The following is a 125,480-nucleotide window of genomic DNA, read 5'->3' on the forward strand; positions in this document are numbered from 1 at the left end:
GATCTAAGAATGAGGATAATACCATAAACCTAGTACTAACCTGTGGTACTAACTTAATAATAAATTTTTCGTCAATATGGATTCAAATCCATTAGGATAGTAAATAGTCTATACCTTTATTGAATACGGACCAAATAAACTTGTATCCATGCTCAGACGTAGCTATAAAAAAGTGGGTTTGTTTCATTGACGTCTAATTTGTTGAAGTTCGGAATTCGAATTGAAATTTGATTGAAATTTGAAATATAACGTTTGTTGTTCACAAGTTGTTCACGCAATAAAAATATAAAAAAGTGGATTATTTACATTTAAGGCTAGATAAAACGATTTGCAAGCAACAATGAACCAATTAAATGAAATAACTGATAATGCTTTTATTCCGTTCTTACACAGTTTAGGTGTAGAGACGTATAAGAAATCCTTTGAATGGATGTTGAACGATCCTGATTTTTCTGACGTTTTGAGGTGGATGTATAAGAATTTAGATGCAAATAATGCACTAAGTGCCCGTGAAGAATGCAGGTAATGTCTTTAACATAATAAGCTTCTTGTATTCCGTAAAATTTCTGACAAAACATTCAAGTAGTCTTCAAAAATAATTTGTTCAAACTTCAAGTTTTTTTTAATTTACAGATATTTAGAACTCGAAAGAAACGGTATGCTTATGCCCATAGAAGAATTAGAGAAAACAGTAATAGAAATTCAGCAGGAATATGAAGGAATTTGCTTACCAGGGAATTTGGATGTTATTGAAGACACTCAGTTGGATATAAAAATGCAAAAAGAACGATTGGATTTATTGGAGAAACAGGAAGAAGCAATTAAAGATATGATTAGGCACAATGAGTAAGTTCAATTCATTATAGCAAAACAAAAACTTATAGACTTTAAAATAAACAGCATTTAAAACCAGTATATTCATTGAAAACTAATATGTTAAAATACACGTCTTCTTTTTTCTTCACAACTTTATACATCTGAAATTTGTGCTTTTTTTCTAAAGTGAAGTCATACATTACATTGAAAATGTACTTCTGTGCTTATAATTACAAAATATGAAAATGAATAAATAACTTCGCCTTCTTCTTTTACGATTTTTAGAAAGAAACTTTCGTATTAAGTATATAAACATACATAGTCCATTGATGAGACTAATTTCAGGTCCACAAAAGAGTCTTTACACAAGGACACAACAAAACTGCGAGCGGCTGAACAGCAATGCTCTGAAGATGGAGCCACCCTGGCGCAGGACTGCCTGCGACTTGCTGAGGAAGTGGAGAGCATTACAAGTGAAGTCATGGATACCGTCAGAGAAGCGCTGGATGTGTATGGCAATTGTTATGAGGATAAGGTACACTTAACATAATTTAAATTGCATAGTTGAAAAATTTAATACTATGTTATTCAATGCAGATAAACATCAAAAGTAGACATAGAAAATTAATGTATGTACATATTTCTGTTTATAATTTAAGCAGAAATGTATAATATAAATACAACTAGCTTACCGCCCGCGGCTTCGCCCGCTTTTTCTAAAACATACAAAAACCTTCCTCTTGAATCACTCTATCTATTAAAAAAACCGCATCAAAATCCGTTGCATAGTTTTAAAGATTTAAGCATACACAGGGACATAGGGACAGAGAAAGCGACTTTGTTTTATACTATGTAGTGATATTACAGTAAAACTCGATAACAGAACATGTGGCTTTTAGAGCATTACCATGAAATCATATTTAATGCGTGTTAAAACAAAGCTTATTGTCACCAAAAGAACAATATGTCTATTATATTATTGCTAATCATTTATATGAATTATAGAAAATATGTTCATGATTAATCTTAAAGATATCTTCAAAATTGCTATAAAGGTTTTGTAATAGCAATTTGTTGTTTATTTCATTTTTTTTAACAAAACTTTTATAATTCAAATTTGTTTTTAATTTTTACAGGAAATATCTAAAAGATTCCTTGCATATGGTCCCTTCGAACCTTACCGTCAATCACAAGCACTGTTTAGGTCACATTTTGATCTATATGTCACTAAAAAACTGAAACGTAGTGATATTATAAAGGAGGAAGATTTACGCTCGGCTCATTTTCTTGAGGCTAAGAATATGGAGAATAGGTTTGTAGACTTAAACATTATTTTGCACTAGCTTACCGCCCGCGGCTTCGCAGGCTTTGTCTAAAACCTAATAAATTATATACTAAATCCTTCCTCTTGAATCACTCTATCTATTAAAAAAACCGCATCAAAATCCGTTGCGTAGTTTTAAAGATTTAAGCATACAAAGGGACATAGGGACAGAGAAAGCGACTTTGTTTTATACTATGTAGTGATTATTTACTTAATTAATTATGCGGTTTTTATTTGTTCCAATGTTATTAGTTGTTTCAACAACCCCCATGTAGACATTGTTGACTGTATTTTTAAAATCATAAAAAGGTTAATCTTTAACCTCAGTTAAATGGTTACTAAGTTTTTAAGCTATTCTTTGCCTCCTGATGGATAAATAAAATTAGAATTTTATGAATTTCTAGTTGCAAAAAATAAAAAACAAACCAAACTATCGTTAAATTATTTCTATAGTTATTTATGAAGAAGTTTGATTTGCATCTAGACAGTTTATTAAACTTATTACTTATATTTGTCGATAAATTTCTATTTTATAATAATTCGATATTTACAGGTTATTAGATGCTATATTAGCGTATGTGGAAACAAAAGCGGAGTTATGTGGAGAACAAGCGAAATTAGCCCTTGTTGCTAATTACAATAATGTCCATCCCAGTCAAATTACGTGAGTGTCATCTATACTAATATCATAAAGCTGAAGAGTTTGTTTGTTTGAACCTGCTAATGTCAGGAACTACTGATCCAATTGAAAAATCCTTTTGTGTTAGATAGCCCATTTATCGAGGAAGGCTATATAATATCATCTCGCTAGAACCAATAAGACTGGAGCAATGCCGGGAAAACCGCGGGGCAGAGCTATTCTAATATATAAATAATAGAAGTATTATAAGAATGATGAATGGATATTTCTGTTTTTTCAAATAACAATTTAAGGAGATTTTTAAACGAAAATGTTCTATGCTAAGAACCATGTTATATTGTTTAATTTAATAAAAAGTTTAAAAGGCATTGTGATTGACTTAATTTTGCCAATTTTAAGTTGTATGTATGTATATGTATACATTATACACAGGCACAGTATGTGTCCTACTATCTCATAGCTTAATACATTTTTTTTAGGTATCAATTTTTTCATATTTTTTAACTCGTATTGATGCAAAATTTTTAGCTTAACACACACTTAACATAAACAAACACAGCATCTTAATATTTTCTAAAATATTTTTTTCACCATTCAATATATTTGATTTGATTTGATTCAATATATATTTTCATAGAGTATACGCAATGGAAGCACAAAGCGCAATAGATTTGCTTGAACAAGAAGAATCAATTTTGGACCAGCAGTTGCAGGACGCGGCCAAACAGCTGGTGGACAGACGGACAAACTTAGCCGATGAGACCACCGCTAAATCTGCGTTGGCTGTTAGATTGTATGTATTTATTATTTGCTATTGTTCATTTCTGTAGGTTAATAGAATAATATAGTAATGAAATTTATGCTTATTAAAAGTTCATTTCAAGAAACTTATGGTAACTAACAAGTAAAATGTTAAAAAAATACTTTTTGAGCTATGTTTATACCAAATATTGTGTGTGCTTACAACCAAATTAAGAAGATTGATATTTAATTGAAACTCTTCCAGTAAACTGTTCAAATAACACCAAAAATACAAAGAAAACCTTGATAATTGCCATCAGCCAATTTTTTGAATAACCACAAAGAAGACTCACTTCATATACATATTCTACATTTGGATATCATATTATAATATTATAATAAAAATATAAAAGGTATTCGCATACAGAAAAAATAAATTAATTAAAAACAGAATTAGTGTACAGACAGACACACTTGCCTAATGAAACTATTGCAAAATCTATTATATTTTATATTTATTATTATTATTTTTTCTTTCAGACAAATCCAGTCAGATCTAAAGTACCTCCACACTATAACGCAGCAAGCGCTATCACTAGATAGACTCTTATACTGTGCGTTGCGAAGGGAACTCGGTTCTATAGAGGAGTTGCTGCACTTTGCCGCTCATCTCAGATGCTTTGTGATGCAGGAGGAGGATGCTGTGATTAGCAGGATTGTAAGTTATAATCCTATCCTACTATCCTAATCTTATATATAAAATTCTCGTGTCACAGTGTTAGTCTGCATACTCCTCCGAAACGGCTTGACCGATTCCTCTGAAATTTGGTAAGCATATTGGGTAGGTCTGAGAATCGGCTAACATCTATTTTTCATACCCCTAAATGATGAAGAGTAAGGCAGAACAACGTTTGCCGGGACAGCTAGTAATTTTATAAATGCAAAAGTTTGTGGGGATTGATGTGTGTTTGTATGTTTGTTATTCTTTCACGCAAATACTACTGAACGGATTACAATGAAATTAAGCATAGAGGGTAAATTCCCGTGGGATTTCCAGGGTAAAACCTATCCTTTGTGTTAAAGTTACCCTCTATATGTGTGCTACATTTCATTATAATCGGTTACGTAATATTTGCGTGAAAGAGTTGTTACTCTAAGAAAGAGTTGTTACATAGATACATACCTACACATGCACATACATCCATCCTCACAAACTTTCGCATTTATAATATTAGTAGGACTCTTATATGTCTAGATAAATAAATAAATGTTTTAGTTTCTGTTTAATATAAAATAATTAATCTTTTATTCCAGCAATCAATGAACGACATTTGTACAGAGCAAGAACAAACAGACAGACAAATAGCGTTATCGGATACACTCTTAAACTCTCTATGTTCAATACTAGGAGTTGAGAAAGATGCAGCCGTTTTGGTTAAAGCTTATTGTGATTTGAAGAAAAGTGTATATGAGATTAATGATAATATTATAGATGCTTTGGTGAGGAAGGAAAGTGATTTACAGCACTTGTAAGTTATTTTAGGGTATATTATTTTGTTGCTTTTGATTTTACACCTCCTCGGTAAAGTGGTTGACGCGTGAGCGTAACACCGAGGGGTCCTGGGTTCGATTCCCGGTGGAGACGAAGAAAAAAAAATGTCTCGGTCTGGCAGGACACAGAAGGCTGATCACCTTCTTGTCCCTAAAGAAAATCGATCAGTCAAACAAGATGTTTATTGCATCTGCCCCTTACCCCACTAGGGGGCATGGGACTTCACTTTTGATTTTACGCACAATTAGATGTTATTAGTTCGGTGTTACAAACACTACAGAGCTTTGATCTTTCGTATTTAGTATGCACAGTCTAATATAATGAATAAATTACTGTTAAAATCTGTAAAAAGTTCCACAGCACTATTAAATTATTAATATTTAAAAATAATGCGTAATTTTTTGTTAAGTACAACCTGATTGAGCATTGATAATTCGTAAATTTATATCACAGTGTGTTGTTGTTGTTTTTAAGGGCGGGAGAATATTATAACTGAAAGATACTAATTTAAAATTATTATTCCACAAAATTATGTCAATTCTTAACATATATTAACGTTCAACCCTACATTTTTAATTTCAGCAAGAAGCAACAAGCAACACTAAGCCGCTACATATGGGACGGTTGCAGCAAGCAAGCGAACAGCTGCAACACGCATGTCGCTAGTATGGTGCACGCTTTGGTGCAAGAGTTGGTGCAAGTGGACACTAATGTTGTAGCGACTAGTGGACAGTTTATTTCTGTTAAGGTAAATCTTTTTATATCAAAAGTACGGTATTTCTAAATAACACTTTGACACTACCATAGAAATCTAAATAACAAGACACTAGAAGTCGTAAGCACGCGTGACCTTGTCGCCACTCAGGTGACTTCCAAGCCACCAGTGCGTTCGTCGCTATTCAGTTGCTCTCGAGACGTGAGTGTGTAAACATAGTGTGTTTCATCATTTCCCATTGCGGAAATTCATCCTGCTATAATACTAATAAAGAAATAAAATTTCATCGGTAATTATTTTTTTTTAAAGAATATTTACAAGTAATACGAATGTCACCATAGTAATCTAAATAACAATGAATGACACAGTCGACCGTTCTTATTATCACGTTTAACACAAATTTCAACCTTATTTCTATGTGTTTAGGTTCAAAGTTATATCTATTGAAAATTAACGTCCTCTGTTGTAGATTAACCGATTTTTTTCGAATTTGTATTTTTCTAAGCAAAAAGAAACAAAACATCTCATGTTCCTGGGAATGTTATTCGAAAAAAAACCGTGCGTTAGGGTACTTATGTGGCGGCAAAATCAAGTTTTTCCATAGCTCAAGTGTTATTCTGATAAAGCTTCATCCAAACCCGTCCAGTAGTATTTTCGTGACAAACATACATACATCTATCATCACAAACTTTCGCATTTATTAGTAGCATGTCAAACCACATTGGTTCCACATAAATAGTATTCGAATAAATTTTATTTATGTCTTAAATCTTATTTCTTTTTTCAGAACGGGGATAAGCATAATCTTCGGAAACTGTGGCAATGGTTCCTGACCGATCCGGCTAAACTGATGGCAGCTATGAGAAATGTTAGGAGTTACAAGTGAACTAAGATACTTTTGTAGTTATTTCAGTATAATATATTTATTTTTATCAAATTGTGTTTTATTTTCCTTGCACACATACAAACTAGCGCTTAAGTAATAAGGTAAAAATAAAATTGAAACTATTCTTGATTATCTTATCAATTTGTATCTGTGGAAACTATGATCTGAAACAACCTTTAAAAATAAATACATAGTTATACTAATATGAGGTAGTTATTATCTGAGGAAAATAATATAAATGCTCATCCATATATCGCCGTCCCCGGAGAATAAAATACCATAGTTTTATTGTTATGCCATATTTGAAACCAAGTCCTTTAACCTACGTATCCTAGTACATCTATACGATTTTTTTGTAATTTTTCTCCTCTAATCCACAAAGTTCTAAGACATCACAATAATATTCACTACATATTCCCAGAACATATTAGAACTAGATAAAAAATATTATAATGATAGCGAAAAAGTTTCTTCACTAATAACTTTTACAATCTAAGTTTAACAATAACATACGTGAAAAAAAAGAATCGGCGAAATAATAATAAAAGTCTATTATCATTTTATTCTAGTAAAAACGAATCACGGAAGTAGATTTTAATAATTTTTTTAATAGAAACATTTTAGTGAAATAATAGTTGAATACTCTAAATCTATTTGATTATATAACCAAGAATAAAAATTCATTGTTCTATTGCCCATTATTGCATATTACCTATGTCCAATATTAACAAGAATAAAAATATGATAAGTGTATCCAATGCTGCTAAGATTTTACATTTTAATTATATTCAGTTTAGATAACTTAATTAATATTATTTTTAAACAATATAATATTATGTTCTCTTTTTTATTCATTCATATGCCTTTTTTATCTCTCTTCGTCTATTGCGTGGCAAGTTATAGCCATTGAGTTATCGGTTTATTATTCCCGAAAAGTTATTTACGATAAGTAGTTAGTAAGTGATCATTTGGTAACATAATATTTAAAAAGTGTTCTACTTTTTCATACTAGACAACGCTGCGGCCTTAGATTACAAAATAAAAGACAGATGGAGCGTTGCCGAACTAAACCGAATAATTTATCGTCATTTTCAATAAAGCTATGTGTGCTGTCATTTCGCCGCTGCACTGTACGTACACGGTTCTTCTGTGTGCGTGTAATGTTGCCAGATATTGAAAAATTTCCCAAATTTTTCCCCGACTACGCTAAAAAGAGGGTTATGTTTTTCGAGTTTATGGATATTTGTATAATATTTCTTTGACACGCCCTGCAGTATAAACCGTTGGACCGATTTTGAGTTGTGAGGTTTCATTGCAATGATCTGAATTATTATGTTAGTGGCGGTAGTGACGTAGGCTATATACATAAATGAGAAGTCAAGTTTTAATTTTTATTTAAATTCTTTTATTACATAAAGTACCTGCCTAGTTACTAAAGTTATATATGGACAAAAAAATTGTATACAATTTTTTATTAAATAAATTACATAAAAAAAGTTTCAATATTAACTATAATACCTAATTATATTATTTTTTATTTTTCAAAATATATGAATGCGAATAGCGGTTGTTTTTAGTCGAGAATACGGGACATTTTATTTTCATCATATCCATCATGGAGTTCACATAAATTAAATCGCTAGCGAAAACGACTATGACGTTTTTAAGCTTTATAAAAGTAACAAAATAATGTATTATGCTTATTAAAATAATCTAATAATTATTAATTATCATGAACCTTTAGTGCACTATACAAATAATCACATTCACGATCGAAAAATCCAACAGCATTACCCTGAAGATCTTTTAACCATTTTACCGTTTTACCAATAAAAATGGCAAATTCATTTTCAAAATACTGGCAACATACGTTGAAGTTTTGTATTCCTTCATATCTGTAAAATTATTATTCGTATTAAAGAAATAAATCAGCCAAATAATCTACAGAAAACCTGTGAAACGATGTTTTATCTTTTTTTTTTTTGTTTCCGGGAACAAATTTTACAGCGTTTTATTATCACAAGACGGCATTTTTTTACTAAAATTGCAAACCCTTTTTGACGTATTGCATTTGCATGACACTATATGCGCTATAGCACTGGTGCAGCGACGTATTTGTTTTTGATTTCGTATTTTCTTTGACAAGGGCGACGGGCGGTTGTCATGCTCCATCTGTACTTTATTTTGTAATCTAAGGCTGCGGCATTATAACATTATGTATCTTTTGTATAAAAACTGGGGTTGAAATAAAACACACAGATTATAAAAAATGATTTATTCTAAAAATATAGGAAAATATAAACATTTCTTACACCTAGCAATAAATATAAAATCACAATAATTGTACAGTCTTGTATGACTATACGGACAGATCCGATTTGCACAACCTTTAGCACCTTTGTGAGGGACTTCATTATTAAATCAATACTTTGTTACTTTTACTCTCTTTTGAAGCGTTTTTGAATTTTTTTTTGGAAATAAAACTTTGTCAAAAATGTATTTTTCATACTTTATAAATACAGACAAAACAGACACGCAGCAACTAAAACATTATACCACTTTATACATATTTTTCGCTGCTGTCCATACATTTATAATATTTTTTATACACATCGTAATAATACGGTAGAATATTATTTTAATGTAATATTTTTTCTATGTACATACCAGTAAAGTCAGTTTTAATACATTTCCATTCTACTTCATTTTGTTATTTTAAATGAAACTAACATAAAAGTATTTTGTCTGTTTCTCTCTTGCATTTTTAGGCTGTCTTTTAATAAAATTAAACAATTTTAAATTAATAATAATATAATAAGTTATTGTTTATTTAATCCCAAGTAGGTCGTGGTATTTTATTCAGGAGCGTTTGTTCTGGCGCAATGTGTATGGGATTGTTGAAGTCCACTTGAATGTTGTCTGGTATCTGTTCTGGGTACGAGAAGTGCTCGTTGATTTTATCTGCAAGTATGAGAAAATTATTCAATTGAGATATGTATGGAACGTCAAAATAAACTGGATAAAAATGATAGGGATAGGGATGTAGCGACGACAAGCCAATTTACGAGCTATCGAATTTCAAGTGTAGCACAAAGAAAGCATACACGGTAACTCGTATATAAACAACTAGCTTTCCGCCCGCGGCTTCGCCCGCGCATTCAAAGAAAAACCCGCATAGTTCCCGTTCCCGTGGGATTTCCGGGATAAAACCTATCCTATGTCCCGGGGTAAAAAGTAGCCTATGTCCTTTCTCGGGTATCAAAATATCTCTATAACAAATTTCATGCAAATTGGTTCAGTAGTTAAGGCGTGATTGAGTAACAGACAGACAGACAGAGTTACTTTCGCATTTATAATTTATAGTATGGATTTTGTGCGCTAGGCATGGGTCGCATAGGTTAGACATTAATTACATACGAATAAGTTTATTTAGTTATTGAAATATAACCTTTGCATAGTTATTTCATATTTTATTACACCCGCATCCATAAGCCCCGATAGGGATTAAAACAAAATAATATAAAACATTGCCAGACACTTTGCATAGAACGTCTTTCGCCAGACGTTTTAGACCTCGTTAATAATATTGAATGAAATTTTACATTATGTATTCTAAAATCTAGTTTTATATTTTTGGCTGTATCGGACTATTTTAAACATAACATAATAAAGGCACTGGGCTCTTCTACTAAAGATGTATTTTTGTCAGGAAATAACGATAATATATTTTTTTATTTCTGCTTATAGTCTGAGTATCTTTGATCCCTGGTCTTAACTTACTCGTAAAATTAGGTTTTAGTCTATGTCTAAACAACACAAGTGTCTCTAGAAAGGCTTATTATTACTCACTCGTAAAATTAAGTCTGGCAATTATTTCGTCAATCTGTTGTCTGTCGAGTGTGGCCTTCACAGTGATCCTGTCTCGTAGTAAACTGCGTCTGTGTCTCGACGACACAGAACTGTGTCTAGCTAGTAATGGTAATGTGAACACAGATTCTGCGACTGGCGTGTGGTCTGGACCGAACTCCTGGAAACAATATCAATTATTATTATTAAAAGGTAAATTAAATAATTACATTACTAACAAGCATAAAAAGTAATGCAAGTGTAATGTGACCAAAATAATAAAAAATAAAGTAAAACAATTGTCATCACTTATTTATTGGGTTTTTAGGTTAATTGCATTCAGGCAGATTGTCAGATCTTTGTAAAAACTTTGTATTTATGAATTTGATATATTTTTTTGTTTTACGGCATTCAATTGTATTGAGATTCCTGGTTTTACGGAATATAGAAATAATTCCGTAATAATTAATTAATAATATAAAAATATTATTTTAAAATTTAAATGACTTTTTACCTTCGTGTAAACTGAATATTAAGATTTCATTAAAATAAACCACACTTACTAGCTATAATAATACTGTCTTCATAGACTTTCAATGATAATAATATATATCTAAAAATAAATAAACAACAAATCTAGCAGACCACACAAACTCACCAGACACTTCCCACTCACACAGTAGGACGCGTTCTGTCTCCCACACGCAGTACCGAGCGGGAACCATCCGTCCTGCCCGTTCACCAGATAGAACCGATGTCGGACTCGTTCGTCCTGACACGCTACACGACATGGACGGTCTGGCTCCTCTGAATAAATGAATAAAAAAAATGTGTGCGTATACTAGTGTACACACGTAAGAAGTGAAACTTCTTTATTACCTTATTTTCAAAAAATAATTTACTATAGGCAACTTTACAGAAATACGTCGAATCACGCGTGGGTAGGGATAAGAAAAAGATGGCGAAAAACGGAAATATGTCACGCGTAACGAAAAAATGTTACGCTAAATTTTTTTCCAACCCCGATAAAGAAGTTTCACTTCAATTAATTCGTTTATTAGTAACAGAAAAGATCTTTTGTGTGTGAAAAAATATATAGAAATAAGTAAGGTACGTCGTAAGTAAGTAGTTCAGAAAAATGATAAAGCAAACACATATAGCTGCATGCATAGGCTGGGTGCTCTGAATAAAAAATAAAAACGACGTGTGTCACTCTGGGACTGCCGCTAAAGCTATTGCATGCTATGCCTTCAAGCCACACCTCCACCCGTCGGAGTGGGGAGCGTGAGGTTTTTTCGTTACGGAATTTCTCGATTCAGTCCCCGCGCTCAAGGCCCGCGATAGAAGCTATGCAATAGCTTAATAAGTTAGAAATATAAGGAAAAACGCGTCTGATGATAATATGACAACGTCTGACAAAGTTTTTTCCTGTAGGTAAATATTAGCTTTTCTGTGAATGAAAAAAAAGGCTTGTTTATGTTAATATGGATCTCTTAGAAATGTTATCTACTTACCCACAGCAGGTGATATCTGCATGCCGAGACCAGACAGTCTTCTAACTCTCTCCTTATATTTGCTGCACACCATTGTGGCGTATTGGTATGCGCTCATCTTTTGACTGCATCCCTGAAATAGTTTAATATCTCAATTTATCTATGTTATCTCAATTATCGAAAAGTTTATTTATGGAATTGTTGGGTAATATTTGCCCAAGATGTTTTTATTCTTAAAAATATTATGTAGCTATTTGCAATAAAAACTATGCTGTGATTATGTACTACTGATTCTTTGTCAGACGTATGTATTACAGATATTGTGAAACCTATTGACCCTAAGGTCAATAAAAACGTTTTTAAAACAATATTTCAACGTGTTCATCTGGCAACGTAGGTTGGTACAGAATAAATTAAAGAACGTTAAGGTTGCGAATTTTTCATTCATAATACAACTCCTATTGTTAATACTTTTTGTCTGTTTGGCCACTGATAGCTACACAACTCACCGACTGCTCCCTATCCTGGTGGCATAACTGTATATTGTCTCTGTCCCGTGACACCGAGTGCACTAATCTGATACCACTCCCACCACGGATGCAACGGTAGTGACAACCACTGGTGGGGACCCATTCTGCACCGATTGCTCTACGCCAAGTACCTGATGATTTTGTTCTGAAAGCCACAAAAAAAAATTGTTTACTTTTATTTTACCTTGGTATTTACATGAAATGTCATTACATGACTGCAAAATATTATACACATCAGTAGTTTTTAAGTGAAAGAGTAACAAACATTCATCTTCACAATCAAAATATTAGTAAGTCCTTATCTCTTTCCTCACACTTATTCCCTTCCTACCCATTTTGAAAATATTTATAAGCATAAACTAAAATAATATAAATCTGCACTCACGAAGGTTTCACTGTCTGTAACTGTAAAGCTTCCCATTCGCATTCCGATGGTCGTAAAGAAAATTCTGTATCATCTCCACTATTACAAGTGAATTTCTGAAAAAGGTAATGCAGTTATCTTGTGACAAAGTAGAGAGTAAGAAAAAATAATACATACTTAAATAATAAATATATTTAGACTATTTAGCCTATAGATAATATATTTTACGGGGGAAGAAAAGGGAGGGGGAAGAAAACAATAGAAAAGTTTTGTGTATGTTTGTATTATTGTAAAAAAATAATAGAAAAAAAATCTATGTATAAAAATTTAAACCTGTCTTACCCTACAAACTCCTGAGATGCAGTACATAGGAGCTATCCTGGAACACGAAGTCCCATCAGGAAGTGTCCAGCCACGAGATTTGTATCCTCCACCTCGAGTATCACACCACACTGCACATGCGCTGCTTACATCTAAAGAAAAATTCATTACTTTTATTAAAACATAAGTTAATATATAGATATCAGTGGAACAAAAGAAAATTTTTTTCAGTACTCAAACGTTCTGGCATAAAATAACTAATTACTAGGGATCAAACTTAAAATATCTGGCACAATTACTTAATATTATATGTATTACTAGCTTATTAAGATTTATTTTTTTCTACATATTTTTTCGAGATAAAAAGTATCCTATTTTATGCCCAGGATAATAAAGTATAATTATACCAAGTTTCATCGAAATCGAACCGTTAGTTTTCACGTGATGCCTGAACATACAGACGGACAGACAAAAATTTTTTAAATCACATATTTGGGTTTGGTATCGATCCAGTAACTATTAAAATAAATAGGAGGGGGCCTATTTATTTTTTTCAATATTTTCAATGTACAGAATTGACCCTTCTACAGATTTATTATATGTATAGATTATTAGAATACTAAAGACTGAAACTTTTAAATCTAATCTGACTTACCATCAGCATCCATCCTCTGTAAGCCAGTGCCAATAAGGTCTGGATCGACTTCACGAGCTCTAGAACATATCTGGTCTGTGAATTCTCGCACTGTCATTCTTGGCACGTTGTTACACTGGAAAGTTTTTATGGGAAAATTTGTATTTAATGGTGAAAATAATAATTGTATAAGTAAGTGGAATTCTTTGAATTGTGGAATTGTGTAAAGATTATTAGCTTGATTGAATAACATGAGGCAAATATAGGTAAGTATATTGTTTTCTGAGAATTTAAATTATAATGATATCAATTTATAAATTTTAAATATTATGTAGAACGACATTTACCTGATGTGCATTGCATGACTGGTATTTTTTATCGTGTCCAGAGCAATATTTCTTTCCATTGTCCAGTCTGAAATGGAAAATCGTCTGTTTAGTCATGGTATAAATATTAAAAATATTTGCCTAAAAGTCATTGTTGTTATTTATAACTACACAGAGATCATTTCATGATTCGAGAGAGATAATATCAACATTCAAATTCATTATTTGTAAGAAACGTGGTCAAATGATTTACAGATACTATTACGTACTTATATCAAAATGTTCAGTGCAACCTCTCAATAATATTACGAAACGTATAACTTATAAGTCAGACCACCGCAACGGTCTCCCACCTGGGTCTGTTACACCTTCTGGTAGCGACCGCCATCCCACTAGCAGCCGGCGCGTGTGTATCGTCCAGCAGACACGCAGACGCACAATCAGACCATCTCGACCACTTGCCCCACAGACCGTCTCTCGTTGTCGTACCACTCCAACGGTCTACGCATTCACCGCCGCGGCAGTACTAGAAAATTATGAAAATAAATGAATATCTAAATGTACAATTATGTTATGTTCGAAAACCGAAATAGGTGAGCGAAAAAATAGTTAATAAAGCGACACAGTAAAAAATCCACGTCGTGAAATTCGTATCATGATTTATGGCTCTACTATGTATAAGAAACCAAATTTCATAGTTATCCAAGTAACATAACAAATTAAGCTTTAAATATGTATTAACACGTAAGTCTAATAAAAAATAATTCTACTTTAAGGATCTGGCAGTGAAATATAGTACACACTTTAAGTGTCTGGCTATGGACGAAGTTCTAAGATAACTCCTATTTAAATATGAATTCTGTACTTTAATCCACTTTTTCCAGCATTATTTTTTTTTCCGCAACTTACCATATCCTCCCCACATTTAGTTCCCTCTAAAGCAGGATGGGACGTCCAAGTATATCGTTCCCTTTGACAATGTAAATCTCGACAAATATCTTCCAAGTTCTGAGCGTTTGAGTGACGACTGCCGCGACCGTATTTTAACATGCCTAGAATTAAATTTAACATATTTTAAATGTATTTTCTTGGATTCATCTATGATCCATCTCATTCTCTTGTGGATATTTTAAGATAATTTTTTTTTTGATAAATTTCCGTAGTTCCTTTGAAAGGACTAACTACGATTTCCGACTTATTATCGAACTTCTTAAAAAAATTACTTATTCTTTAATAATTTCAAATGTTTCGACTCGCCCTTGGCCGGTTTTTATTGTCAACATAACATTGAAATTTCTTCAAATATTTTTTGTTGCAATGAAAAAACATAATAAGCCCTTTTGTAACACGAAAAATTTCAATTTTTTAAACAATATCACAAAACCTAAAGCTACTCACATTGCTGATCAGCATCGAATCTTTCACCAGGTAGAATTCCTTCAGCACTGTGGTCCAACTGACCAGCTGAGTTACCGTGGTCCAAGAGACATCGCGATTGGGATGTACTGTAATAATTTTATGCGGTTTTAGATTTTGGACTGTAAATGTTATTTGAGAATTGTAGACGCTTAGATAATATGTAGTAATATAATATACTTAATAGTTTCCCACAACACAGTAAAGTTCTCGAAAGGGCCTCTGCGTGTTGGATCCGTGTCCCCACGTACCTAAGCCTTCCAAAGGACCGGGTACCTTCCTTATGATGGTACCCGAGTATTATGGAATGAGATACACATAATAAAAATTTATATATTGTTTAGAAATAATAATTTATTATTTTGTCGGGAAAAATTTTTGTGTCACAACTACAGAATACTATTTACTTATCCGGGGAGGTAACGAGGTAATGGAATGATGGACTGAAGGATTTGCATGATTTAATAAATATTTTAAATAGTAGCTATACCTAATAATACTTTAACCTTTGGGATATTCATTTTGGAAAGTCTAAGAAATCTTTTGGAAACTGCGAAAACTTACGAAACCGATTTAAAAACCTTATCATGCGTTAACAATAACTTAAAATTCGCAAAGCGTACGCGTGTGGTGTAGTAACGATATTCGTGTTCTCTTGTGCAATTTTGATACTGTTTTACTAAATCAATGTATTTATTTTGCGTGTGTATCCATTTCGTTCTGCCTTATGCATGCAAATGTTACGAAGTTTTCTTTCAAAATACGAGTCATTCAATTTTATTTATTAGTTTTTATAGTTGACCTATTTGTCAATTTAATTTCGATGAAGATAAGCCATTCGTAATGTGTCGACCTAGTGCCAACAATCATCTGTTATTATTTATTAATTATTATCAACTTTTTATTTTATGTGTGATAAAATGAATAAACTTTTAATTATTTAATCATAATTTTAATTTCTACGAAATATTCTTATGCTCTATCCCGTATAGGTACATTTTCCCTATATAGTATTTTATGTACAGCAAAGAGAAAATTTGGATGACTTTATCAATCAAGACAATTTTTAGAAGGTAAATTAGAGGAATGAAGATAATTTTTTAGAAGATAGTAATTCAGAACACGTAAAAATTATGTTTTCTAAGATGTTCCTCTAGAAGAAAATATGTTTGTACAAAAAAACAGAAAAATGCACTTACTCCAAAAACTTCTGCAAATAGCTCCTACTGCATTGTGACCAGGTGATCTTCCCACTGCCCAATGTTGGACTCATTATATACGCGCTGGGGTCACAACCATTATCTGCTAGGGGTCCATCGTGACGCATGCCCAGACTGTAAATAAAGGCATTATTGTTTTTATTAAAGATATTAATTTATGTCTATCTATATTTTATTTTTTACAGGTAAAATAATATTATGGTAGCTGACCCAGAAATCTGTCAAAACAAATAAACAAATAAAGGAGAAATAGATGGTAGCAGTCAACCCGGCAAAGCTAAGTGCCAATTTTTTGCCAGGAACTGCTTCTTGTTAGGGGAAAGAAAATAGTTTAGATATAAGAGTTGTAAATAAACAGTGTGACTAAGAAATTAAGATAGATTGTAAAGATGCAGAGTTTCTTTGAAATAGCATATAATATCACGAATTATTGAGTCGAATTCCAAAATCAACAGAAGCAGGATAAGTAACAAAATGTTTACAATGAGAAATGATATTTCTTTTTACAGGATAGAATTTTTTAGATTAATTACTTATTTATTAGAATTAAAATTTATAGAGTAAGTTTTCATACTTGTGTCCAATTTCATGTGCTACAACGTAGACACTTTCAAAATGTCTTCCTTCATTGACTGTGCAACTGCTTGTGACAGTGCACATTCCAGCTACTGGTGCTAATCCTGAAAAAATTGTCTTATTAGTATTATATTTGTTATGAAACTTAATTTTAATTAGATGATATGATTATAATATGATAATCATAGAAGAAAACACTTGTAATGCAACAAATTTGCTCTAAATCTTTGGGCTTCTTTTAAATGTGTAACTTATAATAGCTATAAAATAAACCATTTAGACAAATAAGAAGAAAAAAAAACACATTTACTTATTGTTTCAAATTCCAATACAACAATAACTTGGAAAGCTTACACGGCCCATAAAGAGAAAGGAACATAGGCAATAACAAATGATATCAATATATGCTACGCTCGATTACTTGTAATGGGAGCGTTGAAAATCGTAATGTACATGTCACAATGATCTATTAACTTACCTACTACTTGACTGCTGACTTTGCCGTTTTTATTAACGACATAAAGATCTAGACCAGTTAAAATCAACGCATGATCCCAATGTAAGGGATCATTATCTCCTGGAGGATTCTCTAACCTTTGCCACGTACAGAAATTACTTAAGAATCGATCTATGTCATGAGGTCGTTTTAAATTAGATGGATCTTCATGAAGGATCTCTAGTCTTTTTAGGATAAAATTCACTGGCCTTCCTAAACTTGGATCATGGTATAATAATTGTACTGCATTTATCATGGCTAATACGAATCTCACTAATTCCCGCTCTGTTTCTTTAGGAAAGTTTATAGTCATGTGTTTATATAGATCTCTGTCCACAAACACGGCTGTTTCTACAAAAATCGCTGGGAGCACTGCTCTTTTCTGCCTTCTTTCGCCTGTCTTCAATTTTTCTATAAACGCTTCTATAGTTTTATTTCTATGTACTAAGTCTACTTTATATGTGTCTAAATTAATATTATTATAATTATTTTCTGTTGAAATGCTTCGTTTTCTTCTATGTTTCGTCCATGTGTTAGGAGAGAAACACGTTATATTATTAGTATGTCTTTCTACACAAGTAGGTTCTTCATAATTCTCTTCGATGTTATTTGCGTTGTCTATTTGGCGTTTTACAATTATATGTGGTGTAAAGTCTTCGTGGTTGAATCTTTCTGGCAGTGGATGTACGTAATAAAAGCTATCATTAGATTTAATCAGCCCCCTCTGAAAATAATTGAACATAAAACTATTTTTTATTTTATTAAAAGTATGTAAAAAGACCTTTTTAAAGGGATTAACATCAAACATTTTAACTACATTGCGGCACTTATATATAATACATTTTATTTCCATTTCCAGCATTTTCAGATTCAGATTTTAGTTACAAATCTACTTACCACACCATCGCAGACAAATAATGCTGCGTGATCACTTTTATAGTAACAAGCGTCTAATTCTTCATCTGTATGTTGGTCTAGTATAACCTCTGTACCATTGGACCATCGTTTCATCAACAAAAACTGGGGATCTAGGAACTTATTCCTAGGACTCAGTTTTAAGTCTAGATGCTTCTTTAGAGTATTGAGCTCTTGATTATCATGTAGCAAGGAACGCTTGCGTCGTTTTTGATATTTTAAATGTGCTATCTCGAATTCTGGATCTGCAAAGATAATTGTTTTTACACACTTGTGATTAGTATTGCGTTAATTGTTATTTCAGCCTTTGAAATGATTGTTACTTCCTGATATTAATTATTATTATCTCGGATGTTTTAACTGTTTTATATGACAAGGATAGAAGTTTTTTTTAGTTGTTCAGTTGGGTACAAGTTGCTGGTTTAGTTTTACTTGGGTTTAACCAGGTAATAAAGTTGTGTTAAGAAGTTTTTTACATCTTTCAAATAAAATGATTTTTTGAGTTAGAGATTTAGTACTCACGTTTACTCTCTGTGCCGAAAAACAGTAGCTTTTCAGATGGTGATAGATGATGGAGTAGTTGTTTTGTGTGGTCCTGAAACAAAGTACATATATATATATGTAGTTATTAATTAACATGTTAGTCATTAAATTGCTTGTCTTATAAGAATGCGTCATAAATGTTTTTTTAATCTGTTTATAAAACAAAACGTACATCTAATTATGAGTAGGAAGCGACAAAGACTATATTATTGTGTGGCTAAAAACGTGGAAACGTCATTAACCTCGTGTTCGAAACAAATCGCCGGTAAATATTGTATTGTTTTATCTCCATTTAGAAAATAGCCTCGACATTTTTCGACAATGGCCACTTTTCGCACGGATCTTGTGACTTAATCGATGTGCATGGAGTTGTAAAAACAAGCGTTTAGCGATTTTTATAAGCTTTATTTTATGCAAATTTGAAAAAATATGTCAATTCTGGTTTAAAGTTAAAACTACTGTAAAATCAATACATATTATATACAAAGTCAAAGTGTCTGTTTGTCCTATGTATGCTTAGATCATTAAAACTACGCCACGGATTTTGGAGTGTTTTATAAATACACATTTACGTAGATTCTTGAGCAAGGTATAATCTTTTTTTAATCTCTGAACGATTAAGCCTATTCGATTGCTCTCACAAATGTAACACTGCACCTGGGGCCTTAGACAAAGTAACAATTACAAAACGATAACGAAGTTAGAAATCGCAAAAATGTATGGGATTGACATAGATAGACCACGTGATCTAACGCGGCGTATGTCAATCCTATACATTTTTGCGATTTCTAACTTCGTTATCGTTTTGTAATTGTTACTTTGTCTAAGGCCCCTGTACTTATAGTTTACAAGAATTTACATAACTTTCTATTGTTTTGTTAATAAAGAAGAAATCAACAGCTTATGACTTGCGCTTCATTATTTTTCACATCAACTTGTAGTTATTCCGTATTAGATATGACTGATCATTTTACCGTTTGTTTTATGAGTTGTAATTCATCGCCAGTTAAAAGGTAAATTAACTGATAATCTTAATTAAAGATAACATTTTGTGTTTTACTTTGAATATTAATGTTGTAGGTACATGATTATATTATGCATTGTCTTTTAATTGCTTTGTTTATTTATAACTTGTGTTTTAATACAGATAAAACTATACTAGAAGTATTTTCCTTTTTTGACAGTGAAAGTAAGCAAAGAGTTTCGTAATTTAATGGTATGCGACAAGAATTTAAATCGCCTAGTTACGACCATTTCCAATGTAATTTGGCGATTACATGCTTCAAACTTGATTTCTATTCAAAATAACATCTTTATGATCACACAGAATAATCTCAGAAAGTAAATAATTGATAATAATTGCGGAAAGACACTCTTAATTATAATTGTAGCGTGAGAAACTGGATTAGAAGGATTTTGACTGCTTTTGTAATGGTTTCTTACGACTTTCGTAATAATGTTGGAAAATAGTGTTATGAGTTATTGATTTGTGAAATTAGTATAATATGAAAATCGATTTGTTTCGGTCTTTTTATTGGTTGTACGTTCTTTCGTAATGGCAGTAATGTTTTGATTTTCAATTATTGATGCAAGCAATTTTTGGCCGGTAATTTTTCGTGATGCGTTTTTTAAGTTCTAATAAAAGCGACTGAAAAAATTACACGCTTATGTTTATATTATTACTCACATAATATCTCTGTAAAGCTGAAGATATGAAAAGTACCTTTGTTTGACTAAAGTAATACATTTCTAAGTAAACGTTAAATAAGTCACTAAAATCTCTGTTTAAGTTTATTGTACGTGTTAAATTTCCTATAAATTAAAACCTATTTCGTAATGTAGGTTTAGCCGAAAAACAAAAAGTCTAGCTAAACCAGGTCACGATAGCTCATCAAAGTGCGCTATGCTCAGCTGGCTTTATGTAATACTATCGAAATATTCTATTGTTACTGCTATCTGGATTTGAAATGTTTAAAAGAAATTGGAATTGCATAAAGGAAAGAACAGTTTTAAGTTTTTTGTATATGGAGTCTATTCTTCGTTTAAGATATTCTCTATAGATATATATTTGGTTTGTTCTGATTGATAGTGTAGATAAAATGGATTGTAAATTATTAGATACTAGCTTCCGCCCGCGACTCCGTCCGCGCGGATGTCGGTCTTCGCGTGGATGGTTTATTTCTCCATTTTGAGTAGGTACCTCTGACAATAAAATCTTATAAATATCTATTGGACCCAATTCCCAAATACGGCTAGGCCTATAATAATACGCAACGTGTGTTCGCGGTTCTACGGAACAACGTCTATGGATAAAACTGAAAAATTAAGATTAATTTTTTTCTACGTATTTTTCCAGGATAAAAAGTATCCTATTTTACGCCCAGGATAATAAGGTATAATTATACCAAGTTTCATCGAAATCGAACCGCTAGTTTTCACGTGATGCCTTCACATACAGACAGACAGACAGACAGACAGACAGACAGACAGACAGACAAAAATTTTTTTAATCACATATTTGGGTTTGGTATCGATCCAGTAACACCCCCTGCTATTTATTTTTTCAATATTTTCAATGTACAGAATTGACCCTTCTACAGATTTATTATATGTAGGGGAAACTTGCCTAATTCGTACCACTTAAGGAGAACCTCAAAAATTTTGGAAATGAACAATGATACACAGTTATTTATATTAAGTAATTATAATTTCACTAATGTTCTATTAGTATTTCAACAAAAAATAACATATATCTTTTAAACTTCTGAGAAATAAACAATTTTCAAAAACTTAAAAAAAGTACGATTTCAGACCATTCATCTTAAATCGTACTAGTATATATTCTTAAATCGTACTTTGAGATCCTATCATTGGTTTACAGTCTTAAAAATCACAATCTTAATAATCTTCTCCTCTTTTTCTTAATTTTAATGTACCTATATTAATTCTTATTAATACAGCGGATGGTCTTTGCCAAATCCTGACAGTCATCGCAGTAATAACATTTTGTTTTTTTAGTTGTCCCTGCACATAGCTCATGTAGGTAATTGTGAAGTATGGGTAGGTACCCATACTTCACAATTACCGCATTTAATCATGTTTTCTTTAACGTCTTCTTGACATATTTTGCAATACCAACTGTCATTTTCATCTTGTTCTTGTTTCCTTTTTGAGGTGTTTTCGTTCGTTCGTACAGGTACGTTTTAAGAAGTTGCTGCGAGTACGAAATAGGCACAAGTATCAAAAGAATTTCAAATTTGCCGCAAAAAAAACTGTCAACGAACAAGCCGGCTTTACTATGTGAAATATATTCACAAATATACGCATAAATATAAAATAAACAGTTAAACAACTTATGAACGGTATACTTGGAAGACAGTTCTTGTGAAGTGTGCGAAAAAATTACTCAAAAAGTAAGAAAAAACTTACTTGATAAATATTTTAGTCGGGAGCAACGTAACAGGTATTTATTTGTCACATGGCAATATGGCCGACTATTATTGACATTTTATGCCACCAGAGGCGCTGGTAACCATTACCCAAGCCGAGATATAGACGAGGTACGATTTAAGCGCAGGTACGAATTATGCAAGTTTACCTATAGATTCGAAAATATTAAAGAATATACTATTCTTTGAGTATGTATTTACTTTCGATGTACTTGCGCTACCGGGTTAAAAAAATGGTTTTAAGGTAATCTATAGGTATGGGTTCGTTTAAATTATAGGAGCTTTTGACACACCTTGAATTACTTAATATGTATTATAAACAGCTTATTTTACAAAATGAATTTATAATAATATCGAATCGGCACATAAGTATTTAATTATTATTATTATATTGAATGCACATGATGTGATCTGTGCTACCCACTAGGTACAACTTGAGTAGGTATTTGAGATAATTTGGCAGGGATGTAACTTAATTGTAACTTAAAGGCTATATTACACTTATTAAATCTATACTGTATTTTTACGTGTAGATCTAAGTCCATAAAAAACGTATTTTATTTATGTCTTTCTATTTGAATTCGTTGCAATGCCATAATATAATCTACACTACAAATACCTACAATAGTTAAACGTTTTTAACATAAAATCACCTTGACAATTGGTTTTTGAGTGGTGCATTCACAATCAGTCACGCTGCTTCAAATAAACGTCTATCACGTTTAGATAGGTCATAGGTCAACAAAGGTTAGTATTGTTAGCGTGATAATGGGCGTTTTTCCATTACCCGGCCCGGCACCGGCACAGGCACCGGCGCCGGCGCCGTGCCGTTGCCGGGGAAGCAAAAATGTATGAAAATGTATGGCTCGCTTTTTCACTTACCGGCGCCGGCGCCGGCACGGCATTGAGTCCTGCCGGCGCCGTCGCCGTCGCCGGGGTAGCAAGCTTCCCACTTGTGCCGGCCCGGCAAAATTGCATATGTATTGCATATTTATATGAATTGTAGCCGTGTGAGTGTGTAACTGCGCGGGGCGGGTAGGAGGGCGCGGAGCGGAGGGACTCGTATTTGGTTTTTTGTTCGCTTTTCTCCAACAAATAGTTAAATGTTTCTTCGGTCATGCGAAAATAGTTGAAGAATTTTCTGGGGTCCTTTTTTAACTTTTCATTACTCACCGGGCGTAAACCGGCATCGACACCGGCGCAATGGAAAAACGAAGTCCCGGTGCCGGTACCGGTCCCCGACAATGCCGTTGCCGTGCCGGAGCCGGGCCGGGTAATGGAAAAACGCCCAATCTATAAGACCATAAGGGAACACCTGTTTTTAAGCACGCATTTCTGAAAACTATATTGTGATTGCTACAAACTATCTAGAACTCGAAACGTCACTCACATGCCATATGCATACCATAGCCATTAAAGGGTCACCTTGTTGCAAAAGGCGTGTTGCCTTTTTGAAATTGATATGTTGATTCCTTGTGTTGATTATTAAATACTAAACAAAACCTGAAGAGTCACTTGTGTGGTACCTGGATAAAAAGTAGCCTATGTGCTAATTTAGACTATAATTATTATCTATCTGTACGACTGTACGTGTACACCACCATCAAATTCATACAGATCCGATCAGCTATATTTCGTAAGAATAAGCGTTTACAATAGATATTAATAGGAAATACTATTTAATTTCATATTGTACCGTTAATAAACAGTGAAAGTTCAGATTTTTGTCCACTGTTTGCGCAAATTGATAAGTCACGGGATAATAAGAGTCAAAGGTCAGTTATGAGCATTTACAACTGCAGACAGACGCTAATAGAAAAAGCACTTGGTACAAAGTAAAGGATTTAATTGTAGAAAATAAAACTTCTTATGAAACTTTAAAATACTAAAGTATTAACTACTATAATTTTTAGGAACGACTTTGTTTTTGCTGTCTATTTATTTGTATGCTGTTGATATAGAAGTAGGAGTTTATTTACCTATAACTACGTACCTAATTGAATATTATTACAATTTTGTTATTGGAACTATCATCTATTCGAAGCATCGTAATATAACATTCTTGGCGTAGCATTTTCCTGACACTTCAAGTACTTGAAGAACAATGCTCATAAAAGACTCAAACCTAACCGCTAAGCCATGATTGTAATTAAAAACAACAATTAAGATAAACAGCAAACATGTATCTACATAGTAACATGTGCATAATTTCAGGAGACCTTCCATAATATAATGGGTTGTTTTTATAATTAAGCTTTGCGTGCAAAAGCACAGGGTCGAAATTATCCATATTATTCGCATGTAATCTGAACTATTATGTGATAAAACAGCGTATCGTTTCAGTGAGTTCAAGGTTAGGAGGTTATTAGGGACCTTATTGAATAAATTATGGAAGTTATGATTGGTATGGTTTTATAAAAGTTTTAAACAATATTTTCAAACAAACCATACGTAGTATAAAATACAGTATCGATTATTGCCAATTTGGGCTGCCATCAATGAGTTTTATTTTATTTTATTGTTCTAGAGCATTCTAGAGTCTAGACATACATGTATGTATCATCACTACATACATAGTATAAAACAAAGTCGCTTTCTCTGTCCCTATATTACCCTATGTCCCTTTGTATACTTAAATCTTTAAAACTACGCAACGGATTTTGATGCAGTTTTTTTAATAGATAGAGTGATTCAAGAAGAAGGTTTTAGTATATAATTTATTAGGTTTTAGACAAAGCGGGCGAAGCCGCAGGTGGTAAGCTAGTTTGTGATAAACTACAGCTGCTCAAAGTTTACAGTTAGAGAGTTGTGATCGGTAGCACTTTAAACTAATTTAATACAATTAAATAATTCATAATATGAACAAATCCTAATTTAAAAGAGCTTCTGGAATACAGGGTGTATCTAGGAAGATGTAAAAATAAATGTTTAAGCCCAACAAGAACATTACAGATGTATCTTTACAATCTTGTTTTTTGCACGATTGTTTTTGACCTTATGTTTTTAGATTACCTTTTGTCTTATAGATTTCCGCATATTACATGTTGTATTTTGCATACGAGTAAAAAAGTTAAACGTCATTTATATATAATTTTTACGACAGCGATAGAGCCGCCATATTTAAAAATACTGTAATAAATGATACATGTTAAAGAATTACAAATTAAAGACTAAACAGATTTTAACACAATATATAGTAACTATAATATAGATATACTAAATCTGAAGAGGTTGTTTGTTTGATTGTTTGAACCCACTTATCTCAGAATCTACTGGTTCGAATTGAAAAATTCGACACATCTAGAATTTATTCTAATAAAAGGTTGAGGTAATTTTTAAAAATTTGTATTAATTTATACAATTGCATGAATAATTATTTATTTGCTAAAAATTAGAACATGTTATGTTAATGCTTATTTAATTACTTTACATTTTCTTGTAATTTCGCGAGTGTGTTTTAAAATTATGTTAATCGTGATTAATAAATCATTAATTAATCCAATTTGAAAATATACATTTAAGTAATCAATTAAACTGTTTTATTTTGTAATGTGTTTCATAGGTAGGTAATTTGCCGCATTTTTTTATATCACACGGCGCGAATTTAATGAATATATGCATTTCTTATAAAATTTAAGTGGGATGCCGTTAAGAACCACAGACGTCTTTATCAAATACTTGCAGGTAGTTTGCTCTGTTTTATTAGAAGGCAATAAAACGAGTATTGCAAGAAAGAAGGCCAGATGAAGAAAAGATGTGTCTTAGATAAATTTTATAATATCCAAAACCCGCCACAGAAAGCGGCATGAAAAATGGTAGAGTTTAGTGGGTAGTTCCACACGCACACCGTGGGAATCCTACACAAACTTTATAGAACAATGATATGATTACCGTCATATGTTCACAAATTAATGATATAAAAATTCAGTTTTATTATTAACCTAATAAATAATCCAAAAGCCACACATGGTCCTAACAAGATACAGTGCAGGTGCTTTACGAAATGGTTGCGACAGTAATTGTTATATCGCATACAAAAAGTGTTCAAATGCATTCAGTATGGAGGGAAATCGACCGGTTTTGTCAATTTCGAATTGCATTAGGTTGAACTAAAAATTAGGCCTGAGTGTTTAGTTAGTTTAGTTAGAGTACTGTTTAATTGCCAAGGTTTTCGCGAAAATATATATTGATTGCTTAATATTAAATACACATAAATGCTTTAAAAATAAAGGGATAGAGTTTTAGTTTTTGGTACCTACTAATAAATTTACGGCTACGAATTATAAAAAAACCTAGCGATCATGCTTTACAAAGTCTACGAACAATATTAAATTTGTGTTAAAATATTTGGCTATTAATATGATTAAAACTTCACGACAATGAAAGCCGATTCAATGCGTAACGTTGTTAAAAAGTAGTGCTTTTAAGATTACGTAAAATAAAGGAGATGAAGTCATAAAGATGGTATTTTATTATAAGAATTCAAATCCTCCATAATAATATCTAGCAATCTCTACCAATAAGCCACCACTACAATTATAAAAGCTAGAATAATTTAGTTGCAAAACGTTCACAAAGACCCTATTTAAGGTTGCATATTTGGCGCACCTTGGTTGCTAAACCGATTGTATGATGTATATATTAATATTATCATTTTATTTTTAATTCAATTTATTTTTGTTTTACAGTTTTTGTACAGATTAAACTAGACAAATGCTCACGTGTTAAAGCAATTAACTTTTATTCATAAAATGAACTAGAAACCTAAAAAAATGTACCTACCTATATTAATAAATAATTAAACATAGCCCTACTTGTGAAATTTCATAAATGTAAACATATGAAGCTTTTTCAGGTTATTACAAATAAACATCATGTAAAAATCATCATGTTTCGTTGGAACTAGTGAAGTGTGTTTTATTCTAAAATCTAATGGTCTAAATGCAGTTTATCAAGAAAAAACAATAGAAAGAAAAGCTTATAATATTTTACTAATTAATAGATAAGGGAAGAAGTGTAATTCTATGGCCGTGATAATGAAGGTCTATGTGAAATGGATGACACGCTCTGAATGTTGCATTGTGTAAATAAGTGTAAGTCCGTACATTTTATTATCAAGAACATAATGTCTTAATCCTTGACAAATATTTGGATTATTACACTATTGGCCGGGAGATATTAGAACCGCCAAACTGGTATAAATGACCCAATAATTTCTGTCAGTATCTCCCGGCCTATTGGCACCTATAAGTGAGGAAATCATTTTTGATTTTACAAAAACAATACCGTATCTTCGATCATAGCTCGGTCATGTTAGAAATCTAACAGGAAATTGAATACTAGCCAAACGATTGTTTCGGTGCATGTATAGGTAGTAGTTTTTCAGTTAAATTTCAATTCAAAATGTATTCTCATAAACTTTTAAAATAGTAAATTAATTCGCATACAACCTTTTAACAAAGCTATAAACATTAAGTGAAGCTTATATTTTAGATAGAAGTAGTAGTTGATATAGTATCTATAGAAGGCTGTAACTATGTAGTAAAGGCCTATGTTAAAATCTAGATTAACTAGTAATATCTAGCTTTTGGGTTATTAATTGGAGTTAACTTAACCCAGTTTGGCAACATTCTGCTTTACATAATTTAGCTTACAAGTGAATATTTGTCCTTGGCTATTTACTCGGAATTTGGATCTGGAATTTAGTTTAAATCGCTGTAATGTCGTTAGGTTTCCGGTTTTATTCACAGTATAAGATGATTTTTTTTAGATATTTTAAAAAGGCGGTATTCCAAAGAATATGTGAACACGTGACGCACATCCCTAATCCCTATTTTGAAGGGTTTTTAATCGAATATAAAATTCGTGTAAAAAAATGTGACCATTGTAAATTACTTGATTACACAAATATAAGTGATTACAATAATTGTAGGCAGATCAGAAAGTCAATTATGTTTAGAAGCTATATAAATTCCATTGCCCATAGTCACACGCTCTATGAGATAATATACGAAGAAATTGTCAAAAGTTCCATTTAAAATACACACCGCATACCATGCCTAATTTGGTCGCTTTTATTTGATAATTCAAACACAGTGACCTAATACTTCTCTGTATAATTAGGATCAGGTGTTAACTGCTGACATATTATATAATTAAAGTTTATATAAATGATAACAAATGATTATAATATAATCCTACTAGCATTCCGTCCGCGGCTTCGTCCATATTCAAAGGAAATTCCCACGTGAAAAAGATGTTTCTTATAATTTAAAATATTTTATTTTTCATACATCATATCACATTCTTGTCATCTCGAGACACAAAAATATCATAATAATATGTGTCCGTTGCGATGTGATAGAATGACAAACAAACACACTTCGCATTTACAATAAATAAATAAATATTTCGGGACTATTTTCACACACGGCACGATCTGATCCCATTATGTGTTATGGAAACCAGATGGCTGATAAATATACATATATAATTTTAAATAAATACTTATATAGATAATTAACACCCAGACACAGAGCAAACATCTATGTTCATCACACAAATATTTGCCCCGGGTGGGAATCGAACCCACGACCAGTGACTTGGAAGGCAGAGCCACTATCAACCAAGCCAACCGGCTAGACAATACTAAGTAAGGATTTAAATTCCACAGCCAAATTGCTCTAATTTAAATGCAAATGTACTCTTGCGTCACGATAGAAGATTTTGTTTAATTGAATAAAATTAAGGATTTCGTTGCAACATTGGTGAAGGCTATCTTGCTATTGTAGATATTAATCGTATGTAGCGAGCGAATATTTTGTGAAACTAAATAAAATTGTCTTATTTGGTAATATCATAAAGCAATGTAAGGTTAATAAAGAAATAATAAAGAGTGGATTGTGTATTTTCTGTAAAAGTTTAATATAGACTTTGTTCTTTACTATTTGAATCATTCATCTTCACTTTTTATATCAACTGTGGAAAATATACTGACGTATGCGTTTACACGGTGATGTTTTCTTTTAAAAGATAGTCGATACATTTTTCTATAAGAAGTGCCGTCATATAAAATGTTAATGCTGTACTCATGTATTATGACTGAAAAAGCGGTAGGTACCTACGTAAAAAAAACTTTTATGAACTTATTATTTAAAGCACATATCACGGAACATAAATGTATGTTGTGTGTTTGAGTGGAGTTCTTGAAATTTGATATTAACCCATTGAGCCCCATTGAGCCCCGAGCGGCCCGATCTGACCACGACACAATAGATTTTCTATTGTGTCTGTGATTCCGGGGGCTGAGTTATTATGAGATATATTTGGTCATTTATTTAATTTATAATCCCATTAAAATCCAAATCATTACATAAAAAAATATTGGATAACTTATATCTAAACAATTAAAATATGAAATGAATTTACAAACAGGCGCGGGTGGTTTCATAATTAGGGTACACAGAAATAAAAAATACGTTACCTATGAGTACACAATATATTCCATTGCAATTACAATTGGAATCTAAATATGCGTAAAGGGTACCATTAAAACGCATTAGCAGTTCAAACGTCTATGTTAATTTACGAGTTTTGTAACATGGGCCATTTGCATGTCTCAAATAATAGAGATATATTTGTTACATACTCGTGTTTATGTTTAGCATGACAATAGTTTGTGTAATATTCCGGTTCTAAATGTTACATTACCGTCACGACCGGATTCGTAACGTCTGAGCTTTCGTTAGAGCTTCTAGTTCCTTAGTGTGGAAATATATATTGAATAGAAACTAAAGGACTTATTGCTATTTAGAACTATATGTAGGCGGATTTTTTGTATTTTTATGTATGTCCGATACGTTAGACTTTTAAGTTATCGTTTTAAAGTCACGCTTAAGGTTTTATATAATATAATAATTCTACAAACGCCATTTTTATTTATTTGTAAGCTGTTATTTGTTATTTACTTGTAAACAAGTAACTAGGTAGTAGCTCTACTAATATTATAATATTATTCTTTGCTAAATAGAGTTTGTTCTATCTAACAAATTTAGGTATATACCTAAATTTGTTAGATAGAACAAACTCTATTTGTTTTTTTACGTTGATATCAACGTTATAACTATTATATACTCAATGTATCTTTTACTAGCTGTTCCGCGCGGTTTCACCCGCATTGTTCCGCTCCTGTTGGTCTTAGCGTGATGATATATAGCCTTTAGCCTTCCTCGATAAATGGGCTATCTAACACCGAAAGAATTTTTCAAATCGGACCAGTATAGTTCCTGAGATTAGCGCGTTCAAACAAACTCTTCAGCTTTATAATATGTATTAGTATAGATATATTCTATTACATATTATTATGAATGAATACGAGTTACAACTCTTTCTACAAACTTGAACTATGAAAGACAAAGCTAGATCCTTCAACACGCAAACAAACCTTTCGTAAATCCATTGTTGGTGCCTACATGCGAAAGAAACGTTATGATGGATTGTTTCGACCAATTATTTCGACATGAGTGTTGATCTCAATTCAATGTGTCAAAATTTTGTACAATGGATATACTTAGTTAAAACATTGACACATATTATAGCTTTCCGCCCGCGGCTTTGCCCGCGTTTTCAAAGAAAAACCCGCATATTTCCCGTTCCCGTGGGATTAACGGGATAAAATCTATTCTATGCGTTAATCCAAGTTACCCTCTATATGTGTGCTTAATTTCATTATAATCGGTTCAGTAGTATTTGCGTGTAAGAATAATAACACACACACTTCCTCACAAACTCTCGCATTTATAATATTAGTAGGACTAATCTAGGCATTCAGAGTCACAATAATTCTTGGCATTTTCACGATTTTTACAAATGTAGAGTTTTATCTAATATAAACAATTTTTGACCAAACATTTCCTTGTTAATCTAGATTTTTTTGACATGTGCTAGCGAATTGTTTAAAGCTACTCTAGTTTAATTTAGCTTCGGCTCGATCGTCGTATAAAATAAATATTATAAAATACTAGCGGTCCGCCCCGGCTTCGCCCGTGGTACATATTAACGTTTTCTCTACATAAGAACCATCCTCGTACTTCAAGGAATATAATAAAAAAAGAATTATCGAAATCGGTTCAGCCGTTCTCGAGTTATGGAATTACAACGAAAAGTGGCATTGATTTTTATATATTAGAATAAAATAAATATTATAAAATACTAGCGGTCCGCCCCGGCTTCGCCCGTGGTACATATTAACGTTTTCTCTACATAAGAACCATCCTCGTACTTCAAGGAATATAATAAAAAAAGAATTATCGAAATCGGTTCAGCCGTTCTCGAGTTATGGAATTACAACGAAAAGTGGCATTGATTTTTATATATTAGATTATTGTAAAAATTCACAAGATTTCAATTCTTAAATTCTATGCGATATAATAGCACATAAAATACAAATATGTAGGTAGGTAAAATATATTATGCTCTATGAGGCACATAAAATCAATATAACTACACCCTGTATTACTTTCACTGTATATAAGCACATATTAAGTGACTGATATAAGTTACATTAGACTACAAGCCCGCATAGGAAAAAAATATGGGTCAAATGAACCACCAGGGGACATATCTAGAACGATAGAAGACCATAAAATAATAAGATTCATCACTATGCCGTCACTTGTAAGCTGTCCAACTGAGTGCAGATGAGAATTGAAAAGTACAGGTAGACTCGGTAAATTTTGGTCATTTGACCATGTACGGCATTCTTAACCATCGATAGATCCATTAAAAATAATAAGAAACCGCTCAGTGCCGTACAAAAATGGTGGTCCACAAAGTCGGAATTTTTATTTAATTTCCGAGAGTTACCGGGGGTAAATTTGGTCATTTGACCATGTACGGCATCTGTGTCATACTATGCCTATACTGCTTTTAATCCATTATTCCGCAACGCCGTACAAAAATCATGGGGACAAGGGGAAAAAATCGAGAGTTGCAATCCCCTCTCTTTCCCCACTCCAGGGGGTCATTTGACTAAGTACGGCTTCGGTTCCAAAACATTATCTAGCACTCAAAAGTACTATTAAAAGCAATGCCGTCAAAAAATAATTGTTCTTTTAAATGTATACCAATAATCATCTTAATTTCATCGAATTCTTGATATAAAGAGCTGTAAGGTCATTTGACTCTGTACGGGAACTTTTTTTTTAACATGATATTGTAAAATTCAATTGTTGTATAGTATTGCCGTTCAAAAGAAACCGTTCTAAAAAAAGTTATAGAGAAATGCAAAAACAGAAATTTTGTAAAAGTTTAAACATCGTAGATTAATGAAATATAATAGTTTTCTACACTTTATTCGTTGTTTTAAATAGTATTAACATAGATAAATTAGGAAAAAACGATGCCGTACATTTTTGTGCAGACCACATCTTTTAGGCTGATGAAAGCGACGAAAGCTACAATTTTAAGGGTGCTTTATGGCCATTTGATACAGTACGGCATTAACATATTTTTACCCAACTACGGCAAAGCAAAAGGAGGGTTATGATTTTGACAGGTCATGTATGTATGTTCATCTATTCCCTCGTAACTTCTAAACTACTTATCAGAATTCGACAAATGACATATCATTAGAAGCGTCTGAATTGTTCACTGGATAACCAGCGACCAGCTAGCTAAAGGCTATATGGGGTTTCACAAAATCTAATGTGGCGCCCTCTAGCGGACAAAACATACAGAGTAAAAAAATAAAGTTAAGATAAATATGCCGTGTTTGGTATCATTTGAAAGCGCTTTACTTGTACATTTTGAATATGTATATATTACTAGCATTTGCTTGTGACTTTACCTGTATTCATGGGCTGATTGCATATAATTCACATCTTTTCGTTCATATAGCTTCTTTATTAGTTCATCAATTTAACGGAGTCCATTCCACCTGACTCCGACTTTCCAAGGTGATAATTAACCACCTCGAGCTTCTTAATATTAATGTATATTTATATTTTATTATCAAAATATAAAGCAAACATTTCGTTATATGGATTTTTTTCTTTTTCAGATTTTTCCCCTTTGAACCAAAGAAAATGTACGGCACATGAAAAAATATTATCTATGCATAAAATACTTTAAAAATAAATTTATTTCGTGTTGTGTCAAATGACCCCCTGGAGTGGGGAAAGAGAGGGGATTACAACTCTCGATTTTTTCCCCTTGTCCCCATGATTTTTGTACGGCGTTGCGGAATAATGGATTAAAAGCAGTATAGGCATAGTATGACACAGATGCCGTACATGGTCAAATGACCAAATTTACCCCCGGTAACTCTCGGAAATTAAATAAAAATTCCGACTTTGTGGACCACCATTTTTGTACGGCACTGAGCGGTTTCTTATTATTTTTAATGGATCTATCGATGGTTAAGAATGCCGTACATGGTCAAATGACCAAAATTTACCGAGTCTACCTGTACTTTTCAATTCTCATCTGCACTCAGTTGGACAGCTTACAAGTGACGGCATAGTGATGAATCTTATTATTTTATGCTCTTCTATCGTTCTAGATATGTCCCCTGGTGGTTCATTTGACCCATATTTTTTTCCTATGCGGGCTTGTAGTCTACATGTTTGTGAGAAGTGCCATGAAAAATGCAGTCTCTTACTATTTAAAGTAAGGTGTCTTAGAACAAAAAATATCCCTTAGCTTGTTAAACTTGTTAATCGTGAATCATAAAATTTCTCGTTTTAGTTTTAACTTATTTTTAAGGGAAATAAATTTATTTTTCTGATTTAAAGAAGGAAAAGCAAACGGGGTTTAGGGTTAATTTCCCGATGAGGAAGGAATTTTATCGTTATTGGTGCGTAAGCACATTATTTTTAGTACATTAATTCCACGACTGAGAATATATTAATCGGGATATGAGTGCAAGTGTTAGAAGAAAATATCATAATATTTTACGTTTGTAACATCGTTGGCATTAGAAACATTTGTGAGTGCAAATAATTAATCCTACAAAAATTAATTATTGTACTGACAATAATCATCATATTATTAAGACACCCTAAACTTCATTTTTCAATTTCCATATAGTTTTTACAACCTTACATCTTAATTCACAATGAAATAACAAGCATTATGACGTAATCGAAGATTGAATCCCGTTAACACGTGCGCCTCCAACCGTGCCGCGATAGCAAGTGATCACAGAGCAAGTAATATCAAGTGATCGGAAGAGATGCATTCTTTCACTGAGATCATTGACTATTGGGAATTTTCGTGTGATTAACCTATAATATTATTGTAAGAAGTGGACGATAAGTAATTGTTTTATTGATAGCTATTAAAGAGCAACAGATACTGTTTTCCGAATCGGTGGTAAACGTTAAAAAAATGTAATGACGATTCGAAAGTGCTTCTAAAAGAAGTCTAATTGAATAAATAAATGTTTGAGTTTATAAGGTGGATCTAGTGATTTATGGTCCATCGGTCATGATGTAAAATGAACTATAACATATTTATAGATTGATTTTATAGATAGACGATGTACTTGATGACAACTAACTATAACCAGAAATAATATAATACTCGAGTACTATACATAAGTGTAACTAGATGACGTAACACAGGATTTATAATTGTGTTCATCATTTTGGGCTCTATATTTGAAAATTCCAGTAAATCTTACCGAGGAAGTTGCAGATTGTGATTGTTGAATAAAGCAACTGTATTTTGTAAATATTTTTTGCATTGACAAGTTTATTTAATTGCATTAGTATAATTTTTACACTCCATCGCTGATAACATGGACTGGAAAAAAAATACTTATATAAAATATTTTTCTAAAACATAAAATTATAAAAAAAATATGGCGTTTAAAGTTTTATCTATGTGTTCTGAGCCTTATGTATTGCATCCGTAGTGTCACTGACCGTCATTTAACTGCATATGGCAACCTGTCCTTGTCTGTTTAAAATTATATAATTGTTGTCAATGCTCTGCACCTTGGAAAGTGCTTGAAATAATACCTGTATTTAGGATCTATAGGTGTATATATTATGTATTTTTTTACATTAAGTACTCACACCTTAAATTATGTACTTGATATTGGACTTATTTGTAAATGCATTAACTGGTAAAAATACGAACGTTGTTTTTCAGTAACATAATACTCTATTCCAATATTGTTTACGTAAATATTATGTTATTACTTATGTTATTAATTTTAATTATCTGTCGGTAACTACTATCTTAAAGTAAAGTAATATTAAAATTGCACGAAAATGGAAATACAGCAGCGAAATTTAAAATACACGTTTTTACCCGAAAATATTAAAAACAAATGAATAGAACAATTCATACATAATACTTCCTCAAACGAAATTGTCATTATTAATAAAAATAGACCCGATACAGATAATAAATCACAATACTTATTGTTCAATATCACTATAATCTCATATTATTTCCGTGTTACAAAACGCTTAGCAATTGCCCAAAACGTAATTGTTACGGTTCACTGTTACTTATTTGTATTGAGTTTTACGGTCAGTTGTGGCCATCCGAATTTTTTTGTAATTTTTTTAGCAAGTTGTTATGTAACTTATCTCTTGTAATACTGGGTTAATTGAATACGCGTAAGGTTGTAGAGACTTTAAATGTATAGGTACTAGGGCATTGGGCAATAAGTATTGTTCAGGCTAATAATATAGGGGCATAATGTTTATTAGAAGAAAAGTACAAGCTCTTCTTCGTCTTTAATTCCATAACTACAAAAGTAAAAAAAATTGTGTTCCTTTCATTATAAGAAAGCTATAAAAAGACATCTCTATGGATTAAAAGAAGATTAAAAGGCATAATATGTCATCTCAGGAGCTATACTTGTACTATACGATTGGTCCGATTTGAAAAATTATTTCGGTGTTAGGTAGCCCATCTATCGAGGAAGGCTATATCATCACGCTAAGGCCAACAGCAGCGGAACACTGCGGGTAAAACCGCGGGGCACAGCTAGTTATATATAACCGCTAAACCACGCTAAACGGAAGAACAACATGCAATCGAGAAGAAAAAGGTAAGTCCGTAAATAATACCAGGTTCCAAAGGAAACGATTCTATGTAAGGTAATTTTAATTTAGTATGTAAGTGCTTTACCTTAGTGCTTTTCTACTAAAATTTTACGTTTAAAGCGAAAGCCTATATTAAGGGAAATTAATCGCTAAATGTGTTGCTCAACACATAAGTCGAGAACAGCTGATCCGATTTCGTTACTTCTTTTCTTATAATATTCCTTGAAGTACGAGAATGGTTCTTATGGAGAGAAAACGTAAACATACACCACGACACCGACTACACGGTCGGGAGGAGTGAGGAGCGCTAGTTATAATAATAATATGACGGTGACTTGTTAGATACTTTTTTAAACTTGAATTACAATATAACTACTATTATTGTAATTATAATAAAGTATCATTACAATTGAGGTTAGCGAAATGATATTCAAGTGTTGCACTCACACAATCTCGATAAGATTAGAAATTTACTCGAGCACTTTCAACGATACGCAACGTTTGTTCCGAGATGAGATGCTGTGATTATTTGCATCGCTTCCTGCTATTAATTTAATGTTATTTTTAAAACAAACAAGAAATGTTGTAATGGAATAAAAAGAGCTAGAAAAATTATTTCAATTTATACTTAAAATGAGTAAGCAGTACAAAAAGTATCTTGCCTTAGTGAAAATGACGACATAACTAAGCTAAGTATTGATTTTAACCACATTGTCATCTATACTAATATTATAAAGCTGAAGAGTTTGTTTGTTTGTTTGTTTGAACGCGCTAATCTCGGGAACTTCTGGTCGGATTTGAAAAATTCTTTCGGTGTTAGATAGTTCATTTATCGAGGAAGGCTATAGGCTATAGACCATCACGCTACGACCAGCAGCCAGCAGGAGTGGAGACACGGGGGTGAAACCGCGCGGAGCAGCTAGTATTATATAAAATGACTTAGAGAGAACTAACTTCCTTAAATTATTTTAGTAGGTATAAATGGTTTATTGATTGATTGTAAATATGATCCGAGGATGAGGAGAGGATTTACTCATAAGTTTTCTGATGGACTTATTTTATCTGTCTTATTTAATAATTGGAAAATATAGAGCCCTGTAGGCCGAGCCAACTCTACAACTGTGTATCTTTGTTATACTTCCCCTATAATCTAAACTACAATAGAATTACGGCTACTAATCTCATCATAGTTTCACCTAACGCTTTTTCTAAATAATAACTCAACGAATTGCGAACGTATACAGAAACAGACAAATAAAACAGCTGTATGCAAGCTCTTTTTTTAAAAAAGCGTTTAAATACCATTTATAAATAAACTCTTTTTGTTTTACTTTACTACATTACTTCATCATCAATTAACCTTGACATAGATACCCTAGATTTCATAACATACTTAATTAATAGTAAGGCAAATTTTTGAACACAATGAGGTGGTATTAATAGGTAAATAAACATTATAATTATTTGAATATTAAGGTGGATCCGTTATTGCAAGCAACGAGCTAATAACTCTACACTCTCTAGTGTCATGGTCGCATGCAGGTTGTATCTTGAGATTAAATAAATGGATAATAAATTCATTAAATAATTTTTATACAATGGGTCTTCCAAGATGTATTCTAATGTTTACAGGAGAGGGTTTTTTGGTCTTTTCTTTCTCATTCAATTTTTTTTTTTTGAAATCGAACTAAAAACTCAAAAATCTATTTATTCAATTAGATTTCTTCTAGAAGCACTTTTGAATCGTCATAATGTATTTTAACATTTACCAATCGTTATTTTATTAAATCGAATGTAGTTCAACCTCATCATTCGTCAAAAATAATCTAATAAATTTTTCTACACTTTTTTTAACGACTCTTAAGTCTATTCAAAACTATGAAAAATGTATTGAAGCCTTTAAAAACGAGACGATTAGTCGTTAAATTAAGCTTGCGTTAAGCTCACAGTTTCATATGGAGTCATTTGGTTTTATGTAGAGAAACTGCCTGTAATTATTATGTGAGAGCACTTCGTGACTTGAATGTGAATGCCTTTGTATAGCAAATATGCGATCGTGGGTTAGTATGACATGGGTTTTGCGAATCAAGGATTTTTGAACGGATTTTAGTTTTATTTAATTAATCATTGTTTATATAGTGGACTTTTTTGTCTTTTTAATATGTTTCCTGGTTAATTGAAGCAGTTTTTGCATCTATGTATTAATGATTAAAGAATTTAGCTTCGCTCACAAACTTAGGTCTGTTGTCATAACACTGTTAATAGAACGATTTGGATTCAGCGTTGATTTATTAGCTTTTTCTCAATACAATATTTTGATTATCATTGAAAAGCGTTATCACGCTCGCAAGCACGCGGTATCAGCTTTCCAGTGATAAACAAAATTTAGAGTGCTTTAAAAGGCAACATACAGAAATCTGTACTTTCAACCTTTTATATCATAAACCTGTATGTATACATTGTACCTACGTTACCAATCAAATAGGAAATATTAAACTGTTGTTAAACTCCTTTTTGTAAAGGCGTTTAACAACAGCTCTTTAGTTTTTGCGGATATCTTTGTTTAGATACATACACACAGATCTTTCGTGAGATAATCATATTCGATGTTTATCTAACTTTGACAGCTATAATTAATAGCACGAGACCTTAGCACGAGACATAATACAGCATATGCGTTTGACGCATGTTTCAATAGATTTGAAGAAACTTTTATTATTATAAAGTTGTTACTGAGAAGTACCTACGGGAAGTAATCGCCTATTTGTTGTACATATTCATATTATGTTATGAGAAATTAATACTCTACTAAATACGACTAATCAGATATTATTATAGTTAATATTAGTCTATCTTATGTTGAGAGTTCGTACATTCAATAAGAAACTTTCAGTTACCTAGAATCACAGATCTATGTCTGTGCCTAGAATAATAAATTTCTATCTGATTCCATTTAATCAGAAATTCGAATATTATCTACTCAGAAATCCTTTATGAATTTTGAATTATGTATACCTAACTGTAGCTGCTACTGAAAACATTTTTAATAAAGGCCATTTGTTTATATTATTACTGTCAAGTGTTACTTGCAATAACAGTACTCACATTATTTGATAAGAAAATTATTTGTTTCTCGCTTTGAACACGATAAATGGATGCCCGATAAAATTGTCTTACACTTGCTGTTGGTGACAAAGTAGCTTTTATTCGTTTACAGTTAGCTTTTGTATTGTAACGGATTATTATATTAAGATGACATTTACTGTGTACATAGATAACAATTAATATGGTAAATTTCGATATATTATGTAGTAACTAAAGCTCATTGTGTTGAAATTAGGTACATCTAGTTTATTAGTTTGGGTTTTGTATTGAATTGAGAGGTCATATTTTATTAGCAAATAGCTTTGCGTAGTCAAAGAATAACTCGCTGTGTAACTCGCTTAGTTCCTGTTCCCGTGAGAATTGAGATCTCAAGCTATGTCTAATTTTTATCAAAATCGGTTTATTCGTTGAGGCGTGAAGAAGAGACAGATAGACAGAGTTACATTCGCATTTATAATATTTAGTTAAGCTAATCCTTATGAAAACATCGTCATTTACTCAACTGCTCCAATTTATTCAATAAAGATGGATTTACATTTCAACTAATTTATTCAAATTTAATTTTCTCACCTCACTATAAATAACAACAAAGTTTGCACAATACTTTAGCAGAATCATGATCCAAGAGAGCTTTATACAATAACCTTTAGCATTCTCGACCTAATTCTGCTCAGGTATTTTACGAAGCAATAAAATTATTGTTGAATAAAAGATATATGCGATCATTGTATTTGATTATCATGTTAATTAGTTGTTAGTTGCTTGGAGCAATTATTTATTGAGTTGGAGAGATTGAAGAATATATATTAAGCTATGGACTAAGGGTCCTTAATTATTTCTAATACATAATACCGTGTACGTTTCGTTATAATTATTTAGGATGGACTAGGATTTATGTCCTATTATTATTATTCGAGCGTAATAAATTAATGCTGATAAATTCAAATGTTATAGATAATTTAGATTTTACTAATGATTGAACATATCTATTGATATCTTTAGCAATATGGAATAGTACTGTTTAGTTTAAACTCAGGTATTTTTGTCGGAATAATACTTTTCAAAAGAACTTTTTTACATGAATCGTCTTAATAAAAGACGATTCATGTTAAAAAGTGCAATAACTAAAACTCCTATAACAAGGAAAATTCTTTAAGGAAAGGGACGTAGTAAAAGGAAATGCCTTTTTACCGACAATCCAGTTCGATGCAGCATAATAAATTTATAGACATACATATATATATATATATGAGGAAATACTAGATGAAAGTGGTTCTAGATACCACCTGGATCAGTTTTTCTATCATACTTTATGCTTATCAATCTTAAACACCGGTTGTTTTATGTAATTCGTACCTAATAAATAGCTTATAAATTCTTTAAGCTTATGAATCTTACATTATAATGAAGAATAATGATTGGACTATTTGTAATAATAATGCGTATATTCGAAAAATATTTGATATTATTACATATATAACAGATATGTTCATATTAAGAGTTTGCCTGCGGACTAATAGATAAATGTTACTAATGTTTAATTGAAATTTCTTAAAAAATGCACTGTAACAAAACTCCTCACAATTTTTTTTATATTTCAAAACAGTCTTTTTGGTTTGTTAAAAGACTGTTTTGAACTATTGAACTATCGAAATCGTTTTCAGACAATCCATAATGTGAATCAGATTATAACGACAAAGATATTTTCAATGATCACGATCATTATAAGTCAAAGTTTAAGCAAAAAGAAAGTAAAGCAATCTCTCTCTAAGGTTAAAGAACTAGCTCCTTGTTACTTTGGTTTCCAATAATGGTTTATGTAACTGTATGAGACATTGGTTGAATGCAAGAATTTAAATTGAAACCTTTATGTCTTTTTGTTATATGTTTATTACGTGAACATGGTTTTGAATCGTAAATACATAGACATCAAGTGGAATACAATAACTATTAAATATAATATAATCTGGGGTAAATTCTTCTCGTCCACTATAATATAAAGAAAATTTTAAATTATGTAATTCTTACTAATTTGTAATATTATCATTTTCTATATTTTTAATATTTATTTTTATTCATGTATCTTTTTACGGTAAAGTCGGTGAAATAAAAATAGATATTAGATAATTACCTATTTGTTTTTAAAATAAATTATATTTCCTAGATATAACTATTATATTAAAGATATTATTTACAACAAAAAAATGTATATAATCGCTAATTAGTTCAATACTAAGTTAAAGTTTATAACACAATAATATTTAATACAATGGTATGTGAGAGAGTGGTGTGAAGTAATAACAGTTCAGTCGTTTTATTGCGTTTTTATTAAAATCAGTTTATTGTACTCGACTTTTATTTGTTTCTTTGCCATTTATATTTTTAATTATTTAAAAGTACAAATATATGAGAAATATAATAATTAACACTAAGTTTAAGTTGAAACTCAAATATAATATAGGTAATGGTAATAATTAATAAAATTTAATTCAAACAAATAATTATTCAAAATAAAGCCTTTTTATAAATAACGTACCTACTTACTAAATGTACATGAAAAAATTCCGCGCCTCCGTAAACGCGCAAAAATTTAAAATAGTTTTCCGATATATGACTAAAATATGTTTCCCGGAAGGTCCATTGTATAATAATTAAATAATTGCACATAGTGTACAATTACAATTAGGATAATTCACAATTTTTTAGGTCAATCAGGAGGCCGCGGTTATATATTATAGGGATAACTTGTAAATACTACCTACCTATATTATTATTCTGTCCATATAAAAAATCATACTTTCCTCAACAAAAAAGGCTTTTCTCCATAAACCGGAAGAGATCCATAACCTACGACACGGAAATCAGAGATATTGTACGGGTAACATAATATTATATCATAGTTTTCTCTGTGACAGTGTGGAAACTTCACAGCCATTGAAAATCTTGCGCGTGCTACTTAGAATTTTTTGCTAGATAATAGTTTTTAATTAACCTGTTTTATAAAATTTATGTACATTAAGCTAAATGTCAGCCCATCTATAACTTAATAGGCTGAACACATTTGAATATTTTTAAATTGTGTGATGTTCGTCTCAAATATAAAAATTCTAAAAACATTATCCAAAAGAATACGAAAAAGGTTTACTAAATTCACTGTTTAACTGGAACTTAGTGGAGTCAAATAAAGTAATAGAATAAATAAAATAGATAACATAATAATATAACGAAAAGGTTATTCACTTTAAAATTTAAATACAATCAATTTTAGTTGAGTTACATAGGAAATAAAATAATTTTAGTTAGCACAGATTAATGTGTATGCAATAAATATATAAACAATCATGTATCTATCTTTGATAAATCAATTATTGGCATACAGACTTTTTATCAGGCTACCACGCGGCGCCGCGAGCTAAACCTAGTTCACATCACGCATAGCGACAACTTTCCTACGCCCGGGAAGTAAAACAATAGCTAGAAATTGAGAGTGGGTCGAAATTGTCCACTAGAGTCAAGGCCCACAATGAATGGGCCCAAATTGGACAAACCTTGAACTGGACAGAACTGGTACAGGTTCAAATGTCACTAAGCTCTTTATAGCTCTGCTTTTTAATATATTTCAATGATTTTGTTTGCGTTTTCGTGAACATTAATATTTTTTTATTTAAAATTAAAACACGTGTGAATTTATTAGTGTAGTAAATATGTATGGGTGAGCTTCGGATATCGTTAAAATGTCGTTTACGTATTTTGAATGCCTAATAACCTGTATTAGGAATTCAACTATCTAGGATGGAATCATGGAATTAAATATATGTTTCGCCTGTTAATAGATAATATCAATATAATTGTTTATCATTATGAAATTCGTATGAAAGTATAGTTACTACCTAAGCAAACAATAAGTAATAACGTAGCTGTACTGTGTATGGTACGAGAAAAACACAGGAAAAGATGGTAGGGATTTAATACCAAATGATTGTAAAAATGTAAAAATTTTCCGGCACTAATTCATAAGCCTCTCATTTTATTTCTGCACTTTCCTATAGAAGGAATTTATCTTGCTCTAATAAATTATCTTAGCAAAAGTTCCACCGAACTATTATTATTTTAATAGGCCACTTTGGAGCATTCCATCACTGATAAACTATCATTTTTCACCATAAACGTTTCGTTGTATTGTAATGTATAATCTCTTTCATTACAAGCAAAGATAGTAAGGGGTTATTGAACCCAAACGTCCTTCAGCTACGACCTTGAAAACGTAAACAAACTGAATACAAGATGGTACCCGTCTTGTGTGCTCCTTATTGATATACATAATACAACCGGATTTTTGCGATATTATAAATCACTGTTTTGGATTAAATCTTTTTGCTTTGGTTTGTAAAATAGCAAGCGTACTTCTTATTTTGCCAGAAAATATATTTTAAGTTTGAATGGCCTTTATAAAGACGATGTATTTTCTCAATGTGTGTGATTAATTTTTTTTATTTACTATTTATGAAAGAGGTATACAAAGAAATTGTTTCTGAGATAGGTAGGTGTAAGATGAGTGCTGGTAAGAAAACGGAAAAGTAATAATTAATAGGTAAAACTAAATACCTACCTAGTAAAAAAATTTTTTTTTTTTTTTTACCTAATTAAAAATCTGGAAAATTATTATGTGACACAGCATTTAGTTTTCTTAACAATCGTTTATGGAAATTTAATGTTTACATTTTCATTCAAAACAATTATTATTCCTAGAGGTAAGAGTGGTTACCTGAAAATATAAAATAAACAAAATACTTACATCATTGTCAAAAAACTCCGCGCCGTGTACAGTTCGATCCAAAAAATACAATAAAGCTATTGTAAACAACAATCGACACAAATACATAATTACACTACACTATTCATTTCCGTGAATTAAAATGTGATTTTACTTGTTCATCTCGTAATAATATTGAAAAATATTTCCAAATTCACAGAAAAAAAAATACTTTTAATTCCCGCGCAAAACTGACAGCAATTTTTTTTCTATACAGCCAGTCGCTTTATTTTTTTAAAGATAGGTAATCAGTCGAAAATTTTCAACTATAAAGATTATAATAGAATTCTTTTTTTAAATTTAGGCAGACGTTTTTGTTCGTAAAAATGCACAGATAAAAAAAAGTGATTGTCAGCGTTTGACAACGACAGCGCGCGGTGTTTGACGGCCTGCGACTGTGCAGTTTTGTGCAGCTGAATTAGAACGTTGTTAGGCGGTTGCTGTCGTGAAATACTGCTGTGGATTAAGGGTTGTTGTACACTGTCGGATGCTTAGAGATTGGATGATTTTTTGTTTATTTTGTTTTAAGTAATAATATATAAATAATCAAAATATTTTCTTGGAATACAATAAATGAAATACCTATAATATTTAATAAAATTGTAAATTTTAGTGTGAGAGAAATATTTTTATAGACATAAACCTCTACTTAGTCAATTCTACTCTATTCCATAAACTTACCGTAGAAAATAATATTTTCATCCGATGAAAACTATTAAGGAAAGCTATATTTTTTTTTTTTTAATTTTAATAACTTTTATTGTGATTTATAACGCAAGTTTTTCATAGTCTATGCGAGTTCATAGCGTTATCTAAACTGTTGAAGTTCCAAATTCAAAATTTTTAACGATATTTTTAGAACTTTCTATCCTCTAAGTACAAATGATTTCACCCCGTATTAAATGCAACAATGCTGAAGGAAATCCAGGACAGATTTAAATGAACAGTGAGATAGTGAAAATCTTAGAGTTCCACTTCGATTGATACACATTGCGTGTTGGACAGAAAATCTATGAAGTCGCTATTGTGAAATAATTTCTTACTCAGATATGCTATTATTTTGTAATTCGGTGAAATAGCAATTGGGAGCACACAAAAATTATGTTATCGAGGTAAGGTTATGCTATTATTATTATTATTGGTATATATTTAAGAATGTTAATATCTAGGTACTATACATTTAAGAATATTGATAAAATTATAGTAGGTATATAATGTATTTCTTTTAATACTGTATTTGTTTATTGATTGGCATCTAATATTCATAAAAAATAAAATAATTTTGAAATTGAAATTCGAATCTGGATCCGAACGCAGGCTACTCTTTTACTAGCGGACCACGAAATTCAACTAGTTTCTGTATATTTCCACAATTTACATAACAATAGCGACTCCACACCTCCCCTGTTCCACCAGATCACACCGATATGTCCCACATGAACCCATTGTTACCTTTCTCCCGATATTTCGCCGTCACTCGCTAGCATTGTTTCGGAAATCTCAAAAGAGAGAGCATTTCAACTCTATTAACCACGGATTATTTATTCACAAATGTTGCGATGTCTAATTATAGCTGTATTGTATGGAAACTTGAGCAATTTGTATGTTGTTTATGGCTTTGAAATAAATAAATAAAACTTACTAGCTTTCCGCCCGCAGCTTCGCCCGCGTTTTCAAAGAAAAACCCGTATAGTTCCCGTTCCCGTGGGATTTCCGGGATATAACCTATCCTATGTGTTAATCCAAGATTTTACGTGAAAGAATAACAATTTATAAGATAAGTGATCATTATAGAGTTAGTTATTGAAATAAATAGAGCAAACTGTGAAGTAGAAGGTTAAGTTGTTTATAATATAAATTTGAGAGAATCAAAGTAAATGAAAGTAAAAAGAGAGTACCTAATTAAAAATATCATTAGGTATATTTTTCATATTGCGCGCAAATATGGCGGAGCGCAGCGCAGAGCATTTTTCATTGTCAAAATATTATCGACATTGTCCTCACTAAAATCATGTTACAATTAAATTATTCTTATAAAATATGTCTGCACAAGGAAATTAAAACAAGCAAGTAATCCTATTTTCCAAGTTTTTACCATACACATGGGAAAGTTGCAGTAATTACAGGATTTAGTAACAATACGAAATGTCGCAGTGTGGGATTACGATTGTATCGGTTCACATTGCTATGGGATGCATTTGTAATACTGAGATCGCTAATTGATAACTTGAAACGAGATGTAAATTCTAATAAGTCAACTATTATAGAGGTACTATTGGATCTTCATAATATTATAGAACAATAATTTATGGGGCAGATACATGTCTTATTAATCAAATAGCTGTACAATAAATCGAATCTTCTTTCTCGTTAATTCTCGTGTCACAATATTATATTGTATCATACTCCTCCGAAATGGCTTGATCGATTTTCATGAAATTTTGAATTTGTGAATCGGACAAAATTTTATGATAAGAGTAGGGCGTTCTGCCCTACTCTTATCATAACGTTTGCCGGGACAGCTAACAAGTAATATTATAAAATTATCTTTTAAATCTTTTAAAACATATACTTATCTGCCCTCTTCGATATAGTATGACCATTCATAAACTGCCTTTTTCACTTCATTCTGTGTAAAAAAAAATTGTGTGCGTGTACTTACACACGTAAGAAGTGAAACTTCTTTATGACCTTATTTTTCAAAAAAAAATAATTTACTATATGCAACTTTACAGAAATACGTCGAATCACGCGTGGTAGGGATAAGAAAAAGATGGCGCGTAACGGAAAAATGTCCCGCGTAACGAAAAAATTTTACACTAAATTTTTTTCCAACCCCGATAAAGAAGTTTCACTCCAAAAAGATGGCGCGTAAAAAAAAATGTCATGCGTAACGAAAAAATTTTACACTAAATTTTTTTCCAACCCCGATAAAGAAGTTTCACTTCAATAAACTATGTATTATGTAAGGTACAAAATCGATTTACTTATCCATTCATATGAATCTATTGAATATCTTCAACTAGAAATGCATCTAGAATATCCAATTTGTCCATGTTACAAGGTCGTTAGTATGATATAGAAACCACTTTCAATCTGGATTCAAGATGTGCTTGAAAGTCCAAACGACTTACACTTTTCCCATTTTCCATGACGTTATGTAGTTTTTAATTGTAAGCTTGCGTTAAAAGGTCGTAGAGTTACGTTACGCATAGTAATTTAGATATACATATATAGTTTGTGGTTAGTGACCAAATATTAGTATGCTGTTTAAATTATCTCATTTTATCAGACAGTAGAACTGCTTTATATTTTTGTAGAAAACAAAAACAGACAATACAATTGTAAATTAAATAATAACTCAAAATGTCTTAACGCTCAAATGTATACTTGTCTGTTTTACCTATAAAATCTTTCACACTCGAATCTATAGTTCAATTTGCAAGATTTACGATTCGGGAAACAATATATAAAATTGTCTGAACTGTCGGTTAGTAGGTATGTCACCATTATGTAGGATTACCACAGTACGTGGCACCTCCGAACCATGACCACTTACCGTTCAGTCTTTGTTCTTATAATAGTCCAAATTAAAAACAATGTAATGTGCATACTGACATATAAAATAACAGTACTCTTTTGTTTTTTACCGTGTCTTTAGGTCACTGTGTTTAATCTGCGGATGAAGTTGCATGAACATTGGCGCCCTTTTTAGGAATTCAAATTAAGAATGTCTACATTTTTTTATCGTCATTTTCGAATTTTCGAACCAGGTTTGATATAATTTATGTTTTACATTAGTTAATTATTATCTAATAAATAAAATTCAAAAAAGTGTTAGAATAGAATACTTATTCTATTTTTCACTTTATTTCAATTAAAATTTTGTCAATTATTAATTTTGCGTAGGTGTACCTATTTTGTTTAATTACATTTAAAATCTATGTTTTTATTTATGGGTTGGTACTTAACATTTATCATCGGTTCTTCTAGCTGTGTTATTTAATCAATATAGAATCAAAAGAGGTCTGAAAATGAATTTCGATTCACTTTTTAAATTTTAGCTCTTTTCAAAGCTAACTTGAATCATCTTAAATAATAACCAGCCAGCAATTAAACAATAAATCCGACCATTAACTAACGAAACTTAATTGGCTATACTTTCAGTTTTAAAGTATAACACTTTCGAAGAAAACTTTCAATTTTGTATATTGCATACAAATACGGCATTTTATATGAGATGTACGGACGGACGCGTGACCCGAATTTATTATGTTTACGCATTGCAGGTAGGTATATTGTTTAAGTGAAAGTGGATTTATAGAAAATAGTTTAGTATTTGCTGTGAATTTTAAACTACATAATATTATGTACCTACTTGAATCCGCATGGGCTGACGCGGGATAAAAACGAAATAAAACAACAGCTTTCTTCAGCTGACGCTAGTGTAAGAATATATTTTGAAATCGAAATATACATACATAATACATATACAAGTGTTTCCTTTTATAATAATAGTATTTGCTGATGCAAATAGTGTAGTTTTTATTTCAGTGCACGTTTTTTTATATGTAACTATTTGAGGTTTTTTTCTCTATAATTTAATATTCTTCAGTAATTGTCTCTGTATATTAACTTAAATAAAACAGAATTGTGTTATTCTTATCTCATAATATTTTATTAACCTACTATCACACAAAATAAGTTACTACTTATAAACTAAACATATTTATACTTCAACTGCTGGTTGCTCTCTTTGATGCACCAAGCCTTTTTGCTCCTGTAATAAATTAATATTGAATTAGTTAGTTTGAAAAATAATATCCGACAAATGTAAATTGTTAGGTACCTACTCTTTTTAAAACAGAAAATAAACATGATCGGGGAATTCTAAGTTATGATGTTGTGAATTATTAATTTATTTTATTTTAGTTAATGGAAAATACAAGAAATAACTATCCCGAAAGAAAGATTTTCAGTTCAAAAAAATAGACAGAATAGTGATTTGAAAATAGAGATTTTCAGTTCAAAAGGTTCAGTTCAAAACAGTTTATCCAATTTACGAGGTAAAAAAATATTTCTATCACTTTACATGCATGAAATCTAAACGCCTACAGAAATATTACAACAAAAATAAAGTAACAACGCCTATGAAAATAAAATAGCAATCCAAACTGTATTTGATGAGGAAAATACAATCTTTCATATTACTACGAGCGCTACTAAACTTTCGGTATTCAGCAACAGCTCTATATTATCAACTTAAATAATTAATGTTTTAAAATAAAATAAAATAAATAAATAAATGTTTCTTACCGTATAAAGAATTCCAAAGAAACTCGACTGCAAGGAGACCAGGTATTCGAAATGCTAGCCGGGTCATACTGTGACTCCATGATGCCTTTAAACTTATTACAACTGTTAAAGGGATGACCGTCATGAGGTACTCCGAGACTGAAAAATATTTAAATACCATTGATAAGAAGTATGTTCAAAATAAGTACGCCTAAAATTAAAATCTTGTTTAATGATGATTAAGTAATAATTGATACCAAATTTCAGGAATTTATTTGAAAACACATGCCTCATATTCTAGTTTTGAGCAAAATATTTTTTAATCAGATGCTTTTACCACAGTAAGTATTACAATAATTATTTACAATATAGGAAATAATATTGTAATACTGTGCTTTTACTGTTTAAATAAGTACCTAATTTTCGAGGTTTCTTGTATATTCCGTTTTTTTGTAATTTATTTTCATTTATAACTGAAAATAATTGATGTAAATTGTTATTTATTTATAAATGAAAATAGTTATATTTTGATTTTAAATATTAGATAGAAAATATTTATATCTTGGGTATACGTACCCAGGTAGGTAATAATAAAGAAGGGTTAATATAAAGGGTTATATAAGGGTTAAATAATAAAGGGTTATGGATAATATAGGTACCTATATTATCCATAACCCTTTATTTTAATGACTAAACGAGCATATACTACAGATATACTATATCTAGAGTAGGCTCTAAAATCTAACCGTAAAATCTAGTAATTTCATATTATTAGCCTCAAAGTGAATGTGAGCTGTTAATCCTGTTTGGTTCGTTTAGAGTTCAATTATATTAACGGTGAAATAATGGAGGGTCCGTAATCTGTATTCGCAGTACCTATTTATTATAATATTCATATTTAACGGATCAATTTCACTTTGTACCGCCTTCTAAATATATTTTGTTATAAACATATTACGGAAAGCAAAAATATTATAATTTACAATGGTAATAAGTACCTACTACTTATCATATACCTACTTTGGTATATATCTTATGCAATTGATCGAAAAGGAACATGATAATGTTAACTCTTGTTTTCTGTATAGCAGATAGCTTTTTCATTTAAAATTTGATTTTGTATCATTTCTGTATGACAATTCTATATCCATACAATTACTAACTCTATATATATTTGATGTAAAAACAAACATGAAAAAGTATATTCTACGTATATTGAAATTGAATTAATTAATATTTACCTATGTCCTATTTCATGTGCGAGCAAATATCCCATGTTCTTCGGCTGCCATTCCAGAAGCGCGCAGCTCTTTCGCAAGCTGCAAACACCATTAGAATAACTGCGTGCTGAAAAAATAAAGTTTTTATTATTTAAAAAATGTTTTAAATTATTTGGTAGGCATCGGTACGTAGAGATGTAATTCATTATTAATTTTTATAGTTATACGATATTGTAAATACTTGACGAAATAATAGTCTAAGATCCGGCTGCAGGATTAGTGCGCTCATCGGTTGCCGCTTTTCTCCTAATTATAAATATACATAAAAAGAATGCGTCGGTGTACTAATAGGCGTAAATATTTATAATTTTTAACAGCCGGCAACCCTTATTTGCGGCCGGATTTAATTAGGCAACCATATACAGTGGTGGTCACATAATTAAAGACACCCCCGAATTGACCATAAAAGATTTACATTAGGAAGTACAATTATCTGAAAAAGGTATTTAATCTAGTATTATTTTTATTAAACCATACAAGACAATATGTTCTTTAAAATGAGGGACAAAAAATTGTTATATTCCTTGTTAGTTTCGACACTTGCTCTCTGTGGGAATGTAACACAAACTTTGTTAACGTACGTATAGCTGGCCACTTAATTAAAGACAACAAGAAATGAGTTACAATTTTTTATAAATAAAAAGAAACAGCATTGTGCTTTACTTCCTTTTGGCGCGTAATTTCATAAATCGTTGACACTATAATTTTTTTGGTTATTTTTAACTTTTAAAATTAAAATTCATACGTTTAATAGTTTTAATATCAATTACTATGGTTAAAAACAAGAGTTGCGACTCCTCCGCAAGAAAAAATATTTCTAACTTCCATGAAATTAAACTGTTTCAAGGATATGGTTATGAATGCTATAAAATATGTCAAGATGTTCCACACGACCGAAAACGTACTCAGAAAAGCAAAACCAAGTGAAACTACTCGGCCGAAATATTCAAAAATGGTGTTGTTGGCTAAAAAGATCCATTTAAAGGGTCGGAACTGATACAGTTCAGAGTTGTATGGTGCAGCAGGCTTGAAGGGGGGTCTGCAAGCACAATTAGACGTAGACTGTGTGAGGAAAACTTGCACTGAAGAGTATCTCGGAAAGTACCACTTTTGAAAAAACAAAATGTGAAGGCAAGATTTCACTTTGCTACAAAATACGAACACTGGACTGAACGAGAGTGGAAACATGTGCTGTTTCTGCATGAAACTAAGATAAATATGATTAATTCTGTCAGAAAACAATATGTAAGACACCATCTCAATAAGGAAATGGATCCAAGATACTCTAAAAAGTAGTCATACATGGGGGTGGAAATATCAAAGTGTGGCGCTGTTTTTCTGGACTTGGTGTTGGACCTGTCAAAAAGACAGAAGGCAACATGGATAAATTCCAGTACAAGTATATTTTAGAGCAATCCATGCTGCCCTATGCAGAGAAAAATTTACCTGTTGTTTGGACTTTTCAACACGATAATGATCCCAAGCACACAGCAAAAGTAGTGAAGTGCTTGTTAAGGAACCAATCTGTTACTGTTTTGGATTGGCCCCCTCACAGTCCGGATTCAAATCCGATCGAAAACTTATGAAATCAAGAAAGAAAGAAATCGCGGCAAAGCGATCATCAAACGTCGACTAACTTTGCAAAACATTTTCGAAGAATGGAACCAATTTAGTGATACAACTTGAACAAAATTAGTTGCTTCCATGCCCAAGAGATGTAAACCATCATTACTGCCAAAGGACATGCAACCAAATATTGAAAAGTGTACAAATGTTTTGTAAATACGTCAGGTATTTTGTGTTGTAAAAATAATCTCATTAAAATAATATTTTTTTTATATTTCTTATAAGCGAGTCTAATGTCTTTAATTATATGGCCAGACCTTTGCTAGGTTAAAACTGCTAGTAGTAAGGATGAACCGATTAAAATCTAACAAACCGACAAGTTCTGTTGATAAAATTTAGTTTAGCATTAGACAACACATACCTGAATATTTTAAAATTATTTAACAAGTTCCAATGGTAGTGTAAAAAAAAATGTTGAGAGAAGTGTCTTGGGTAGTATAAAATGCTCTTAGTGTCTTTAATTATGTGACCACCACTGTATGATAATAAATAGAAAAAAATTAGCTTTAATTTGATATATGATTCATAAATGTACGTTATGAACGTAAAAATGAATCGAAATCATACCTGTTTGCACCAGGCTGCCAAGATGTTGCGGCCAGGTGAAAAGCGGCAACCGTGATTTTTTTGAATCTTTATATCATTTGCCGTGATGTAGACTACATTTTATTCAAAAAACAAGTGAACGAATTTTTTTCCCAAAAATCGATTAGAAAAATTTTAATTAAACATGCTTGCGGCCAAATTTTGACTGGCAACCTAGTCGATATATATTCTCCTAATTATAAATATACATAAAAATTCGGTTTTCAGCAAAAAACCGATGAACGCACTAATCCTGCAGCCGGATCTCGTACTATAAGAACTCTACAAAATCAGTATGTATGATATAATAAATTATGATGTGCCTACAGGCGTTCTTGTTAAAAACTTCAAATTGTAATTGTGTGAAACCAAATAACTAATATGGTTATTGGTTATCTAACATTATGAGTTATTTTTAAACCGTGTTTGACATTACATAGGCATATTTTTATAATTAAATAATTCGAATTTTGCTGATTTGTCCTTCCTCATTGTAGAAACGTCGCGTTGGCGCATGTATTTATTTTATGTGATCGTGTGTTGTATTGGGGAGATACCCTGGTATACTTAAAAATTCGCAAATATAATTTAGTTTTTGTTATTATTAATACTCTACCTGTAGATCCTCGTACAGGCTTCCCGTTCTTAATATAAAATAAATCCAGGCCAGTCAATAACACAGAATAATACAGCTTTTTCTTCAATTTCTTCTTCTCAGTTTGCCAGTCACAATAATTCCTTAAATAATTCGTAGCATTTTCATCCATAGTAACCGCTCTGTTATTTCTAAAGAATTTAACGTCCAATAATTTGAAATTGACCGTTGCATTTAAATATTTGTGTTTGAATAAAGAACTGGCATCTTTTATGATACCTCTGACAATGTTCTTTAGTTTTTTCCTTGTTTTAAAGCTGTATTCTTTGGCTAGTTTCTTGGTAAGTTTTATGTCTAGATGGACCATAGTTGGTATTGTTACTTCGATCTTCTTGGTTGAGTAAGATAAGTGGGTTGGTGTGTGGCGCACTCGATTTGGTTTCTGAAAATAGCATAATTGACCTGATTAATATTCGATTGCTATGAAGACGGTTATGTTAAGTGTTCAGGATCACGTGCTAATTTAATTATCTTAAAATTTATTGAAACTCCACACATCCAATCCAATAAAAATATTACGATGTTTGCTTTGCGTTTAAATAATTTTACTTTTTTGACTAAGTACTTAATAAGTATACAATGATAATATGATGAATATGAGGAAAATGTATAAAAATAAGAGCTAGGTATTTTAATCTGAAATTTAAGATAATATTTTTTACGATCCCTAAATTATGCGCGTTGGCGAATAATGCAGATAACATTGTTTTGACGGATAATCAATTTGAGAATAAATTAAATCATACGTAGTTTAGTAACTTCAGCTTGTGATTTAATTTTCATACTGACCTTCTCTTGACAGTAAACATATTATATTTTTAAAAGAAAGCTCTATAAACGAATGCATCAAATTTGATGCATTCGTTTGGAAGTTTCTGTAGTAAAGGTATGTGACATTTATTTTAAAACATTAGTTTATACCTTGTTTATACACATGAATACTATGACTACATAGTACCTACTAAGATTTTAACACAAGTGATGAATGAAATTTTAAAACAATATAGACATGAATGAAAGATGTTATGAGATCAGCTGAGTTCGCAGATGCCGTCATTGTACTTGGAATTGAATTGATGTGACTGTGTTAGAATTAACGTAATATTGTTAAAATATGCAATGTCGATTTTAGATATTTTAGATCCGCCAAATAATGTTTGATTCGTAAATGATTGGTCGTAATGTGAAATTTTTTATACGATAATAGCAAAATTATAAGAATTGGTAGTTACCCTCAGGATTAATTTTCCCAGACAAGTCACAGGGGGACAATTATTAATCCTAATCTTGGATATTTTTATAACAAGTTATTTAAAAATAATAGACAATCGATTGATCGAATCGATTACAATTATTTAACAGTCAATTATAATTGCTAGATAATTTATTATTATAATACATTTCGTAAGGTATTTTAATTAAATTTTTACATTTCGGTAGGTGAGGTAGGTCAATTTTGTCTAAACAATGCAGTTTTTTATGTTATTATTTTTTAAATTATCATATTATATTTGTAATCGAATGTGGAGTTTAAATTTATGTTATTTAATTATATTTTAAAGTTTCATGAAATTGCATTAAATATTAGTGACATTTCCTATAAGCTAATAAGAATAAATCATAATAATTTTCAGTATTTTACTAACACTTATTTTATATTTATGATATTTTAACACTACCAACATGATAAATTGATAAGCTTATAAGAAGAAATAAAACCTTTCAGCATTTTGCGAACACTTATCTGTTATATTTAAAAACAAACTACCAACATAGTAAAACAATACTCACATACGCTCCCACGAAGCTAATCAACACACACACGCACACAAACACACCTTTCTTCATATTAACTTTTAAGCTCAAGTTGCCGGCACAAGCACGCACTAAGCACTAAGCAAACTTGACATTATTATACTAACTGTGAGTCAGCGTGTGTTTTAGACGTCAATTTAGTAACGAAATAAACCTATATTTTGTTGCTAGGACGTTCGGGAACGAGCGATCGAAACGCGGCGTTTATTACCATGCTCATAAGTGAAACATAAGAAAATATTTAACACAATACATACTACTAATTACGAGTATATATCCAGTTTCTTTTAAACATTTAACTCAGGTCCTTTTATTTGGTAGTTACTTTCCAAAATATTCTATAGAACGAATTCATAAATAATTTAGCCATAATAGATATTTATTCATAATAGATACGATTTATTTTAATATTTCAAAAATCTCTTATTAAAATAACAATTCCTTATAATTTGGTACATGGGAAATTACAGTATAAAATTATATCCATAAAAATACCCAATATTAATTTTATCAAGGAAAATTATATTATAAAGCAGGAAAAACCGCTTTTAAAATGATGTAGTTCCATAGAATAATAAATATTACCCATAAACATCGGTATAGATAAACTTCGACCATAGATATGAACTTCAAGAAAGATATGAAAGAAAAACTGAAGAAATCGCAACAAAAATAATAAAAAGCTAAGAAAACACGCGTTTTACAGTTCGCGCGTAGGGAGGGCAACGTTTATCGGGTCAGCAAGTTCATTCATAAAATTTCTAAATTGGTTCGCGTAATAAACGCTATGTCTATTAATACCTACCTAAACCGCAAACTATTAAAGAACGGTAAATCAATGATCCGTTCAATTTAGTCTTGTTACTACATATTGTTTGGTCTAGTTCCATTAGCATGTTATTATTGAGGTCTTGAGATATAGGCCTATATAGAGTGATCTGTATAATATGGTTGTTTTGATAAAAATAAATTATAACGAAGAGTGCTGGTCTCTTCTTGATTGGAAGACACATTAGTTATATATGTCTGGGACACATTAGAGTAATTTTACAGTATTTATTGCTGTTAATAAGGAATTTAATTAATTTAGTTAGACCAATATCTTGATTTTACATGTAAATTTTACCATACACATACATAATATTAACTGGATTTTCACAACTTTTAAACCTGTCTTTAATGTTAGTTATACCATACACATTATATTGAAAAACATCGAATATGAAAAACGGTAATAAATTAAATATTATCGTTATCCGGTGCATGAAGAGCAAATAAAATATTTTTTGGTGTTATTCCTTATCAAGCCCAGACGGGCTAGGTTTTAGATTTGATATCTGTCCCAAATAATTATATCCTAACTGTTAAACATACAAGGTTTTTTGATAAACGAACACACGGTGCGTTATTAGGATTTCAAATTATAGAGTATTTTAAAAAGTTAACCTAAATCCGTAAGTTTCTTTGCTTAGGATTAACTTACTATAGAATTTAGAAATAACCTTTACTCATGGGCGTAGCCACGGTGGGGCAGGGTGGGGCACTTGCCCCACTCTAGCTTTAACCTGGAAGGTAGGTAGATACCTAACCAAATCCAAAAATTGAAGTAAGTACCTACTAACTCTTTTGACTGACTAACACCTAACAAGTGTCATACGCCCAGCGACCAAACGGCTGAAGATTTTTGGATCTATTTCGTGGTGTGGTAGGTGAACTATTGTTCAAAAATTATTCAAAACACCTTATTAGTGCCTTTGCGAATGCCATCGCGAATGCCTTCGCGAGTGCCTTCGCGAATGCCTTCGCAAATGCCATCGCAAATGCCTTCGCGAATGCCTTCGCGAATGCCTTCGCGAGTGCCTTCGCGAGTGCCTTCGCGAGTGCCTTCGCGAATGCCATCGAAAATGCCTTCGCGAATGCCATCGCAAATGCCTTCGCGAATGCCTTGCGAATGCCTTCGCGAGTGCCTTCGCGAATGCCTTGCATTTGAAGACCTGGATATAACTTTGGGTACATACCTACTTGATACATACAGTTGCTAGTTACATATTATTTTTTATTGTTGCCCCACCTTGAGCCCATGGCTAGCTACGCCCATGCCTTTACTAACAGTTTTATATCTTACTAGCGGTCCGCCCCGGCTTCGCCCGTGCTACATATTTCACAATAAAAAGTAGCCTATGTCCTTTTTCGGGTATCAAAATATCTCCATACCAATTTTCATGCAAATTGGTTCAGTAGTTAAGGCGTGATTGAGTAACAGAGAGACACACAGAGTTACTTTCGCAATTATAATATTAGTATGGATTTATGGAACAAGTAAGTATATTGTTTAATTCGCTTTAGGTATGCTTCGGATAACTTAATTATCAATTGAAAGCAATGAAATGTTCCTGCGAAATTTTGATAGAGAAAAGAAAATTCATAGAAATCGAGTTCCAATTCATATTCAGATAGGACATTAATACCCAAGTAATATATATTTAGTGTACTTAATTTTAGCTTTGATAGTGGATATAAAAATAGAGATATTATCGGTTAAGAGCATCATTTCTATTTTTAAACTACTTGAACGTTTTGCTTTTTAAAAGTTGGTTATGTACAATCGTACTTTATAAAGTGGAGGACATGGGTTCGAACTATTTTGACTTTAATTTGTGTTAAAAAAGTTCTTATTAATTTAAAGTAAATTTTATTTAAGTTCGTCGTCAACGTAAGATTTATATAAGCTAGAATTCAAATTCCTTTTTCATATCAATGACGTAAATAATATTACGTGCATTATTTCGAGGAAAATAAATAATATAAATTTATATAGGGAAATATGGTTAGTGACGTACTATTAAATCATTTTATCCTCTGATTAGTCGTTCTTTATGTGAGGAAATAGTATGTGTGGCACACGGGGACTGCCGCGGTAAAGCTATTGCATAGCACCCCTCCGTGCCCGTCGGAGTGGGGAGCGTGAGGTTTTTCGTTACGCAATTTCTGGATTCTGTCCCCGCGCTCAAGACCCGCGATAGAAGCTATGCAATAGCTTAAAAATAAATCAACATTCTTATATTTTATAACGTAACTATATAATATATTGTTAAATAATACAAATAGGTATAAGATCAATTAATGTTTCAGAGATGCATTTTTGCGATGAAATTGACAGTATTTTAATTATTATTCTAGTTTTTTTATTTACACATGGATTCGGTTTTAACTTAATTATTTGTTAACTTAATAAACAGTATTTTTCCTATAAACTAATATTATATTAATTAATTTATATATATTTTAATGCGAATTAAATCAGTATCGTAGCTTGTTTCTTTCGTAATTTGTCGAACTTGCTCTAACTCTACTTTAAGTAATTAGCTGCGCCCCGCGGTTTCACCTGCGTAGCCCCCTCCTGTTGTCCTTAGCGTGATGATATAGCCTTCCTCGATAAATGGGCTATCTAACACCGAAATAAATTTTCAAATCGGATCCGTAGTTCCTGACTGAACATACCTACATAATATTATACACAACATATTAACTAAAACATTCTCTCAAAATATGTTACTGAAGATTTTTACGTAATAATTAGCATTAGCATTATGTTCCCAGAAAATGATACGGTAGTATTCTAAGTAGTGATAAATTATCTCCATAATAATAATATGTTGAATTTTAATGAAAAATATAATTTGGACGCTTTTTATTATGTACCTACTTAGTTAATAATTTATGACTATGGCTAAAAGCGAGATTTGATTTGAGGTTGATATTTTAATCCAATAACCTTTCCAATTACCTCCTTTATTCAAGCTTTCATTGGTGGGCAAATTTTATCAAAACGGATGATCCTAGGTCTGTAAAGCTGGCGATGCAAAATGGGCGAAATAAAAAATAGCAACGCCAGAATTTGCTACTTTTTCGTTGCTAATTAAGTAGTTGCTATAATGACTCTGTACAATGTGAGCAGTAGCAAATTATTTTTTATGTTCAACTACCGAAAATCGACAGTTAAGCTGAGTGTTATTTTTGGCGCTATTGAAAAAAATCTAAATCTACACTTTTTTTGCAGCAACAAATTAGCAACAAATTCACCTGCATTTATCAAACGATCCATCCCTTATTCCGATTTCTTCGCGCTACCTGAATGTAAAGCTAGAACTGTTGTTGATTTTCAGCGATCGGCTTGAGCAACAAAATCGTCATTATAGCAACTAATTAGCAACAAATTCTGGCGTTGTTGTTTTTAATTTCGCAAATTTTTCATCGCCAGCTTTACAGACCGGGTGATCGACGATCGTTCCTATAAAAGTACGTTATAACTATATAACAAAATGATACATATTATATCGCCCATCGGTGTACTCATATGCATGAAATGTAACCATTAATAATCATTAAATCTGTTCATAATTAGCGTTGATTGATGGGATCAACGGCGTGACAAATTCCTAAATGTTGCAGTTACAAGAGGCGCCAAGGTCGATGACGTCATACATCTTCATCATCATAATATTATGGATATGATATAAGTAGAACAAAGAGCGTTACATGTAACTATTTTAATTTTGTATTCACATAACAACCAGAGACTTCTCCCACAAGATGGTTACCTATAATATGACTTCATGAAAATGGCGAATCCCTGCTATTTCGATCCAGTGAATGTATGGAAGAAGAAACATATAATAACCTTTTAAAGTGAAATAACATACTTCAGGCGCGTAGAGAAATTTCAAGGTCGGCTCATGACAATGCCGTCACGTCATGGTGTAAGGCGACGATTTTAGTGTTTTTGAATCTTGCCACAGCACATTTTTTGTCAGGAATACAAAAATATAAAGTACCTGTTGTCATTTTTACTTAAGTAATTGAAATAGGACAGAAAACTGATCGAGGAAAACTTAAATAGGAGTAATAAAGTAGGTACTTGAGAAAGATGCCGCAAATAATTTGCATTATTTCGTAATTAGATAGGTACAAGATAGGTAGGTACCTAGGTATGTGAATCTGTACCTAAATTATTTAACTTCACAGAATTCCAGAAAATCTTATGAAGTATTTTTGCACATTGATAGATAGCATTAAAGAACATGTAAACATAAATCAATTGCTTATAATGATGTGCTTGTGTTTGGTTCTGATCACCTTAGGATAACCTGTTGTTAACCTTTAAAGTTAACATATAAATAATTATTACAATGCTGGACCTACCTGTAGGCTGTAATCACAAATAAATCTCAAAAACATAAAAACTGATAGGTACTTTACAGTTAATATTCATTTTTACACTTTTCTATTCTCTTTGCTTTTATGATGTCTGTAAACAATCCCGTTAGGTATATGAATAATAGTTAAATAAATATCTGGACATGGGCGTAGCTAGCCATGGGCTCAAGTGGGGCAACAATAAAAAATAATATGTAACTAGCAACTGTATGTACCAAGTATGTACCCAAAGTTATATCCAGGTCTTCAAATGCCGGCGGCTGTACCGCCGGCATTTGCTAAGGCACTCGCGAAGGCACTCGCGAAGGCATTCGCGAAGGCGCTCGTGAAGGCATTCGCGAAGGCATTTGCGAAGGCATTGGCGAAGGCATTCGCGAAGGCATTTGCGAAGGCATTTGCGATGGCGAGTAAAGTAAAAAGTATCAGTGAGTTGTAGAACGTGTAAAACAACAAAAGTGAAATTGGATAAGTTAGTGGGGTAACTAATTGGGGTACTATACTCATTTTTCTTACAGTTCATGTAACATAGAAACCTCAGCTATTTTCTTTTTTCGTGTGTAATTCGTTATTCGAATTATTCTTATTCAAAACACCTTATTGTTCACCTACCACACCACGAAATAGATCCAAAAATCTTCAGCCGTTTGGTCGCTGGGCGTATGACACTTGTTAGGTGTTAGTCAGTCAAAAGAGTTAGTAGGTACTTCAATTTTTAGATTTAGTTAGGTATCTACCTACATTCCAGGTTAAAGCTAGAGTGGGCAAGCGCCCCACCCTGCCCCACCGTGGCTACGCCCATGTATCTGGATGCATGATCCCACATGAATTTTAACCCAGTTAAATTAAAATCTTTGTATTAAGTACCAAAAGGCTCTATAAGTTCAGCGATCATTGAATGAAAACCAGATTAATATTATTTTGTGAAAAAAGGTAGGTAGATAGTGCAAATAAAAAAAAAGTTATAACAATAATTATTAACTTTATTTAAAACAATAAAAACTTGTAGTTTTATAAACTTGTGGTTTAATTGGAATACAACAAAAGCGTTGTCTATCTAATCAATAAAGTCATTGCTTTAGCTGTATTTCAACTAACCATAGTTAATTAACGTAAACGAATTAGGTAATTTTCGAAAATGTATCACAATTTCAGTATTATATTATACAACCGATAAAACTATTTACTTAAAATTTAATCAAAGGTATAGTTACTTCGGAACATCAAGTGATATTAAGAATAAAGCGCCTTGTGAAATTTTATAGCAAATGTTCCAGCCCGCGTAATAGTTTTATGTTTGTATAATATAATATCAGTCTAATAATAAATTAAATATTTAGTAACCGGCATCAGCGTCATAACTACTTTTTTGGCTGCTGTAAATACCTGAAAATAATGAAAAATTCAGCTATAAATTTAATCTTTTTTAAAAATCGATTAGACACAAATTTTTCATGCGTACGCTTCTATTTTGAATATAAATAAGGAATGGCTGTAATAATTTATCTTGTGACCCTAAATATTATGCATTCAGAAGCGAGTGTACTCAAGTAAAATCGGCATGGATAATGCAAATAACGTTTTCTGCCGTTTCATCTCAATTTTTTCCGTCTAGCGGCTAGGCCCTTACGCAACGCGCGCTAAGGAACTTCGTTCCAAAATCTCTTACCATTAGACTTAATAAGTTGCAAGCTCTTCAAGATCGCTTCAGGTACGGGTGGTGGAGTGGGAAGGTGGTCACCGGTCGCTTGGAAGCCGTTCTCATCAGCTACATACGTGACTGTGTATGTTTTACCATCATCACCGATGTAGGAGTATGAGCCAGTTACTAGGAGGGACCCTTGTTCTGGGAGAGCACCGGGGATGACTCGACCTGGAAGAAAGAAGTTTACATTATCAAGTTTTTACGTTTCAATCCGTCAACGGTCATCGTATGGACATAGTTATCTATTAAATGTATGTTAGAGCCGAGCCTTCAAGGTATGTTGTATTTAGATTCAGATTCTAGTAGAGACATAGTATTTTCATTTATTTATTTAATAACAATACATTAAATATGACCTGCTTTTATTGCCGTTATCCTAGCCGTTCATTAATTAACTCGCGGAAAATACTATGTCTCTACTAGAATCTGAATCCAAATACAACATACCTTGAATTATTTGACAATTAATTTAGATGGGTGCGGCTTCTTTTTAACCAAATTTAAAAAAATCACAAAGACTCAACTGAACGTATTACACAGATAAAAATGTGAGAGGCTTTGCAATTGTGGCTATTTTTGATCATCTAAGTAAGTACTTAAGTTATTTCCAAATCAATGGATTCAAGAAAAAATAATAAACCAAATTGGCATGGCCCAATGAACTAGAATTTATGCAATATAATGACTGTCTATCAATACAAGAGCTTTAAACGGAAGCATCCATAAATCATTTCACAAAACACCCCCCACGTAACTGACAACCGTGACAAATGTAGACGCGACTATCGTCCATAATGGTTAGGTCATAAATGTCAAATTGCCGTCATATAATTTGACAGCTCTATGTAACATACTATAAAATATGTAGGACTATATTTGAGAGCTCTTCTGTTGAGATGTCCATTGAAAATAGATAAAGATGCAATGTTGAAAGCTCTGTCGAGTTATAGGCTCTAATTACGTGTTTGAGTGGGCTTTAACATTATGTAATGTTGCAAAATTTATAAGTGAATCGTTTTTTTTTTACTTAAATGAAAGGCAATTGACATATTACATGCGTGAATAGCAAAAAGTTGGCAAAATGTTAACATAATATTATCTGAAGGTTAGGTTAAGGTGTGAAGTTAAAAATAAGACTTAAGATACCTCTAGATACCTATTTTAAGATTTATAAGCATCCTCATAGAGCTTTGTAGAAATGAAAGTCATGTAATAGATTTTGTTCAAAAGTGAAATGTAATGTGATGTGAAAAGTAGGTATCCCAAATGCTTAAATTTTCTATTTTTACATATTTTGTAGAAACTATTTATGTTAATATTTAGGCAAAGTCAGCCAAGTACTAAGTAAATAATAAAATTACGCACTATTATTAACTTTACGCACTTTATAATTTAACCTTATTGGACTATAATTCACTACATAACGACAATATTTTACATATTCCAGAGATACAAACACATAAAACCATAGTTTAAATACGTAATTAACTTTTAGGAAATTTATGACTGAAACGAATAATCTTAAAATTTATAGATAATATGTATTATAATTTTGTAGATGCAAATGCATATATAGGATTACCTCGTTAAGATTTGTTATTAATACAAATTACAAATATTGCAATCGATATTATGCAAGATTTAATAAAGTTATCCATATAATCTAAAGTAGACTACATTTTATCCGACTGCGCAAGGAGGTTTACGTTTCGAAGTGTATTTTGTATGTTAGTATATCAGTATTATAGGCTGTCTGTATAGAAAAAGGTAACATAGATTTTAGCAAGATACTATTTAAGAAAATAATGAATATAAAATTTTAAGAAAACTAAAGCGATTGTACGAACTTTGCCAGCTCGGCTAAATATCTTGCGATATTTCACGAACCTATCTATTTTCTTAATTGGCAAATAAATATCATTAAAAGGTTTAGGTTCTAGATTTCTTTGTTAGAAATTTAATGGAATAAACGATTTCGAGTTTAAGATTGAATTTAAGATACAACACATCTTTCAAGTTGATTGTTGATCGTTGCAGGTATTTTGTACTTACAGTCTATTGGAATATGTAATGAAAAAAAACGAAATATTTCTTTCTTTGTTGTATTAAGTACTTGTTTTAACCTTTACTATTCAGTAGTTCTGGAGTAATCAAGGTTACAACGATAGAAACTAACCAGTAAAATTTGAGAGAATTCTTTATTAAAATGATCTATATAATATACATATAAATCAAGTAAAGTTAAAATTACTCACCCTCTTGTTCTGCCTTAGTTCCATCGCTTGTTTCATACGCATATCTGAATCCGTCTTCGTTCAATTCATTCTCAAATTTCAGTATTTCAGCTTGGTTTGCATATCGCTCTGATTGTCTATTAAAGTTCAAACTTCCCTGGTTTTCTTGCGTAAACCTTTGTCCTCCGAACCGTTGACTTTGCTCACCTAATCCTTGACTTTGCCCACCAAATCCTTGACTCTGCCCACCAAAACTTTGACTTTGCCCTCCGAATGATTGACTTTCAGATGGTCCAAAAGGAGTTTGCAGACCAGCATCCGCTCCACTAGCAGAAGCCACATTTGGCGGCAAATAAACCTGGTCCAATTTCGCAGCGGTTGCCATGGAAACGAGCGCCAAAACCACGTACTGAAAATTTAAAGAATTTATTGTTCACGTGAATGGAATCATAGAATTGAATATCCTGACATTTGCTAAGGTTGTTTTCGTGAGCTTGTAAGATATGACATAAACTTCAGCCATGTGTTATCATCAATGCTATTAAATGTAAAATATATTATGTAAATTTAATTATTTATGAGATGCGTATGTATAAGTTATTTGGTACGTTTATAATGTTTAATTGAATGTCTTAGACTTGGAGACGAATGAGAATAAAGGTCACGTTATTGACGAAGAAAATTAAATTGCAGGAATTTGAGTTCTAAAGGTTAAAGATTCGATTGGAAAATATAATTTTCATATTATAGATGTTTTTCATCACTTTTCCAATAAATTTAGATATTTTAAATCCTTCGTCTTTCTTAACATGGTTAAAGGCAATTTCTAACACACGCAATGTTTTTTTAATCTAATCACTTTGAAGTTTGAACTACAATCAAAACAATCGCATCTCGAAAGTTAACTTGACATCTAATCCAACTTTAAAGATAACATTTCGTCACTTTGACACTAGCACAAGCACTGTCACTAAGGGTTTAAACACTAACGTATTTCATGATGATGCTTCTCCGGAGGATGTGTGTATAATGTACCATAGTGCATCCGTAGCGAGGTTTTATACTACACTTGGTTGGACGATATTTCGGCTGCACGTGCTATGAAGCTTGGCGTTAAGAATTGGCAAGTTCACTTACCGAATACCAATGTAATAGATTTAATTGCTGCGTGACCTGACATTGGTAGATGTAATACACTAATTGGATTTGTTTTGAGTATCTGTGGTGTATTGATGGGTGAGTATGGTTTAATTGAAACTGAGTGAGAGGTCGAAATTTGACCTTTTGTACCCTTTAGATAGTTTTGATTCGTTGTGAGGTTTTTTAAAACGCTTTTGTTAACTTCACCTGCATTTTCGTATGTTAGTGACTACTATAGACTCGATTTTGACCCAATTTAAAAGGACAACTTTGTACACTTAACAAAGATCGGTTACGACATACGGTACTGTGATTAAACGTGGTTTTTATTTTTTTAACTTTGTATTTTAATTATATAGGTGATTATTATGATCAATGTAAGCTAGTTATATAGTATGTATGTACAAGAGTTTTAGTTAAAAGAAAATCTTCCTGAATGACTCTATTTTTTAAGTACCTACCCACGCGTATGCAATTTTCTTAAATGAACTTCAAAGTGGTGTGATGCTTTCTTAATTTCTACGTGTATTATGAGGATAACATAATTCACATAAAATAAATGGACACAAACCATTTTACAGCTTATTTACTTTATATGTTGGCATTGTAACAAAGCTTTTGCATTGATGATATCATATAAAAGCTGTGTCGTAGCTATCGATTTAAGCTTTTGATAAAAATTGATATTTTCACATTGATACAAATTCTGTGACCTTTTAGATTAATGATAATATTATGTAAAAGCTTTGTCACAGAATAGTAAAGTTTTATTAAGCTATTGCATAGCTTCTATCGCGGGTCTTGAGCGCGGGGACCGAATCCAGAAATTCCGTAACGAAAAAAACCTCACGCTCCGACGACATAGGGCTCCGACTATGCAATAGCATGCCTTTAAGCCACACCTCCTTAAAGTAAAAATAGTATAATCACATTGTAAAGTCCATTATATCATGACTAGCTGTGTCCCGCGGTTTTACCTACATAACGCATTTCTCCGCTCCTGAATTAATGGGCTAACACTGAAAAAAATTTCCAAATCGGAACAGAAATTCCTGAGATTAGAGCATTCAAGCAAACAAACAATCTCTTCAGCTTTATAATATTAGTATAGATTAATATTATGAAAGGAAGCATTATCATTCTGACTAACTGAGATTTATTATGACAAGAATTATCTTCGGATGTACATAGCAGAAATATTATAATAGTAATCAAAGGCTATATAAGGGTTGACATATTATTAAGTAAATTATTTCTCAGTACAGTATCCGGGTGAGAAGTTTTAATTACAGAAGATTTTATCATCATGACTCGTTAAATCTAATGCTCTGAGCATAGTTGATGCACATCTGTCCTTTAATCATATTTTCTTTATGGTTGTGTTTTTCTCTTTTTCTTATTTACTAGCTTATCGCACGCGGCTTAGCCCACTTTGTATAAAACCTAATAAATTATATACTAAAACCTTCCCCTTGAATTACTCTATCTATTAAAAAAAAACCGCATCAAAATCCGTTGCGTAGTTTTAAAGATTTAAGCATACAAAGGGACATAGTGACATAGGGACAGAGAAACGACTTTGTTTTATACTATGCAGTGATAGTGATGATGGCACGAGAATAACAAAATTATTGTGATCTCTTCGTTGTACAAATTGTTCTTCAAAAAATATATGATTGGTATCAATTAGGCCGATTCAAAGTGTTTTTAAATGTTTCGTTGAAAGAACCACTGAACTGATTTGGATATAATTCGGTACAGGGATAGCTTGAGGCCTGAGAAAGGACATCCCAGAAACCCCACAGGAACGAGATCTTTGCGGGTTTTCTATTCGGAAAGCTAATTATATAAACCTGCTTACCATGCTATTAGATGGAGTATTTACTTACTCATATTATAATTTATAACAAGGTAATTTAAATATTCTACAGCGCTTCTGCTATTATAAAAAAAATATCAGTTATTTTTTACTCACAGACGCATCATCTGCACGATGAATCAATAATATTTAAAAAAAAATTATGTATTCGATGTTTTCTCGAAAATAATTATTCTTTTTAATCTGTATTTTTCCTGTCAATTAAGTGATATTGCTTATTACCTTTTACTGTGGTTGTCTGGAAGAGAACACTAATAAGTGATAAGGCCGCCAAATAACACTGTCATTTTCTGTAAGTAGTTGTAAGGTAATGCATATTTTGTACCTTATTACTTATAATATGTAACAAACAAATTAAAATGTAATTCCTACTTAAATAAGTGGTTAATTATTCAGGCTACAAATATTTAATTCATTTTATTAATTTGGTTATAAACAACATTTATTTAAATAAGGACGTCATAAAAGTCATAAAGCTCATAAAGGTGTGAGGTGTCTTTAATAAGAAATAGGTTATAATAAATAAATTCCTCTTATTAAAAAGAATACAAAAATGCGTACAAGAATTTGAAAGTGCAAAATACACACAAATTAAACGTAAAAAATGTGCTTGAGCGTGCAAGCGATAGTTACATCAGTGTTTTTAATAAAAATGTTACATTGAATATAAATAAAAATAATTTACCTAGTGATACGATTTCTGCACAGACAATTCAATTTGTGTAATAATGTCCTATAATATTTATTTATTTATTTATTAATTCAATAAATGCAATTGAGAAACCATTTGTAAATTTAAAGGTTTTAGCCCTCAGTGCTCTACGTACACCAAAAACACGATCCTACAAAATGTAATACTTACAAGATCCTACGGATATCCTTATAAAATATCTTATATACCTACTTTTAAATAGATCACATACCAAAGCACGCTTCGGTTCGTCACGATTGAAATCTCAAAATGTCAGTGATAAAATTTCATAAATAAACGTGTTCAGAGAATCTGCATTGTAATTATTCTAAAAGCTTGTACGTAATAAATATATCTTATCTGTGGTTACGAAATTAATGTGGGAGTTTTAACTACTATGTTCAAATTCATGCAATTATTGGTTCAGAAGTAGACTAGAATAAATTTGCATCGAATATAGAGACAATGTATTTGTATCAGTTAAACAGTGTAATAAAAATTATTTTTCAACTATAACAATTAACAAACATAAAATGTTTACCTATGTGCAAAATCTATCAATCTATCAACTTTCTATCAACTTCTGTCCAAAACGGCACATTTAAATTCTTTATTTCCCCAATATAAATACTTAAAATTTAATTGTGTCTGGAATGGACCTGCTATTGCTTTCCTTTCCCTTAACAACAGAAAACTATTTGTGTCTTCGTTTTAATCATCGAAATAGCTGAAATAAATGATAATATTAACAAAAAAGTAAATATTTCCCATATATTTAGCTCATATCATTAATTACAACTTTTAAACGCTGCAAACTAGGAACTTATAACTTATAAGTATATAGAGGTATACAGGGTGTAATCGTTAAGTGTGCACAGGCGATTATTCCGTAACTATTACAGATATCAAAAAACTTTAAACTGATATCGAAAGTACTTAACCTAATGAGTAAAATGGCCATAATAATTTTTTAAAAATAAAACGAGAAATATCTAAAAAATTAACTTGAAACCCTCCCATACATTTAGTATGAGATACGAATATCCCATGTACATGGGTTGATCCAAAAGTAATGATAATCAATATTAAACAAGGTCATTACAGTTATAATAATTATGTAGTTCTCTAGATAATCTTCTAACTAGAAAATATACTTAATTTTTTTTTCCTAAACTTAAAAAAAAAACTTTGACTTCATCCACAAAAACCCCTCCACGCGGCCATCACTTCGCTGTCGTCTTAAAATAATTTATTGCTAAGAAAGTGTTTCTTGTGCCGAGGAAAGAGATAAAAGTAAATAGGAGCTAGATCTAAAAAATAGAGTAGGTGTTCAAGCATTTGGAATGCCGATTTTTGAATGGCAGCCATCGCAACTGACGCTTTGTGATCTGGTGCGTTGTCTTGGTGAAACAGCGTTCAGGTCCGCAGTTTGCCATGTCTCTTTTCCTTACTAACCTACCGCAATTTTTTAATTTGGTCTGTTTAGTAAGAGCCCAATAAAGTGGCTACCTTTTTAAAATATTCCACCATAATTATTCCTTCAGTGTCCCAAAAAACTACCGCTTTAATCTAACCTACTGATTTTAACTTTGAATTTCTTCATCTTCACTTTGGAAGCTCGCATTCAGGACATTGATTGTTTTTTGGTTTCAGCATAAACATAGTGAACTCGGGTAACGTCCATGTTCACAAAACGTGAAAAAAATTAACCGTATATCATTAAAAACTTAGAAATTTACCCTCTACATGTCGAATCGTTGTTTCTTCTTTTCGTCGGGAAACATTCTGGCACGCACGGTTCACATTCAAATTAATGTAAATAATTGGAAACGTGGCCTGTTGATATGATTTTTTTGTGATTACTTAGTGAATACATGAGCAAGCAAAAAACATTTATTTTATCTTTTTATGTGCACAGGAAATACCCAATTATCATTACTTTTGGATCAACCTAGTACATTTAATATGAAAGATTTTAGCTTTTTCTTTCTTTTTTTGGTTTTCTGCTTTAATTACTTCGCAAATTTGAAGGGAAGTTCATTTAGAAACTATAAATAGAGCTCCTCATTGTATTGCACAATGAGGACATCACTTCGAAAATCTGCTATGAATACAAAATGTATGGGAAAGAAAATGTATGGGAGCGTTTAATGTAACATTTTTGGATATTTCTCGTTTTATTTTTAAAAATTTATTATGGCCATTTTACTCATTAGGTTAAGTACTTTCGATATCAGTTTAAAGTTTTTTGGTATCTGCAATAGTTACGGAATAATCGCTTGTGCACACTTAACGATTACACCCTGTATAGGTATATATATATATATACTTTTCTTTACAAAAATCACATCTTACTTTGGTTTTAATTATATATTAAAAGAAGCAGGGTGCTTTGAATCAATTGCTTACTTGTTTGTATATTATGAATTAGAAGAAGCCGTGTCTAAAACATTGTAAGTTCTAATTGCGAAAAGTTATAAAATAGTACAAATAAATAAAGAACAAAATGGCCTTATATTATTATAGTTTTGCTTTTAAAACCATCTAAATGTAATTAAAAGTTATTCAGTGCTGCCAGCTATTCATTTAAATGTATAGTAATAGTATAATATTTATGAGAGCTTATATCAATATGGAGCTTCTAATGAGAGGTCTCAAGTTATGAGCGAATGGCAAAGGGAGCCAAATTTAAATTTTAGGTTTGTCTTTTAAAAAGAAAACTGTAAAGTACTGTATATGTACGTGAAAATGTAAAAATGCATAAAGTTACATATTTACGTATAAATTATAATATTACGTATAAAAGTATGTGAAAATGCATAAAGTTACATATTTACGTAAGATAATACGTAGCAGGAGTGGGAGGTAGAGCGTGATAAGTGAAGTATAATGTCTGACTACTAAGAAAGGCACCACATATGTATGACTATTAAATATTAACCAAAAGTAGAAGAAACGCTATTACGATTTTTGCCTCTTTACCGGTTCACAATAAAAAGGTTTTTAATGGCGATCATACAGAAAAATAGAGCGCGAAGAGAACCTATACTAAAGTATTTATCATTTGAGATAGAGCTCCTTAAAAAGCGTCAAGAATTGAGTATTGAGAGCTCCTTCCTTTTAAAACAACATCAAAATATTATAAAAAACGCTTAAATGCTTTAACTTACGCACCGTAGAGTCAAGGTCCTAAACACTGTTACAAAATAAATGATTGACTGTTTTAACGTTTTGTAACAACAATTAGAAGATACACTTCTCATATGATTTGAAATATATTTTGATTCGCAAATATAAACAAAAAATATAAGGTTCTTAATGATCTTGCGTAATTAGGTTTTCCTTTCTGTTGACCTCTGTTTGGACATGACTGATTTTGAATTTGATAATTGACGAGTAATTATAATATGGAACAGTAGTTAATTCTTGTATTCATTTGTCATGGTAAATACAAATATTTGTATTTCATTTGTATTTCACATGTTTTAATACTTATAATAATATATTACGTTGTTATTTAGTGAGAATTCCTAGGCGCAGATTATTTTTTTCTTTCTTCCGCACTGTGAATTTCGAACCTAGAAGGACTGACTTTGTATATAATATAACGAGTGTGGAAATAAAATAATATGAGAAAAATAGTTTCATGAGCTTTCTTTCAGTTCTTTTAAAGTTGTGGTTGAGCAAAAACCCCCAAGAAATAAATTTCACGCATTTTAAATTATCTCCATTGATTTACTGTTTTATTTTTTGTGTTTATTGATTTTAAACTCTTAATCAAAATTATTTAATTATAAATCAAATCAATTATTTATCGTGTGTAAAACAAACTTGGTAAACTTAGGCGTAACGAAAATTCGTATAATTTTACGCATTCAAAACCATGAATATAAGGATCGGAATGTAAATAATAAGTCTACGCTGAATGCTAAGGCCATTGTTGTTTCCGCGTGTAAAAGAAAATTGATTTTATTTCCTCACGCACAATGTTTCATTCTAATAGTACCTAGTTGTATTAATTTGTGTTTAGATAATGTAATCATGTATTTACAAGACTGGATGATTGAAAATGAAGAGAATGGGTACCTAGTAAAGTACCTAGGTACCTACTAAACTTTTACCGACATAGGTAGGTAACTTGGGCAAAATATTAGTTATCTACCTATGACGTAGGGAAAGGGACGAAAGGGAAATAATCCACCATTATAGTAAAATATTTTTTTCATCAAAAGCAAAGTTATGCAAATAAGGATTTTGCATAGATATTATGTACAATTTTGCTATTTTGCAGTAAAATAATGCCTTAGCATATCTCAGTATGGCTAATAATAGGGTTCTGGTTTTCGAGTGCCTATTAATATTAGGTGTGTAAGTGCGTATATAAATGTGTGTTGTAGTAAACGAGTTTATGGAATTTAGTTTAAAGTATCGTTATTGTGAGAATGGCATTGAATAAGAACTCTTCAAAGAGAAGGATATTGCACGTGATCATTCCGCATTCGATACTCGAGAGGTTGTGAAAATAATCAATATCGTGATATTATATTATATGGAATGTAAAATTAAATTGTATATTGACATGATTTTAAACGAACTATGGAGTTTTTTGCCGGTTCTTTTCCATAGATACTGCTTTCCGAATCGGCGGTAAATGTTAAAAATATGTACCTATTCATGATTCATAGGTGCTTTAAAAAAATTCCCATTGAATAAATAAATGTTTGAGTTTGAGTTTGAATGTATTTGTTTCTTAAAAATATACATACCGGTGACAAAGAAAAATAATTTAACTATTAAAATAAGTATATTTTTAACCGACTTCAAAAAAGGAGGAGGTTATCAATTCAATTTATATATCATATATCATATATCAATTTTTTTTTATGTATGTACACCGATTACTCCGAGGTTTCTGAACCGATTTAGGGTCATTGCGCCTGTTCGCGTCCACCTGCCTATTCGCGTCCATTTTGCGGATATCTTTTAGAAAATTCACGAAAATAAGTATACTTTAAGTAAAATTGTAATAAGAAAAATTACCGATAATACCTCAATGTATAAGAGACATTCACACATATTCAAAATATGCTTGCGCACCGCCTATCCTATTTAAAAAAAATATTTAATTTTGGCTATTTAACGAGAGAGCTAAAACGCGCGGGATTTTGATTAAAAAATAGTGCGCAGCGTCGCGTTTGACGGTGAGTATCTTATTGTTAAACGTGAATTTTTGAATATGTAACTGTATCTTTACTTTGCTAACAAAACACGGAATAGTATGGATTATAAATCAGCTTATTTCTTTTACAATTAATAGCTAAAATAAGGTGGACGCGAATTACTACACCGAATTTGTACAACTTCCATTTTGCGTCCACGGTGGGCGCAAACTATACCTATAGTGCATAACAATAGAACATATTGCGTCCACATTGTTTTTCATTACGTTGCAATGAATTGTTTGTTAAAATATGTAATTTAAAATAGATTGTAAATTTTTGACTAAGACCACAAGTTCATAATTTTAATTTTCATTCAAATTAGCAATTTTTTATGCTATTTTTTCATTTTAAAATGGGTATTCTATGAATGAGACTAGTATCTTTGAGAATGAGAGTCAATAAGTCTGTGGTTAAGAAAATAATATAAACAAAAAAAAAAATTTAATTCATTAGAAACTAAAAAATAGGGTAGGTACTAGGTAGGTAATCTTAATAGAACTGATTATTATTTATTTACATAACGTAACTTTTAAGTTTTTCCAGTTTCCTTACAGTGAATTATATTAATAATAATAATGTTGATTTTAGGGTTCCAACCCTCAAAAGGAAACACCGGTATCCTTGTAGGATCACTTTGATATCCATCCGTCTACAGTATGTCCGTCTGCCAGTCTGTCTTTCTGTCATGACCCTTTTTCTCAGTAACGCATGGAGGTATAAAGCTGAAATTTATATCAAATACTCAAATCTACGGTCCCTTGAAGCAGTGAAAAAATCAAACTTATAAGACAAAGCAATCAAAAGATACAGCCGTTTATGCTGCAAATTTTCACAAATTTCGACATTCGCAAAGGAATCAAAACCTACAGGGTACTTTAGGTGAACACATACACTTGAAGTTTAGTACGAAGCAACGTCTTATAGCACAAATAAGGGAAACATTGAAAAAAGAATCGTTTACATTTGAAACATATGAAAAAAAAACAGCCTACTACGGAACCCTCGGTGTGCGAGTTCCACTCGCATTTGGCCGGTTTTTATTAAATAACTATATTCGTAAATAAATAATTTATTAAAATCTAATTTTTATTTACATTTATCTGATAAAATATCACCCAATATACTCTTAATTCTTTTTCTAAGCTGGTGGACGCGAACTGGTCCACGGGTGGACGCAAACTGGAATTTTTGGACGCGAACTGGGTAAAACGCCTAATTCTGCTATTTGTCTAGATAAATAAAAACCACATGATATTTCCAACACAATTGAAAGTAAATCTTAAAATAGACTATGTAATGAACACGTTACATAAATTTTGCGTTGAAATTTGTTCTGGAACATTTTTATTTTCTCCTCCAAACTTTCCAACTGCACTAAGTGGACGCGAACAGGCGCAATTACCCTACGTGATTCTTTTTTTGTTCGATGCGGGATGGTGTCGAATTGGTCCCATAAAAATTTTATTCGAATAGGCCTAGTAGTTTTTATTTTATGAGCATTTTTGTCTGTAGGTATTTGTAAATTTTGCAAGTGCAAGTTTGAAGTCGGTTGTTTTTAACGCAGTTATCACTTGTCATACAATAATAACTTTATAATCAAAGCGATTTGGTCGAGATTATTAACTTACCTACATTTATCATAGTTACACGAGTATTGAGTACCTATGTAATTAACTTATAAATCAACGTTAATAAAATGATTAAAATACATTATTAAGTTACATAAATTTCCAATTTATTAGTTATTTGCTATTCGTTTCATGACGTGATGGTCTTGAGCTAGATTGAATTGTCGGTGATGGTATAATTTGCACTTGCGATTATAGTTGGAACCATTATAGTATAAAGCTTTTTTATTAATTTTTTAGAGTCAAGTAGAAGTATAAGGTAATATTATTATATATTTTTTGCTTTAGATGTAGGTAGGTAAATGGGGTGTTTTGAATTTACCGTTAATTCTTAATAATTTTTAGATAGGTAGGTATTATAGTTTTAAATTTTCGTGGTATGTATTTCCTATAAGTTGTTAGGTAGGTATGTTTTGCTTTTATTTATTTTATCTAATACACACGGGTTGAGGGATTACATAGGTACCTACTTTGTCGCATTTCTTTTTCTACAAGTCAAGTGTCTGTAAAACTTTGTACCTACCTGAATGTTTGTGAAAAAATGTCATATTATTCAGGGGTCAATAATAAGAACACTAAACTTGTCGTAAATTTTTGGCGTTCATAATCGCCAATGCTAAAATGAAAGAAAAGTATGTCGTGAAGTAATTCAATTAAAAGGTCGCAAGATCCTTTACGTGTGCTTTGCTTTAATTATTTACATTCTATTTCGTGCCGTGGCTCTAACAAAAACTTTCAAAATTAAGGATTGGTTTCAGCGCCATCTAGTTAATATGTGTGAAACTAATTGTGTTGTATGAATTACAAACTTTATAACTCACAGCGCACGTTTTAATGTTTCATAAAAAAGGTAGATGTCGCTAAAATAAAAATATTTTGTATTGAAAATTATTATTCATCGAGGTTGTTGTTGAAATAAGTGGTGGCTTATATATTTTATGAAAATTATTTTGTTTCGTTGTAGGTAAGTAGGTAGGTATAAATTTTTCTATTTTAAATTGATATTCTTTTCTTATGCAACTTCTGAGAATAAAAAATATTCACACTGTTTGTTCGTTTTCGTAAACGGTAAACCTTTTTGATATTTATAGCACAGACTAATAATAATATACTACCTAAGTATACTAATATTAGTAACAGTTAGCTACCTAGCTATCATATAGATAAAACATAAATCGTACTTATAAAATGTCTAGAAAATCTCTTTAATAAATTTACTTAACTATTTAAAGGCATTCGCATTGATGTAACATGACTGAAAGTTTATACCAAAGTGCATATCGACACGTTGAAATAACTTAATTATGATCTATATCTCATATAATAAGCATGTGTCAGATATTGAGCGGACAAATAAGATGATAACTAGTTTTTTCTCTATTTACTGTTGTTGAAAACATTTGGTTCACTTCAAATAGAGTGTTATGATGTAGTTAATGCTCTTAGAATTTAATACCACACCTTAGTTTTTAAAAGTAACCAATATTTTTTTTGCTGTTATTAGCTCATTTTAGAATCTTCATAATTTTTTAAATGGTTGGACATCATAAGCTTCTCAAATTGTAGGTTGTAGTAGTAGACCAAAAATTATATTTAGCGACGTCTTGAAAATTACTCCTCTCGGGAATTACCTAAGTAAAATAGGAAAACCGTTATTGGGGATTCGAAAGAAAAAAAAAAGGCAATGAACATTTAAAAAAGGTTATTGTCGCTTGTCCATAACGCACAAATCTAGGCCATTAGGTTTTGGGTTTTGTAACAGCAAATAAGTTTTGAAATACCATTATTAGCTGCGACAACTGATATGTTGCATATTTAGCTCCTTTTCAATCAATTTCATTGTTTTATAAAGCTTGGCTTTTCCTTGAGACTTCGTGTACGCAGTAGGTAGATAAAATCCCACCTCATGTAGGTACCTATTAAATGAAGACTTCTAATATATTTTTAAATGAAGACACAATCGGTTTAACTTTTAATTTTCATACAGACATACAAACTAACAATTTTGCACTTTTCATTGCTCAAAATGTATTTAGGCCTTGCTCAGAAACTATTAATTTTTCAGCTTTCTAATTTCACATCAACCATGTAATTATATAATTAACAATTGCAAATAATGTAGTTCTCATCTTAAAGTAATCATTACAATACTTTAACTAAGGCTCGTTATTTCAATTGTAGTTTAAACTACGATATCTAGATTAAACTGTTATTCGTGGATTAACTCGTCATCGATGTATTACTTAAACTGTCGCTAAATGTAATCGTTCATTAATAATGGGCGCTTAAACTGTTGCGTTGGGTTAAAACTATTGTCATTGTGTCATTACATTACGTCTTTGGCTTTCCGATAATAATATTTTAAGCGAAATTTAATAGGGCATAGGCTATCGTAAAAAGTAAAAAGTTTAAACCAAAGTTTAAGTATTGCCATGGTTTAAGGTAAACGTAAGTTTAATCTACAATTGAAATTACCGTGAGCATCTCATAATTGAAGATTACAAGATAATCACAATACATAATTGGTTTACTCCATTGAATTATGCATGCTTCATCTAATAATACGTTTTATTTCTTACGGACGTGTAATTAATAATCTGTTGATAATTGTAAATGATACATCAAAAGATCGGTCTATTGTCCCTTAATGTCAAAGATGATGTATAACAACAACGTGGTCAAAGAGCTGATGATGATTTTTAGTAGCTAATTTGGATTCAATTAAGCGATGATATATTTTTTATACTATATTTGCAAATCTAGAAGCTTCAGTTAGGTTAAGCGCTCAGTTATTTGAAAAAAAAAATATGGAAAAGTGTAGGTACTTGAATTTTTTTATATATCTTTAAAGGATTCGTAATGTAGGCCCAGAATAAAATTTCCAGATTATATTTTATTGGTCTATTTAATTACCTGCTTATGAGTATTTAACACACTTATTTATTCATATGAACACATTCTACAGTCCCATAAAATGACTATCATATTTTAGTAACAAATATATTTGACTACTAACATATTTTTAGGTTCTAACACGGATCTGTTAGTCTATCTATTCTATGATAAGGTGAAGGTTAGTAATTATTTTTTCAATCACATTTGTCGGAGTTAACTAGTACTTACAAGTTACAGTATGTTGTAGCCAAATTATTTAATTTGCATATGTCTATAATTGTCTGGTAGTATTTTTGAATCGTGTCTGTCTTCAGTAATTAGAATATGATAAGCGTGTGGATTTTTAAAGTGAAACTTTTATTACATCGTCTCAAACTTTTTGGTCTGTGTAGCGCATGTCGCGTGACGCACGATACCTACGATAATTATCGTACAAATACGATAATTTTTAGTTAAATGTCTATAGTGTGAAAAAAAGTTTCACTTTTACCGTGGTTTCATAAAACCACACAACATTTTTTTATTATATGGTACTTTAGCATAATAATCAGTAAAAATCTTAGAAAATTATATGCACACATATCCTTGGTTAATAATTTCTGAGAAATTTTATGAAGAAAGTAGGTATATTCACTTACTTTCTTGGCTTTTGCTACCTTGTTGACAAATAGGTTCTGTATTTTTTGTGAGAAAGAATAACAATTTCAATAAAGCATAGATTTTAAATTAAAATTAAAATAAACTAATATTAATAATATGCTAAATATAATAGTATGATATATGCGTCAGTTTGTCTGTTTGTCGCTTTACATCGACTCAAATATTGTCATAGAAGAGAAAAGGGTTTTGTTAAAACTGTGAGGCATAATTGATGGTATATAAACTTAGTCACTTGGTATAATGGCGAATTAAACAATTGTCCTTGAACACATATTGACAAAACAATTATGTATTATAATACTTAATAATAGGATGTTCCCACGTACAAAAATTAAATGTCATATTATTATCAATTTTTTATTGATTTTTGGATGTTTGTATCCGGAAGACGTCTGACTTTTGAAGTGAACTGAATGGTAACAAGTTTTATTAATTTAATCTAATTTTAAAGAACAATTTGATGTTTATTATTAAAAGTACAGGACCATTTTTTGTTTTTATTTGCTGGAGCGGGCTATAGCTGATGGTTCGCCTGGTAAGCGATAAACTCTGCTCATGAATATTTGTAGAGACGGTGCATTAAGCATTTAGACCAAACGAACATAGAGCTAGAGCAAGAGTAGTCATTGTTGATCTTTTATTGTAACCACAGATTGTAACGAAAACTCGTATTCAGTGTTGTTCAGTATGAGCATTGCATAGAATCTTTTCGCACGCACTAAGAATAACGAAATAATGCTCTACGCCTGTTTACACTAAATTGATAGAGGGTTAAGCGAAGCTGTTTTTGATACATATTTCGATTGTCCTTATGGAAAGACATTGGGAATTCTTTGTCAGCAAAAATATTATTTTCATTTATAGATACTTACAATGTTTATTTCTAATTATTACTTGTACTTAATTTTTTATAACCATAACATCGTAGATGTACACACATACAGTCCATAAAAACAAACATAAATCGATATTTCATTACCATCCTCAGTTAAAATTAATAATATCGAGTAATTACATATTAATAAATACCCTTTAGCTAAAACCGTCAGCAAAGCTCCTTTTTAATGGAGTCGACCTTAAAATATATAAAAATCTTACTAATAATTGTACAATAATTGCGATCATAAATTAGACTTACAAAAATATTATTGCGTATTGCTTCAATAAAAACGATCGATTTGTAGGGTGAGGTTATAGACCAGTGAATGAGACAATATCCTTTGAAATAAATCCAAAATAAAATCTAGAGCGTTTAGTTTAAACTAGATTGTAATAATAGGTTATTATGTTGAAAATTTCCTGCGTAGTTAATACAAAATTAGGCATAGTTATTTTGTAATTAAAGAAAGAAAAACTTCACAGTATGAAAGCGTTTAATTTATGAATTAAAGACTACTATTAAAAAATGTAAAAAAAAATAATAATATTCATATATCTAGTAAAATAAATTGAAGTAAACTATGTTACAAATCGTTTCTATTACCAAACATCTCTCTACAATATAAGCATGAACAAACGGTACATTAACCATTTTTTAAAATTTTCATAAGCGCGAGCGTTTCCATAATCGCTCCGCTTATCACAATAGCCTATAGCTTACTACATAACTAGATCAGGGAGGCTGCCCATCTCTAAATGCCACAGCCTTGTGAACAGTTCCTTCTTATTTATGTTTTATATAAACTTGCATGTTTTTAAACTTAAATTGTAAGCTTAATTTGCTTGGGCGTATTTTTTTCTGAAAGGTATCGTATAACATTTTACGCAGTTGTTTCTTGAGTTCAAAGAAAGTACATTTAATATTGTTATTAATAATGAATTAAGTTAAGAATCTTAATTCGTTATATTATGTAATATAACTAATATGTATAGAAAATTCATAGATAAGTTTAAATGCAACAAGAATTTTTCATAATATTATAATAAGCTGAATATACCGGGTCACTTGTAAAACACCACCAACCTCGCAGGACAAGATATCTAATATCATAAGTAGGTAACAACATTTGTTCTACGACTTTTAATGTTTTGTTAAATTTTATTTTCATACAAAAATTTACACTATAATAAGTAGCAATAGAATCAAATTTTTAATTTAATATAGCTGTAGCTGAGAACCATCATAATATTATACTAAACTGATCCAGCTATTTCTTATACATTGATTAATCCACCAATGAACAAATGCAATAATATTTAAATTCATTTTGCAGCTTCGCAGTTTATGTGGTCGATACAATTACATTGAATTCCTCTATAGAATACGATATACAAATAGTAAATACACATTTAAATAATTTAACGAACGTATTATAATAATACATCGTTATCTTATACACGGATGTAGTCTACCGTGTATTGTTAGCAAATAGCAAGCTTAATCTATACTAATAGTATAAAGCTGAAGAGTTTGTTTGTATGTTTGAACGCGCTAATCTCAGAAACTACTTGTCCGATTTGAAAAATTCTTTCGGTGTTAGATAGTCCATTTATCGAGGAAGGTTAAAGGCTATGTATCATCACGCTTAGACCAACAGGAGCGGAGCAATGCGGGTGAAACCGCGGGGAACAGCTAGTATTTTTATATGAAGCAGTTTTTACAAGCACTAAATCCTGAATCACGCAATTGAAATCATATCAATTAATTATCTTTGCTTTGAAAAAGAGTATTAGGTATATTGAGGAGAGAAAACATAAAATGAACTTAACTTTTAGGTTTGAGCACTCAAATGTTTTATCTATGATAATTTTTTAAGGAATAGAATAATTTTGATCAGGAGGATTAGAACCCACTCTGGGTCACCCGCGAAATAAATAACATTTAAATGAGCTTGCTACGCAAATCTATGCCCTATATTAATATGATTAAACCATAACATATTTATAAAAAAGAAAATCGCGTTTGTCACATGACTTGATACACTGTTTTTTAATAATTTCCACGCAAACAGTATCATTCTCATAGTTAAGATTAACCTAACAATGTTCTACGACAGAAAAACCATCAAAATATTTTAACTCTCTATTTTTACTATTGTATTGCTGTCTTTCAAACTGCTAGCACAATAAATTCTACTCTATTATTTATTTGTAATACAGCTTACAGGGCTTCATACGCTTCATACAGTAGTTCGACTGGGCGTGGTAGGGCGGACTCTGCCTATGTTACTACCACATTCAATATTCCCTTTAGCATAGACGCTACTGCATTAATTTGTTATCATTTTGTTATTAATAACATTAATTAATATTGCGTATATTGTCTGAAGTGAAACTAAGAGCTTTAAGTTCTGAATGAATATTATATATTTTAGTATCCAAATAGCATTGAATTTTATCTGGTAGCAATTAATATTATATTCTTTTTCAGGGTATTTATGATTTAGATGATGAGTTACGGACATACTTGATGATATTCAAGCATGTCCGTAACTCTACTACTCTATACGGAATTTTACACAGAAGTATTCCTTGAAACTTATAAAAATAATCATATTTTTGTATGAGTGTATAATATTTTCACTATACCAATAATTGGTACAAGAATCTGCTGCTTGCAAGCTGCTGTCAGCAGACTGTCGGACATTTCTTGTCGAAGTTTTCTTGCAGATGGAAACGCGGCCTAACCAAGAAGCTTATATCCTCTAATGGCCTAACCCAAAAACCTACATCTGACTTGTAAATGTCAGATTGACAAGTTGACGGCTAGCGCCACTGTTGTTTAAAAACAACATACCACAGGCGTCAAATGATATTACGACATCAAACAAAACAAATTAAAATAACACACATGGTCTTTATAATTTTATACTTTTATCTTTATAAAAAGAACTAAACTGATTTTTGCATTTTATTTTAGGATTAGAAAGCTACATTTTTACCGTGCAACATAGGCCAATTTTTAAACCAAATTAAGCCAAGCAGGCAAGTGGCTAGTATAGTTTATAATACATAACTTCTGTCATAGTGCTTGTAACCAAACTCTTCCAATATAGCTTTTATGCACTTTTTAACATGAAAAATGAATAATTTGTTTTAAAATATTATGTAGAGAATAATATTTTCTCTAATATGGAAAGCTAACGGTATATTTTGTATAGTCATTACTATAAAACTTTACCTCAAAGTTTCCAAGGTTTTACGCAAACCTTCGAACAACGTAAGCTCCTCATGAATAATGTAAATCTCATCACTATAACAATTTGTCTGTCTGTCTAACTTGTCTTAAATAGTAGGATATTTCCTTCATTGTTATGAAAATTAACCGCCCACAGAAAGGCGAAGTTAATTAATTTAATATGTGTTCAGTAAATAGTCACGTAAGTGCATATTTACTATTGAGTAATAAATTACTTTAGTGTGCAATTTACTTTAAATCAACAAACCGTTGCTCGTTCGCTTGTTCCTGGATATAATCTACCTGCAAACGAAATTTTAGACAAATCGGTTCAGTAGTTTTTGAATGTATGAAAGTAGAATGAGAAAGGATCATAATTATTTGGGTCTATACAAAAGTTTTTTTTAATACTCAAATATTCGTTAAACAAATACAGATAAAAATATGCGGCAATTTTGTAATTGGATAAATTACTGAACACATTTCAATGACTACGTTAAAAATATTACAGTTGTATGTATAATAGTAATATTTTGTGGCTGCAGTCGCGGGATATAACAAGTTGTAAATGTTATTATTCGAGCTTTAACATGTTTTAATTTATTGTGTGATTTTATTAATCAATCATCTAAAAATAATGACAACAAGTCTACAGATATTATTGTAATATAAGTAAGGGAATAAATTATGGGAGAGTAAATATAAATTTACAGAATATGTTTTGTAGGAATCATTATTCAATGAGGTGTTAAAATTTAAAGGATGATATGACGTGAGAAATCATCGTGCCCTTTAAATAAATGATATTAAGCAAGGTAAGTAAGTTATGCGTATTATATTGTTATACGTAGATATTATAATATGTGCATTTGCTTAGAAATTATGTGTGTTACATAAGAATATTGGCAACATTTTGGAAATTCTAATAACTTATGTCTTTTTCTTATCATCAGCTCATAAATTATGTATGTGTATTATATCTTGATAATATGTGGCTTCTATGAGGGTACAGGCCGTAATGTAAGTTTTTAAAATATTCTATTTTCTCTTCCGCTTTTTCTTTCTTTGAAGATCTTTATCGTTGGTTGACAAATAATCTGCAGGGTCATCACGAGGCCAGGGAAAGCCTAGACGGAGATATTAACAGTGATTAAATTGTCTTTGTGTAATAAATAAAATCCTACTAATATTACAAATGCGAAAGTTTGTATGGATGTATGGATGTTTGTTACTCTTTCACGTAAAAACTACTGAACCGATAACAATGAAATTTAGCACACATATAGAGGGTAACTTGGATTAACACATAGGATAGTTTTTATCCCGGAAATCCCACGGGAACGGGAACTATGCGGGTTTTCCTTTGCAAACGCGGGCGAAGCCGCGGGCGGAAATCTAGTGTTAGATAATTAGCATCTCTAACATTTCGGATATATTTTAAGATAAATTTAAGAAATGGTAGGTAGAAAGTAAAGCTACACGTGGGAGTGTTTAATATAAACTTTTTGGATATTTCCCGTTATTTTTTAAAAAATATATTGTCATTTTTTTTTTCCTTAGATAAAGTACTTTTAATATCAGTTCAACCACAGAGTTCAACGTTTTATGATATCTGTTATAGTGATTGATTAATCGCCTGTATATACTTAACGATTACACCCGGTATAGCCAGGTGAAGATATCCACCAAAATAGTACCTAGATATTATAAAGATAACATTGAAGAAAATGTCTAGAAATAGGATCCACTCTACCAAACTATTGCACACAAATTCATTAGTACATTATATTTGACTTGCAAATGCACGCACCCAACTTCAAGTCGACTTTCATTGTTTACAATATTATCACGGCCGAAATATTTAAAACATCTCTTTCTCCAAGGTCAGCTTTTGTTTTATACAGCTTCCTAAATGATTCAGATCTCCTTGACACAGGCGTGGGCGGCACAATGGATGAGATTAGCTGGCACATTAATGTGCTATTGATTCGTGTGGTTTGGACTTTATTACATCATTATGTTATATTTGTCTAATATTGCCTTCTTCTTCAAAGAGCTCATTAATGACCTGAGTGAGAAAGTCTACTTGGGCTACTGCAGCCAATCTGTATTATGTACACCATAATTAAAGCTCTAGATTCTAATCTCTATTAAGAAAAATGCATACTGCATATAACTATACAGATTGCATTTCCTATTCCATCACGTTTGTAGTCAAAAGGGACGGAATACTTCCACAACGGAAAAAGTTGTGTTATTCAATATAAAATTATGTCAAATTAATAAAAAACTTTCGGTGTTGGGTCTATTCTTCTATTCTATTCTATTCATTTAGAGAATTCGATCAACTTATTGTGTGATTAGAAATTACTGTTTCATCGAATACTAATTACGTATACCACACTTCTAAATTGATAGTTCTGGAATTTCGTTTACTTATTAATAAATGAACAATATTGGAATAATTTGGAATAGGTACTGCTGCTCATAATAAGTTTAGATAAGACATAAATCAATACCAGCTATTCAGAATTCAGATCTATTAAATAAATGTATTTTATTGCCGAATTATCGTTTACTACCACGTATTAAGATATAATAAGAATTGATCGCGAGTCATACGTAAAGAATGCATCTCACCTTGACAAAATTTTGCATATAAAAACATTCATCTAGCCATATATAGAGTAAAAGCATCATCTAATATGAGTGGTATAAAATAATAAGTATTAGGGTTCTGTATTATGATTTCTTTAATCTATTTACTAATATTATAAGGCTGGTTTCAGAGCTTGACCGACCGTCAGTGCGTACCGTCGGTCCTGACGATACGCATCAACAATTGTATGACTATGACACTAATGCGCATGACAATACGCGTGCGTACGGTCGGTCTGGTCTATGAACGGTTTTATGAATTTCCATACATATTATGATAAGCGCGACTGACGTACGCACTGATGGTCGGTCAAGCTCTGCAACCAGCCTATAGCTGAAGAGTTTGTTTATTTTAACCCGCTAATCTCAGGAACTGCTGCTCCGATTTGAAAAATTATTTCGGTGTTAGATAGCCCATTTATCAAGGAAGGCTATAGGCTATATATCATCACGCTAAGACCAACAGGAGCGGAGCAATGCGGGTGAAACCGCGGAGCACAGCTAGTAACTTATAGATATTGTAAAGGAACAAATGTATAACAGGGAGTCGTGTAGTCTTTAGAAGGCAAAGGAACTCAAGATTGACTAACAACCACATGAAGATCGTATTGAAAACAAATTTAAGGGAAAATCTTTTTCAAACAGCAAAAGCCTGAACAGAATAAGTTGTATAAAACGAAGACAAATAGGTATAAAATGCAGTAGCTTCAGTGATCAGTCATGATTAATATTGAAATCATTCAATTTTTACAAATCTTAAAAATTAAAAATTCCTAGGTAAACATCTTTGAACCATAGTGATAAAATTAAAAATAATTTCATCACAAAATATTATTCGACATAACAAGGCTATTTAGATACATATTTATTTTATTAAATACTAGGTATAGTTTATTTTTTAAGTAGGCATCAATTTAACACATAATTACGGAACCCTCAGGCGCAACACATGCTTGTCTGTTTTGCAACAATAGATACAATGGTATTTTAAAAACTTCGACATTTCGGCATAATGCCGTTGCTGTCAAAATTCATAACATAAATCGAAATTTATCGGTCTATTCAGTATATTATTGTATATAGAAATATATATGATTCAGATATTAGGTTAAACATATAAGGAACAATAAAATATCTACCTACTGTATAAAGATTATTAAAAAGTACGAAAAGGTATTTAACACAGCTTTGTTAATGAATTAAACGAATTTGAATATGAAACTAAAACGCATAAACAACGAAAAAATTTATTCGTATATAAGTACTTTTTGCTTTTTGCGATTTTACACAATTTTGTAAGTGTTAAAATATAATAAAAATATGTTTTAAAATAATATCTGTCATTTTCTTATTAGGCTGTATGAAATAAAAGTTACAAATTTGTCACGAAAAGCTTATAAAAACATGACTATTTTGAATTTTTTATAAGATGTAATTTAATAAGAAAATATTGTTGTTCGTATTCTTAAACATCATTAAACTTTAACTCTGTACTTTACTCATCATTCATTCATTTTAATTATGATCAATTTAACATTCATTTTCATTTATGATCAATGAATTTCAGCGAAAAAAAAAAAGAAAACGATCACGCGAAATGCGCTAAGCGACAATATGCATATGCTAAGTATAAGATTTTGGCCAAAAATCTAAGATATCATTATTCTTAATCTTTTGAGTAAAATATACTAATAGATCGCAGATCAAATACGATGTTTATATGTAAATTTGAACGGAAAAAACATCAAATAATCATTAGGTACACAAATATTTTTAGTGTAGGAATCGCACCTTGACATAAAACACTACCCACGGCTTATTTGTATAATTAACATTGATATATTTAATTAAAATACACCAACCCCTTAATTTAATTATACTAATAAGGAAAAGAGTTAAAATGTGTGTATATGTAAGGATGATCTTCAAAACTAGTGATCCGCTTGTGAAATATTTCTCCGTAACAAAAGCTAAAATATTTAGTAGTATAAATAGGACATTATTTTTGTATCGTTGAAAACCGGGCAAAACTGGGTACCTAAGCGGCTAGTTGTTTTATAAAGTTCGATGCCCGATATCTGCCTGAAAAATTTAAACTATTAACACGTTAGCTGCGAAACAGGGCTTGAAACACCCTGTCCGTGTCGCGTCGTTATAGCGGTAGGAAAAAACTTAAACTTCTCTGTCGTGCGGGAGGCATAACTTCCATCTGGTTCAGTGTAGGAAAGTGATATCTATATATCTGAGATGTGCTATTGATTCCTAGTTCAATGGTATACCGACCTTAATACCGGGTTTCTTAGACCTCGTGCCGCACTGAACAATTAAAAATTCTAACACAGTGCGGAACGAGGTTGCGAACACCTCGTACCACCACGCACCTCGTACCGCACCCTAAGCTAGCTTCACGCGGTTAGTGTTGTGCAACGCATTCGAGACTATTTGTGGAACAACTTATTGAAGCTTTTACAAAGAAGGACTTGAATGTGGATACAGGTAATTTTCAAAGATCCTAATTACTCGTTATAATAAATATCGTTAATAGAATCGTGAATGTGACATGTTGAGTAACTTTCTTCAAATAGGTTGATAATCATGATTACTATTAGTGTGTTTGTTCATTGAATCAACTAGCGGCAAATCCAAAACACCCGGCAATCGGTGTATGGCTCATCAAAATTTAACTCTTGCCCAAGTCAACAAGCCAACAAACAAGGCACATCATCTCTTAAAGGGATCAAAGAAGAGTAGATGTGTAGGATGTTACGAAAAACTCCGCACCTTCTTAACAAATCGTGAGGCCGAAAAAGGTAAAGAAAATTCTCACAGAATGCACTGGATGCAAACAATATTATTGTTTGGCCTGTTTTAATGAAATACATCCATATATCCATTTCTATTCTTTATAAATTTATAACATCCATAAGTTTGATAAATAAATACAATTAAATAAAATCGATATTTCTTTTCCCATCACTAAATTATATGAAAAACTGCTATTGTTCAGTGCGGTATGGGGTACATCAGACCCCACATTTTATTTTACCCCTAGAATCTAAACTAACTAATCTAACCACGGGCGACGGTAGATTTAGGTTAATGAACTCATTGTTAATAATAATCACGACAAAAGCCTTACACTTTGTCTTATTTGGCGCCAAAAAAACGATTTTGGTCTCCTACGGGCGGTGGGGTTTAATATGCCTCGTGCCGCCACAATCTCTGGTAGAGGACAAGGTTTAAAACGACCCGTAACGCAGTAATGGAAAGTACAGATATTTCTGTGCCGCAGTGAACGTGTTAATAATATAATATTCTATACTAATTGATAATATTCTAGGCTCAAAAGTCTATAAACTTTATATAAAACATCACTCTACAGCCAATAGGAGCGAAATAGCACTGAAAAATGTTGCAAAAGCTGCACATTATTATTTTATTCCTATATATGAGAGCTTTCAGCTATTTTTGGAAATGCGTTCTATTCATAATGTTGATAAAGTGAAATTTCACAAGGCATTTCAAAGAATAATTTTATTCTTCTAAAAGTAAGTAAAAAAAGTTATATATAGGTACTCCATGCGTCTATTTGCTTGTCTGGGGCTTGTCTTGATTTTATAGAATAGCATTATTGTTTCAAGAAGTTAATTCAATATTAATATTATAATCCCCATTATTATAATTATTGCTCTTGGCTCTTGAAAATTTTTTTATAATATGAGTACTGTATTTTTCGAAAGCTATTACTGCTGATAAATAATTCTACTCACATAATATTGCTCTACAAGTTTTGTAAGATATTTACCCAAAAAAGCCATTAACATATATAAAACATATTAATATGTACCTTTATTAGGTTCGCTTTCGTATAAACCCAGTTTTTCCATACATACGCTTCCTACACATACAAAATTCAGTTTCATTCTTTAGGCGAATTTACCTTGAAAGCCTTTCCGTAAAAGCAGTTTCTCTTTTAGGTAGCGTATTTTAAACATCTGCTTCATCACTTTTATTGCATTTATACGCAATTAATAAATAAATAAAAAATGCAATAAAATTTTGTTCCTGCTTAAGTAAACAATAAGTAGCTAAATAATTAATGTAGGCTTTGATTTCGATGTATTTGTAGTATTTTAGTCTCATATAATTGTTTAAGAGACTTCGAAATGTGCATCCGAATAGTTGTCACTAAATTCGCAACTACAAAAAAAAAATGCCTCATACCATATTCATTTAGAAAAAAAAAAACTAAGTTGTTGTGAAAATAACGATACATAAAATTAACCAAATGTTACATTAATTGCCAATAAAATAGCTTATTGCATACAAAACTTCATTCAGACCATCGGAGCGTACACTCTATCCATAAACATTGCTCTACCACATTAACTTGATCGTTAAAAACTAAACTAATCACGCTAATTCACATTAATAACATATAGCAAAATTCACCTAAAGCTCTAGTTAAAAAAGGCGAAAATTCGGTGAACGAATTAAGTAATCTAAAACAGCCTGCGTATTCAACAATTGTTACATCCTACACCATCTATGCGTTCGAACGTAAAGCATAGCATGGGAATTGGTGTCTTAACTCAATTGTGTTACGAGCTACATTTGGGTGAAAGGTTTCCGTGGGAGTGTGCCACCTGGGTGTTGGGTGGTAATAATCTGGAAATCCTACATTTCGACCTTGACACTGAAGCTATCAGAAACACCTACTATATAAACTAGACAAGATGTTCGAATCATCATTCGTGAAGAATTACCAGAACAGTCAACATGCAGTTGGTACGTTTGACCTATTATTAAAGTATTTTTATCACGAAGTTCGCAAAAACCTTTTATTCAAGTGAAAGGTTCAAGCTTAACAACGGATTCGTAAAAATCGATTGTTATTTTATTGTATAGCTTTTATAATAGTATTGATCATTGTGGACCTTTCGATTACTCAATTATCCTAAATTAGAATTCACTTCCTCATTTCAATATTTACTATGCATAGCTATTTATTGTTGTTTATATTGTTATCAAATTCGTATAATTTTCACGTTCAAATACATTAAGATGCTGTTATTTTAACGCTTTTCTCTACATATGCGCAAATTCAGGAGTGTAACCGCTTAAAATATGCCTTTATTATTACTAATTACTATACATTTTATTACAATGATATTATTTTATAATTATAATTTATGCTAAAATTTTATTTATATGATAACATCATTATATCATACAGGCTGTTAAAAATAAATAACCAACTAAATAGTTTCGCGGATCTCATTGAAAAAGTGACATCTTAATAATTAAGGTGTGAAACAAACTCACAATTATTATTACACGAAAGTGAGTTTAATACAGAGATTTTATTTATTTATTAAAATTGAAAAAAATGCAAGCTTTTGAGTGGCTTAATTTAGTTATTATTATGTCAGTTTAGATATTTTATAATATAGATTATGGATGAAGCTTAACGTTTATCCTTATCTCTAACAAGCTATTTATCTACTAGATGACGTCAAAAATATTGAGTAGTCAGTAATTGCATGTTATTATAAGTTATAGTTTATAGTGGTACTTATTGGTAGAACTTCATTCGGCATGAATTGTTTAAATAGTCAGCGAGCTTCACGAGCTTTAATAATTTCGCTTATTTTAAAAATAATAGCATTAATTCACTAAAAATTTAGTTTCTAAACGTAATCAAACAAGTATTTAGTTTAATAATATAAATTTAATTTGTGTGCACATGCACAAAAAGCTTGTCTTGTCTTGCAAAATGTCATATTTTCTGAGCTAATTTACTTTAGTTTTTGTGGTAATAAAGCTTGTTTTATTTCTTCTCATCATGGCTTCTTATCTACCTAATAGCTTTCATATCCGCCAAAAACTTACCAAACTTACCAAATTATAATATACATTAAAATCTTACTCTATCTATTGAAAACACATCAAAATCCGAAGTTGATGTGGTCAAATTCGATTTAGTTCTGACAATTTAAAGGTAGTTGAGTTTTTTTGATATAAAATAACTAGCTTTGCTCCGCGGTTCACCCGCATTGCTTCGCTTCTGTTGGTCTTAGCGTGATGATATTATATAGAAATCGATAAATGGGCTATCTAACACCGAAATAATTTTTCAAATCGGACCAATAGTTCCTGAGATTAGCCCGTTCAAACAAACAAATATACAAACTCTTCAGCTTTATAATATTAGTATATTATTGTATCCTCCTAACTTATTACTATACTAAAATTCCAGCTCATCATCGCATCCATCATCAGCCTGTGTGCTGCTGGGGCCCTCCCCCCCTTCACTCAGAACTACAACCAGCCCCAATACAGACAGTACTATGTAGAGAGGCCCAGGGCTTCGTTGGAGAAGAATGCCGCCATCTTGAGATCGGTCTCCGATGCCAATGAAAATGGATACCACTTCGCTTATGATACTGAAAATGGTAAGATTTTGATCATACTAATAATGTAATCTCGGGAACTACTGGAGTTATTTCAAGGATTCTTTTAGCGTTGGATTTGAACATTGTACTTGTTCCCTGATTGTTATAAAGTATAAGCTATACAGTATACAGGGTGTAATCGTTAAGTGTGCACGTGCGATTATTCCGTCACTAGTGCAGATAATAATGAGTAAAATGACAATAATAACTTTTTAAATATATATAATAATAACTTTTTAAACATAAAACGAGATATATCGAGACTAGAGAGAAGCCAGGAGCTTTTTAATGAGCTTAAAACAATATGCATTTACAAATTAATATTATCGAAACTATTAATTTGTATATCTATGTATTTCAAAGTTCCTAGCAGATATGTTCGAGCTTATTTATGAAATTAGAACATTCAATCAAAAAATAATCTATTTTGCGCGAACTATTTTTCAAATCTTGCATGTCTGTGTATTCATGATCGATTAATGTACTTTCATTGTATGTAATTGATACTGAAGTGGAAATAGAATGACACTGAATAATTTGTTCTACCTAATAATTAAAAAGGGGATATTAATTTTTAAGCTATTGCATAGCTTCTATCGCGGGCCTTGAGCGCGGGGAACGACTCCAGAAATTGCGTAACGAAAAACCTCACGCTCCCCACTCCGACGGCACGGAGGTGTGGCTTGAAGGCATGCTATGCAATAGCTTTACCGCGGCAGTCCCCGAGTGCCACACGTATTTTTAAGCCTGATTCCCACGACATGTTTGCTTCACAAACCCGACCGCGCCACACCATACCACATGCCATGGGAATCGGCGCGCTTGTGGTCGTTTGCCAATGTTTGCCGACGCATGTGCTATCCATCGGAAGTCGGTAAGATCAAAGGTGCGCGCTTGGCGCGGTGCGACGGTGTTGGTCGACGTCCGTCGGGGCTTGCCGTCTGTAGCGCGTCATTGTTCGGAACCGTACGATAATTATCGTACAAATACGTCATCTCTTCAACGAGCTGTAATATTTTTATTTATACATAGTTTAACGTATCACTTAACATCTTGTAATGACCCACAGATTAGGTATTAGTAGGAATGACCGTCCACCGTGCTCGCCAGTGCTTGCCATACGCACACATGCCGTGGGAACGCTCAGTTCAAATCGCGACGGATGGCGACAAGCGCTTGTCGTCTGCCAATGCTTGTGAAGCAAACATGCCGTGGGAACCTACCTTTATATTTTGTTTATTTATTTCTTTTCTTTGTTACGCTTCTCCCGCGCAAAGTCGGTAACAGCAAGCTAAGCAGTACAAGTATAAAGGTGGGTTCCCACGGCATGTCTGCTTCACAAGCATCGGCAGACGACAAGCGCATGTCGCCGTCCGTCGCGATTTGAACTGAGCGTTCCCACGGCATGTCTGCGTATGGCAAGCACTGGCGAGCACGGTGGACGGTCATTCCTACTAATACCTAATCTGTGGGTCATTACAAGATGTTAAGTGATACGTTAAGTTAATTAAAATTAGATGGGTGGTGTTTGATTTAAAAGGAGAAAAAAAAATATGTACATATACATATTATATACGTATATATATATATAAAAATAGATACCTAATAATAAATAAATAAGTAAAAACAATATCTATAAATACATGCTATAAATACACATACATACACATATATACTTACATACATACATATCATATATGATACATAATACATAACTATGTATAAATAAAAATATTACAGCTCGTTGAAGAGATGACGTATTTGTACGATAATAATAATTATCGTACGGTTCCGAACAATGACGCGCTACAGACGGCAAGCCCCAACGGACGTCGACCAACGCCGTCGCACCGCGCCAAGCGCGCACCTTTGATCTTACCGACTTCCGATGGATAGCACATGCGTCGGCAAACATCGTCAAACAACCACAAGCGCGCCGATTCCCATGGCATGTGGTATGGTGTGGCGCGGTCGGGTTTGTGAAGCAAACATGTCGTGGGAATCAGGCTTAAGCAGTCACTTAAATATTTATTTTATTAGGCACTATACAAACGATAACATAATATGTCGTATTATGTTAATTAATAAAAATATTGATTTAGATTTATAGCTTTATTATCTAATTATTATTTTGTGGTTATTATAATATGAAGATAATTTCCGGTTATAAATATAATATTATGCCATAAAATTAATAATTCAAATGCTCTTTAGTTATTACTCATGCGTTAACTATTGAAAACATGGAAATTGTTTTATAAAAAAAAGACGGGTTGCACTCCGGGAGTGCCGGCAGAAGTGAAAACTTGATTATTAACGTTCAGCATGTTTGATATTTTGGAATGGTATCCGTCTTACGCATGGAATATAAGGGCTAAAAAAATCAGGTCACGTGTCCTGACGCGAGTTTAAGATTTTATACCCAACGCCGCTAGAGAAGTTTTCACTTCAATAATTAATGAAAATGGACTTATAAATTAATTTGAGTTGAAGTAGGTATTTATCGATTTGAAAAATAATATTTTTGTTTATAAATACTATCCAATTGTTAACCTATGAATATATAAAACCTATTTTATGGATAAAGTACCTGCCATTCTAAAAGCCAACGCACTGAATATTACCTTCCATAATATGTTCTATATTTAATTTCCAATACATTTCCATAGACAACTCTTCCAAACATTATTCTAACACAACACAACCCCATTCCAGGTATCCAAGCGGAAGAAACAGGCGTTGAAAACAACGGTATCCAAGCGCAAGGCGGCTACTCCTACACCGGTGATGATGGCCAGGTCTACAGTATCAGATACACTGCTGATGCTAACGGTTTCCAGGCCCAGGGTGCGCATATACCCACACCTCCTCCCGTGCCCGAGGCGATCGCCAAAGCACTCCAGGAGAACGCAAGAGATGAAGCGAATGGTATCTTTGATGATGGTAAGAGAAATAAATAATAGTATTAATTTTAATAAACGTGGAATAGTATCTAGGAGTATCATTAAAAAAAAATAAGCAAGATTTGTTGGCACTAGACACTAGGTATATAAGACTTGGTCCGTGGGATCTTAAATTCGTGTCCGGCGCTGTATAAAACAAAATAGATACATTGTTCTAATGCATACGAAATATGATACGTTATAATATGTACCAAATCATTTAAAAATGATAATATTCACCAGAAGATAAGCAACCAGAGAATTGTACAACATATTTAAAAATAAAAAAGTTTGTTTCAAAATTTATTAATTTATAGATACTTGTAATATCTAACTACAATGACTATCTTTATGCGATCTACATAGCACGCATTATCAAAGAAAATACATTTGAATGAGATGTTTCATCGAGATAAAAAGTTGCAAATTACTTATATCACTATCTAGCCTCCTAACCATATTACAGTGATATCAAAAATCATAAACCATTGTAACTCAATCTTAATCATACCAGACATAAAATCATATCATAATATTTATCCGTTGTAACGTGAATTTTCGCATTTATTATGTTTGTAAGCTTTTTATTATGCTTTTAAGAAGAGCTTTTACGAGTTAGCTTTTACGAATACTTGAGTAAAGTTGCTTTTTAATTTGCAGCTTTAACCTTTAATAGGGATCTAGAGCTTGATAAAGATTCAAAACAATTTCAACACAAATCACATATAGAATAACATGCCCTGAAATGACTAATCTTAATTATTTTAAATTACGTAATACGTCGCGACTTTTCATGCCTACGCACGCAAAGCGTATATGCGCAGATTATTTTTTAAAAGCGAGACAGAGAGAAAATAACTTATGTGATTTAGTTAATTTTCATCCCACCGTAATTTGTATGATTTTTCACTTATAAATATAACCCAGTTGATAACAATGAAAGAAATCGACTCAAAATATTTACACTTGATTGAACTTACCTACTTATATCTTAATATAAGTAACATTGATTGATAAAATCGAAAAAGTGTTTTCTTTAATTCTTCGCCAAGCTCTTTTTCTTTTAAATGTAAAAATATACATACACGATTTAATTTTAATATGTTACATAATTATCTTCTTAATATATATAAATCTCGTGTCACAATGTTTGTCCTCAATGGACTCCTAAACCACTTAACCGATTATAATAAAATTCACACACCATGTGCAGTTTGATCCAACTTGAGAGATAGGATAGGTTTTATCCCGGAAATCCCACGGGAAAGGGAACTATGCGGGGTTTTCTATGAAAACGCGGGCGAAGCCGCGGGCGGAAAGCTAGTTTCTCTATAAATATAATTACCCGTAAATAATCATAATATATCACCTCCATGGACAGTTACTTAATAATATTATGCATATAATAATTTATGACAAAATTGTTAAAACAAGGATGTGTTTGATGATGTGTCAAATAAATAATTTTTTGTATTCATTAGGCTCTAACTCATTTAACATTATTTCGAAATGGCGATGTTGAAATATAGATATAGGCTTTTTATGGTTTTAATGTCAACAAGGTGTAATCGAGTAGAGAGACTTGTGAATGTTCATAAAATTGAAAACTAGATGCATTTGTACTAAGAAATGCATGATACGAAGTTAAATTTTGCATTTAAAAACAATAGAAAAATTCAGTACTTAAAAAATAATCATATCTTTTAAGATACATTTGATTATCTATCACACAATAACGACTAAACATAACTTAATGGAGTTTTCAAAATTTATCAGCAGTAATCGAGTAATCGAGAGCGCGAGAGTAAGTCTAGCTGCTACTTGAATAGGTTTTGATTTTAAATTATACAATGCTCTTTTTTCAAAGATAATCTGTGGGCTTTAATTACATTTATCAAGGATTTCTGAATATATATTAATATTTTGAAGGAAATAAACTATATTCATTGACAATGGGCGTATTATCAATTAAGTTTTTATGTAAATAATTAATTTTTTCGCGTGGGCGTTGGCCGTTGATTTATCGGGACATAAAACTAGTTCATTGTTGTTATGGTGTTTGCGTACAACAAAAAATACGGACTTGTATCGAATTTGCTTTACTATTCTGTATGCGCTGCATTTTCGTTTACCTATATTTTGTAATCCGTGATAGTTTTTTACCAAATACCCATATTTTATTGGAACGAAGTTCATTATCGCGCGTTTCTAAAGGGGGCTAGGCGGAAAATATTAAGACGAAAAGTTGTCACGACACTTTTTGCTATAATTGTGCGCATGTTTCGCTCTCTCACTTAAAACTTCGTTCCATCTGGGTGTCCCTAGACAACCCACAAGTTTTTTTATTATTCTAATATCTTACTGCTAACTAATAGCTTTTCTTTAAATCAAAACTCAACTAAGTTCGTTTAGCAGTTAGCAAGTCTACAAAACGTTAACGGCCACAGCTACCAAATATAATTCCTTCCTACCAATTAAATAACCATAAAGAATGCGTAAATTATAAAATATTATATATTAATTATTGTAGGTCTATTTAATTTAACAGTAACTAAACTACGATTAACTTTAACTTTAATCACCATAACCTTAGATTTCAGAAGCATATGTTGTTAAAATAAATTGATAATTTGCTTTTTAGACTACCATTTCTGGAAGATTCGTTTACACAATATTTAAAATTACCTACCAGATAATATCACCAGCGTTACTAATATGGTTATAGATGCTAGGGTTGCCATTTACATGTTTGATTGATTTTTATATGAATTTAAATACAACAAGTTTTTATTACAAAGATAAATTAACTAACATTTTCAGTACGTTTTTACCTAAATATAGAAACTTATTGTGCGATGGATAAATATTAGAACTACCAGACTTATTTTATTAATCATCAGTAGTAATACATAAATAAATACATATTATGTAAACAACTCACATAGTTATTAAAGACTACTTCTTTATCTTGAGTTAATTTTCCGAATAGTTCTATCAATGGCATCTTATAAAAATAATAATTAATGACTACTCTGCAAAACAGCATTGCTATTGAAAAACAAAATGCGTTAATGAACCTTAGAATTATTATATTTTGACAGCCCTATGCAGCCTGAGGCACTGAATTAGTGAAGGTTGTAAAATTGATAGATGCTCATAATTAATGGCATACACCTGATATTTAAATCTCATCAAAGTAGTTTGAACTATGTCGTAATTATATGTAACTTTATTTGAACCCGACCGCCTTGGTTGTTAGCTTTTTGTTATCATAAACCTAAATTTATTACAAGTTTGTTACTATTTATGAGTTTAGCACACCTTTTTATGCTTTTGTGTTCTAGCTTGCAATTTGGTTGCTAGCTTGCAAATATAAGAAGATGAAGAATGTTAATGTAGAATTTAGAAAAAATCAATTACTTTTGGTATACATTTTTCTTTTGTCTTAAATAATACCTGTGATAATTTAACTCTCAGTAGGTACATTCTTAATAACAAATAAAATCAATAATCTCATTTAAATATAATGTCTAAGTAAAAAGTATTTTTGACTGTTTGAACAAAGTAAAAGTTTTTTCTATTCTTTATAAATTTATATTTATAAAGCATTTGAATGCCATAAAACCTAAAATATAAAGTAAAACGGGTATGAAAAACATATTGTTATTTATTTTTTTGTTTGTGTGGTTTATAAACTTCGTACATTGAAAAAATAGAGATATTTAATGGATTCCAGAATATATTAATAACTGCTGATATATAATTGGTTCTACCCATTGGAGTTTATTTTTGCGATAGATTATTATCATGTTATAACCTACTTTATTTATTTTATTTACAGGCAGCTACCACGAAGGCAAGTACGACTCGGGTGTGTTCGCGGCTCGAACCTACACCCCTCAGAGATACGTCACCCCCGTGTACCGACCATACAGATTCTAACCATTGTGCCATATATAGTCATATATCTTATGTTATGAATAAAGTTGTATTTTTTCAGTATTTTTGTGTTTAATTTTTGTTCAACTCTACTTCATTTAAAAATGCACTACATTTTGCTGTCTCTACAAAAACTTCATCTACAAATCTAATTAGTATAAGGCTATTATTGCTTAGCAGAAAAAAATAATTCAATATACTGTGTTAATTACTTAGCTTGCCAAGCGGACAATATTAAAAGTTTTCGAGGAACGTATCTTTTTTACACGCTTTATATTAGCTTCACCTGTATGTTTGTATGTTTGTAACCGACTTCTTTAGGCGCGATTTTGACCCACTTTAAACGGCCAGATTTCGTTCAAACTTTGTAGATTTATTGAGGACAGATGACAATACACTAATTTGATAAAATTTTCTATTTTTTAGTTCGGTTTTCTATAAAAAGCGTGTTTTTTAGTTTTTTTAAACTATTATTTTTTACTTAATAAACGATACTTGTGATAGTGTTTTTAAGAAAAGCTATATGCGTAGATGAAATGCGTAGGTGCATATAATGTTAAACTTTAATGTAAAATTTATTTGTAAATACATCGGGTAATTTTTTATAAATAAATGTAAATAATAATAATAACATCGACATTGCATCTTCGAATTCTTTAGAAGTTTTTTTAGAGAATTATGTTATTTATTTTGAATACATCATTCTAAAGGCAGGTGAACTATTAAGAATGTCAGTATGTGATAAATGCCCTTATACAACAAACGAGAGCGAATTGCCATAGTTCAATCTGCATAAATATTAATCTGTAATGTTATGCAAATTATATTAAGCTCATCTTTATCAGGTTCCTGTTTAAAGGGTAGACCAAACATGGAATAAATATGAAGGAAGTATTTAAAGGGACTATTAAGGTAACTCAAAAATTATGCCATGACCATTATTGCCATATTCAAATATGTCAAAATAATAATATTACGTTTTTGGAAGAGGTTAGCGTAGACTATCGACTATTTATCTAGATTATTATTGAACCATACGGAAAAGGGTTGGTTGATGATAGAGTCAAATTATTAGTATAGGAAAGTAAATGAATCAATTTTTCATAATAAAATAACAATATTTAAAAGGAAAAATTATAAATACTTGCACTTTAACTGCTCCTATTTGTCTTAGTGTGATGATATTTAGCCTTCCTCGATAAATGGGCTATCTAACACTGAAATAATTTTTCAAATCGGACCAGTAGTTCCTGAGATCAGCGCTTTATAATCATCATCATCATCATCATCATCAATACATATAATAAAATTCTAGAAAAGTCGTGTCTGTACAATCAAAATATATAAAAAAAATTAGCAGGTGCTATTATTAAATCGATCCCAAACCCAAAACTGTAGTTAAAAATTTTTTTGTCTGTTTGTCGGTTTGTCTGTTTGTCTGTTTTCTGTATGTTCGTGCACGCTAATCTCAGAAACGGCTTATCCGATTAAGATGCGGTTTTCACTAATATATTGTGGTAATCTTCATTTAACATTTAGTGTTTATTTCAGGTCAATCGATTCGTAAATAAAAAAGTTATGACCATTTAAGTATTCACGGCGAACATTTGCTAAGGCATTCTATACACTGTACGATAAAACGTAAGTTATCTGTTACAATTATTATTCCTGTAAATGTCCAAGTGATCATATCGAAAGTGCCCAATGGGGGGGGGGGGGTTGGTCAAATTAGAATTATTCTTACTTCTAGGTAAATTTTATACATAAAATGTCCTTTAAATTATGTCGTATTATATTTTTAACCCCCGATGCAAAAAGATGGGTGATAAGTGTTTGACCGCTATGTGTGTCTGTGTGTGTGTGTCTGTTTGTGCCACCGTAGCTCGCTAACAGGTAATCCGAATTAGATGCGGTTTTTTTAGTTAGGCAGCATATTTTCCGACGCTGGTTCTTAGATAAAGTGTATCAAAATCGGTTCATCCATTTATTATACCTAGGTATATAATTATAGGGGTAAATGTGGGAATGAAAAAAACGAAAGTCATTTATTTAATATAGGTATAATAAAAGTGGTAATAAAAAAATGACTTTGTCAAAAATATACTCAAGTGACATATCATTTGAAAGGGCATGACGTGTAAAGTTTAATTAGACATGTTTTATCAAAATCGGTTCATCCATTTATTATACCTTTTTATGGGTAAAAGTGGGAATGAAAAAAAAACGAATGTTGTCAAATATACCCAAGTGACATATCAAATAAAAGTGCATAACGGGTGAAGTACACTTAGTTATATTTTTATCCAATTCGGTTTATCCATTTATTAGATTACAGCGGTAAAAGTGGGAATGAATAATGTGGTCAAATAATATACTCAAGCGGCATATCAAAATATGAAAGGGCAACGTGTGAATTACAATTAGTCATATTTTATCGAAATCGGTTCATCCGTTAATTACATTTAGGGCTTTTTAGGGGTGACAGTGGGGATAAATAAACCAAATGGAGCATCAAACTACAGGATATGACGTGTACATATAGGTACAATTAGATATGGTTTACATCAAAATCGGTTCTGCCATTTACTAGGGATGGAAAGGGAAGGGTTGAAAGTCTGTGAAAGAAAAGGGGATATGGGAGCGAGAGGATAGCCACACCCTGGAAATTTTGAACTCTACTCAAAGCTACATAGGCCTGGCCCTTGGCAATATTTTTTCCTAAGTATACCACTTCTTTTGCCACTGTGGTCCATTACAATTTGTGCACGGTTACGGCCCAACTTAAAAGATGTCAAGGAGCAACAAACTTATAGATATCAATATGATGTAGGAATGTAATATGGAGGTAGAGGTAGGTCTCGCTCACTTGAAAATATTACATGAAAATAAGAAACCGAAAGGAATAAATAATTATTTTACAAACTTCCCGACGATCTTTAAAATTAAGTACCATATATGTATTTTGATAATGAGGTATATTATGATGATGTTGGCATGGCAGCCCCGATGACTTTGTTTTTTTTTTATAAATATTTAAAATGGTATTTATTTTTAAAAATCTTCGGGAAGTTTGTGAAATTATTTATTCCTTTTTCTATGTATGCACTTTTCTTCGTAGCGCTGTTTTTTTTTTTTTATTTAATTTTTATTGCACGGTATAAACGGTTTAGTTACTACCTACAGGCGTGAGACAGGATTCAGGAAAGATCTGATTTGGATTTTGTGCTGGATTTGATAAAAACTGAGTATCGATTAAGCTGATCAGTTGCTGCACGATACATAGTTAAAAACATCCATACAAGGAAGGAAGGAAAAGAAATTTGCTCCCCTCCCCCCTGGTGCCTAAAAATAATATGACATAATTTAAAAGAAATTTTACGTAGAAAATTAATAAGGCATTTTTTTGTATTGTTTAGCTCAGTTTAGTAATAAATTTTACTTACAGTTCTTTTAATTATTTATGGTAGTCTCGTGTTTACTCAATAATTTAAGATAAGTAGTAACTACTATGCAGTCACTATTCCACGCGGACGAAGTCGCGGGCACAGCTAGTCTATAATATAAAAATGAATCCCAAAATGTGTTGGTAAGCGCATAACTTTAGAACAGAGTATATATCTGTCAACTGTGGCTTAACGGATGTCTTTAATTCTTTTTTTATTATATTCCTTGAACTACGAGGATGACCACAGATTAAATATAGAAAATTTTCTTTAATTCTTTTGAGATGTAATCACACATCCGTTTAAATGTCGTGATTTCGTTACCAGATAGCAGGCATGTATGAAAAACCACCACGGTTCGTTTTTCTAATGAACAACGGTATTAATGCAGTGACATAATAGAATGATTAAAACATTTTGATTAAAGGTATTTTTATACAACTTATATGATATTGATGATAAGTATTAGGTAAACTCATTTTTGGACCTCTTAATAGTGGTCCAAAAATGGCTAAATAATAATAATTTATTTATTTCTGATCACACACATTCATATTATAACTATTACTACTACTACTCAACATACCTATTAACTATACCTATCCATTTTATTTCATTTATTTTAATTATATTTACATATAGTGTTTCCACACAATTACAATGACAATTAATCGCAATATACAATTTATATTCATGTAAAGGTATAGAAATATAAAAAGGCTACTAAAACGATTTATAAAAGCCAATATTTCCCTAGCTAGGTTACTGGGAAACCTGTGTTTAGGAGAAACAGCTTGCCTCTAAAATAAATTCACAAAAAGCCCCTTAGCAAGTACTTAATTATAAATTCATTTAATATAAAACTCAAAACACAAACAAAACAATACTTTCGTGCCACTTTAAATTGGATATAATGATTATTGCCACAGATAATAATAATATTATTTTTGCAGTGAAATCTCTAAAATAATATAATGACAGTTTATTAACATAAAACAAACATTTATCAAAGAATTAACAAACTATATGATTTATTAGAAGTTAAATGATCGCAAAAAGAAACTCTACATCTTCTCTTTCTATACTATAAAAATGAAACGCAAAATGTGTTGGTAAGCGCATAACTCGAGAACGGCTGAACCGATTTCATTAATTCTTTTTTTATAATATTCCTTGAAGTACGAGGATGGTTCTTATGGAGAGAAAACGTAAACATGTACCACGGGCGAAGCCGGGGTGGACCGCTAGTATAATATATAAATGAATCCCAAAATGTGTTGGTAAGCGCATAACTTGAGAACGGCTTAACCGATTTCATTAATTCTTTTTTTTATAATATTCCATGAAGTTCGAGGATAGTTCTTATGTAGAGAAAACGTGAATATGTACCACGGGCGAAGCCGGGGCGGACCGCTAGTAATAAAATAACTTCAAATAAACAAAAGCTTTTATTCTCATTAAATAAATTAGTCTGTACATCGCGTTATTCGGGTAATTAGCGAAACAAATTGTTGCATCTTGTTCGACTGTTCATTGTTTGTGTGTACAATGTGCACAGAGTATTGTGGGTGTAGAGACTAATATTTTTATTTATACAAACCACGCGCCCTGGCTTTTGGTCTAAGTAAATTATTTTCACACAAGCATTTCTCTTGATGCCCTCTTTAAAAAACTGTAGCAATCCTTTGCTTAGTTTTAAATATCTAAGCATGAATAGGGTAGTGATGATTCAAAGTAGTTTTTATGTTATACAGTAAAGTTTACATTTTAAATAATTAGTTGTTGAAAAACAGTTGATCAGCAGTGATGCTGGACAAGTTGACATTATATTTATTCAATATGTATAAATAGAGATGTTCCATATGCATATCAAATTCATCAAAATGTATTCCGTTGTATTTTGCTTAGCTGTTGGTCTTAGCGTGATGATAATATATAGCCTATAGCCTTCCTTGATAAATGGGCTATTTAACACCGTAAGAATTTTTCAAATCGGACCAGTAGTTCCTGAGATTAGCGCGTTTAAACAGACAAACAAACTCTTCAGCTTTATACTATTAGTATAGATAGAAATTTAGCTTAAAACTAGGTGTCCCGGTAAACGTTGTTCTGCCTTACTCTTATCATTTAGAGGTATGAAAAGATGTTGGCCGATTCTCAGATATACAGATAGGCACACAAAATTTCATGAATATCGGTCCAGTAATTTCGAAGGTGTGGTATGTCAATGTTAACTAACATTGTGACACGAGAATTTTTTATAGAAACAAATAAAAAAGAAAAAGTTTTCATGACATTCAGACACATGACTTTCTCCTTAATTTTTTTAAAGTTACAATTTAGGTCAAGAGTCAAGACGTAACAATATTTTTAATTAAGATTAATCTCAGAGCTATTATTATGTAAATGAAATTCATAATCTTTACAATTATCTTTGACAATTATAATTTTATTATGCCTAGAAGGTAATTTAATGTTATTTTGTTTACAAAGTTGTTATGAAAACAGCTATTTGTGTTTATTCTATAAAATGAGTTAGCTATATTTGAAGTAAATACTAAAATTACAGAAAAGACACAATTTTTTAAATAACTACATAAAAATCCTTTGGCTTTGTGAATTTTCTGAAATAAACACTTTCTTTCGATTTCGAGTATTTTACATATATTTAGATATTGGTACACAACACAGCATCCGTGTGAGCTCTACACGTAACTATTAGGCTCCGTGCAGACAGAGAGCGTTCTGCGTTCCGCGGATATGAGATTGCAATTTTGTAAATACATCAATGTTAAAGAGCTTTCACATAAGCTTTTAATTTCATATTTTGATTCTGCACTAAATTTAATGTTATGTTATGTAATCGGGTTCGATTTTTATTCATATTATTATTATTTCAATACAACCCTTTAAAATGTTCTTCACTTTCATTTGCTCTAGTTTTAATTAAGAAATAAATACATATTACGTCATAGTAAATTCAAATATAACATCGTATATTGTACGAACTTCATTTCGATAAAACAACATAAAGTAATACTTACAGTTGCGATAGAAAAATCATATTAAAAAAAAGTTATTAAGTTAGTTTAAAAGCATTAATTCCGTGACCCAAATCATGTTGTAACCAGGCTCTAACCACTAAGTCACTGTGTTAATTATAGCAAGTGTATACACGCTTTTACAAATTATACAAGATACGAACATTTGATCTCATTATGAAGTACGAATTTTGGCGTCTTTGAAAGTGTGAGTGAGATGTATTGAAGAGTTCGTAATGTTTAGAAAGGACATCACAATATGTTATTTACTTGTTTTGTTAATATTTGATTTAGGGCCGATTTTTCAACGCTTGGATAAAACTTATTTGTCGAATAATGTATAAAACTACCATTTTAAAAACGTATTCTAATTGCCCGTATTTGACAGTTTACGTGTCATTTTAATATTATCGTTTAATACTTTATTGGACGGATAAGTTTTATCCAAGCATTGAAAAATCGGCCCTTATAAGTAGAATTAAAACAATGAAACGGAGTTAAAATAAATTATTTATATTTTATTGTGGTGTGGTTAAAATTGTGGTCTATATTGGCACTAGAATTCCGAATTTTATGCTTTTATAGTATGTAGGTAAGTAGGTTATACAATTAGGTACAGAATTTAATTTATTTATATGTAGAGTCAATGGCATAGATAAAATATGGTTAGGACATCGTCTTATTCGAAAACATTATATCAAATCTTATTTTGAAAATTTTTAGCACATAGATATTTATAGACTTATAGAGTATTGTAGATCAATGGATATTAGACTTTTTTAGACTTCAGAGCGAACAAGAAATAATGTGATTTTCTGCTCAAAAAAATAATTTAATATCGTTTTATACAAAGAATAGGAGGTCTATAATTCTAAGGTCTACGCCGCTCCACTTGCTCAGTGGTCGGGCGCATCTCGTTATCTCATATTACCTAACCGATCTCGTGTCCAAATGTGTAAGATTTGGACTTTAACAAATTTTTGTATATTTTATTTATTTGAAAAAACTTACTCTATATACAATATCTATTTTATACTATACATACATTGTGGTCGCTTTTTTCAAAATAGGGATGAATATGTTATTATTAATCAAAATTCTTAAAGAATAGGATCTGGATCCTAAAAATGAAAATTTTACTTGTAGACATCAACAACTTGATGTCATTAAACATCGTACAATGTTAGAAAATTACCTCAAAACCATCGTTTAGGTTTTGACTTCATACTTATATCTAAAAGTACCTAGATTGTATACAGTTACTAACTTTAAAAGTAATTATCTTGCAACCATACAATGAGAAATTTTAATAAATATATTTTCGAGTAACAAAAATGATCTGCTTGATTAGTGTAAATTGAAAACTCTACTTTCTCATTCAAGTAAATGATTCATTTTTGAATGATGAATGTTAATCAAAACTATTTCCAAGTAAATAATTCACGATTTTTATACCCTATTACAAATTTAATGTTACCAAGAATCTAGCTACAAAAATACAAAGTTAGTAAAGCTAAAATATTTATAGTTTAAATTTAGGCAAGTTCGTAGTCACTGTGGTATAATCAGTAGCAAAGCACTTGCGACTTCGTTACAGTGTATATAAAAACACTTCAGTACAAAGTCGGACAAGAAATTTTTTTCTCTCCAACTAGTCAAGTACACTCGGACTAACCATGAAAATCGTTAGTTGATAAATATTTATAAATTCATTAATATTTTGAACATTTTTAAATATTAATTACAATTTTATTTTAATTTTAGAAATATTTGTAAACAATAGTTAATTAATATTTCTGAGTTGTAAACAGTTATTTTATTAACGAGACATATTTATCTCAACATATTTTATAACTTGCAATTTTCTTTCCCTATTCATTATTTCTATTATTATTTTTTTCAGTTCACATCAATAACCGCGATCATAGCAGCATCCGCTGCTGCAACAGCAAGCCAAGTCTACCAACCAGAGCACTACAACACGGAGATCTACCAATCACAGGGCGTGGAGCAACATGCGGTGTATCCTGACCAATCACAGCACGGCTACGGACAGCGGCCATTGGCTGAAAAAACCGCGAGGATACTAAACTACCACTCAGAGAATAATGGCCATAATTACCAGTATGCTTATGAAACTGAAAATGGTGAGTTAATTTTAATTATATTAAATTAGTTTGATACCTATCAGTATGAAATTTTGGTGGAAAATATAATGTATTTTTTTATTGAAAAATTATGCTTAGTTATATAAACTTTTTAAGCGTTTCTAAACCCGAAACATGAAATCCGTGAAAAACCTATAACTTAAAAATTTTAATCTATAATTTAGAATAGAAGAATAGAATAGAATAAGTATTTATTCGCAGTAAAAATCAAACACATAAACAAAAAAATACTAAGTAAAAATAAGTTTTATGTGTTTGATTTTTTGTTTATAAATTTACATACCTACCATCTCGAGATGTCTCTATAGACACGAAATATGGACAAGCTTTTTGCCTGACTGAAATGTATGCGTACCTAATTATAATATTACTATAGGCGTAATTGTTACTTATAAATTTGCAAAAGTTACTAAAAATAGCAATTCATTATAAAATTTAACTCTTGAAAAGTTTTAAATTAGGTACCTACCTACTTACTTATAGTTCAGTACATGCTGCAGAATTTGAAAGTCAGCAAATTATCTGATCCAAAAGAGCCTATAAATTAAAAATATTGTGTATTTATAATCTGCTTAGATGTAGGTACTTTTATTAGAGAGAGCCTGGCTTATAATAGGTCGTAGCCATTTAAAAATATTGATGACCTATCCGTCCTTTTTAACCGACTTCAAAAAAAAGGAGGAGGTTATCAATTCGGCTGGTATATTTTTTTTTTTTTTTTTTTTTTATGTATGTACACCGATTACTCCGAGGTTTCTGAACCGATTTACGTGATTCTTTTTTTGTTCGATGCGGGATGGTGTCGAATTGGTCCCATAAAAATTTTATTCGGCTAGGCCTAGTAGTTTTTATTTTATGAGCATTTTTGTCTGTACTCGATGACTTAATTTCAATGTAGCAAGTAACTTTGATTCACTTCCCGGTAACCGATTGAGCTGAAATTTTGTATACGAATGTAAATTGGATAGCGATGAAACATTATCATGACATGGAGCTGATCTGATGATGGAATCGGAAGGTGGCCATAGGAACTCAGTAATATATTGACTCAACTTTATCGAGTTTGGGCTCGTTTGATTCGTGTTGAAAAATACACTAAAAAGTATTAAATAAAAATAACTGCGTTAAAAACAACCGACTTCAAAAACGTAAAAGTAAGAAATAAAAAAGATTTGATATTATTAATTACTACATATTATTTTTATGTGCTATTTATTAAATAGGTTTGAAGTCGGTGCCAAACACTAAGCACTTAGTATTAAGCCCATGCACCGACATCAAACCTTTTTAGTAAATAGCACATAAAAATAATATGTAGTAATTAATAATATCAAATCTTTTTTATTTCTTACTTTTCCGTTTTTGAAGTCGGTTGTTTTTAACGCAGTTATTTTTATGATGCTTCATTTAATCGTTCAATTTCAATTCCTTCTCCTGCCAACCTATTATATAAATACGATTTAATAGCCTTTTTTTATAGTGGGGAAATCTTCCAAAGATACCCACGGCCCCCGGGGAAGGAGCCGTGGGTTATGTCGGATTCTTACCGACTAAAACCCCACTGTATTCCGTCGAGCCGCTTTAATGATGGGGCCGCGGGTATTGATTAGAATTCTTCCACGACCACGATTTAATAGCCTAGTAAAATTCTCAGGTATCAAAGCACAAGAAGCTGGTCATGTGACCCATGGAACAGCAGCCGAAGGGGCCTTCTCTTACACCGGTGACGACGGCCACACTTACACCGTTACTTACACAGCTGACGAGCATGGTTTCAGGCCGCAGGGCGCGCACTTCCCCACCCCACCCCCGATTCCAGACGCCATCTTGAAGAGCCTGGAACAGAATGCTAGAGACGAAGCTAACGGGATTTCAGATGACGGTTTGTAGTACTTTCATTTAATAATATTATGTAAATACACTTACTACTGTAAATAAATCAATAAATATGGGGCTAGGTTCAGGGGAAATATTCAATTACGTAAAAAGTTTTGGTCAATATTTTAAAATCTTAAATGTGTTTCGAGCAGTGCTCTAGTGCTGAACAAGGAGATGTAGTAGATTCTCGGCGACTACCTATGCAAAACATTTCGTTTAGAAGGACACAGAGGCAAAGATTAGTAAATACAAGAAAAGTTTTTAACCTTACTTGTGAAGTTAAATCGATTAGTGAAATACAGATTATATTTGACCCGTGACTCAGTAGAAAACGAATGACTTCTCTAATCCAATAAAATGGAGAGTGTAAGAAAATGTAGCTATTGGAATGAATTCCAAGAACATTATTTTTATATATAAACTAGCTTCCGCCCGCGACTCCGTCCGCGCGGAAAAATTAAGATTTATTTTTTTCTACGTATTTTTCCAGGATAAAAAGTATCCTATTTTATGCCCAGGATAATAAGGTACCTATAATTATACCAAGTTTCATCGAAATCGAACCGTTAGTTTTCACGTGATGCCTGAACATACAGACAGACAGACAGACAGACAGACAGACAAAAAAATTTTTTAATCACATATTTAGGTTTGGTGTCGATCCAGTAACACCCCCTGCTATTTATTTTTTCAATATTTCCAATGTACAGAATTGACCCTTCTACAGATTTATTATATTATGTATAGATTATATTTTTGTTATACTGCGTAACTATTTCCGATACATGATCAAATTAAATCATAACCAGAACAAATTACTATTGCGTTTACTCATCAACCTTGTTAAGTGTAGTTAAATTCAATAGTTTAATCGCTTGTTTCCTCAAAAGTTCAATTATTTAAATTATAGTTTTGATATCCCTAAATAATTGATTGTTGCTTTGAATCTACTTCTTATCGTTAAAATATTTACTATAATATTTAGTATTTACTACATTTAGTATCCCTAATAGTAATAATAAAGCTTTTGTTAAATCTAATATTATGACTATTCTGGCATAAAAATATGCAATCAAGCTTAAGCTTGTATTGGTTGTTTTTTACTCTTGGAAGTGAAGCTAGATAATATTCAACTTTCGATTTAACTGCACACTTGAAATGGAAGCTTATACCTCTAACTTTCATTAGGACATTGCTTTATCAAAAGACATTGTAATTTGTAAAAATACTGTTTTAGATATTTTCATTCATGTTTAACATCCTCTAAGCCATCTACTTATTATTTATTTATTATATTACAGGTCACTACCGCGACGAGCACCAAGCCTACTACAACGAGGGTTACCAACAGGAGGGCTATGCGCCCGCGCAACACAACGAGTACCATCACTAACTGTTTTAAATTGGTTGTAATTTGTTGTTTATTTTGTTGATGCTAGCAATAAAAGTTCCTATAATTATTTTTCTGTTGTTTTATTCACGTATGAAAATATATTTATTATTTTTTACTAGCTTTCCATCTGCGGCTACGGCCGCGTATTCAAGGAAACCCGCATAGTTCCCGTTCTCGTGGGATTTACGGGATAAAATTTATCTTATGTCTTTTATCGATCTTACGCTATCTTTGTACCAAATTTTATCCAAATAGGTTCAGTGGTTTAGGTGTTAAGAAGAGACAGACAGACAGAGATAATTTCGCATTTTTAATATAAAGTAGGGGTATGAAACTTATATCTATAATCCATTTCTACGTCATAATGTATGACGTTGCGAGAAATATTATCTTTTTTTAGGGTATGTTTTAATAAGAATATAATACATGTAGTATTAAGACTGAAAATAAATCGCTTAGAACAGTGAATATTTACGAAACTTCAGTCACGGTTTAATACGCACATCAAGCTAATGCAACTATTCTTTTACAAATTTCAGTATGAGTCACACCGTGAGAACATACAAAAAGTTTCGTTACAATATTACCAACTCGCTCAATCAAACAATTTTGAAAATCTGTACCAAATATTTATAGTACAGTTTAAGTTCGTTAAATTGAAATGAAAAGTTAGTTCAAGCCCAGAAAATTAGTTCAATGAAAAATATATGAAATACTGTATCATAATTACAGAGCTTCTTTCTGTCCCTTATCCTTTTCTTCCTTACTTTCCTTACACATATAGGGTAAACGCAGCTATCAACGACCCATCGAAAATCTGAAGGTATTACCGACCTATAAAAGTAATTCGAAATTTAAACGTTTCCAGAACTATTCTAGCTATAGGTAGGCAAAGTTAGACACGAATGTATTAATTGAGCATCGTATACTTTAACGTTAGAGTGAGTAACTGAGCAAAAAAGAGTTAAAATGCGTAAGTTACTGCGGGGTAGCGTGGAAGCAGGACGTGTCGTACTGTTCCGTTGTTCCTTCGGGTAAGTACTGTGAGTATCTTTTTAAGACATTTACAAACAAATGACATCTATACTTTAATTTATATTACTAAATGTCAATGCATTTAAGTGTCAACTTTTCATTTCTTACAACATTTTATTAATAAAAAGTAATTTGAAACGATAAAACTTAAAATTAAAATGGGACGGTGTTAGCTTCACCAGTTTAAGTCGTGGCAGGTATCAACGACCCGTAAGTCGGCAATGGCAGCAACGTAACTTTTTGTTTTATTTTCTTTTATGTTATTATATCACACTAACACAAGTGGTTTTATGGACCAGTTTAAATCTAAGCTATGAGTCTTCATAAAAATCTATTAGCGACTAAACTTTTTTGTCTAGTGTTGTGTCTTTTAGCGTTGTCAATTTATACAAAGTTATGATATTTTCGAGGATCCCTATCGAATAGTTACAGTAGTAAATCATTGTTTTTTTTTTTGTTTAAACAATATGCATTTGTTCATATTTTGTATGATATTAATCAATTATAATCTATTTTATAGTCTGATGGTCAAATGAATTAAAATAACCATTTTTTTATGGGTCGGTAATACAATTTAGGTTTATACTTACATACTTTAATACCGACCCATGTGGGTCGGCAATAGCAACTATAGGAAGCTATTACCGATCGAATTTAGATTGTTTAGTTTCTCATCTACAAATTCAAATTCAAATTGCTTTATTTTCAGAATGTACAATAAAGATGTTTGTATATACAGATAATATTGATCCTCAAACATTCCGCTCGTAATTGAGCGTGCAAATATATTTTTATTACTTTTATGACATAATAGGTGCCTATTAAAAATTATATTTTTTTTAGGTTAAATTAACATAAAACATATAATTAGGTATATTTTTTTCCAGAAATATGGAGCCACGAAAGCGGCGAAAAGTATTCAGTAAAACACAACTCGCGCAAAAAGCAATCAATCAAATAGCATAACGAAATATCCTAGAGTTTGAAATCCTTAATTTAATATATGTACATATATTAATAGTATTATGTTGATTAATTTAAAAGTTTATAATTATTTAGTTCATTACTAAAAAGTACTCATTTGTTTTATTAAAAATAACTACAATAAAAAAAGACGAATATATTTGCATTTTTATTTCATTTTATTAAGATCGGTAATCATCATCATCACTAGCTTCTATACATTCCATTGCTGGAAAAAGGCTTCCTCTCACATACGATCGGGAATAGCTGCATAAAAATCGTTAATAGCTTCACAGCCGTTTTTATGGGTCGGTAATAGCAACAATTGACTAAGTCACATTGTAAATTATTTTTTACAAGATAATCCTTTATTAGAATGTATTTGCTTCAATAAAAACATTTTTTATACATAACACTAGCATATAAAATGAAATTATAAATCTTTAGAAGAACCAGTATACTTAAAAAATATGGTTGATTTTGAAATTGCCTTAGAGGGGTCGTTAATACCTGCGTTTACCTTAGTTGCTTACTTAAAATATCTTGTTCCTTTTAAATAAACAAACACATAATATTAATCCTACTAATATTATAAATACGAAAGTTTGTATGGATGTATGGATGTTTGTTACTCTTTCACGTAAAAACTACTGAACCGATTACAATGAAATTTAGCACACATATAGAAGGTAACTTGGATTAACACATAAGATAGTTTTCATCCCGGAAATCCCACGGTAACGGGAACTATGCGGGTTTTCCTTTGCAAACGCGGGCGAAGCCGCGGGCGGAAATCTAGTACTAAAATAAGCGAATAAACTATAAAGATTAAAATTTCAATCAAAGCGAATTATCTATAATACACATCTTTAAGGTAAACGCTTACAAAGGCATTGATTACGAATCTATCAGCCCACTTGTTCCATTGTAATAGATATAAATCGACATTCCTCGTCGTCTTCACTCTCGATATGGTTGCTTCCACTTGGTACCTAATTATATTTAGTTTAAACAATTTTTAAAATTTCTGACTTACTATTAATTACCAATGAATACTGAATTTAAATTCAATATACGGACTTCATTAAAGTTTCAATTTTAACTAATAACTTTTTGACATATGCTGAAACTTTTTATTGTAGTATAACTTCCATTTGGTAACTACTTCGCTGTTGTTAGTGAAAGAAGTAAAATTCTAAACTAATCTTTTTTAGACTAAAAATCCTTATTAACATGTTTGCGAAGATTACTAAAAACTGGCATATCTAGGTATACATATAATAAATCTGTAGAAGGGTCAATTCTGTACATTGAAAATATTGAAAAAATAAATAGCAGGGGGTGTTACTGGATCGATACCAAACCCAAATATGTGATAAAAAAATTTTTGTCTGTCTGTCTGTCTGTCTGTCTGTCTGTCTGTCTGTCTGTCTGTCTGTCTGTCTGTATGTGAAGGCATCACGTGAAAACTAGCGGTTCGATTTCGATGAAACTTGGTATAATTATACCTTATTATCCTGGGCGTAAAATAGGATACTTTTTATCCTGGAAAAATACGTAGAAAAAAATTAATCTTAATTTTTCAGTTTTATCCATAGACGTTGTTCCGTAGAACCGCGAACACACGTTGCGTATTATTATAGGCCTAGCCGTATTTGGGAATTGGGTCCAATAGATATTTATAAGATGTTATTGACAGAGGTACTCAAAATGGAGAAATAACCATCCACGCGAAGACCGACATCCGCGCGGACGGAGTCGCGGGCGGAAGCTAGTATACAATATACGTACTGACGATCAATTGAATGATATCTTTAAATATAATTTTTCTTCAGTTGACAACAAAATGTAATGACGATTCAAAAGTGCTTTTTTAAGAAATCTAATTGAATAAATAAATGTTTGAGTTTGAATTTAATATTAATTAAGTGCAAAGTGGAACTCAACAATATGTGCAGAGTCAAGGACACAGAATGGAAGGATATTATCCCACATCGCGAGAATCCGACACCCATTCAGAATTAGTCATGTTATTGTACAACGGTATTTAGGGTTCCGCAAATAATACAATTAGAATTAACTTATTTTCTAGTGTTTGATTTTACGCGAGTATTATACATTTAGAAAATAAAGATTTTTAATCTCCCCGTGACCTCGCTGTAAAGTTTTAAATCCGTTAAAAATCTTTAATTTCTAATTGTATAATTGTAATTTATCAAATTTTTAATTAGTTTCAGTTTATTAATTTTATGTAATTTTAGCGCTCTGAATAAATATTAAAATATAGCCAGAAATACTTCACGTTTATTTTATTATCTCGCTTATTTTTAAGCTCTAATGAGCTTTGAACTATTGCAATGTGATCGTAGCATTTCTTATGAATATGTATAACGTAGTAATTCAGTTAACATGTACATTGTACATACTGGAAGCCCTATACTATACTTTCTATAATAAAATATGTTCTTACAGTTCTTCGTGTTATACTTGACTTACTCCAAAGCTACAATGACCCTGACGTAAATCTTGAACTACAATACGAGAACACACAAAATACTATACGATTTGCTAATTTAATTGAGCGTATTTTAATATACTCTAGTCTAATATTGTGTTTTCACTTATAATAAATGAACTCAAAAGTCTCTATCTGTTTATAAAAAACGATTTCACCTAGTATTAATTCCATAAATTAGAATATTTTAACCATGAGTGACACACGCTTAATATGTTCAAGATTTTGCTAATCCAGGGCGCGTACCTACAAGTTACAACACTTATTATAAGGATCGGTGATAATAATTTCGAGACTTTATCTTATGCGTGTGTTTTTTAGGCTCTATTTATTTAGTTAGACGCTCTATAACTTAAAAATAGTTATATTAAAGTAGTACACAATATATTCCCTCTATAATGAGTCAAAAGGGATTATCTTGCTATGTTTAGAAGATTGAATCATCAGACTAACATAGTACAAAGGTTAGGCCATTTCTGAATTATACGCATTAAAATCAATTTATTATAAACGTTCACTACTCACAACTTGTTTAAAATTACATATTACGGATATAATAAACTATGCAATAATTCATTCCTCAATTAAGAAATATGACATGCTATTTAATAAATTATTTAAATGCAGTCTTAAAAAATAATCAGAGCCTCAAAAATTATTGATAGTTAGTTACTTACATCTTATTGTTATTAGTATGAACTACATAGCCTCGTAAGGCCCAATGACCTCAATTAATGAGAATAGTTATTTATATTGTATTATTTACCTAAATTAATAATACAAAATATACGTCGTAGGTATATTTTCATAATATATACAGTTTTGATGGCTTTCTCAGAGTATTAAAATTCGTGTATTATTACTAAGGAGGCCTTTGAACGAGGCCCAAAAAAAATTTTCTTTAAGTTTAGCAACAACAATTTAAAACTTATAAAACTCATATACTTGATATATCCAACAGGCCATTAGACATTCTTCTTGAGTACATTAACGTATTAATAGCATAACTAATATTCTCATTTGCTATTCATCATAATATAGGAGCTTTTTTCATACTCTCCTTGACATAAGGTTTATCATTTATTATTGTGAATACGTGTACATGCATTAATTTAGTTTGCAATTAAAGGGCTAAGATGATTTGATTGGTACACACAATAACGGCCAATGTCTTATGTGTCCCACATAAACAGAAATATTTGAAAATTTGACGTGCTCCTTCATAGATCACATCACCGCTTTACATCAGGCGGGATAGTGCACAAACGCCTTCCTATCAAGTATAAAAAATATCAAAAAATTAAACTAGTTGAGCCAAAAATCATTTTATCATCGAAAGCACAAAAAATTCACACTAAAAGTTAAAACTAATACGATATATGCTTAATTATTATGATCAAGTATGTACGTATTTATTTCAACTTCAATTAGAAGCGCTTTTGAAAGGCTATTAGGAAGACAGCTTTTATGTATCGATACATCGGAAAGCAGTTTCTTCAGAGAAGAGCTGGCCAGACATTTTACAGTATATTTCGCATTATAAATATATCCAAAGGTTGCATTTAATACAATTTGTGAGACAAACAGACTTTAAATTATATAATGGACATATTAGAATGGATAAATTATCCAGCGTTAACACAATCATTGATAGAAATATAAATTTAATAAACAATTTAGCCAAGCCTTAATAATATAATTACGACTTATAAATGACGCTCCTTTGAGATTGTAGGTTCTTAGTTTTATAATTTGATTATAATATGATGAATGATATCTGACATATTAACTGAGTGATATTATTGTAACTATATGATATTTTTCCTAATTGAATTACCTACGGCTACGGTGGCACATCTCTTCAACTTCGAAGATGATAAAATCGCTCTCAAAACTCAATACTAATATTGTCTAGCATTTTTGCAACATTTTTCATTTATAGTAGTGGTACCTATTTAATTAGTAGATAATATAATATTTTTGTATAGCTTAAACCCTACCTCGATAAATCGACTATCCAACATAAAAATAATTTCTCAAATCGAACCACTAGTTCTTGAGATTAGTACATTCAAACATACTCTTCAGCTGTATTATATAAGCATAACTAAAGGGCTTCAGTCAAGGTCTCAACCGCATCGTCCATCTTAATATATCCGGGAGCCATAAATTATCAGGGATATTTGCTATTTGCATCGGTATTTGTCCATCCTGACCTATAGATGTAATTATTAGATTGTATCGAGCTATGGACGTAGAATTTCTTTCCAATAAGACGATACTTGTGTCGTAATTGTGATTTAATTAATCATATCCGTACGACATTTGAATATGATTTTTTTTATTTTTTAGACTGTAAAATATAGCTTATAGTTTGCTCAAGGTTGAGGTAATAGAATAGAACTGTTAAAAGTCGTTATTTCTATTTTATATATTCATGTAAAGCTACCAAAATGAAAGTTCGATAATGTATGAAGATTTTAAACACTTATAATAATTCTCATAATTATTGTTGTTTCCTTGTTTCATTTTGAATTGAAATATTCTCCTGAGTTATTTTGGGATATTTTTGTTGTTATTTTTATCCCATATAGGTACACATACCCAGTAGAAACCAGAGCGTCTGACTAGTTCTTTAACTTATGTTAGAATATATTTCATAATTTTTTAGGTACCAAGAGACAATAGAAGCCTTATTATGAATAAAATGTACCATTTTTTAATACGTAATTAATAAAAATGCTTTATATTTTGTGGGAACTCAAGGCAATGAGAAAATCGATAGATTGTTTAAATAAGTTCAGTTATCAATGATCACTGACAGACAGAAAACGTGAGAATTTTCGTTTTATAATATCCTAACTCGACCTTAACTTGTAAACAATGCGAGAGGTTAAGAACGCAGTCATCATTATTTTTAAAGGTTATTTATAAACATCGATTTGAGTGCGTATTAGTTGATGTTTCCTTTTTATTATGTAATTCTCTAATAAGGAATTATGCTCATTTGTGATTGCTAATGCAGTTTTTCATAGTCATATTTAGGTACAACTAAACAGAATGCACATTGTAACTATTTCAAAAGCTTTTTCCTGACTTTCTATGAGCTATGCCCGTAACTAGAAATTGTATGAAGAAACGATTGATCTTATTTTTCTTGTGCTTTACATAAACATTAATTTTTCAAAGCACACTCTATGACTATGTGATTTTTAATACATAAGTTCTGTTGTACACGCTGCAAATTATAAGTTTAAATTATAAAATTATTAATTAAATTGGGATCAATTTTAATTTAAAAAAAAAACTTTTCCTTGTTTCATATTATTAACTGTTAATAATATTAATCTTTAATTGCTTTTACATTAACTTTATTTTAATTAAAACGTAAAATAAATACAAAACATACAATCCAGAGCACATGTAATGAAAGAGTATTTTTTTATGAAAAAGTACCTAAGTCATTATTTTCCATGTGTATTGATGCTTTGAAACTTCTTACAAAAGCTTTGACTCATTTCCTCATTGTTACAATGTGGTTAAAATGCTTAGTAGGCTAATTATTTTAGGTTAAACGCCTACTTAATTAGTGGTAACAGATGCTCTTGTAATACATTGTAAGCGAAATAATAATAAACAAAAGTACAAAAGGTTATTACATTGTTGTACATAATTGACATGTCTTTAGAGCTTTTTGGTAAAATGTTTCACATAGGTTAGAATACATACTTATTACTTACGTATCGAAGTTGATTGCTATGTATGAAAATATGCAATCGTTTGCCTAACAGTTAATTTAGTTTTATACAACAAAAATATTGTAAAACGGTCGATTACATTTGAGTTTTGAGATAATTTAAAATCCAATCTTAATTAATGTTTAGTTTTCAATCCTATTAAAATTTATTCATTTCTCTTCGTTATACTCGTCCATCCATCAACAACAAATATGATAAATATTGCATTAATCAAAATAAAATTTAAAACATAATTAATTATATGGATATTTTCCCTTTATTGTTTATTTCTATTCGCGCACAATTCTTTATCTTGTTACTTCAAAGTTCAAAGTATTCGTACAAAAATGATATTCCTAATAAATACATTATTATGTTTATTTTTGAATAATTATTTGTCAATCAAAGCCTTGATTTAGAAGTTTGAATTAATTTGATTACGATATAAAATATGATATAGGATACTTGAGTTTAATTTTATGGAAGTATTATACATTTCAAAATTAAAAACATGATAATATATATTATGTAAAACGCGATCTAATGTATTAAATAATTTAACTAACATTTTAATTAGAAGATTCTAATTCTCACTCAGAATGTAGATAATGTTATAAAAAAAATAATAAAATAAATAAAATTGTTTATTTCTTTTAAACAAGTTTTCATCTCGGGTTGGAGGTAAGTGCCTTCATTTAAGTGATAAATTTAACTTGTGTTAGAAGGCGCTTCTCTTCCATAACAATTACTAGGCATTAACAATTTGTTAAATCTATACATAATATTATTATAAGGCTGTAGAGTTTGTTTTTTTGAATGTGCTAATCTCTGGAACTACTGGTCCGATTTGAAAAATTATTTCGGTTTTAGATAGCCCATTTAACGAGGAAAGCTATAGGCTATATCATCACGCTAAGACCAACAGGAGCGAAGCAATGCAACTGGAGCACAGCTAATTTAATAAAAAGGAGAGAGGAGAAACAATTAAAATATGAGGCTAAGAATACACATAAAAAATTACCGACATTTTGTATGTTTGTCAGCGCTAGCATTAGAAACATTTGAACAGATTTTAATAGGATTTTCTATTATATTTAAGAGATATTGAGTGACAGAGGTTTTATTACTTTCTAATGGGATAATAATAATCAGCCCTATAATATCCTCTTTTTTTATTTTGTCCATAAATCAAACATATAAAATTTATACTATGTCAAAAACCACAAATAGTAAGTGGTTAGAATAGTTTAAAATAAATCACGGGTCACACGAAACCTGTCTCAAGCATTTGACCCCCGAGGTCATTTATCGTAACACAATAGACATGTAATCGTTCTTTGGTTTTAGGTTGCGGTAATATGATTATGATTTATTGAAATGTATATCAATATTAATGAAGTAATTAAATATTTGGACTTTGACCCTGTTAGTTAGTAATATTTTTGTGTCAAACTATCACTTATTCAAGAAATTCTGATTCTGAATGATAGATAAAGGCAGAGAGACGAATATATTTACACGTGGTTTTTTTTTATGGTAGAAGGAGGCAAACGAGCCGACGCCTTGCCTGATGGTAAGCTAAGTGCGCCGCCCATAGACTACCGTAACTGGGTTACGGGTGTTGCCTACTGGTAAAGGGAGAGGGACAGGATATTAATTAATAAAATGGAAAATAATATTAAGGGAAAGGCTTCAGTGGATCAGGGAGTGGCTTAATCTATTGGCCCTTCAGGTAGTCATAAGCTCTCTTTTTGAAGGCCTCCATATACGAATATACATATACACGTGGTTTTATTTCCTTTTGGGATTGCCTAGGATCGCTACATAGCGATAAAAAAAATATTTATTGCCACATGTTAACTTAAAAACTATTTATGTTAACTTAAATAAAAATACAATAATATACATGGCAATCGGGTCAGACTCAGGCATGTTGTAGGTATTTAAGACCCGAACAACGCTGATTTTCAGTCCGCCCGTAAGTTTTTATTTCGACCTTTTTTTGTTAAGTTCCTGTTTATTTTATGTATTTTCTTTGTATTCATTCATTAATTTAATTCATATAGCACAGAATAATCTAACTTCAAACTGGTGATTATTTTTTGAAATTAGTCCAGTAGTTTCGGCACATAATCTGTACACACATACACATAAAATACATGCTCTTTATTATGTACACAATATATTAGCTCTCTCAAACTAATAGTTACCTCATACTTCTTTACTTAAAATAATCGTCATTTATTTGTTTAAATACTAATCATCTAAAGTATTATATAATAGCATTTTCTGAATACCGAGAATTCATTTCGACTATTGGATAAGAGTTTGTTAGTCTTTTGATTTAATTGTCATTTACTTATATATAGTTAATATTATAAAGCTGAAAAGTTTGTTTGTTTGAATGCGCTAATCTCAGGAAATACTGGTCCGATTTGAAAAATTCTTTCGGTGTTAAATTGCCCATTTATCGAGGAAGGCTATATATATATCATGCTAAGACCAACAGGAGCGGAGCACTGCGGGTAAAACCGCAGGGCACAGCTAGTATTTTATATCAATTTATACACACCCGAATTCATAGAGTACTAAGCTCGGTGAAATGGCTATTTAATTCTATTATAGACTAGCTGTGCTCCGCGGTTTTACCCGCAGAGCTCCGCTACTGTTGGTCTCAGCGAGATGATAATTATACATTTTAGACTTTATTCTATCTGCAAACAAATAGTCACCAAAATCGTAATAGGTTTTATATATATATATATATATATTAGAACAACGAGCGTGCATCTTCATATCTATCGAGAATTTCAGGATCATAACATGATTACAATACATACCTACAGTTAATAATTGTGTTTTTTTAAAACAATTTCCTACTAAAATCATGAATATGCAATACATAATGCAATGTCTAAGTGGAACTCTAGGGTGTGGACTCCAAATATCAGTGTTGAGCAAAATAATGACCTTTCTTCTACTTTAAGAATGTGAGAACTAAGTGTGATATAAGACTAGCGATTACTAAAACACTTGATCATGATGCCTTCTCTTACGATATCTGTACAGAAATCTTATCATTAATGATTAATTTTCAAACGTAATAAATTTAAGAATTACATACTTCGTTTTTTATTAATGTTACTCTACTATATACGTATTATGTACTTATGGTGTTTTAATAATATTTACTAATATTATAAATGCGAAAGTAACTCTGTCTGTCTGTTACTCAATCACGCCTAAACTACTGAACCAATTTGCATGAAATTTGGTATGGAGATATTTTGATACCCGAGAAAGGACATAGGATAGGTTTTATCCCGGAAATCCCACTAGGGATCCCCCGGGAACTATACGGGTTTTTCTTTGACTGCGCGGGTGATGCCGCGGGTGGAAAGCTAGTAATAAATAAATATACATATAAAAATAAATAAATCTAAGGATAAAAGCAGTATGTAATGTTTTTAATGTTCAGAAATATCTCAATTCTGTATAACATTATAAGAAATGGTTCTTGATAATAATTTTACCGAAATTATTTAAATGAATGAAAATTCTCAATTCGTAACGTAAACATTTGTAATAAATCCATAAATAAAAAAAATCAAATTGGTAGTTTTTGAAGAAAAAAATTAATTCTCCGTGAACTCGAAACGTCTGTTTTGGGTCTCATTTCACCTTAAGTATTTCTATGAAAAAAATATATATTAACGTATTTTTGGTTGGAATCAAACCCATAACCCTTCAACAATTGAACCATACAAGAAACAGGAAGTCTATATAGATCTATAAGTATTGCCTTATTATAGATCATTTATGATCAGTTCCATAGCTTAGTGAATGTAGAGTTATTTAACATTGAACTTTGTTACGAAACGGATGATAAGGCGCCTATCACCTGTCCTTTGGGCTTTGACACTAGTGCACAGCGTGGGTTTGCTCGCAATGTATGAAGAATGTCTAAGGTCGAGCAGATGCTTTCTAGTTTTTTTAATAATGTCATGTTTGGTAGAGCTTGGAGTGGCAAAGGATTGATTAAATTAAGCTATTCGGGTTAAATTAAATCAGGAATTGAACGTAGTTTTCACCAATTTTCATTAGTTTACCTAGAATTAAAGTTCAATTTAGATAATAAAGCCTTTTTAACGGATTTTAAATGCGATTTATTTATTGTATTATTTAACCTAACGCTTCGAATGGTGAGACTGTCTAAATCGTTCTAAGTCTTTAATTTCTTAATAAAAAGCTCAATTTAAGAACTATGGCTGTCAATTTTAGCTTTTTATGGCTTCTATTTTTTATCAAAGTATGCAAGAATAAGTAGTACTATCAAATACAAGCACATAATTTTATCTATAAATATGTTTCGCGTAGAGAAACATGTCTCACACTATTTATGAATGAAAATTGAAGCCACACATCTACACTATATAATATGATAAATCTGAAGAGTTTTTTGTTTTGCTAATCTAACTAATGGTCCGATTTGAAAAATTCTTTCGGTGTTAGATAGCTCATTTATCGAGGAAGGCTATATGCTTTATATCATCATGCTAAGATTAACAGGAGCGCAGCAATGCAGGTAAAACCGCGGAGCACAGCTGGTGTGAGATAAAACAACACCTACGATTTGTAAAATTGGTAATATCTGTTTTGAAGTAAATAATTTAATAGTGTTTAACATTATCTATACATAATATAATAAATATGTTATAGAAGGGTCAATTCTGTACATTGAAAATATTGAAAAAATAAATACCAGGGGGTGTTACTGGATCGATACCTAACCCAAATATGTGATTAAATAAATTTTTGTTTGTCTGTATGTGAAGGCATCACGTAAAAACTAACCGTTCGATCCTGGGAATAAAATAGAATACTTTTATCCCCGAAAAATACGTAAAAAAAAATCTTAATATTTCCGCGCGGACGGAGTCGCGGGCGTAAGCTAGTAATAAAATATAATCTGTCAACTAATTTAGTGTTAAAACTCTTATCTATATGACGTGTAAAGAAGGTGCTAAGTATTCAATAAGCAATAATTTTCTGAAAATATTAATGCATAATATTTATTTGCTAGCGACGTACATAGCATATAAATTATTTATTATGCTATAGTATTAATAATACGTAGCGTTATTTTTTTTAAATTCGTGTTTAATTTCTATATAACTTAAATAATAATACTTTATTAGATAATAATAATATGATGGTTCATTTTCTAATAAGAAGATGAAAAATAAAATAAAGACATCTAAGTATATGTACATATAAGATTCTGGTGTCACAATGTTAGTAACCATACGGTTATTAGAAAATGAACCATCATATTATTATTATCTAATAAGAGCCGTTTCTGCGAAACGGCTCTACCAATCCTCGTGAATTTCCCTTTTATTCTTTAGATATTTTAAGCGTAAGTCAAATGCTCGGACTAAAAAAATAACACAGTATTTATCTTAGTATGGTGCTTGTAGAATTATTTGCCGAAAAAACAGAATGATTGCATGTAGTTTAGTATGGTTTTTAAGCATCAAAAGATTTTTTTAGAGGTACCACTGTGATTTTTTTCCATCGAGTAAAATAAGTTGTATTGTGTTTTCAACACACTATCTAGATAGCTTATCTTCTGAAGAATATCATATATTTATCTGAGATTTTTTACTGCAGTTAATCATATACTTTAAAGCATTATTATTTAGCAGCAAACTCGCGTTTTGCTCTACTAGTCACCTTAATGTTCTACAAGCCAAGATAAATCTTAGGCTTTACCTAGGTAATAAATGTCATTATTTTCATATTTAAAGCTAATGAATCTTAAATAATCACTTCATTTATTAATTTATGATGGTGAACATTTAAAACAAGTGACGCACCCCAACTTT

The 125,480-nt window shown here is 31.3% G+C and overlaps 6 protein-coding genes across 6 annotated transcripts; 3 read left to right on the plus strand and 3 right to left on the minus strand.

Moving 5' to 3' along the window:
* Positions 1-237: 237 nt before the first annotated feature.
* Positions 238-6,699, plus strand: LOC123698918 (augmin complex subunit dgt3). Its single transcript, XM_045645742.1, has 10 exons — positions 238-522; positions 634-846; positions 1,162-1,351; positions 1,953-2,128; positions 2,694-2,804; positions 3,418-3,573; positions 4,062-4,239; positions 4,836-5,050; positions 5,656-5,821; positions 6,576-6,699. The coding sequence occupies exons 1-10, from the start codon at positions 341-343 to the stop codon at positions 6,672-6,674; spliced, it is 1,686 nt and encodes a 561-aa protein (XP_045501698.1). The 5' UTR covers positions 238-340; the 3' UTR covers positions 6,675-6,699.
* Positions 6,700-8,934: 2,235 nt separating this feature from the next.
* On the minus strand, positions 8,935-45,186 carry LOC123699178 (A disintegrin and metalloproteinase with thrombospondin motifs adt-1-like). Its single transcript, XM_045646069.1, has 18 exons — positions 44,767-45,186; positions 19,334-19,406; positions 18,794-19,056; positions 17,879-18,620; positions 17,399-17,504; positions 16,804-16,938; positions 15,587-15,693; positions 15,098-15,240; positions 14,542-14,714; positions 14,210-14,276; positions 13,884-13,998; positions 13,250-13,380; positions 12,929-13,023; positions 12,523-12,688; positions 12,035-12,146; positions 11,179-11,327; positions 10,524-10,701; positions 8,935-9,635 (listed from the first exon to the last, which is right to left on the minus strand). Exons 1-18 carry the CDS (start codon positions 44,851-44,853, stop codon positions 9,505-9,507), a joined length of 2,973 nt encoding a protein of 990 aa, XP_045502025.1. The 5' UTR covers positions 44,854-45,186; the 3' UTR covers positions 8,935-9,504.
* A 4,210-nt stretch (positions 45,187-49,396) lies between these two features.
* On the minus strand, positions 49,397-56,127 carry LOC123699345 (A disintegrin and metalloproteinase with thrombospondin motifs 16-like). Its single transcript, XM_045646273.1, has 5 exons — positions 56,017-56,127; positions 54,187-54,607; positions 51,321-51,426; positions 50,101-50,238; positions 49,397-49,564 (listed from the first exon to the last, which is right to left on the minus strand). Exons 1-5 carry the CDS (start codon positions 56,071-56,073, stop codon positions 49,504-49,506), a joined length of 783 nt encoding a protein of 260 aa, XP_045502229.1. The 5' UTR covers positions 56,074-56,127; the 3' UTR covers positions 49,397-49,503.
* A 6,092-nt stretch (positions 56,128-62,219) lies between these two features.
* LOC123699047 (pupal cuticle protein 36a-like) lies at positions 62,220-66,254 on the minus strand. The gene is made up of 4 exons (XM_045645904.1): positions 66,184-66,254; positions 65,215-65,602; positions 62,924-63,127; positions 62,220-62,640 (listed from the first exon to the last, which is right to left on the minus strand). Exons 1-4 carry the CDS (start codon positions 66,229-66,231, stop codon positions 62,591-62,593), a joined length of 690 nt encoding a protein of 229 aa, XP_045501860.1. The 5' UTR covers positions 66,232-66,254; the 3' UTR covers positions 62,220-62,590.
* Positions 66,255-90,752: 24,498 nt separating this feature from the next.
* LOC123699086 (cuticle protein 3-like) lies at positions 90,753-99,482 on the plus strand. Its single transcript, XM_045645954.1, has 4 exons — positions 90,753-90,871; positions 92,343-92,538; positions 95,254-95,481; positions 99,322-99,482. Exons 1-4 carry the CDS (start codon positions 90,863-90,865, stop codon positions 99,420-99,422), a joined length of 534 nt encoding a protein of 177 aa, XP_045501910.1. The 5' UTR covers positions 90,753-90,862; the 3' UTR covers positions 99,423-99,482.
* Positions 99,483-107,489: 8,007 nt separating this feature from the next.
* LOC123699164 (cuticle protein 3-like) lies at positions 107,490-111,411 on the plus strand. The gene is made up of 4 exons (XM_045646056.1): positions 107,490-107,588; positions 107,807-108,050; positions 109,726-109,953; positions 111,251-111,411. Exons 1-4 carry the CDS (start codon positions 107,580-107,582, stop codon positions 111,340-111,342), a joined length of 573 nt encoding a protein of 190 aa, XP_045502012.1. The 5' UTR covers positions 107,490-107,579; the 3' UTR covers positions 111,343-111,411.
* Positions 111,412-125,480: the final 14,069 nt, after the last annotated feature.

This window comes from Colias croceus, chromosome 17 (genome assembly GCF_905220415.1).
Source record: "Colias croceus chromosome 17, ilColCroc2.1".
NCBI classification, from domain to species: Eukaryota; Metazoa; Arthropoda; class Insecta; order Lepidoptera; family Pieridae; genus Colias; species Colias croceus.

Bases quoted from the DNA above. Each gene is read 5' to 3' on its own strand.
- LOC123698918 (XM_045645742.1), top strand. From the start codon at position 341: ATGAACCAATTAAATGAAATAACTGATAATGCTTTTATTCCGTTCTTA. The intron at 523-633 runs GTAATGTCTTTA...TTTAATTTACAG, and splicing joins AGTGCCCGTGAAGAATGCAG to ATATTTAGAACTCGAAAGAA. The intron at 5,822-6,575 runs GTAAATCTTTTT...TTCTTTTTTCAG, and splicing joins GACAGTTTATTTCTGTTAAG to AACGGGGATAAGCATAATCT.
- LOC123699178 (XM_045646069.1), bottom strand. From the start codon at position 44,853: ATGTATTTGTGTCGATTGTTGTTTACAATAGCTTTATTGTATTTTTTG. The intron at 15,694-16,803 runs GTAAGTGCATTT...AAATTATTACAG, and splicing joins TATTTGCAGAAGTTTTTGGA to TACATCCCAATCGCGATGTC. The intron at 13,024-13,249 runs GTAAGACAGGTT...TACCTTTTTCAG, and splicing joins GCATCTCAGGAGTTTGTAGG to AAATTCACTTGTAATAGTGG.
- LOC123699345 (XM_045646273.1), bottom strand. From the start codon at position 56,073: ATGAAGAAAGGTGTGTTTGTGTGCGTGTGTGTGTTGATTAGCTTCGTG. The intron at 51,427-54,186 runs GTAGAGTATTAA...TTATTTTTTCAG, and splicing joins GCCTGTACGAGGATCTACAG to CACGCAGTTATTCTAATGGT. The intron at 49,565-50,100 runs GTAAGAAACATT...AATTTATTACAG, and splicing joins TCTTTGGAATTCTTTATACG to GAGCAAAAAGGCTTGGTGCA.
- LOC123699047 (XM_045645904.1), bottom strand. From the start codon at position 66,231: ATGGTACATTATACACACATCCTCCGGAGAAGCATCATCATGAAATAC. The intron at 65,603-66,183 runs GTTAGTGTTTAA...TTAAATTTTCAG, and splicing joins GAAGCATCATCATGAAATAC to TACGTGGTTTTGGCGCTCGT. The intron at 63,128-65,214 runs GTGAGTAATTTT...TCTTTCTTCCAG, and splicing joins AACTAAGGCAGAACAAGAGG to GTCGAGTCATCCCCGGTGCT.
- LOC123699086 (XM_045645954.1), top strand. The intron at 92,539-95,253 runs GTAAGATTTTGA...ACCCCATTCCAG, and splicing joins CGCTTATGATACTGAAAATG to GTATCCAAGCGGAAGAAACA. The intron at 95,482-99,321 runs GTAAGAGAAATA...TTTTATTTACAG, and splicing joins GAATGGTATCTTTGATGATG to GCAGCTACCACGAAGGCAAG.
- LOC123699164 (XM_045646056.1), top strand. The intron at 108,051-109,725 runs GTGAGTTAATTT...TAAAATTCTCAG, and splicing joins TGCTTATGAAACTGAAAATG to GTATCAAAGCACAAGAAGCT. The intron at 109,954-111,250 runs GTTTGTAGTACT...ATTATATTACAG, and splicing joins TAACGGGATTTCAGATGACG to GTCACTACCGCGACGAGCAC.